Here is a 144,179-nt window from a genome sequence, read left to right on the forward strand (position 1 = left end):
TATTTCTTTGAATTTCAGTTTGGCTGTCTGGTGGACAAGCTTCTTCTCTGTGGATCATTGATCAGGTTTTCTGTTTCCAATCAAGCTGTCTATGTATCTCTCCCATCAAATCAATGGTAATGTCTTCTAGTGTTGTGTCCAAAGATTTCTTGTATGAATGATGATGGATTTCAATGATTGCCAGGCCTCTTGGTTATTGCTTAATGGTGCCATAATCTATTCTTGTAGTTTCCAATTGATTTGTTCTGTTGACTTTTGATAACCGTAGGGAAAATAATTTATTTTCAAATAGCAGAAAGACAATATTGTACTGACTGATTAACCTATTACTAAATGTTTCAACATTCAAGTATAAAAATAAACTAAACATATATTAGAGGATATAATGGTTTATCTGAAGGCTGAAAGGAACGGCACTCTTGTTAGACATCAATTGGACGGTATGTAACCACAACAGAAGGAATGGCACTGATAATTTAACTGCGATAGGGCTTAAGTGTCTGCAACTGAGACATACACTGGAAGGCAACACTTACACTTAGGAAGTTGAGAAAGTTGCTTGTAGATTATTTGACAGCCCCCTTTGATAGGAGTAGATGTAAATATAGTCCTTTTGTTCTTTTAAAATTGTGCAATGCTCTAATGTAAATCAAAGGTGTTTAAATATGTACAAGAAATTTGTGTCGTGTGTATTTGTCTTTATCTAAATTTGCTTGGTTTATAGTTCAGGTATCACCTCTGCTGGTTCCTAGAAAATTGATTGTCAGGTTTTGTAGTGGAAATCTCACAAAGCTGCTGATAAAATAGCTGGTTGGGTGGTCTGAATTCAATTTTGTACCACTTACAAACAAGTTAAGGATCTAAATTCAGTGCACTCAAACCAAGTCACTGTGTTGCCAAGTTCACAAAAAGCCTTTCACCAAAGTGCCTGCTAGTCTTATCAAATTGTTTCAGTTTAAGAAATATTTGTTGGCAAAAAAATTAATGCCTCAAAGATTTTCTGAGGTCAGGACCAAAGGCAGATCCCGAACCCTTGGTTCTGTGTAGCCACCCATTTACGTAATCTGATTGGTGGCCACAAATTTAAAGCCTGCCTCCAGGAATAGCATCCAATCAAGGAGGTGGGCAGGACATTCAACAAGCTGGGGCCAATGGGAGAACCAGCAGAATTCTTCAGTTGGTAGCCCCAGTAGGAGAAGTTGGCCATTCTGTGGCAGGCAGACCATGATGGAGGTACCATATGAAGATGCAAGAAATTTTAAAAATCATTTGTGGCTGAACAACTGCTAGGATATCATTATGGAAGGGGATGACCTTCATAGGATGGCTGTGTCCACAATTATAGCATGGTGACAGAGTGGCCTTGGGGAAAGGGGTAGTGATAGATAAAGGAAGATTTGCTGGCTTCCTCTCCAGAGACCTGTTGAACTTTTTCTGCAGCATGGGACTCGTCTACCACTGATAGGTTCCCGGTGGCAACCCTAACCTGGCCCCAAGAATGCATAATGAATGACTGATAGCGCAAACATCCATTATTCTGTTGCAACAGCTGTGAGAGAGAGAGAGAGTGAGAGTGTGTATGTGTGTGTGCACGCGAGAGAGAGAGAAATGTGTGTGCGTGCGTAAGAGAGAACGTGTGTGTAAGATTAAGAGAACATGTGTGTGCATGCGAGAGAGAGAGAACATGTGTGTGTGTGTTTGAGTGCAAGTGAGAGAAAACGTGTGTGCATGCATGCGAGAGAGGGAGAACATGTGTGTGTGCACATGCGAGAGAGAGAGAACTTATGTGTGCATGTGTGAGAGAGTACACGTGTGCGCATGCACATGTGTGCAAGAGAGAGAGAACATGCAGGTGCGTGCAAGAGTGAGAGAAAACGTGTGTGTGTGTCTGTGTGTATGTGTGTGTGTGTGCGCACGCACGTGTGCTCGTGCAGAGAGAGAGGGAGAACATGTGTATGTGTGTGTGCGCACATGTGAGAGAGAGAGAATGAGTGTGTGCACGTGTGAGAGTGTATGTGTATGCGCACGCACGTGTGTACACGAGAGAGAGAACATGTGTGTGTGCATGCGAGGCAGAGGGAATATGTATATGTGTATGACCGCATGCGCAAGAAAGAGAATGTGTGTGCACACGCACAAGTGAGAGAGAACGTGTGTGCGTGCGCAAGAGAGAAAGAAAGAGATAGAGCGTGTATGTATGTGTGTGGGTGTGCGTACTTGTGAGAGAGAATGTGTGTGTGCATGCGAGGCAGAGAGAACGTGTATATGTGTGTGTGTGCACGCGCGCAAGTGAGAGAGAACGTGTGTGTGTGCACGAGAGAGATAGTGCGTGTGTGTGTGTGTGTGCGTGTGCACGCGAGAGAGAGAGAGAGAACGTGTGTGTGCATGTGCGAAAGAGAGAGAAAACATGTCTATACATGTGTGCGTGAGAGAGAATGTGTGTGTGCGCGAGAGAGCGTGTGCACGCAAGTGAGAGAGAACATGCGTGTGTGTGCATGAGAGAGAGAATGTGTGTATATGCGCACACACACACAAGAGAAAGAAAAACGTGTGCGTGTATGTGTGTGTGCGCGAGAGAGAGAGAATGTGTGTGTCGTGTGTGTGTGCACAAGAGAGAGAATGTGTGTGTGTGCGCGAGAGAGAGAGAGAACGTGTGTGTTATGTGTGTGCACAAGAGAGAGAATGTGTGTGTGTACGCGTGTGCATGCTCAGGAGAGAATGTGTGTGTGTGAGAGAATGTGTGTGTGTGCACGCGAGAGAGAGAGAGAGAACGTGTGTGTGTGCATGCGCCTGCAAGAGGGAGAAAGCGTGTGTATTTGCATGCGAGAGAGAGAGAGAGAACATGTCTGTACGTGTGCGCAAGAGAGAATGTGTGTGTGCGTGCGTGCGTGTGCTCGAGAGAGAGCATGTGCACGCAAGTGAGAGAGAACATGTGTGTGTGCGCGCATAAGAGAGAGAGAGAATGTGTGCGTGTGCACGGACACGAGAGAGAGAAAAAACGTGCACGTGTAGGTGTGTGTGTGCGCGCGAGGGAGAGTGTGTGTGTGTGTGTGTGTGTGTGTGTGTGTGTGTGTGTGTGTGTGTGTGTGTGCATGCGCACGCACGAGAGAGAGAACGTGTGTGTGTGTATGTGCGTGCGAGAGTGAGAGAACGTGTGTGTGTGTGTGTGTGTGTGTGTGCGCGCGCGCGCGCGTGCATGGTCAAGAGAGAACGTGAGTGTGTGAGAGAATGTGTGTGTGCACACGAGAGAGAGAGAGAACATGTGTGCATGCGAGGGACAACCTGTGTGTGCACGTGCGAGAGAGAGACAACCTGTGTGTGCACGTGCGAGAGAGAGAGAGAGAGAGAGCGAGCTTGTGTGTGTGCGCGCGCGCGAGAGAGAAAATATATGTGTGTGCGCGCGAGAGAGAGAACATCTGTGTGTGCGCACATGCGGGAGAGAGACGTGTGTGTGCATGCACGTGTGTGCAATAGAGAGAGAACATGGGTGTGTGTGCACGTGAGAGAGAACGTGTGTGTGTGTGCACGCGAGAGAGAGAGAGAATGTGTGTGTGCGCGAGAGAGAGAATGTGTGTGTGCGTGAGAGAGAGAGAATGTATGTGTGTGCAAGCACGCACGCGAGACAGAACATGTGTGTGTGCATGTGAGGCAGAGAGAACGTGTGTTTTTATGTGTGTGTGCACGCATGAGAGAGAGAACGTGTGCATGTGCGTGTGTGCTCGAGAGAGAAAACGTGTGTGCACGCGCGCGTGAGAGAGAACGTGCGTGTGTGTGCGTGCATGAGAGACAGAACATGTGTGCGTGCATGCGAGGCAGAGAAAACGTGTGTTTGCATGTGTGTGTGCATGAGAGAGAACGTGTATGTGCGCGTGCGAGAGAGAACATGTGTGTGTGCGCAACATGAGAGAGAGAATGTGAGTGCACGAGCGAGAGAGAGAGAGAATACGTGTGTGTGCGTGCGCGAGAGAGAGAACGTGTGCATGTGCGAGAGAGAAATCGTGTGTGTCTCTGTATGTGTGTGTGCTCGTGAGAGAGAGAGAACGTGCGCGCGTGTGTGTGTGCGCAAGAGAGAGAAAACGTGTGTGTGTGTGTGTGTGTGTGTGTGTGTGTGTGTGCGCATGCGCACATGTGAGAGAGAACGAGCGTGTGTGTGTGTGCATGAGAGAGAGAACGTGTGCGTATGTGTGTGTGTGCACACGTGAGAGAGAATGTGTGTGTGTGCACAACACGAGAGAGAGAATGTGAGTGCACGAGCGAGCGAAAGAGAATATGTGTGCACACGTGCGCGAGAGAGAACGTGTGCACGCAAGTGAGAGAGAACGTGTGTGTGCGCGTAAGAGAGAGAGAGAATGTGCGTGTATGCGCACGTGCACACGTGAGAGAGAGAACGTGTGTGTGCATGTGTGACAGAGTACGTGTGTGCGAGAGAGAGAACATGTGTGTGCATGTGAGGCAGAGAGAATGTGTGTTTGTATGCGTGTGTGCATGCATGAGAGAGAGAATGTGTGTATGTGTGTTCGTGCGTGCGAGAGCGAACATGTGTGTGTATGTGTGTGCAAGAGAGAGAGAACGTGGGTGTGCACATGCATACGAGAACTTGTGTGCACAAGCGAGGCAGAGAGAAGTTGTGTTTGTATGTGTGTGTGCGTGCATGAGAGAGGGGAATTTGTAGGCGGTGGTGTTCCCATAAATCTGCAGCCCTTCTCGGCTGGAAGTGGTCACGGGTTTGAAAAGTGCTGCCGGAGGAACTTTAGCAAATTTCTGCCATGAATCTTGGAGAAGGTACACATCAGCTACTGACTGTCAGTGCTGGAGGGAATGGCTGCTTGTGTGAGTTGTAGGTGGCTGCCAACATTCATTGTCTAGGCTCACTGTCATTGGTAGTTAAGCTATTCAAGGGTGAAAAATATTACCCCAAGATGTATTCATGGCTTCAGAAGAAACAAAAAGGACAGGGATGGAAAATGCAAGAAATCACAGAACAAGATCTTGACCTTTACAGACCAGGCATATTCTATTAATCATCTACTTGATCCTCTACTATATTTATTCGATCATTAGACAAAAGTGATCAATCAAATTTCTTCCCAACTCTTCCAAAGATAAGCGAACAAATTCCACAATCTCTATTTCCACAATTCACTATCCTTAGGTAGTGCTACCATTGTCCCAGCAGTGCAAGTTGATCTTGTTTTGATCCATGTGGAATGGTGATAGGGTTAAACTGAAAGAACAGTGAGAAAGGGAACACAGGATGGTGCGTCCACTGTGGCCTCAGTCTTGTATGCACAATCAAATGTAATGGGGAGGTACAAAGGGCCTCTTTGGAGATGAGGCAGTGCACAAATACAGACAGCAGTGTGCAAACAAACCCATTGGAAAGATACAAGCAGTCCAACAAAAGGAAATCTGAAGTTTGGGTTACTTATTAACTGGAGTGATTGCACTTTATTGATAAGTGGTAACTTTCCAGCTGGCAGCATTGGGAGTGGCAGGCTGCTCTCTGCACAGAAACAGTATGCTGTTTGCCAGCAGCAAGTAGTTGGTTAATGTTTTCCAAGAAAATCAGTGCCCTATCTAAACTGCACAGTCAAGCTGCAGGTGTGCGCCAGGAGGTCAGTCTGATTCCACAGGTGTAAAAATGCAGGAAAGCACGTACAAACTCAGTTAAAAGCATCAGTAAACAGCTATAAACCTTAGGAGAGAGAGAAAGAAGCACAGTGTAAGAGAGGGGTGCAGAGAAACGGTGAAATAAAAAGACACAATATTGAAAGATTTGTTTCATAATTACAGCTATTAAGTAAGGATGAAGTGCATTTATTTCAGCGTGATTTCTTATAAAAGCACCCAACTCCTCATGTTGATTTTAACTAACTGCAATATAAATAGGTTCTGATCAGGCTGATAAAGTTAGATTTCCTGCTCCACTCCTTTGAGGTTTACAACACGACATGCATAAGATAACCTAAAGTATGTATGGACCAGTTCACAGCTAGGTTATAGTGCAACGTGCAGGTTATTTGAAGTTGATTCATATTAAAACAATTGAATATTAAATTCCTCACAGAAGATACAGAAGAGATTTAGGGAACAAAAATTCAAGACAAGTGAGATAGGGTAAAAAATGACTGATATTTTCCTGCATTCGTTTAAAGATGATGACGTGGAGCCACAGAGAAAATTATGCAGAATATAAGTCGAAAGACAAATATATACTATGAATAAACAAATCTAAAGAAAATAAAATATGGAAGTAAGTGCGCAAAAGAAAGGGATAGACAAGACCAGGTGGATAGATAGATAGATAGATAAAGAGAGATATAAAAGACACAAAAAGGAAAAAGACAAGGAGACAGAAGTGAGAGCAATGTCATCTGATGCAACTCTTGTTAAAGTGGCTACGGAGACACAAAATTCAAGGGGGTCAGAGAGACTTTAGTTCCATAAAAACAAACAAATTAAATTAACAAAACTTCATTACATACTTTGATCATTACTATTAGAAATACTGCGACATAATTCTATTAATATTGACTTTATCCCAAAAAATTATATTACAATTCAGAAGTATAAAAATAAACTTTATAATAATTCCGCAAACTGGCTTACTTTTGACCATGATTACATTAACCACGCAACATATTTAAAGTATACACATTCAGAAGAACAATTAAAAGTTATAGATGTGACGTAGAAAAATATATTTTGGATGTATAATTACTGACACATAAAATAAATTCTATCCCTGGGAGTAGAGTTCCCTTGTACAGAATTAGAAGTCCACAATGCTGCTTAAAGCTGAAGACCATGTAGGTACTTATGCAGATGGACCTGGTGCATCTCAGATACACAGAGGTTGCATCTCCAAGAGGGAATGTTGACCTGTTCCTACAACTGTTCATAAAGAGTGAAACATTTCCCTGTCCAGAACCTTCTCACCTAAGCTGTAGAGAAACTTGGAGTACCAATGGATGCCATTCTCCTGTGTGGCATTGCAATGCCCAGGATGGAGGACTGGTAACAAAGAAGTCAATGAGTGAAAGAGTCTGAGAGGTGCAAATGCCAAATGCGCCCAGTGGTGCTTCTCTATCATTGCATAACAAGATGCCAGTACATTATTCACTAACAGAGTGCCATGAGACGTCAGTGGTGCGTAGGCACCAACGTACTCCTCCACATAAATAGCTTTAATCCTAGATGCACGCAACTGGCCTGAGCCAATCTCTCTTACAAGGACGAACTGACCTGTTCGTACTCGACTAGCAAATATCGGCCTAAAGTTCTCCATTCTGTCAGTGTTATTATCAGAAACAAAGATGAGATGTGCTGCTGTGAGTTCTAGCCGCTGTCTAGGATCTTCAGTCTCCAGCACAGTGAATGAGATCCTCAGTTGTTCTTCTTTATCGAGGAAGAGAAGGACTTGACTGGGGACCACCTGACCAGCTGCATTCACTGTTAAGACCCTGTCCCCAGGATTCAGATCTGACACAGCTCGGGTTTGCCCATTTTCCAGTGTTACCATGGCTTTAGAAGGGAAACAGCCACCCGTTTTGGTGGCCAATGAGTTATCTGAAAGATATAAAGAATCAGGGATTAAACATCCAGAATTTACTCACCAAATCAAGCTCTCCAGCTGAAACAGGTCACATTGGCTCAGCAGCCCAGGGCGCTGCAGTAGGGAAAATAATTAGTTAGGGTTCCCCATTCCTAATTGCTTTTCGGTGACCCTTTTGAAAAAAGTGCACGTGTGGATATGGTGAGGTTTTAACTGCCCATCACAGTCAAATAACTGGAGAAATACTCACTGGACTGGACTTGTATGTCAAGACCACCTATTTAAGGGAGGTACTGAAGGGTTACCAGGATGAGTTTGTGCCTTCAGCAAGGAAAAGGGCTAGGAAATGACAGAAGAAATAAATAAATCTAATGAAATAAAGGTTACCTAAATAAATAAATCTCATGAAAAGAAGAGACAGCATCCTCACGTCATCGAAACCAATGAACTGAAAATGCAATTTCTTGCTCAACATGGTCATTACATTCTGCCAGCAGCACAATACATGTTAAAGCTGTAAATATCTTCATCACAAACTGAAGGAGCCCATTGAATACTCTTGAGAGATGAAATCAATTTTGTGGGAAACGGGTTATTCACTGAACAGGAACCAACTTTACTAGGTCACTACGAATTAGGTCATTAATGTCAAAATTGGACACAGGAGGGTCTTTTCCTGCTGTTTTGTTTGATGATTTATTGAGAACTGGAAGGTGGCAATCAACCTTCTGCCTTTAAGGCTGCAATACACTTAGGAAATACAGTTAAAATCCATCAGCTAGAATGTGCTGGAGGGGAAAGAAGCAAAATCCTATTTATCCAATCATATACATTTGAAGGAACATTTTCATCAGAGATCTTGACAGCAGCATGAAGGGCAACTACAATTCAAATATGATGTTTTGACATGGACTTGTCAAAAGGTGATAATATGGCCTTCGGGGGAAAAAAAACTCTTTCAAGAAGCAGGATTGCGACTGTTAGCCTGTAGTTTCTTTTTTAGAAAATATCTTGTGGTTTTCTCCAGCTTTGTTTCATGATATCAATGGTCAGACAAGAGAAAAATTAGGCAGCACATTGGCATCTTCCTGCTGGAATTACTCTATAGCCAAGCACTTAAAAAAATGTAAAAGCAGAAAATACTTTCTCACTAATTTTCTCCTGTTCTTGTGGTACCAGAGCTAGCAAATATGAACCACCCAGCAGGAGCTCCACCAAAGAGTCAATTTCCCTACCCGTAGCTCAAGGGGGAAATACTATGTTTTACAATTAGCTGAGAGCACAGTGGAGTAATTGACCTGGTCAATACCACACTTTGCAGTAGACTTACCTTTGGAACCATACACACAGGAAGCGGTTTTTACATTGGTGTTGGGGTGGGTGATTTTGCAGGGCCAGATGGGGTAATACTATAGGCCAGATCCCAAGATTTTGAAGGAGTTGAATTAGTATACAGATCAACTGAGAAAACTGCAGCTACACTTGCATGCATCATTATTTATTCACTGCTTTGAAATGGTTAGGGCCCATATCTCCTCCAAAGCAGCTTCAGCAACAATCTCAGTAGTTTCTGAAAGCTAAAATGTTTGCAAGTAAACACCACAGTACTGAAAGTAAAGCAGCTAAATGTATATTTTTTACAACTGGTTTTTGAGAGGGTCAGTGTAGCTGTCATACAGAAGTCACAACATCAAGATTGCACAATCTGACCTAGTTAATAATTATAAATTATGTGGATTGTAATTTTTTGGGACCCTGGGCCAAACTTAATTGCAAGTAAATTTTTGTTATTGCCCAGATGCTAAAAACATGAGCGGAAAAAAAATTGCTCCTTTAATCAAACTGAAAAACTGCAAAAACAGTCAAATTTACAAACAGTAATAATGATGTTGCAGTTAGATGAGCCACTCCACAGGCTACAGAAATGAGGTGATGTGTGACGTGTACTTAGAACGGTTAGCTGGCTTCAAAGTATGGATAGCCTTGGATTATATTTTACCTTCCTACCCCATCCAGTTCCACATGATTGATGTTAAAATGATCCTGGTCTATTCCAGTGTTGCCAGCTGACCCATGGAACCAGGAGAAGCCAGGTTTGATGCAATTAGCTGATCTCAGGCAAGGCAGCAGGAGAGATTAAATTCATCTCAATCAGGATTCCTGCTCCAATTACAAACCAGTGACATTGCTTTAAACGTGTGTGCATGGACAACAGATGGAGGACAGGATTGGGCTCAGCTTTGGTGTCTTCCATAGTTGAATGAGCTTCCACATGATTACTAAAGACTAAGGTGGGATATTATAGGACACATAAAGGTAAATAGTCCTACTGGACCAGAAGGCTGCTCTCTCATTAGGGAGAAATCACTGGTGATGAGTTTAAGCTGAGGGTCACCACACCTCAGGCAAAAGGAGAGGTTGAGAAGGTGAGTCCTTCATGGTAACCTCAGCTGGTGCAGGAATTGAAGCCAGTCTGTTAACATCATTTGGCATTGCAAACCTGTTACCCAGCTAACTGAGTTAAATAATCAACCCCCCCCCCCCATCCTTCTCTCCCATCCCCTCCCTCGGTGTAGTCATTCAACAGTACTTACCATCATAATTATGCAAAAACATGTGGAGAATTTGTATTTTTAATTACAAGCATATAAAAATGCAAATTCCCACTGAAAAACACACAGTCCAAGTAATAAATTGTCATCACAAGATAATAAAACACCAACAGTTACAGTGATTCTAAAGTACTGCAGATCTGAAATCAAAACAAAGTGCCAAAAGAAAGTCAGTAGGTCTGGCAGCATCTGTGGAGAAAATAACAGGGAGCTGAATTTTACTATAAATTGACTAAGTGGAGGGTTTCTTTCTGTTAGTCCTAGTGAGTTTGCTTACGCTGTCTTCCCAAACTCACTGTATTACCTGCGACTACACCCTTATGCCACCCTACCAATCATATTTGCCTGCTCAACACAGGCCATTGCAGGGATGTCCCTGGATTTCTGCTATCTCCACCACCTTTAAAACCTGGCCGTACACTGGGTCAGGCATTGGCTCTCTGCAGCTGCCCTTCCTGGTTCCTGTCAATTGCCCCAGAAGATAACTGTCACCCCACTTTGCTGACAGGGGCCTGGGATTCCTGGTGGATGGGGTGGGGTGGTCATTGCCCCTGGAGAATGTCCTGAGATGTTGGTGACTGACGGAGGTCTGGTTTGGAGTCACCAGGTTACTGCTCTGACTTTCCTGTCAGGAATTGTCTCTGTCTACTTTCTATCCTGATGGTCGGAGAATGGGAAGTTCCACATCAACGAGGCCAGGTGATGTCATAATAAGATGTTAATGTATGCTAATCTATGTAAATCAGCCTCTAGCCACTCACTTATGAGAATCACGTCTCACTGTTCAACACTCCATTGGAAAATGGGACTTCTGGCTCTCGTGTTGGGAATCTCCTCACTGCCCATCTCATGCAAATTTTCTCATCAATCCCCCACATTGTTCGGTGATTGGGAAAATTCAGCCCAGAATTAACATTTCAAGTTCAATATGGCTCTTCTTTGGAACTGAACTCAAAATATTTCCCACAGTTTTCTGAAGAAGGGTGCCGACCTGAAACGTCAACTTTCCTACTCCTCTGATGCTGCCTGCGCTGCTGTGTTCATCCAGCTCCACGATGTGTTAACCCAGACTTTAGCATCGGCAGTTCCTACTATCTCAAAATGTTGACTCTGTTTGTCTGTCCACAGATGTTGTCAGACCTGCTGAGTTTCTCCAGCGCTTTGTTTTTAATTCAAATATTTGTCTCTAAACAATGTCTAGGATCTTGCCTGGTGACTTAAGGTACCAATTAAAATAGCTTGCTCACCTTAAATAGGGCTGAACTGTTTATGACAGTTTCTGAGATCAAAATATATTTTATTTACTATACCAAGTTTTATGATTAGATAGTGTTAGAACTATTGAAAATATTCAAATAGTGAAACAATCAGGGGTGGATGAACCGCCCAATGTGTTGCTAAGCCATTCAGACCAAGTTCATTCCAGCTTTGACATCCTGAATTTGTAGATATCAGCTTAGACAGCAAGTGAAGCACAACAGTTGCACCCCACCCCCCCCACACCGCCCACCTCTCTCCAGCGTGGCTTATTGAAAAAGGAATGAAAGAACTACCAGAGTTCCCAAATCACCATCTTGTTAGTCCTGCTGAAAGACCTTGATTTACAAGAATTTGCCTCTTTCGGAAGGAACCAGAGCTTGCAGGAGTCTGTTGTTTCCTCAGCCAAATTCTCTGTCCCTATAAGCATTCTTCTCTGTCCTTTATAACATGGAGCCTAGTGCTAATCTCTTAAACAAGTTCATCTCCTTTCAAAAGAACTTCATAAACAAAAATTCCACAAAAATGTTCACCCTCTCACCCCTAAAATATTATTTATAAAAATATAAACAATGCCTGGAAGCATGTTATACTGTTATATTTTTGACAACTGTATGAATTGCTTGAGGTTCACTCTTGTGGGTCAGGATGTCAGCTTTGTAACCTTCTGAGCTGTTATTTATGTTCTATATAACTTCTCAATCTTTTGCTGATAAATAATATTGTTTAAAATCAGGACTGATGCATTCCTAGAACAGATCCTTTGTGCAAATCTGTCCTTATCTCCAATCTTTTTAAGTTGCCCAACCCAAGAGCATCATAAAAACTTCGGTCCCTATATATTATCTTCAAAGCCGGCTTTTGGATTGCCGCCAATTGACTGGATGACCCAGATGTTAGGCTAAAATGTGAAACCTGGCAAGCTCATGCCACACAAAGCCTGATCAGTCTTCTGTAAAAGAATAAATCATCGGAACTAAGAGCAATTCTTTTAAGGCACTCAAAAATAATACAATCTCTTCCAACCCTTTCCATATATGCATGATCAACGAGGATATTCCATTTCAGGTCATTGATACTGCCATATCAAATATTAATAGCAGGGCAGGTTGTACTCAGTCAGCACTGACTGCATTGAAACAAGAACTGACATTGCCAATAATCAATTGTTGATTCTCACTTGAAAAATGTAGTGACATCCTAAAGCCCAGTGCAATTTGACATGACAATGCCAATGACGAGGAACAAAGCAGAGTATGCCCACCCCATGAACTCATATCGGGAAGCACTTTCAACACTAATCCTATTTTTGTTTAACTCTCTAGGTTTCTGGCATTATTCAACCTTCACAGACACAAATGTCTTGCAATTGCTGCTGGATATTGATTGTTGCATATAGAAATTTCCTGTAATCAACAAAAAGGTAAGAACTTGGTAAACATGGACCAATGAAACGACAAATCCCTTTAAATCGCTCTGTGAACATTATGGTCAGCTGCTTTTGTATTATTTTTACCACAGGAACCTGTAAAGAATAAAAAAAAGTCCTGACTGACACACACTGGGAGTTCACTATTGGTAGAAATGCCACAGCTCCCATTTTCAATTGTAGTGATTTGAATAAAGTACTTATTTTTGCAGTTGGTATTCAACCATTTGCTTTTCTTCTAATTCCTTGCTGTTCTCCCTCCTTGCCTGAAGGCCCATGCCTTTGCTGGACAGCTACATCACTGCCTGCAATTCTTGAGTAACTCATCCATGCTTTTCTTTGTGTGAGCCTGGAGTTGTAGGTGTTGTGGTCGATAACGCAAATGCTAATCTTTCATTACCTTATACCTGCGCACACACTTGCTATCCTTGGGGGTTCTCTAGTGCTGTCCTTAGGCTTTGAGTCCAAATGTCATGCTCGCATCACTACTGTTACTAAGTGAGGATAAACTACACATTAAAGCTGGGACTAGCTTGATATGTACTATTCAGTATTAGTTGACTCGTTGACCACTGACCCCTCAGAGTAATTGCAATATTCAGGTATTTGGATGGAGGCTCACCATCATTTGATGACTACTGCAAAAATGAACTGTGGACCAGATATGCAAACCATTCAAGTGCTGAACAAATATACAACTAGAGCCCTGTCAACTTTGGTTATGCCTGCTTGCTGGTGCAGTACTGGTAGCCACTTTTTGTGGCTTTTATGCATATAACAGTTTTAAAATGTAAATTAACAGTAACCAACAATTGTATCACCTCAATAATCAAATATAACTATAGTAATCTATTAAAAACACTGGAAACATATTTTTTAATTCATTAATTGGATTCAGCTTTTGCTGAATTTATTGCCTATCTCTAACTGCCACAGAGAAGGTTATAGTGAGAAGGTTATTCTGAATGAGTGCATTCCATGTGACCTGCCTACAATGTTGCTTGGGAGGACCTCAGAGATGGTAGACAGGCTTTGGGAAGTCAGTAGGCAAGTTGTTCATTCAGAATTCCCAGCCCCTGACTTGCTGTTGAAGCCATAGTATTTACTGTGCTGGACCAGTTGAGTTTCTTGTCAGTGGTAACTCCAGGATTTTGAAAATGAGGAATTCAGCAGTGGTGATGCCACTGACCAATTCTCTCCTTGGAAATGATCATTACCTTACACTTGCGGCACATCAGCCCAAGTCTGAATTTTGTCCAGGTCTTGTTCCATTTCAACATGGACTGCTTCAGAATGTGACGAGTTGTGAATGATGCTGAATACTGTGCAGTGTGCATCCCCACTTCTGACCTTATGACGAAGAGAAGGCCGTTGATGAAGCATCTGATGAAGGTCGAGCTGAGGACACTACACTGCAGAACTCCTGCAGAGATGTTCTGTGGCTCAAATGATTGACCTCCAACAACCTCGACCATCTTCCTGTTTGCTAGGGCTGACTTCAACCAGCAGAGAGCCCTGACTAAGCATCCGTTAGCAGCCTCTTCTTTTGTAAATGCTGCTTGATAGCACTGTTAACAATCAATTTCCATAGCTTTACTGATGTTTAGTAGACAAATGAGTTGGTAATTGACTGGGTTGGATTTGTCCTGCTTTGTGCATGTGGGACTTACTGGGCATCAAATGGTGACAAGTGTTGTAACTGTATTGACACAGCTTGGTGAAGGGTGTGGCTAATGCTACAGCACAAATCTTTAGTACTATTACTGCAATATTGTCAGGGCCCACTGTTTTGCAGTGTCCAGTGCCTACAGCTATTTCTAGTTGTCACATGGAGTGAATCAACTTGGCTGAAGGCTGGCATCTGTGGTGCTGGGACCCTCAAGAGGACGTCAAGATAGATCATCCACTTGGCTCTTCTAACTGAAGATTATTGTGAGTACTTCAGCCACACCTTTTGCACTGATGTGCTGGGCTTCCCCATCATTGAGGATGGGGATATTTGTCTCTTCCTGTTGGTGGAGGACAATTGAACAACAGCCTTTCACAATAGCATCGTACTAAGCCAGTTTGTATCAATACTGAACTTTGGAAACCTACCTCCAGAATGTTAAGCAATTCAGTAACATTCAACCTCATGGTTTTAGATTAGATTAGATTACCTACAGTGTGGAAACAGGCCCTTCGGCCCAACAAGTCCACACCCCCCCTTGCAGCATCCCACACATCCCTGAACACTACGGGCAATTTAGCATGGCCAATCCACCTAACCTGCACATCTTTGGACTGTGGGAGGAAACCGGAGCACCCGGAGGAAACCCACACAGACACAGGGAGAATGTGCAAACTCCACACAGTCGCCCAAGGCTAGAATTGAACCCGGGTCCCTGGTGCTGTGAGGCTGCAGTGCTAACCACTGAGCCACCCTGTGATTGTGAAATTTTAGTATTTTGATTTTTATGTTCTATTAGGCCTTCAAAGATACAGTAACAGATTTTACTATTCTAAATGTGGGATGTTTGGAGACCCACGCGGCATAACATAGCATTAGGTACTGGTGTGAACAAGGTCAACACCAGTGGCATTAGTAACAGGACTAAATTGAGGTGGCAAGTTCAACAAGTGGATTGAATTGTGACTTTTCTGAAACTGCATCAATCACAGTAGACTAATAGGCCAAGCGGCAAGACTGCCAATATCAGTGAACAGCTTTTAAAAAAAAATCACCAGCGCAAGATCTGCAACACAATGACTAAGGATTTAATCAATATCAGGTTTAAGTAATGTTTGTGAATTGCTTTTAGTTTGCTGACAATGGCACCATTACTGGCAGTTCCTGTGCAGTAGGGTTTAAAGCCCATGTTCACAGAATCACTACAGTGCAGAAGGAAACCATTTGGCCATTGTGTCTGCACCTGCTCTCTCAGTGAGTATTATTGACCTTTTGCCTCAATCCTGCACATTATTTTATTTAAGTAAACATATAATATGCTCTTGAATACTGCAACTGAACCTGCCTACACCACACTTCCAGACAGTGCAGTCCAAACCCTAACCACCAGCTAAAAGTAAAAGGTTTTATTTCTTTGCCATGCATTTGCTTTTTTTGAAAATTACTTAGTCCCAGTTTCTCCAATCCATCTTCATAACTGAAGTGTCACATCCTGGAACAGTTCTCATAAATGTCCTCTGCTCATCCTTCCTGAAGTGTGGCACTCAGAACTGTACACAATACTGCAGCTGTAGTCTATTCAATATCCTAAACAAGCTCAGCAAAACCCATTTAGCTGTTGAATGCTATGCCCGTAATAATGAAAGCTTGATATTGTGTGCTTTATTAACTGCTCACTCTACCTATCCTGCCACCTTTAATGACACCGTGTTTGACTAGCCTCGCATTGCAAATAATGAAATAACTTAAACTTGGGGTTCTGCAGCTTACACCAATCACTTACCCAGGAGTGAGTTAGCTAGGTCAGTGGGTGGAGGTTGGGTGAAGGGGGGCAATCACATGGAAATGATAAGCTATCTTAAACTATTTAAAGCATCGTCTCAACTCAGGCCTAGTTATTGGCAGAGAATTAGGTGCGGTTAAACATAAAAGTGTGGGCATAGCAGAAAATAGAATAAAAACCATTTACTGAATAAATAATACAAACTGCTCAAGATTCACTTTCATGGTCATAATGTTGTTTAAGCTCTCCAATTAAATTACAACCTTGTAATCACTCCCTGTAGTCTGTTGTTATATTACAGCACATCTGAAAAGAAGATTAGAGTTCAGACAAAATGAAACTGCAACATCTGGCAAAGATTGAATATTAAACACTTCTGCTTTTTACAAAGAACAGCAAAACACTGGCGTCAAGCGGAAGTTTAAAGAAAGGAGTGACAGTAGCCAACTAAGGATGTGGTCAAACAAGCAGGGTTTTGAAGGTGCAGCGTGTCTCAGCAAGGTCTAAGAGTTTATGAAAAGAATGTCACAACTGTTCGCACTGATGTCAGTAAACTGAGCACAAATCAACATCGAGCCTATAACCTTCCTGGTTTGTAGCATTATTTTTTACTGTACCATTGGCAGATACATCAACAAAGGTTAGGATGCCAATGAAGAATGAAATATGGGATCTGACATGAGCTAGAAGTCAACAAGGGCCCTTCAGTTTAATCTGATATTAATCAACTACCATTTTTGTTATATTCTCCTTGCTGGCCTACATTTTGTTGCTTGATAGTGCTCCTTTCATTAAGTCACTTTTGGTTATTTCATTTTCTCAAATTTCTTCTGGTTTTGGCAAGAGAACAAGCTGATCTACAGCTAAGAAGAATGGTAGTTTACTACATAGGTTCCTCTAATGCCTCAGAAATAATAGGAACTGCAGATGCTGGAGAACCCGAGATAACAAGGTGTAGAGCTGGATGAACACAGCAGGCCAAGCAGCATCAGAGGAGCAGGAAAGCTGATGTTTCAGGCCTAGACCCTTCATTGGAAATTTCTGATGAAGATCTAGGCCTGAAACGTCAGCTTTCCTGCTCCTCTAATGCCTCAATAATAAAATGTGAGGCTGGATGAACACAGCAGGCCAAGCAGCATCTCAGGAGCACAAAAGCTGACGTTTCGGGCCTAGACCCTTCATCAGAGAGGGGGATGGGGTGAGGGTTCTGGAATAAATAGGGAGAGAGGGGGAGGCGGACCGAAGATGGAGAGTAAAGAAGATAGGTGGAGAGAGTATAGGTGGGGAGGTAGGGAGGGGATAGGTCAGTCCGGGGAAGACGGACAGGTCAAGGAGGTGGGATGAGGTTAGTAGGTAGATGGGGGTGCGGCTTGGGGTGGGAGGAAGGGATGGGTGAGAGGAAGAACAGGTTAGGGAGGCAGAGACAGGTTGGACTGGTTTTGGGATGCAGTGGGTGGAGGGGAAGAGCTGGGCTGGTTGTGTGGTGCAGTGGGGGGAGGGGACGAACTGGGCTGGTTTAGGGATGCAGTTGGGGAAGGGGAGATTTTGAAACTGGTGAAGCCCACATTGATACCATTAGGCTGCAGGGTTCCCAGGCGGAATATGAGTTGCTGTTCCTGCAACCTTCGGGTGGCATCATTGTGGCAGTGCAGGAGGCCCATGATGGACATGTCATCTAAAGAATGGGAGGGGGAGTGGAAATGGTTTGCGACTGGGAGGTGCAGTTGTTTGTTGCGAACCTCCCTAACTGGTTCTTCCTCTCACCCATCCCTTCCTCCCACCCCAAGCCGCACCCCCATCTACCTACTAACCTCATCCCACCTCCTTGACCTGCCCGTCTTCCCTGGACTGACCTATCCCCTCCCTACCTCCCCACCTATACTCTCTCCACCTATCTTCTTTACTCTCCATCTTCGGTCCGCCTCCCCCTCTCTCCCTATTTATTCCAGTTCCCTCTCCCCATCCCCCTCTCTGATGAAGGGTCTAGGCCCGAAACGTCAGCTTTTGTGCTCCTGAGATGCTGCTTGGCCTGCTGTGTTCATCCAGCCTCACATTTTATTATCCTGGAATTCTCCAGCATCTGCAGTTCCCATTACCTCTAATGCCTCAGTGTTTTTTGTAGTAATTGGATGTGCAAGGTTCTGATCTCTAGTCTGTACTGGTCTCTGTTTAGAGTTGAGGGTGGATGAGGAGAACCAGTGATGTTTCTGCTTTCAAATGCTGGAGGCAAGGTGAACGAGGGTTCCAACTGTGATTCTCAAATAGCTTGCCAACATGTACATATGAATAATGGGTACTTGGGTCAGGTAGTAAAAGATTTAATGCAAACGTTTTTTAGGACAGAAGAATACTGGCAGAGAAAATAAAAATGCTGTATTGCACATTTGCAATCCTGAAGCTGAGAGAGGTGTAAAATCAGTCAGTACTGCACAGGGCTTGTGCAATTTAGCACGGCTAAGTGAACCAGTCGTGTCTCTACAATTTGAGCAGTTTAATAACCCCAGTGGGGTCCAGCAGGAGGCTAATTAAATATTGACAGTATTTATCTGCTGACTGCTGGCCAAAGCCTTGGGAAGGTAATAATATTCAAAGCACTGAAACCTTCAGCAATCTTTGCAGTCAATCCTATTTTATTCCCATAGGATCTTGCACCTGTCCTAACAACCAACATGCTCAACAGTAAAATATTCTCTGGGACACAGGGATGAATAAAATATGTTCAGAGCAATAGAGCAGAATTGTAGATGCGTACCCACAGATGACAAATATTTGTTAAGATCGGTGGAGAACCTTTCAGGCTTTGAGGAGCAACAGTATTATAGATGTTACAATGTGGAATCAATTTTCTTCAGAGTTCATTAACACGCCAACAAAATCAGTACTGTAGCAAGGATCCAGCTGGCACTAGCAGAAGGGACTGGTCGATATCCATTTTATATGGACAGGTGCACATATTAAAACAAATCGCCAAGTGGCCCAGTGAACCAGGTTGGCATATCTGAGCCCTCAATGTGATCCCTACGCCCCAACAAACTTTTGGATTTCTTTGTAATTGCAGTTCAATAGCAGACCTCCCACTAACACTATTAAAGTGAAGTCAGAGATTTGTGTACCATCTTTCACATTCTCATGATGTCCTAAAGTGCTTCACAACCGAAGAACTATTTTTGAACCCACAACATTCCAATTCAGAAGGATGAGTGCTTCTACTGAATTGAGCTGACTCTTAGTGCAGGACAAGAAAACCCTGAGGCTAAACTAGAAAATTTAGAACTTGTGTGTAAGCTTTTAGGCTTATGCAGACTTTTCGACAATGGTGAACACCACAACCAAGCAATATGCTTTACTCAACCAATTTTCAGACTTCACCTATCCAGTGCCTCCTGTTTGAAAGTGAATCAATTGTAGAAATGCTGGCTATACTAATCTCTAACCCGCCAATAGTTGCAACAGACTGCCACTATTCCAGTGGATATCAGGGGCTGGACTTCCGTACCGGTGATAGGAAACAAGGGTCACGACTCTGCTGGGTACAAAATCTGCCCAATTGGGAATCACTATTTTCAAGAGGAGGTGCTCATTTAATTGGACATCTACTTAATTGGACATCAACGTCTACTTAAGGGCAGCTATCAGGGTCTCGAAGCTAGAGGCTCTATCAACGTTTTGCAGCTTGAGAGGATCAGCTGGCTATAATAGGCGGTTACTAACAGGAGGTGCTTTAACATGGATCCATCTTCTTGGCAACATTTTTTAAAAAGTTTAAATAACAGAAACAGGAGCCAGAGCACCAGTGTGGAAATGGGTGGAGAAGTGAAATCCCTGCACCTACATTCAAGTAGGGAGTACCTTTAGGCCTGCCTAGTGCACTGGCCCCTAGCCTCTAGGCAATTAAATTGCCTTTTCCAGCTTCTCAAATGTCAGTTCGGGAACCTGGAAGCCAAAAGGATTTCCCCAGTGAACCTCCCTTATGTGTATTTAATAAGGTTCTTTCACGTACTGAATTTGCTACCTGCTATTGTGGGAACAGTAACCCTGCTAGCTCAAAACTGCCTTTGCCAAATTACCTGCCTCCAGGAAATTGGCATTACCACCTAGCACTGGTAATTTGGGGCTCTATCCACCTCCATTCTTCCCCTCGCCCTCTGCAGGTCCTGAAAATTCACAGCAGGAATCAAAATGAGAACATTTCAAAATTCATTACACAGCATTGCAGCAATTTTAACCTTCCACAGGTGCAATAAGAACAAATTGAAGATACACACAAAACCGAAAAAGACTGTTTAAAAAGTCTTAACGTCTCTCTGTCTCAAGAGAAAAAATAATCATGAAAGTTCCCTTTCCAGGTGAAAAGGATTGTGGTTTTCTATCGAGTTCAGGGGTAACATAAAATTAGATTAAGTGAGGCTCCAGGGGTAAAAATTCCTTTGCTTTGATTAATAACGGTTAAAAGTAGCACAGAAATTCAAGTGAACACAGGAACCAGTTTGTTAAAATTGGAACACAGGCTTTCTGCCTATAAGCTTCCAAAAATATACTGTAGAGCCTTTGAATGAGGCAGAAACTTCAGGTGGAGCAAGTGTAAATTGCAAATCTTCAGCAACTGCAATTGTATAGCTCAATTGAAATTTGACCATGAGGCTGCTTTGAAAAAGTGTGGCAATGTAAGATTACCAGCATCACCATCTGTTTTAGGCTACGCTATTATAAAAGCAAAATAGTGCATGCCGAAAATTTGGAATAAAAACAGCAAAGGCTGGAAATCAATCACGTTCTGGCGGTATCTGTGGAGAGAGAGGCAGAGTCCATTGTAGATTTGAATTTTCCAAGTGGGATGTAGGACCCCGCCCAAGGCTGGAATATGGCCAAGAGATATGGAAGCAGCTTCCTGGTAATCCAGCATTCCATCCAGCTGTGAAGCCTGCCCCACCCACCTCCCTGGTACACACTAGAGCCATTGGGCTATCCAGTGGAAGGTTCTGCTCTATAACATGGCCTGGTGGCTGTGGTCTTTGATTTTAAAAAAGATAAAAGGTTTTCAGAGCCTCCAGCTTAAGATGCGCTTCCTATCTCCTATTTACATCAGCCACTCTCACTGTTTCGATGTCAGGGCTAATCCCTCAGTGCTGGAGGTCTCCTGCTCATCCTCCATCCTTGGGAGCCCACCCTCCTTCCTTGCTTAACTGGATGAGGTCCCTGGGAGCGGCCACTTAATCAGCCAACTCCTTGAAAATCCAGCACAATATTGATGAAAAGTCATCATCCTGACACATGGCTTAGATTTTACCAGCCTTCTGGAAATTTGCTGGAGGGAAGAAGAGTTGGTAAAATGGCTGCAGAGGGTTTCATCCTCCTCCTGCCACAGGGTGTTTTGAAAGCAACTGCTTGACCACTTGTTGACTTGTAGCCAATTAACCCAATTAACCAGCCTATTAATAGCCTTTTTACACCCCAGTTAGCATTTTACTGGTGTCAGAACAGCTTCCTGACCATGTTTGGAGACTGCCAAACACATCAAGGTCGCCTTCCAGTCACTTCTGGGATGGGACTAGAAAGAGGGAGACCTTTCTTTTCAAATGCGCCATGCCCATTGGAGGGTGTACCTGCTGTAGAGTTTTCCATTGTCACCTATAATCACCAAGATCCACCTGCCTGGCACAGTAGAGGGCACCTCCGTATCCCTGCAGTCACAGTAGAGATTGCATCAGTGACATCGCAGAACCCCAAGTGAGCCAACAGCTTGGAGAGACAGGCCACCACCTTTACTTTGGATGGCAGTCCCAGCATTAGCTTCTTGTTTGGCTGTCACCAGAAAAATCCACTTTGCTGTTCCACCACTGACCCATGCAAGCAAGCTTGGGACCTATGGTCCTAGCAGTGAAACCATGATGTGCTGATAAAATTCTGGTTATCATTCTGTTTTTTTTTTCACAGACGCTGCCGGACCTATTTGAGTATTTCCAGCATTTTCTGTTTTTATTTTAGGCCATGCTATGTTGAAATCTCACATTTTCCAACAAATACTCTGACCCAAAAATGACCTGCTTCAAAGAGAGACAATGACGACACTCAGGCTTGTTGCATGCCAACAAAAGCCAGGAAAGCAAATGGAAATCTTTTAGTTTTAATTTTGATGTGTTGGATTATGTGACTTGTTGTACTATTTTGGTTATAATCGGCAAGGTTGCTTCTGCTTCTAAAATTAGGAAGGGGAGGAGGATGGAATTGGCAACTTACACCTCCCTTGCTTGGAAGGTTAGTGAATGAAATGTCAGTTTTCCCCTCAGGAAGCACACTTGACTAAAATAGCCTCTTGGAGACAGGATGTAGTCGTGTGAAGAGTCTCACTGAATGACCAGATTATGGACTGACAGTCATCACACAATGAAAAACAAATTGGTTATTTGCCAGAGCCAGAGTTTGAACAGAAGTAACGAGGGATGTCAAATCAGCCTTTATTAGTTACAACAGTATTACACACTCTAGGATCGATTATTAGCATTTTCCCTTACTCTGTGCCTTCAACACTAATTGTTGAGTAGGACAATATACTAATTGTAAAACACAACAAAGAACTGCGGATGCTGGAGATCTGACACAAAAACAGAAATTGTTGGAGAAACTCAGCGGGTCTGGCATCATTCGTGAGAAGAAAGTAGAGTTTCAAATCCAGTGATTCTTCATCAGATGGTTCTGCCAGACCTGCCGGGTTTCGCCAATAATTTCTGTTTTTGTTGCTAATTGTAAAGTCAGGACTTATTTCCTGCAAGGAATGAAAGAAACACTGCCATGTTTGTGCCCAACTGGCCATGTTAAAAATTCAGAGGTACATGTATTTGTAATTCAGAATATACAATTTTGATCTTACTAAAATGATTCAGTGTAGCAGGATGAAATAAATGAAAATGTATAAATTTAATTTTCCTATATGAGCTTAAACCACATAACCTACATTCTTTAATTAATTTCCAACTCCTTAGGATAGATTTTTAACTTGCCTTCTGCACGTAGAACTGACATTGTGGACCAGCCGCTAATTATGGAAAATGTCAAACTGATTCAATGGAAATGATAAAAAGACAATTTCTATGATGGGTGGCTGAATGTCAGCTAGACATCTGGGTGGCAAGTTAAAAATCCACCCTTCTCTTAATTCCAAATTCCTTTCCCTTTTATACTTTTGTAAAGAAAACAAGTGCTGTATTCAGACATAGAGGTGAGGTTGATCTTTTATGATTTTATTAGCTTCTACTGTGCCTAAAAATGAATAAAGGACTGAAGGGTATCGATTGCTGCTCCCAAGCCACTGTCTATATACCACCTGCCAAGAGTTATTCAAGAGCAGCTAAGGTGAATTTGCCTCAGATTTCCCCTCCCCTGCAGTGAGACCCACAGCCTCCAACTGTTGATTCAACATGTGAGAAATTACATCCTTGAACGTACATGCTGCTTCATCAGGATTGTACACCTGTGTCCTTTCTAAACAACACAATACTCAGAGAAATGCTAAACTTCACTAACATTTTCATTTTCTTTGATTTTTCTTTTAAACATAATACGCAATTAATGCTGATAGGATTAGAGAAAATGAACTAAATTGATTGAAGCTAGCAGCACAGTGGAATGAATGAATAGACATTGCCGAATCTCCGAGTTAAGGATTTTTTTTGTGTATTCTCACTAAATTCAGAACTGTAACCACAGTTTGCTCAGAACTGGCTTGGAGAATTACTTAGTGTATAATATAGAAACAGAACACATTCCAAACAGAATTTTCTGTAAATATTTCAGTTTTAAAATGATTTTGTGGATGGCAGGACTTTTATTTTAAAGTGCTGTGAATGTTGCCATAACCAAGTTAGCATTTTTAGTTCACTGGAACTGTTATATTTTACAGCCAGAAACAAGATAGAATGAATCATGCTTGAATCTAGTCAATATTGCTGGAAGACCTAGGGACCAAATTCAGAGAACTATGGGAAGGCACATCAGTCAGAGATTTAAAATGTGAACACCATCATGCAAAAGACAACATGGAAGGTATATCAATTATGCAAATAGGATAACATTAAGCAATTATGTTAATTAGATAGATCTTGAGCCTGTAAATTAGGTCAATTGAAGAGGAGACACACTACAAGTAAAAAGATTAATTTTATCAAACTTAGAGGGTAATGGAAGTAAGTTGGTAGTGGATGTCACTTAAATTTTGTATAAAATTTAATTGATTCCAAGTATAAATGCCAATTGCATAGAAGCACTGTATAAAACAGTTCAGTGCAGGCATTTCATTCATGATGTAAGGAAGAACTGCCTCATGGCTCTGTAAATAAATGCACCATGGAATTAAGATTTTCTCGCCTGTGTTTCACCATACCTATGTTTAGACAACCAAAGCCTCATTGACCAAGATGCCATCTGATAAAAGGCCACATGGCCAAGGTACCACAGAACCACGGACACCTGTGGCTTTCATCTCTGGAATAGAAAAATAAGCAAAGGAGAAAGGAAACTCAATGAGTTGTATTTTACAAATAGAAAACATGCTGGGTGATTTAAGGTAAATTAGTTGTGCCTGTGTTGGAATCCAGTGCTCTTGTTGATTTATTTCCCGCACCAATCTATATACAACTTCTTTTTGTGATTTTCACAAAAGTAAAATTTCTCATTCCATTTATTATTAAGTATGGAAGTTGGCAGGTAGTGAGAATGGATTGCCCACTTCAATTTGATTTCTGTTTATTTTAAAAATGTGTTTATACAGATGCGAATGAAATGAGAAAGTAAAATGTATAAATTAGATATACTGTTCTTTGAGTAGATGTTCCTACTCTGTTGGTGTAACAACAGACCTTTAGCAAGGATCCATAAACAAATTCCAGTCAATATTTCTTTCTTATTTACAGTAAATAGCTATGAATGGGTTCACAGGTTAAGATTCCCTTCAGTGTGGAAACAGGCCCTTCGGCCCGACAAATCCACACCGTCCCGCCCAGACCCATCCCCCTATAGCCCACACACCCCTGAAACACTACAGGCAATTTAGCATGGCCGATCCACCTAGCCTGCACGTCATTGGACTGTGGGAGGAAACTGGAGCACCTGGAGGAAACACATGCAGACACAGGGAGAATGTGCAAACTCCATACAGGCAGTCACCCAAGGCTGGAATGTGAACCTGGGTCCCTGGTGCTGTGAGTCTGCAGTGCTAACCACTGAGCCACCATGCCGCCCTGTTGTTAAGCCATAATAACAACTTATGTCGATTTAAAAGTTCAGCTCCTAGGTCTGAGAATTGAGTAGAGTTCAGGGGGATTTTTTTTCAGTAATCTGAGTGAGGAACCAACTTCAAGGCACCAAGAATTTAAAAAAGAGGAGAAAAGCCAAACTAAATGAGTGAAATAGCAAGGTTTGGTTTGAAAATTGTGGATTCTGGGACCCAAGGAGAAGAATGATGAGTTCCACTGGAAATAAATGAATTTGAATCGGAAATGTTTGCTGAGTCTTGATTTCAACAGTGAAGTTACAGGAAGAAAGGATAACAGACACAAGGACTAGTTGGACTGAGGAGAAACAGATAGTAAAAATGACTAAAACTAAATTATCTCGCTGTTTGTCACAGAAAAATATGGGGCAGCACAGTGACTAGCATTGCTGTCTCACAGTACCATGGACCCAGGTTCAATTCCAGCCTTCGACAACTGTGTGGAGTTTGCACATTCTCCCCGTGTCTGTGTGAGTTTCCTCCGGGTGCTCCGGTTTTTTCCTAGAATCCAAAAGATGTACAGGTTAGGTGGATTGGCCATGCTATATTTCCCCTAGTGTCCAGGGATGTCTAAGTTAGGTGGATTAGCCAAGGGAAATGCAGGGTTACAGGGATAGGGTAGGTGAGTGAGTCTGGGTGGGATACTTTTTGGAGAGTTGGTGTGGACTTGTTGGGCTGAATGGCCTGTTTCCACACTGTGGGAGTCCTATGAAAGAAGACAGCAATAAGAGGGATAGAGGGAGAGACTTGATAGAGGGAGGATGCACAGCATGTAGGATATTTGAAGCCCAGGAATGATAAACAAGAACAGTTGAGAGGGACTATTGTAAATAAAAATGGGTTTAATGCCTCAAGTTTGATAACATTGATGTTTTGCCCACATGAAGTTACTAAAAGTTTTAAACCCTGAAGAATGCTTGATTAAAATGTACCATGTGTAATGCATCTGTACGTTGTGGGGTGGGTGAAGGGATGTGGTTGACGTGGAAAGTATTGCAATGGACAGCTACTGTTGATTGCCCCCTGTCTAACCAAGTATCTGAAATAGTTTGTATGACCCCCAATTTTAGGTAATTTGACCAAGACCAGTGAAAGGAATTTCCCTCTGGGGCTGGAAAACAGAGGTTGGGATTGTTTTGCTGGTTGGTGGGGGTGGGGGGGGTGGGGTGGAACAGCCCCTCCCTGTGAGTATAACAATGTGTTAACCCCACCCTTCCAATAAATTAGCCCAGAGACAGACTCATTATCCAACATGGGCAGTGGACATTCATGAAACTAGAGGGCCAATCAGAGGCCTTACAGTTTGAAAGGAGCAGCTGGCTGCAATGGGAAAGGTCAGGAGAGAGGGGACTTTGAAGTGGAGGAACCCTCTCTCCAACTTTAAAATCTTCAATTATAAAATAGATCACATAGCCAGACAACATTGTAGTGGGGGAATTCGTTCCTTAGGGCAGCCTATGGGGCTGCCAGACAGGGAGGGTCTCTAGGCCTGCCTAAAGTGCTGGCCACCCAGTCTGCCAATGGAAACTGCCTCCCACTGCCTACAGGCCTGGGCCCCATTAGAACTAGCCCTGTCAACCAGTGCGATGTGCAGTCAGGTAGTCCTGCTATTCTTCCCATCCCAAAAATGGTTACCTTCAACTCCCACCCACTTCAGTTCCAAATCTTGGTTGGGCTTCCAAAACCTGCTGGAGGAATCAAACCTCGATTTTCTGGCCTGCACATGTCAGCCGCGCTGACTTGTCTAACTGAACCATCAGAATTGTTTGAAGTTCATATTTTATACAATAAAATGTCTCATTTACATTGAGTTACAGCGTGAGTAGAGTCAGAGTTATGCAGCACAGAAACAGATCTTTCAGCCCAACTTGTCTGTGCTAACCAGACATCCCAATCTGACTGAGTCCCATTTGCCAGTATTTGGACAATATCCCTCTAAACCTTCCTATTCATACAGCCATTCAGTTGCTTTTTAAATATTGTAATTGTACCCACCTCCACCAACTCCTGCAGCAGCTCATTCCAAACACACACCACCCTCTGTGTGGAAAAGCTGCCCCTCAGGTCCTTTTTAAACCTTTCCCCCTCTCACCTTAAACCTATGCCCCTCTAGTGTGGGACTTCCCTACCCTGGGGAAAAGACCTTGGCTCTTCACCCTATCCATGATTCTACAAACCTCTATAAGGTCATCCCTCAGCCTCGGATGTTCCAGGAAAAATAGCCCCAGTCTATTCAGCCTCTCCCAGTAGCTCAAACCCTCCAACCCCGGCAATATCCTGGTAAATCGTTTCTGCACCCTTTTAAATGTGACAATATCTAGCAGGGAGAGCAGAACTATAAACAGTATTCTAAAAGTGGACTCACCAAAGTCCTGTACAGCACAACATGTCGTCCCAACTTTAGGTCACGTTAGAAGTATTACAAATGACTCTTTAGAAGCATTGCACTAAAAAGCTGCCCCCAAAGTAAACAATCTTGGCAAATTAGTTATCCATTTATCAAGATCTAAGTGCATCAGATATGCAAGTGAGTTGCAATTTTGACTGCCTACAATTCCTTCTGACTCAATCTGTACAGAAACACCTGGCTTGTTTTGGAAGCAGCATTCCACTTTAATCACATATTCGATCACTAACAATTTAAAAGTGAATTATCAGTAACATTCAGGAATGACAGTCTTACCATGGTAACTACGTTTCCTCTTAAAGGTGGTTCAGCAAATATTTGGCTTCAACCCTCTTCTTCAAAAGGGTTAAGTGACCTGAACAGATCAGGAGGTTTTACTAGTTATTGTCCCTGAAATATGCCAAAGAACTTGATGACAACTGGAAGATACAGGAAATCACTGACCGTGAGGATTGTCGAAGCAGAAAAGATCAATGATTTCAAAAGACGTTGGACAAACATGAAGGAAATAGACTTGCAAGGATAGAACAGAAAAATGAGACTGACTGACAGTCGCCTCAAAGGGCTAAATGACCTCATTTTGTGGTGTGAAGGTCTTGCTAACAGCTGGTTTCTGTATCTCTGTATTTGGCCTGATGACAACCGAGGGGGTTTAAACAACCAAACAACCAAACCTAGATTCCAGCAAGGGGTTGCTGGGTAACAAGTGTGTGCAGATTTTGGGTGAAGAAAGAATTGGCTTTGCGATGGCATCAATTGGAGCATCTGCCCATTTAGGTACACTTCTACTGCTGTACCTGGCTCAGAATCTTGTCAGTTGGTGATAAATAAGCCTGTGGTGTCACACCAGAACATCAAGTTAACTGGTGTAAAGTAGACAGTTCGAGTAGCCCTAAAATATTGACATCTTGAGAAGACAGCTACTCGGTGGTGCTACCTGGGACGTCAGGTAGGAAACCACATGCTCATACATCTAGTGCTTGGTGCTAACCATAATTTGGTTCCAGACTGTCTGTGTTGGTAGGGTCAGGTGGACTCTGTCTGTGTCTAAGTCTGGAGAGGATGCTGGTAACATACTCCCACAGTTTATGATTAACTGTACTGCTCACAAGCTGAACTGGGGATATTTCTAGTATCTGCTGTCTGCATTGCCTAGCTGGGTAAAAAGTAAGTACTAACTATCCTCCTTTGGGAGGCAAGGGAGTAGTGTGCAGGGTCCCAAGGGGTTTGGGTGGGTGGTGTGGAGAGTGGGATGTAACTTGGCTTCAAAATGATGATTCTGAACATCCAGAGATAAATGTAACGTTAACCCTCTGTGACAGACTTAGTCATCTGAAAATGGAATCAGGCAAATTTAGTTTGCTATTGATAATGGGCCTGCTAACCAAGCTCACTGATGGAATCTAGAGAGCTCAAGACTCAGGAATAAAGACTTGAGTATGTTTAGAGTTGACCTCGAATAATCCAATATGTGAATGCCCTAGTTGGTAGCATGGCCCCTCCTGGACAAGCAGGAGGAATCTATCAGAACTTGGTAATGGAGAGCTGCAAACCTACAGCTAGTCAACTCAAGGAATTGCTTAGTGTTCTCCCACCCAACCCTTGACTTTGCCAGCCAGTATGTAGGCTCTGGAGTTATACAAGTGGACAGCATCACCATGGAGAAGAGGTGTGCAAACTATGATGAAAATGAGCAGGTGCAAATCTTTATGTTGTTTACTTTGGAGGCTCAAACTTGAAATCTTGCAATATGTTCCAGATATCCAGTTAATCCAAAAGCAAAACCCAAGTGATGGTTTAATAGAAGAAGCACCACTCATTGGAAAACCAACTCACACAACCCAGAAGGTCACAGGCTTGACTTGCAATCTATTAAGTTAGCTGGCATTTATATTTGGACTATCCTCACTGAATAACCTCTGAATACTTACTAACCATGATCCGAATGAAGAAATGGCCACTTGGGTGTGATACTAGAGAATTCTGGCTTCATCTAGGCATAACTCACCTTGAGCCTCAACCCTCAGATGGGGTGGGGGAGAAAGTGTCCATGGTTTTATCTCTCAATGGTAGTGTTCCATACATTATGCTGTGGAATGGTAACTTGAAAGCTGATGCCTGCCAAAAAGTACTTGCCTTAGCTACACTGTTAGCAGGGACAGAACAAAATTAAAGTGGTTCCCAAAAGAGGGAGGGAGGGTCAACAGAATTCTCATGTGCTTCCTTCAGGCCAGGAAGTTAGAGTAGTATTAGCATATGGATGGAAAAGTGTTGTCCACTCCCCTCTCAGTCACAGTACTTCCTATTCCTCATAACGTAATAAGGGACACACAATAGCTCCAACCTTCAGTCCTGGGTGGGCCGTATGCAGTCTCCAACATCAGCTGCCTTATCAGCTGGATTCAAACCAACACATTATTCAAATGCTTTTTAAAGTCTCTGATCATTTGCAGTCTGTCCAGATGCAGCTCCACTGATTTTGAAACACCTTGTATTTGCCTAAAACAAGTTTTAAATTAGCTGCTTAACTGGGTTGGACCCCAGAATTCAGTGCTTTTAATGCTTGCATATGCTTAACGAAAACAGTAACAGATCTGCCAAAGAAAGCATCCAGGAATTGTCTTGCAATACAGAAGGGAAAGTTACAAATGTTCCTCCTTGTACATTTTCCTGAATTAGTGAGCAAATACTCTCCTTCTCCCATCAACAAATATCTGGGAGGTTCTTATTTCATTAAGGGAAGCATTAGCTGTGGGAACAAGAGGGCCATCTTAAACTTCCCACACATTGCACAAATTGCTAATTTAAGAATTTAGACCTTAAGAGTACACAGTTCTTGTTGAGACCTTCCATCATGTTAGATCTACAAAAATACATTTTTAAAATTTGTTTTCCCTCAGTGTTATTTTTAATTGAGGTATTTTCTTTTTTTTTCTCTTTCTCTCTCTCCCCAGTTCCCTCTATGCTAATTATTTAGCAGAAAGACAACCTGGTCTGATCCCTCAGATTTTCTGTCGTACATGTACACAACCACAAGTCACATTCACTTTCCACTATTCCCTGTCACTGCAGGAAGTATTTTATTCAGTTTAATCCACCCCCTGGTCTATCATATCAACACAATAATCAGAGTTGTGTGAAAAATTGAATTTTTATTCAAATGGAGCTGAGCAAAATGCAGTTGCCTCACTCATTTTAGGATGGGGCTGAAGGGGGATAAAAACAAAGAAAACAGAATTCTTACCTGTGCATGCTCTTTCTCCTCTGCCAACAGCATTGTCAATGGTTTGGCTGCAGACATTTTAATCTGCCATCCCAGCTAAGGACAGAATTCAGCTGGATTGTTGAACAGAGAAAATAGCTTTGAAAAATACTGCGACAGCTACAGGTAGAGATTTCCAGCAACTATTTTGTTGAGAGTAAGGTTTTCTTTGCCGGTGTTATTTTCTACTGCTCTTGAGTTTATCTGTGTTGACATTATCTTGGCAAGTAGCAGCTCAAACAGGTGTCAATATAACTACTGTGATGCCTGTTGTGAGGTGATGCATTGCAATGGACTGAGGGAAGTTCATGACTTTTAGATCTCTGTAGGCAAATGAGATCCTGGCTTCCACTCTTCCAGACTGCTGAGTTTTAATGTACTTTACTTTGAAGTTAATAGAAGCAAAGGGAGATATTAGCACAGGTCAGAACAGTTTTTTGTTCGGGGTACTATTGTTAGAATTGAACATTCAGGTCAGGTAAAGATCAGGAAACTTTCTCAATCCCTACACCTCACACACACAACCCCACTCCTTATCTTCAGTGGAATACTGGCAGAATTTCTGGGAAAATTGTTAAAAATGAAAATGACCATTTAATTTTTCCTGGTTTTGGTGAAGTTAAAGTAGAAGACTGTGAGAATCTCTGAAAATCGTACCCACTTGTTAGTGAAGCCCAACAACATTTAGTAGCCTTGGCATCAGGTATCAGGTTGTTTTGTTTCGGCTTATTGTTATCTAGATAATGTAATTCAATGCCAGTGTTGAATTATAGATAATTATGTGCTTAACCACTACACACTCGAAATGTCTAACCCCTTACAGCCTGCACAAAGAGACGACAGTCATCTGATTGCATCTTGCATTTTGTTGGTTCTTCCACTCTAAGGAATCTGCACTGTCCCCTCTCAGTAGCTTTCCACTAGCATGAAGCTCAAAAGTAATGCTGTCCTGGCTCCTTTACAAAGGTTTTATAAAGACTCACTATTATGTCTTGGATTTTTTAACTCAGCACTTCTTTACATAAAACCCAGTATTCTGTTTGCTTTCATGAACGGCCTTTTGCAGTTGGTGCATGTTTAATGCCACATAGATCTGAACCTGAACTCAAAAATCCCTCTGCTCTTGACACCAACAACTTTCGGTCAGATAGCACCTTTAATTGTAGATGCTGACTCCACACTGATGTGGAAGTGAGAGATCCTGGTATTTGATATGAATGAAATGGAATTCTTTTCTTTAACTCTATCCAATTCCCCATCCATATCTCAAAATCTTTCAGTCTATAAAAACACATTCAAATCTACCAAACTCATGAAGCTGTTTGTGTCTATGTCTTTTCTTCATGAGCTCATTCACAACTTACTCTCAGTGGAAATTCACTGCTGACTTTCCTTCATATTCTACTGTTTCTTATATACTGATTTCCAAAAGCAGCCAATAGTTTTAAACTCAAAGGCCCAATATTCATCAGAGCTATACTGAAATTTCTTGCTAGCTCCCCACTTTCTTACGAAGATGCAGATTGTTGCAATATGTCAATGGATCTGGCTGCCATTGAGCACTTCACCCATTTGATTACTCTTAATGTGATCTTAACCTAGCAAGTGTCAGCTGGAAACTCAAAGTGGCATCTTTTCTGGGCTTTCAACATTCACAGACTTATACATAAGTTTTTTTTCAGCAGAGAGTACAAGACAATGCGTAAGAATAGAAGCCCTGGTTCCTCTTATTTTTCTTCCACTCCCCTTACTAATCCAGTGTAGCGGTGGGCATCACTGCCTTCTAAGCAGCTGACCTGGGTTTGATTCCCAGCCATTGCAATGGTAGTGTTCCTACCTTTGATCCAGAAGGCCCACCTGCTCCAGAGGTGTGTGTCATCATATAGGTTAATTAAAAATATCCACATATTAAGCCATGATTTTTTTTAAGTGGCGCTGCGGTGTAGTGGATAGTGTGTGGAACTTCTAGTCAGAGGATGTTGAAGGCATTCAAAGGTTATGAGCTCAAGTCCCACCAGAGTCCGGCTTTAAAGGCATTCCTGGGGATGCTGGGTTATTTTTGGGATCGGTTCAGCTCAGTTGGTTGGACAGCTGTTTTGCAATGCAGAGTGGCGCCAATGGCATGGATTCAGTTGATGTTCTGAAGATTATGAAGGTCCTGTCTTCTCAACCTCACCCTTGCCTGAGGCATGACGCTCCCACCCCCGCACACACCACCAGTTGTCTCTGTCTGTAATGAGAGAGTCAACTGGGACTACATTTAGGGCTGTTGTGGTAGTGTTCCTACCTCAGAGTCAGGAGGGCCAGGTTCAAGTCCCACCTGCTTTGTAAGTGTGTAGTAGGAACTCTGAGCACGTTTATTAGAATATAACTAATCCAGGGCCCTGAAACTAATTGTAATGTTCCAGCACTGCTCCAAATGACTTTTAAAAGAGTTTGAACTGGGACACTTCTGGCCTGAATGGCTAGGCTACTAATCAGATAAACTCAGTATCTCAGTGGGGTGGCTCTGACTACAAAAGTTTTTATTCTGAAGAAATACCAGTGGTGTCTTCAAAGGGTTAAAAATAAGCAACACTCATTTCCATGTCAAAGCAATGTATCCTTTACATCAAGGATAGATTGGTATCATCACCTCAGATGCCAGTCAGTTAAACTTGCCAGCAACACATATCATTCAATAACAAGATATCAACGTTCTCAGAACAAACATGCCTCATAAAAGTGCATTTGTAAACATGACGGAGTTAGTCTCTGAGTATTTTGATACTGTGATTGTACCTTGCTGCAACAAGGGATAAAGTACAAACAAAATATTTTAGGGGAGTATGCTTTGATTCATTGCTTTCTAAAGTATACAGAAAGATTGAGGCAACAAAAAAAGAAAAACAAAACGGTCTCCAAGCAAGCTGATTTTTGGCTCGTAAGAAAGGGAAAAATAAAATTAGGTTTTAATTTTTAATCATCTCAGCAACTAAGACACTTAGTTGTTGGTTGAAAATTTTGGGGACATCAAAAAAGTTTGATGAAATGCCAGTTACTCTACATACTAGGCACAAGAGCAACTACAGTGATCATTTCCCCTGTTATAGAACATAGAACACAGAGCATAGAACAATACAGCCGAGGCCCTTCGGCCCTCAATGTTGCACTGAACTGTGAACTAATCTAAGCCCTTCCCCCTACACTACTTTTCCCCTCATTCCAACCATCCTGAACAAAGTTGTCCATTTAAAAGAAATGAAAAAAACAGCATACATTTAATAGGATCATTCATGTCTTTAGAACATTCTAAAGTGCTTCACAGCCAATGTAGTAGTTTCAAAGCGTCATATGCATTGTAGTGTAGAAAGTGCAGCAGCCAATTTGCGCACAGCACATCCCACAAACAACAACAAAATACATGATAAGAAAATCAACTTTACTGATGTTGGTTTAGGGATAAACATTGACATTGGGAAAGAACTCACCTGCCATTCTTCCTGATATTGCAAGGGGATCTCTTAGGTCCAACCAATGACAGATTGGACTTAGTTTAACATCTTTTCCATAAGATGGCATCTCTGACAGTACAGCTGTCCCTCAGTACTAAGTTACCAGCCTCAATTATATGCTCACATTTCTGGGAGTGGAACTTGAAGCCATAACTACACTTCCCAAAGTGAGACTGTTCACAGTCGTGCCATGTCTAACATGATGCTCCACAAAAGAAGATTGCTGATTGCATCTAACTGAAGCATTTATATATTCTTGATTAATTCAGAACACAACTGAAATTTCATTAACTACAGCTAGATTGCCAAAAGAAGGAAAAGATTTTCCTTGATCCACCTTAGTTCATTTCTTTTTCTGGTCTTGAATCACACAATTCCCCCACTGGAATAGGACAAAGTTAATATGTGCCCAGGATCTCTTCATAGTAGTTCAGGGTGAATAATTTACCTTTAATGGCTCCTTCACAATGGGAGGACACAACAGTTTCCTCCACCATCTGTTCAGAATGGAGAAACGCCATGTGAGGAATTTTGGGAGCAAATCCATGTTACTTCATTCTAGAGGTTGACACCCAGATGTAGCAATGTACTGCAGTAGGACGCTTATAGAGCAGTCTCAAGTTTGCCTATTTTCTTCACCTGTGCCAGACCAGCAGCCTCTGATACTTTACCTGTTCTCCACGTGCGAACTGGACACCTTGTCCGGCTATTTTACCATGAATATAACCACTAAGCAGTGAGGTGCTCAATGGCTCAATTGTTCTTCAACAAGTTTTTTTTGGCTCTTAATGTGGATTTGATTCTGCAAACCTGTATTTTAAAAAAAACTCTTTGAAGTATTCCACATCTTAATCCTTTTGAAGCCCAGATGAAGCTCTGACTCTTACCTGATTTCACTGAACAATGAATGTGAGCTTTTGACTCATAATAAACCCAGTCAAATCCAGCTTCAACAGCCAAACGGGCCAGCATGCCATACTTGGTGCGATCCCTATCAGAGGTGGTGATGTCTACTGCTCGGCCCTCATAATGCAAGGACTCCTTTGAATGATGTCCATCTTCATCCCAGCCTTCTGTTACTCGGAGTTTCACTCCTGGCCACTGGTTCATCACAGAGATTGCAAGTGAATTCACTTTATCCTTACAGCGCTGAAATTTAACAGAAATAAATACACTTGTTACTATTGGCATTCTATTCCAAAACAAAACAACGGGGGCTAGTCTATCTCAGACAGAAGAGTTATTTCAAAACTTTCAGTACCCAAACACAGAAAAAGCAATTGGTCTGTAATTGTGAGATAATAAAATGTGAGGCTGGATGAACACAGCAGGCCAAGCAGCATCTCAGGAGCACAAAAGCTGACGTTTCGGGCCTAGACCCTTCATCAGAGCTCCTGAGATGCTGCTTGGCCTGCTGTGTTCATCCAGCCTCACATTTTATTATCTTGGAATTCTCCAGCATCTGCAGTTCCCATTATCTCTGGTCTGTAATTGTGATATCACTTTGAAACTCATGATCTGCAATTGTTTTCCGAGTTTAACAAGCACATATCCAGACAGTCACTCAACTCCTACCTCAGAACCCTTACCTGCACTTTTGTTACCTCTTGATGGGACCACCCTGATGTACTCCTGGATGGTTTCTGATTTTTCACCCTCCTTGAATTTGAGGCCATTTAAAACCCTCTATTCTGTGTGCCAACTCACACCAAGTTCCAGTCACCCATTAATTCCTGCTTGCTGGTCTACTGTAGCTCCCAGTTACGCAAGCCTTGATTTTAAAATTAAGCCTTTTGTCAAATTGTGCCACAACTTGGCCCTTCCCTATCTCTCATCTCCTCCAGCCTCCAGAGGTACCATTATATCTCAGATAAGTAATAGAGAAATATTTTACCATCAGGTGGAATGAGTTAGTTGCATGATGATTCTTAGTAAGAAGATTAAGGAATTGTCCCACTCTATTCTCTCTGCAAAATAGGCCATTGAAACAGTTAACATCACCACAACTGTCACAGTCTTAATGGGAGGGGAGGGCAACAGGAAGAAATATGAGTGCTCAGTGTGAACTTATAGTATAGTGGTCAGTCAGGGTTTTGATTACAAAATTCAATTTCTGCTATTTTTTGGAATATGTACAGCTATAATCACAGAATTCCACCTTCCATCACTGACTATCACAGCAGGAAGCCCAAAAGTATGTACATGAGCTAATGAACATTCAAGGTATGTATTTTCCTCATTGAAAACAGCATGCAAGTGCCTGGTAGAACAGGAACACATTGATGATCAAAATACTGTACCATGCTTGCAATTGATCCCTCGAATCTCTTATTTTCATCGGTTAGCATTTATTGTGTGGGGAAGTATGCCAAACAGGTATTAGGTGCATACCCACATACGCCAATTGGAGAGTGAGTCATACTAGGTCATATCCAACAGACAATGAAGATGACAACAACTTAAATTTTAGTATAACAGTATTGTTTCCCTTAATGTGGATTAGATTTATTCCTCTCCTAGTTTTCTCCCCTAAGGACGCCAACTCACATCACTAATGCCTTACCTACATAAGAGTCTAAAGGATGATTGAATCTGAGAAAACTGATCAAATGAAAAGCAGTGAGGGGTTTATCAAAGCCAAACACAGTCGTGTATCTGTCTAATATTCACTTATTCACACATTTCAGCAAAAGCCACTGCCCAATGATCAGGAAGAATTTGTTTCTCCGACACTTCTCAGCCAGGAGGTAGGGCAGGTCAAATTTTGCACATTAACTGTTAGACAACTTCTGGGGGAGCAAAGGACTGAAGGTAGAGGGTGCAATCTTTCCATCGACATATACCAATAGCTCACTAAGCTAGCTGAGCCACAAAGGGAAATTAAGACACTTTTTTTCTGGTATATATGACTGTAGAAACCCAACAAGTTTTCATTCTAATATTACACCGCATACAGAATCATAAATTTCAAGATAGAACAAAGTTCGACTTGCATCTACCAGTGCTTGCATCCCCACTGAAACTATTCTAATTCTATTTCATAGAATCCCTACAGTGTGGAAAGAGGCCAAGTCTGCACTGATCCTCCAAAGAGAGTCCCACCTAGACCCAGATCCTGTCCCAGTAACCCTGCATTCACCACAGCTAATCCACTTAGCCTTACATCTTTGGACTGTGGGAGGAAACCCAGGCAGACACAGGGAGAATGTGCAACTCCACACAGAGTCTGCCAAGGCTGCAATCGAACCTGGGAACCTAGTGCTGGGGCGCAGCGGTGCTCACTGCCAAGCCACCATGCCACCCAAAAGCATGTACATTTCTTACTGCTCATTAATACTTGTCAAGTTCACTTCTGCTCTCCCTACTGAAGGAAACATGTTGTGAAACTTGAAATGGTTCAGCAAAGATTTACAAGGATGTTGTCGAGGTTGGAGGGTTTGAGCTACAGGGAAAGGCTGAATAGGCTGAGGCTATTTTCCCTGAAGCGTCGGAGGCTGAGGGCTGACCTCATAGAGGTTTATAAAACCATGAGGGGCACAGATAAGGTGAATAGCCAAGGTCTTGTTCCCAGGGTAGGGGAGTCCAAAACTCAATGGCATAGGTTTAAGGTGAGAGTAGGAAGATTTAAAAGAAATCTAAAGGGCAACATTTTCACGCAGAGGGTGGTGCGTGTATGGAATGAGCTTCTAGAGGAAGTGGTGGAGGCTGGTATAATTACAACATTTAAAAGGTATCTGGATGGTATATGAATAGGAAAGGCTTAGAGGGATATATGGGCAAAGCACTGGCAATTGGGACTGAGTCAGTTTAGGCTGTCTGGTCGGCATGGACAGGTTGAACAGAAGTATCTGTTCTGTGCGATATAACTCTATGACTTTATAAGTGGAAAAAAAGGGGACAGAAACTTTAATACATAAGGAAGTTAGGGCTTGCATTTATACAGCATCTTATCACACCTCAAACCACCCACTGCACTTCCAAAATGCCATTTTAATAGCGAATGAAGCAGCCAATTTGCACATAACAAGACCTCATAAACATCAATGAAATAAATGACCAGTTAGGCTGCTTTTAACTGTAGAAGAACTCCTGGCCAGGACATAAGAAAAATTATTTATTTTTAAGTGTTTGGCATTTACATAAACAGGTAGACAATGTCTTTTTTTAAAGATTTAATCCAAGGGATGGTTCCTCAGACAATACAGCATCTCATTGCTGTGCCAGCTTAATGTGAAACACTGAGATGCTGAACAATCCTCTGATGTAAGGCCATTGCTGCCAAATAAGCCAAGCTGGGAAAAGGCAACTGCCCAAGACTGAGTCCAGGTCTGAACTGGCAGGTCAAACCTTTACAAGTCTAATGCATGCATCAGTCTAGAAATATAAAATATTCAAACTTCTACTCCTGAAGGATTTTATTTTAAAACCAAGTTCCATTAACAGATAGTCCTGTCCAAATGAGGATTGTATTCTACTTGATCTCAATGTTAATTGGATAATACACTGGGTGAATTACTGTACTATGTTATAATTATAATCCATCATCAGATTTCATACACCAATCAAATTTCTAGTGATTATCTTTTGTTAAGCTGGTTATATTTTATAACAAGCCCACCCAATGTCACAATCGCTCAGTTGGAAGCACTTCAGCTAGTCATGATGAAATGGAACTTAATATGGAAACCAGTCACACTCACACCCAGGTGTGCAAGTCTCAAAAGGTACAACTCAGAACTGCAAATTTGTGGGATTAAGATGACAGTGCACCAGCCAGCCTGACATTACTAGTTCAAAAAAATCCAAACTTTGGAAAAAAATCCAAGAAAGAAGCCTCAAGAGCCATGCATACTCAGATTTCCAGGGTAAAGTAAATGAATCCCCTTGTTTTTTCATCCTGCAAATATTCAGTACACAGTTTAAAAAAACACAGAAAAGATGTACAGCTGAGCTACCACACAAAGATTATTCAAACATATTTAACTACAAATTCACAATTCTGTTTAGTTATTCTCTTAAACTGAAACTTGTGGTATGGGGGCCCAGATCTCAACAAAGCCTTTATCCATTATTCCAGATAAAGTATCATCAGGTTATTTGACTTGGCATTAGTGCCAAGACCAATCTCTCCTTGCCCAGTACCCACTTGGATACATATCCCAGCAGGAACCAGGATTGATTTCTGGCACCACACCCGACTCCCTGGCCCACAGTTGTCGAAGTCAATTGTAATGCCCTGAAAGCTGTTTGAATGACTCAATACAGTTCAGATATGAGACATGGGACTTTCCTGGTCTGCAGATTCAATAGCACAATCAGCAGTGGATTTCCCAACAGGGAAATATTTTAAAGTTCATTATCTCCCCATAGTTCCACAGGCACCTCCCAGCTCCTCAGGCTCAGGTGGATGTCGCTCATATGAGCTTGGACAGGGAGTGTCACCAGGCTTCGACCTTAGGGGGCATGAGAGCAGAATCTGACTCACTCAAGGAAAAACATTGCTGTGCCTGCTAATTTTAGCACTAACTTTTTAATGTTTTTAATCAGCCCTGTTCCTCCCTGCTTGAAACTGGTTTTAGAAATTTATTGAAAGGCAGGGAGGAAAAAGAGCCATTTTTAATTGGCAAAGACTGGTAAAAAGTTAAAAACTTGGACATCATTCTGTAGCTGCAGGGTGAAAATGAGAAGTGATATTTACTTCACGTCAGACATGGTTTCAGAGAACTTAAAAGGATGACAATTGTAAATGTCAACACAACAGTGGCAGAATTGAGCAGTGTTTTCTGCCTGAGACCATAGATGTACCAGACAGAACACAATAGAGGAAGAAATCGTGGGTCAAGAGTGCAGAAAAGATGCACAACTCAGCTGCGAATCTTGGTCAAGTGGGGCACAAAATGGTCATCTACCCATTCTTGGTCAAGCTCATTGACCAAAGGTGGCCATCTAGTCTGTGAAAGCATGAAGGAAGGTAACTAACTACAGTGCACCACCACTAGTCATTTCATAAGACAGCTCTTACATCACAAGCCCTGACACCTACTTTGGCTCTTCACAGCTTTTGTTTTATTTTGCACGTAGTGAAATAATGAGACTGCAACACACTGAAAGTGAAGGACTTTTATTCAGTTAGTTTAGTACCAACAAATTTGTCATATGTGTCACATCTGTGGGTTGTCAATGTGCCTTATGCTAAGTGTTTCCATTTGGAGAATATTATTGGCGAGTAGCTGTGTACCCATCCAGTGAACTGAGAGGGTTCCAGAACGTTCATGACCTGGAACTGTTACTACCTCCCTGCATCAGTGCCAAGTCACCGTAGTCACTGTCAGAGGTAGCACCAATGGTTACACAATAGCACACAACTGCCACTGATATGAGCTCTAACCAGTTGTTCTTGTGCTACTCCACAAATATCACTGGCATCGCTTCTCATGATGCCCACTGACCTATGAGTATAGAATGCTATGCGTCTATGAACTTTGTAGAACCTTTGGAGAATATAGCATCCATAGCAAGAGTGGGAGGATTCAGAACTCAATGTCAATCCTGCAGGCACCATTGGTATTGCCTTTAACCCGTGTCAAACTGCAGTTAATGAATGTGCTCCATGGAGTACACAAGTGTTGGCTGGTCCAAACAATCTAAACCACCTTTCACTGGTGTGTGTACGGAGGCAGATTAGTCCACATTGCAGTGTTGTACTTTTTGAAGTGAGGCCCATTAATGGTCTGCATTCCATGCAGCCCCATAGGGCCACAAAACATGCTGAAGCTGCACCCTAACAGGTGGCCCCCCGCAACTGTTACTGTCCACTCTTCACCAGTGCCTTTTGCTTGCTGACCAGTAGAATTTGTGTACCTGTCCCCTTAGTAGGTACATTTGCGCTGATATCCGGTTTAAGTGGGGGTGATGACAGTGCTTATGCTTGTAATGCTCGTCTAGTGCAGTTGGTCATCCATGTGCTCTGTGGACAGAGCTATTTGCATATTAGGAGCGCTCCAGCACATATCCAGTTGTGTTCTATTTTGCCATTGCATGCACTATTATGCGCTTGTGCAGAATTAGTGCTTAAGGACATGTTGACGTAACACACCGTACAATCATAGAATATATGAGTAATACAGTACATACCAGCAGCTCTGCGCTCCCCTCCAATCTCCACAGTCCCAACTCTCCCTCCCGAATAAATCAACCATAGCTTCCTCATATGGAGTGAGTTCCTGAATGTCTGGGAGGGGGGGTCCATCACTTGTTCCATTTCATGCCCTTCGGGGAAATGCCAGTTTTGCCTTTAAAACAAAAGAGGGGATTGAGTCAGGATAATTTGGCCCATGGAGGTTCTTCCTGCAATACATTCTTTCCCTTTTCCCCAACATGGCACGTTTAATGCAATTTACATAACACTACAATTTTGGTTCAGAAGCATTATTTGCTGTATCTTGCTAACATTCATCTGAGCCTGTACAGTTTGCTTTTATCTTTAACTATTCTCCTTCAGTTGCATATATGTTCATTCCACATATCCATATTTGCACTGCTTTTACAGTAGTATTGAATCCTTACCTTTGTGCTTTTCTTTTCAACCGGCATCTTCTTCTAGACCTTCAGCTAGGTCCTCACTTGTTGACAGAGCATTCACTTTGCCAGTGATAATATTGCGAACACTTGGCGCCTTCTTTGCATGTTTAGGAGCTGGCCTCTCCCATCAGTACAGAGGTTGCAACTTTCCTTGAATGAGCTTACCAGTGCTTGTAGAGACTCGTTGTTAAATTGATTTTGTCCCTGTTGGCGTCAGACATTTAATGAAAAATTGCGCACTGCAAAGCTTTGTATTCATTGCTGCTAATGGAACTGCACTTTCAGAAATTGCACATTTCCACAATTACTTGAAAAGACAAGTCTTGTTCGCGATAAAGAGAAATATCAAGCACAGTATCTACATGTGTACTTTCCGCAAGAAATAGAACAAAGAGAAGTAGGAATGTCTGCTCATGACCACCTTGAGCCAGAGGCATTATAGTCAATTCATTATACTTCAGCTAACTCAACCCAGGAGCCTTCTTATACCTCAGTCAGACACAAGAGAGTCCACTAATCTAGGCCTTTGGTGTGGTCTTTTTAGGATTATTCCTCCCCCTCCTTTCTCAGCTATTCCCACACCACATATCAACTTTCCAATCAACAGGATAGACAAAAGGGTTCTATCTTACTACCGTGCTACTCTCCTGAGTCAGTCCCAAGTCTTGAACATACAAGTGCAGTCCTAGGTGGCTTCACCCTTTGATTTTTCCTCAGAACCTTCATAGGGATATCAGATCATAGTTTGAGAGATTATAGACACAATTGTCTACCCTTCCACATTGTTTTAGAGTATTTGTACCATTTTTACATTGCCCGAGTTCCTCTCCTATTGTTCCTTATCACTGTATACATGGATTTAAGATAAAAACAGCAGTCTATTGCCTTTAGCTTTGCAGTTAATTCACATCAATTATCTGTCCAGTGTGCTCCATTATTCCTAACTAGTTACAAATAAGGTATTAATTGTTGATATTTTAAAACATTACGTTTTTTAACCTTTCAATCTCATCCATAGAATTGCGATGAGTTTAGGTTTAGGGCTAGGGTTAGGGTTAACTGCATCCTTGACCAGGATTAATTAAAATTCCAAAGAAAATTGTTATAATTTTTTATTTCTTTTTGGTCATAGAGCTGGCTGTGCCTGAAACATTTATATCAAATTGTTTGTCTCGAAAAATTCAATACAAACTTGTCCCTGAGTTGGTGATCATTATTTAGAGTTAGGGATGACAATCATATTTTGAGGGTTGTTGGAGTGTGGAATGGTTGCAGCAGAGACCCTTGCACCATAAGAAGGGAAAAAAAATTCACGTTTGAAGACAGAAGATACAGGGCTGTGGGGAAATGGTGGGGCAGTGAAATTATTTGGTAAAGAGATGGGACAGGCATGGTGGATTGAATGCCTTACTTCTGTGCTATAAATATCCACGTTTGGCATAGTCCAGATAAGCTTCCAACATTATCTGTTTCTTTTCATGACTTTCTCCACTTCATCTGCACTTATTAGGGAAATCACTCATGCTGGGACATGGTTCCATGATGCCAAGCCATTTTCCAGTACCTTACCCAAGTGGCCATTTTGTATGTTCAATCTTAAGCTCTAGTTGAATATCAGTTGACTATGGAACCATGATTGACATTACAGATGGGTTTAATCTGATACTTACAGGCAGGCATTTTAGAATATTGGCAATCAGGAGAAGGGGGGTTGACTTATTTCCTTCTCCAACCCTTCCAAGTACAGGAACTGTTCCCCAGAACTGTTATTTTCCCTGATCCTCTCTTCTGTCTTCCAGTGAAAACATTGGAATACTGTTCTAGGGCCACTGGCCACTCTCCAGTACTTTGTGTCCAAGTGGCCATTTGATCAGGATCAGGAGCCATTGTACCTTTCAGGGACAGAGGTCCACCCAGCTGACTTCATTACAATCACTACATCCCTCCCCCTCTGAGTCCAGGAATGTAGGCCTGTTCTTTTTCTTGTAGCGTCTCCTGGGGCGTGTTTGTACCAGGTCCAGTCCCTCTGACTCAGCCTTGGATAGGGGCAGTGTGTACTGGACAATAGCACACCTCTTGTGCCTGGTGCATCTGGGAAGAAATTAATTGTCCTCTTCAGGTGGTAAAGGAGTCACGTCTGCAATATCCGCTGTGTCCATCTCCGACTCCGAGGTTGCTTTGACAAGAGACGGAAGGAGAGAGCCTACGGGTGCTGACAGGCCTCCCAGCTGCTTTGAGGGGCTCAGTATGCTTTGCTCCTGCCCTGTTTTCAAGTTTGCAGCTTTCATATGGTCTATGTGGTGGTTCGGGGATGCCTCACCTCACCAAACTTTGTCACGGGGCCTGACCTCACGTCGACCTCACCTCCGACCCAAGCAGGGCCATTTCCATGGACTCGGCACAGACTTTGTTTCCTGAAGTAAATTGTCTCGCTCATTTAGAGGAGTCTTGTGTCCAGCACTGGCAATCCTAATGCCATTTCACCACCATCACCCCCACCCCCTGCTGCCTCCAGGCCCAGGAAGATCAGATTTAACCTGGTGCAGAGTCTCCTCCCCATTAGCAACTCTGCTGGAGCTGCCCATGTAGTTGCATGAGGGGGTGGGGTCCTATCATCAAATAGGAATTGGGACAATTTGGTATCTTGGACATATAGGCTGTTTCTTTAAGCCTGCCTTCAAATTTTGAACTGTTCTTTTTGCCAGGCCATTGGATGATGGATGGTATGGAGCTGTCTTTATATCAAATGCCATTTGATTTTAGGAAATACTCAAATCCCTTTCTGGTTAACAATAGCCCGTTATCTGTCACCAACCCTTCCGGGAGTCTGTGTATTGCAAAAGGCCACATGACCAGCCACTTTGAGTGGGAGTCTAAGGTTTTGGAGTTGATCTATAGCTCAGATTGTGGGTGTTGAGGTTGGCTCGCCAAGCTGGTTTGTTGTTCCGCAGACGTTTCGTTACTGTGCTGGGTAACATCCTCAGTGCAGCCTCTGATGAAGCATTGGTGTGTTTTCCCGCCTGGTTTTTAAACTCTGGGGTCCGTTGCAATGGATTGCCTCACTTCTAGGTTTCCTCCATTGTGGAATATATATGGGGTCCAGTTCAATGTGTTTATTAGTAGCCTGCTTCATGGAGTGCCATGCTTCCAGGAATTCTTGTGTCTGCCTCTGCCTAGCCTGTCCCAGGATCTTGGTGTTGTCCCAGTTGAAGTGGTGGTTCTCCTTGTCCATGTGGATTGAGATGAGTGAGTATTGGTCGTGTCTTTTTGTAGCCAGTGGGTGTTCATGTACTCTTGTTGTTAGTTTCCTTCCTGTTTGTCCGATGTAGTGTTCCTCGCAGTCTCTGCAGGGGATCTTGTAGATGACATCGGTCCTGTCCAAGGCGGGGAGTGGGTCTTTAGTTTGGGTGAGCACTTGTCATAGGGTTGATGTGGGCTTGTGTGCCACTCTGATGCCCAGCGGTTGTAGGAGTCTTGTGGTGAATTCTCACGTGTTCCTGATGTAGGGTAGTGTGATGAGGCGTGTCAGGGCGTGTAGAATCTTTCTGATGCTGTCCCTGTAGGCATCTCCTGACCCAATTCTTTGGATATCCGTTATCCTTGAACACTTGGAAGAGGTGTTCCTCCTCCTCTTGGCGCAGTGGGAGTCCACAATGACGAAGAACATTGAGTCCATGAAAGGACTAGTGTCATTGATGTGTAACCGAGTCCAGGGTTTACCTGGCCATTCCCAAGAATGTGAGAGAGCAACTGGTGGTAATTTTCGTTGGCACTCTGGGCACGATGATGGGGCAATATCATTGTTGGAGATATTGCCCCAACGATGTGACAATATCTGCATCCAATCCCAGCCACCAGACATAATGTCTCATCAACATCTTCACTTTGGAAAACCCTTGGATAATCCTGGTTGAGTTCAGACAGTATCTGGTAGCGACCTTTGCTCCCAAGAAGACCTTCCCCATCAAGCACATGTTCACCTGCACATCTGCTGATGTGGTATAATACTGTATCCACTGTTCCTGTTGTGGCTTCCTCTACATCGGGGAAACCAAGCGGAGGCTTGGGGACCGCTTTGCAGAACACCTACGCTCGGTTCGCAATAAACAATTGCACCTCCCAGTTGCGAACCATTTCAACTCCCCCTCCCATTCCTCAGACGACATGTCCATCCTGGGCCTCCTGCAGTGCCATAACGATGCCACCCGAAGGTTGCAGGAACAGCAACTCATATTTCTCTTGGGATTCCTGCAGCCCAATGGTATCAATGTGGACTTCACAAGCTTCAAAGTCTCCCCTCTCCCACCGCATCCCAAAACCAGCCCAGCTCATACCCGCCTCCCTAACCTGTCCTCCCACCTATCCACTCCTCCCACCTCAAGCCCCACCCCCATCTCCTACCTACTAGCCTCATCCCGCCTCCTTGACCTGTCAGTCCTCCCTAGACTCACCTAACCCCTCCCTAACTCCCCTCCTACACTCACCTTTACTGGCTCCATCCCCACCTCTTTGACCTGTCGGTCTCCTCTTCAGCTATCTTCTCCTTTATCCATCTTCTATCTGCCTCCCCCTCGCTCCCTATTTATTTAGAATACCCTTCCCCTGCCCCATTTCTGAAGAAGAGTCTTGGCCTGCAACAGCAGCTTTCCTGCTCCTCTGATGCTGCTGGGCCTGCTGTGTTCATCCAGCTCTACACCTTGTTATCTCAGGACAATCACTGTTGCTCTGTTTAATAAATTGCTGTCCTCCACTGTAATCAGGTCCCTCCGGGTCCAGAAACGTTTCAGCTCTGGTTGTGATGGCCCTTTTGTTTCTCTCATCATCATTAGCTGTTTTAGTTTTGCCAGGACCAGATCTTTGTGTCCACAGTCTGATATTGTCAGCAGTGTTATAATGTGGAGGTTGACTCCCCTCTGAGAACTAAAACACCCAAAGAGGAGCACCTCCCCCTATAATCTGTGTAAATTGAGTGTGTAAAGTGGTGTAACCTGCCTTTCAGCAACTTCTAGTGGTTCAATGAAATAAATCCCGAACACTCACTTTAAAATCAACAAGTAACAATTTATTTATCTAACTCTAGCAGTGAACAAATTAACTAAACTATAACAAACTGAATAAATCCCTTCTAAATGCTATTTCCAAATAAAGCAAAATTCTGATGGCATGCTGTCCAATAAATACAAATCCCACTCACATAAAAATATTATTTACTCTCTTGAAATTACAGCCAGGTTACGTGTTTTCTGGAATGTTCTGTGCCTTCTCCACAATTCTTCTGTCAGGAATGCCTTCTCCATCGATTCTCATGTCAGGAATATTAACTAGTTGTTGTTATGAGGATGGTGCTTTCTCAAAGACATAGAAGAGGCTATGAGTGCCAGCGATTCTCTCAAGAGCTGAGGGCCATTAGTTCTGGCAGATGGCAGCTAGCTCTGGTGTCTTTGTCCAACTAACCCATTCTTTTATACCCTTGATGACATATCAATATTTCTTACAATAGGATTGGTCCTGTGTTGTCAAAACCATCAGATTTAAATTTAATTGGTTTTTGGTATCTAAGTACCTGGTTCAAATTGGCGAAATTCAAAAGTCTGTTGTCTTGGTAAAAAAAACCTGTTGCTTGGCCTGCTAACTGTACGGCCTTGATACACATGTTTCAATTCAGGTGCTCACTGTGCACTTGCAAACTTTCAAGCTGCTGCTCACAGACATCCATTTTAAATGTCTAATCACAGAAAAAAAGCACATGATCTTTTAAAGGGACCATGCAATACTTTCCCCCGGCATTTTACAAACACAAAATTCTAACTTCCTGCTTCCCAGTCCACAAGTACTCTACCAAACTTCACAACAGCAGTGACTGGAGGGGTGTCCAAAAAGTTGAAAACCAGACTGGACTCTTCCAGTGGGGTACAATTGGTGGTGCATCTGCCAGCAGGAGGCAGCTCAATGCATCAGCATTTACAACTTGTCTTCCTGGATGGTGTTCCAATTTGTAATTGCACACACTTAGAATAAGACCCTACCACTGAATTCGATCTGAAGTTCTAGGTGGCACAGCCTTGTCCTCTTTGAGTAGGCTGAACAGGGGTTTGTGGTTTGTTACTATAACATACGTACATCTGTGAAGGTACTGGTGGAACTTTCTTACACCAAAGATGACCACCAATCCTTCCTTTTCTATCTGGGCATGTTTGCATTCTGCATCAGCCAAAGTCCGGGAGCCATGAGCTATCGGGCACTCCTCTCCATTGGGCCACCTGAGATCCAACACTACCAGGATACCATACAGGAGGCATTGCATGCTTGGGATCATACTGTGCCAACACCTTAGACAATGATAGCTGCTTCTTCCCTTCCCTAAATGCCACGTCTTGGCTACGTAACCATTTCTAAGGCTGCACCTTTTCCAACAGCAGGTGTAAGGATGCCGAGATGGACCATAATAATTCACCAGCCCAAGGAAAGACCAAAGCTCCTGTACAGACTTTTGATCGCCCTCAATTATCTTCCAAATGGTGTAACCTAGTCTTGTTGACTCCATAGACCAAGCAGGTTATTTGGGGTGCCTGGAACATACATTTTTCCCTTCTAAGGTATATGTCCGCCTTGGAGAAACATCTATGTCCAAGTTCTCTAAGTGGTCTTTATTGGTCTTCCCTGTTATTAGCAGGGAATACCAATAAAGATTCCAGATAAATGGCAACTTGAGGTAGCCCTTGTAAAATGTTCATCATCTGCTCAAAAATGGCACAGGCTGATGCCACCCCAAATGGCAGTGTCGTAAATTAGTACAAACCGTTATGGGTATTTATAGCAGCATGAACATGGGAATCCTCCTCTAATGGCAGATGCAGGTATGCATGGCTCATTTCCAGCTTTGTGAAGGACATCCCCCCACCCCCCACCCAGCTTTGCATATAAATTCTCTGTGGGGGACTGGGTATTTATCCAGCCAAGAGAAGTGGTTTACCATTTGTTTAAAATCCCCACAAAGGCAAGGCGAACCGACACATCAGGCTTCACAATTGGTATGACTGGTGCTGCCCATTCCACAAACTGGACCGGTTTGATGATTCCTTCACTTTCCAGCCTCCTGATTTCTGCCTCTACTTTTGCGCAAAGGCAAATGGCACTGGGTGGACCTTGCAGAAGCGTAGATTTGCTTCCTGGTCAACATGCAAGGTGGCATTGACTCCTGTGATAGTCCCTAGACCTTGCTGAAAAACTTCCAGGTATTTAGTTAGGACCTCACTCAGGCAGCCATTTTATTTAAAAATCAAAAAATATTGAGCCAAAGTGAATCTTTCTCAACCAATTCTGCCCCATCAGGCTCAGGCCCGAGCCTGTTATAACGATCAGTGGAAACTGAACCAGCTGCTTCTCATACAAGACCGAAACCAAAGTTGTCCCCTTAATCTGTAAAGGCCCCCCAGTATAGGTAATCAGTCTGGCCAAGGTCTTATGCAAACTTCAGAGTTGGAGTCCAAAGCGCATTTTGTTAAAGACTGCTTCTGCAATCACTCTTACAGCCATGCCAGTGTCAACCTCTGTTAAAGCCAGGTGACCATTTGGCCTGATGTTTATTTTGATTGGTTCTGATTTGGATGTTGCTAAGCAATTTAACTGTTCCAAGCCAGCTGTAGGTGGGCTATCCAGGGTGCGCACTCTCCTGGATACCGCCATATGAGCTCTTATACTCCATTTAGGTCTTAAGGGACTCTTTTGCTGATTAGAGTCTGCATACTGGCATACTACCTGCCAGCCTGGATCCTGAGGAAAATGTTAACCGTTTGGCTGTCCCTTGGCTTTGTTTTGGGGTTTTGCTGTGGTCTGACCTGGAGTCTGTTCCGATCAGGATATGTCTTCAGTGAGGCTATGCAAATGCCTTCACCCAATCAGTGTCTCCAAGCTTAGTCGGCCTGGTAAGGATACCCACTTTCATCGGAATACCCTGTAACTCTAATGCTCCACTTGCCACATTTTCTAATGTCAAAGCCAATTGTATTGCATATTTGAGGTCTAGTTGAGCTTTAGCTTTTGCATAGTTACATCATTAATCCCACATACCAGACAAACACAGGCTCTTAGCATCTCTTTAAGGTTAAACCAAAATCGCATGCCACTGCCAGCCACCTTAACCTCCTGACATGGATTCTCCTGCTGAGTAAATCAGGTAGCATCTCAGAATTAGAGGAGGCTTTCTGTTGTAATATTCCTTAACTAAATCCGTCAACTCTTGAAAGGTTTCAGTATCTGATGCCTCAGGAAACGTTAGACTCCTAATAACCGAAAAAGCTGCAGGTCCACAAGCTGTAAAGAAAATTACTCATTGCTTTTCGTCTGCCCTAATGTAATTTACCTGGGAGAAAATAACATTCTTTCTGCATTCTGGGCCTAGACTTGGACAGCAAGATTGAATAAGTCAAGCATCCCAAATAATGGCATGGTGCCAGAAATGCTTACCCCCCCAACTCAAAAACCACTGTTGCAAGCAAATTTCTTCAAGAGCTTATTTTTGTCTCTCATCGCCACTTAAAAAGGCCAGTATCTCATTACCAAGTCACCCTTTATTTACACACACATAGTACTTGTCACTGATATAGCTGCCTCAGAGTTATCAGAGTGAACAGAACTTTTGACACTCTTATTTATATCTGTCAGCCAGGGCTCCCCGATTGGGACTGTTAATCTGGTTCAATCAGGCAACTCATTCTATGAGCTCTACCTGGTTGACATCATTACAATCACTACAGAAGTGAAAACAGAAAATGTTGGAAATGCATAGCAGGTTTGTCAGCATCTAAGAAACAAAGAAGAAAAACTTGCATTTCCAAATGTTTCATTTTGTTATATCTCTTAAAAGTGTCGAAACATATTCCAAGCACAATGAAGTGATCGAAGAGCAGCAGTTGACATTATGCAAAGCTATGTTGCGCATTGAAAGATTCCACAAAAATAAGATTAAAAAATGTTTTGTGGTGTCGGTTCAAGTAAGATGATGGAGTCAGGACAATCCCCCTCTTCTTTTGCAAATAGTGCCATATAGCAGGTTACACATCTATACCAGGAAGCAGATTAAAGGTTTAACATCTCATTCAAAAGTTGGTGTCTTCAACAATGCAGCACTCTCTCAGTACCGCACTGAAGAGTCAGACTAGATTATCAGCTCAAATACTGGAATGGGAATTTAAGTCCACAACTTTCTGACTCAAAGGCAAATGCTAACAATATAGCCAAGGCACTCTGAAAGCATCTGAAAGGAAGCAGTAAGTTGATGTTTCAGCTGGGATCTGACAACTGTCGTTTTCTTGAAGTGAGTGTGGCAAGGTATAAAGTTCAAAGTCAGGTATAAAGGACATAATGTTCAAGGTCAGCATGCAAACAAGATCACCAAAACATCTAAATAGATGTTGAGAGTCAATGAAGCAGCCCTTTAAACATAGAATTCTTAGGCCATAAAAATGTTAATTAAAATTAACTACTGATTTTGTACTAATAGTGCATCTCGTAAATAGTTTTACTTAAATAATTCAAGAGACTGAAAATTGTCAAACAGTTTATACAGTTTTGTGTGTTGTTGACATATTTTAACATGACTCTCAGAGTCTTCTTTTCCTTTTTGAAAATACGTATCTATTTAAACTTCTATGGGCTATACTAACTACTAGAGAGTAGAGGGAGAATATAACAATTAATGTTAAACCGCTTTCTTGTTAACCCCTGCAAATCAATTAGGATATTAAATCCAGGGTACAGGCAAGGTTACGGCACTCTGCTTGATCAGCTTTGTTAACAGAAACTAATGTCACTGCTTCCTGACACAATAAGCAGTCTGTGGTTACTAACTTAAATCAGAAAACGGAAGCTGTTTGCCTCCAGATACCCTTAGTAGCCCATAGTCAGTGAACTTTAATGTCTACCTTAGACTTTAGCTCCACTGGATTACAAGGTCTGCACCAAGCTTTTTCTGCTCCATCTAATCCACAATGCCTCCAGGGACTGAGACTAGCCAATATGATGGGTTTATCAGTTTTATCTGGGGCATAAACATTTGAGTATATTTGCAACATAATCAAAGACCCATCCCAACCTGATTATACTCTTTTCTATCCTCTTCCATTGGGAAGAAGATACAAAAGTTTGAAAACACATACCAACAGATTTAAGAACAGCGCCTTCCCCGCTGTTATAAGACTCATGAACAGAGTTCTCATATATTAGAATTGATCCTTCTTTGCACCTCTCTGTAGCTGTAACACTATATTCTGCCTTCTGTTCGATCACCCGAATGTACTTAGGTAAGGTATGATTTGTCTGGATAGCATGCAAAACAACACTTTTCCCCGTACCTCAGTACATCTGAAGGTTTGATATAAATATTTTATGAGATGTGAAGTAAAATTCTAAATGATTTAGGGAAGATTAGTGGAATAAAAAAGATTAATTTCAAGTTAAATCACGACTGCAGGGTGCAGGGAGCGAGGTACCAACTGATTAAAGGGCAGTTTAGGGAAAAAATCAGGATGTATGCCACAAAAATGAGTGAGAAGTACTAGAAATGGTTTCTGAGTAGTTACATAGAGGCAAAAACCCACCTTGTTCAAGTTAGACACTGAAATAGGAGAATTGTCAGATTAAATGAAAATGCTGAGGTGGATGGGCTGAATGGTGCCATATTTCTTAACAAGAGTTTCAATAGCCTTCAGTAAAATTAAATGATCAATACTTTGCAAATAAACCAGAGGTGATTGCAACATTCAGTAAACCAAACTAATTTAATCCCCCTGAAAAATTAATTTTTAAAGTTCAGAACAGACACCTAGTTATTTAACATTTCAGAGAAGAGACAAATAAAGCCCATTCTTGCAGATCCCTTTTTAATATATCAATCTTCTTTGAATTATTCATTTTTTGAAGCTAAATTAGATTTCTTTTTCAAACTGAGCAAAATAACTGCCTATTTACAATCAAGTTCAACCACAAACCCTTTCAAAACATTCAATTAGGAAGGTGATGGCCTAGTGGTATTATTGCTGCACTGTTAATCCAGAGACCCAGATAATGTTCTGGGGACCTGGATTCGAATCCCACCACAGCAGATGGTGGAATTTGAATTTAAAAATATCTGGAATTAAGAATCTAACGATGACCATGAATCCATTGTTAATGGTTGGAAAAACCCATCTGGTTCACTAATGTCCTTCAGGGAAGGAAACGGCCATCTTTACCTGGTCTGGCCTCCATGTGACTCCAGACCCACAGCAATGTGGTTGACTCTGAACTGCCCTCTGGGCAATTAGGGATGGACAATAAATGCTGCCTAGCAGCGACGTCCTTATCCCATGAATGAATAAAGGAAAAAAAATTAGCAAACTTAAGTTAAAACAATATTCTGCACTGGAAATAAAACCCAAAAGAACTGCGCATGGTGTAAATCAGAAACAAAAGTAGAGATTGCTGGAAAAGCTCAGCAGATCTGGCAGCATCTGTGAAGAGAAATCAGAGTTAACATTTCTGGTCCGGTGACCCTTCCTCGGAACCTCTGGTCACTGACCACGAAACGTTAACTCTGATTTCTCTTCACAGATGCTGCCAGACCTGCAGAGCTTTCCCAGCAATCTCTACTTTTGTTTCTATATCGGGAAGCTGGTTGTTTTTGACCAGCGCAGACTGATGCATCAAAAGATCTTTTTTCATGCTGTAGAATTCTATGCCTGCATTCTCATTCATGATTCTATCATAATGTTGGAAAACCCTGATCATGGGAAAGTCTGGACAACCAGAGGGTGGCATTGATTGCAGGGTGCAATGTGAAAGGCATCAACATTGGTTAGCTTGGCTGGTGGTATTGGTCATGGAGAAGGAAGACTCTGAAATAGCCACTGAACGATAGAATAGTAGACCAGGCGTTTTGTGAAAATATGATATTCTGACTCTGGCCACCTGAGAAAACTTGTGCTCAGCTTACTATCCCCTTGAGTTTGGAGCCTGGAGTGGAGGAAATGGGGAGGCAAAGTATCAGAAGTATAGAAACAGGAATCAAAACCAAAGCATAAAACAGAATGTGTGCTGCAGAAACTGGCACACCGAAAAAAACTGTATATGTTTGGCTCATCTTAAAATTCCAAAACCTCTCAAGATTTTCACATTTCCTTACACAGCAAGACTTCAGTTTCAAATGTTGAGGAATCCTTGACATGTGCTAGATTGCTTGAAACCTGTGATTTAACTCAGCCCATACTAGAAAAAGCACCCTCGGGATAGCATTCAGGGTGAATTTTCTGGATGTCTTTCAGTGAATGTGTAAAAGAACCTGTTCCTTCCCTCCTTTGGCCTCACCATACTGTGCATGTCTAATAACGTGTTAGTGGAGGCAGGAAGGAGGAAAGATAAGTGGGGAATCTCATTGAAACTTACAGAATGCTGACAGACCTGGATAGAGTGGACATGGAGAAGATGTTTCCACTGCTAGGAGAGACTAGGGCCCGAGGACACAGTCTCTGAGTGAAGGGATGACTCTTTACAGCTAAAGGTGATGAGGAATTTCTTCAGCCAGAAGGTAGTGAACCTATGGAATTTATTGCCACAGAGGGCTGTGAAGGCCAGTCATTGAGTGTCTTTAAGACAGGTTGTTGATTAGTAAGGGGATCAAGGGTTATGGGGAGAAGGCAGGAGAGTAGGATTGAGAAACTTATCAGCCATGACCAAATGGAAGAGCAGACTCCATGGGCCTAATTCTGCTCCTACATATTATGGGCTTATGGTCTTAGATGTTTATACCACTGCAATTGAAAATATGAAGAGAAGCACCAAATTGCGGTTTTATTCGGGCCATTTTGTGTTTGCTGGTTACTTGCATACCATATGTTCAACGCTTGTTTTGTGTGTTCCAGTTGACTTTGTGCTTAATGATCTGGGAGTTAATGTGACCTGTTTTACATCCAATAATCAGCATTTTTGATTTAAAGCAAAATTTGATGTTCAAGGCAGGGACTAAACTGTCGTCACTACCTCCTGTGATGGTTGCATTAGTCATCTAAAATTGACTTATTTCTCAAGCTGTTTTTCTTCCTCTTTTTGTCTTTATGAATGTTTTCTCTCCTACCCTTGCCTCTTTGGCATTGTCGATTTCTGTGGGTACCAGTTATTTCCTAGCATCTTGCCCAAAAATAGAAAGATTTGTGTTGACATAAAGTCTGAGTGTATCTCTCAGCAACACACAAGACTCTTATGCAAGGCACAATGACAGAAATAGCAAATGAGACAATTAGCCAGCTAATCTGTGATGTTGGATGAAAAAGGAACATTGGCTGGGACATCAAGCGAACTCCCTACTTAAGCTTAAATAGTACCACAAGGTCTTTAACTTTCACCTGAGCTCCTGCAGGATATATTTAAAGCAAATCTTCGGTTAGGGCTTGAATCCATTAGCTTATGACTTGGACCAACGAAGCCAATTCAGTTTTGCCATTTGTGATATCTCAAATTGGATTGTGTGTGATAGTAGTTGATTTAACCACATGGGTGCAGTTAGGACACAACATGCTACAAGTTGACCTCCTGCACTGCAGTTTAAAAGAGGGTGTGGATAAGATGGAGAACAGAACGGAAATATAAACATAAGATAGTGCATGAAATCTAAATTTGCATATACCTGTACTTCTGTATTGTAGATTTGGTCCATATTGTGCTATAGTGCTAATCTGTTTACATTGGGGAAAAATATTAAAATTAAGATTGTAAACATAATGCATCCTATTTATTCTGCAGTTTACAAAAGCCGAGAAACGGGCTTTTCCACTTATTCCAATGCAGCTGCCAGAGTCTGTGACAAATTTTCCTTATTATGCATGACATGCATTGACATTTTCTAACATCCTACGCAAGTGTGATAATTATATTACTGATTATTATTCTAACAACACTTTTTTTGTGTGTTTTTGTGAGAAGTTCTGGATTCCTGTCTGGGTGTATTTAACCCACTGCTATTCCATTGACTTCTAGAATTAATAATGGAACCTACTGTACCAGGAAATTGCAGACAGGCAAGAAGATCAGAAGAATGAGGCTGCATCTCAATTAGGCTGCTGTCCTCATTTCCCCAGTAAAGTTCATGATTATTCATTCTCAAAGTATCAGCTGCTGTCTCAGCAACAGCTTTGTCTGCAGCTTTTTAAAATGGTTGCCCACATTCTAACACGAATAGGAACTCCACATTGCTATGTGCTGTGTGATAAGATGATACCTTTACAAAATTACAGGTTACAATATCCTCGTTTAAATTTAAATGTCCTAAATTAATGGTTAATATATGCACATTAATTCAATTAGAATGCCATAAATTGAAATCCTGTAATGGGATAACATGAAGGTGTTAGACAAATAGGAATGCATCAGCTCAGAGGTGCTACCAATATATGAGAAAAGTGTGAATGGCTAAAGAACATTATCTTAACCTGAAGATCAGTTACAGCCTCAAGAAATATTTCCCCTTTCTGGTACTTTCCCCCTCACAATGTTTACACCAAGGCAAAAAAAAGGTGAAGTAAAATGCACTTTGATTAACAGAAGATAGAGTGGGAATAAAGAAGAGGGTGGGTTGACAATGGAAGATGGGACGTGTTGTTGGACAGAGAGAGGTGAAGGTAAATTGGGCGGGGGAGATAGGACTGGGTTATAGAAGGTGGGGCAGAGATGATGAAAGATGAAGGAATTTTTTTGTGCATCAGTGTATCATTGGCACTACTAAAATAGTTAGATCATCAGATATCCCTCGGTGAAATCCAGGGAGATCCTGGCAGTGGTCAGCACTTCTGCCTGTGACAAGTGGGAGAATACGATGCGAGGGGCACCATAGGGGTGTGGTACACAGGTAGTGAGGTACGTGCGAGAGAAGATGGCATGCAAAAACATGGAGCAACCCTCCAGTAAAAAGCCCCCTAAATTGGCACTGGCAAAATTTCTGGTTTTGGTTCTGGTTGATTTCTTGTAAAATTCAGTCCTTGGTAACTGAAAAAGAAAATGGAAGTACAAAATGAGCCAAATTTAGCAAATCACCAAGCCCAAATATATATCGCTATATCCTTGATCATTGAGGGAAGGTTGGGATAGAAGAAGCTCTGACCATAATCTTGCAATCCTCCTTGGATTTGAATGTGATCCAGGGGACTTGAGAATCGCAAATGCTACACTCCTGACCTGAAAATGGGGAAAGTGATAAACCTACAGGCCAATCAGCTGAATATTAATTAAAAACCAAAAGAACTGCAGAAGCAGTAAATCAGGAACAAAAATAGAAGTTGCTGGAAAAACTCAGGAGTTCTGACAGTATCTGTGAAGAAAAAAGTCGGAGTTAATGTTTTGGGTCCAGAAGGGTCACTGCCAGACCTGCTGAGCTTTTCCAGCAACTTCTGTTTTTGTAGCTGAATATTAATGTTGGGAAAACAGCTAGAGCTTAATTCCAAGACAAAAATTAATCCTCAGTTGGAAAAGCATAAGTTAATAAGGGACAAGCAGCACAGAGTTTTTAAAAGCAAATCAGGGAATGGATACAGTGGAGGTTTCCCAGAATGATACCAGGGATGAGGGAGCTATTGGAGAAGCTGGGATTGTTTTCCTTAGCACAGAGACGTTTAAAGAGAGATTTGAAAGACATGTTCAAAATAATTAGGGGTTTGGATAGTTTATTCCCAAGGCCATCAATTTAAAAGAATTGACAGAAGACCAAGAAAAAAAGTGGAAAATAACAGAAAATTCTTCCGGAACACATTCACGAAAAGTGTGGTGATATCAAGTTCCAAACTAATTCTCAAAAGAGAACTGAACATGTACTTAAGGAGACTAATTTGCAGAGTATTGGGGAATAACTGAGGTATGAACTAAATCGGGCTGCTCTTTCAAAAAGCAGGCACATGCTTGAATAGGCCAGAAGAGATTTTATATTTCTATTATTTTGTCATAATCAATATTGCTACAAATGATAAAATGGTATTTATTTATTAGCTCCAAAGGTCACACAGTACTCTGAAGGTTAATATAACTGTAGTCAATCATTTTATGTGATAGAAATCAGACATTGTTCTTTGATGTGAAAAAACAATCCCAGTCATAGTATTTCACACTTTGTTTTATGTTTGACATTTTTTTTCTCACTTTGATGTTCAAAGGTAGTTCTGCTGGTAATTGTTACTGGCAGTGACTATTACCTGTACCAGGAGGCAGGAGATTCCAGGTCCTGCTGGTAATTTTCACTGGCAGTGGGATCTTTGAATAAAAATCAGATGGGGCAGGAAAAATTAATGCAGTTGATTTTACCCATTATATATGCAGCATTCATTCAGTCAAATATGACTCAGAGGTAGGACTTTTCTTTTGTTTCAGTCAGTTAGCCATAAAAATATATTAAATATTGTGAATGTGCCAGGATTTGGGGGAGTGGGGGAGGGGTTAAGGTGATACTTGCTGACTGGCAGTGGTTAATATGTTGTACTGCATCATGTCTACAGCCATTTAGTACTTAACAGTCAGATTGTCAATTCTGAGGAAAGGCCGATGTCTGAATTGTCATCTGACTTCTCAGCAGGAGTTGAGTGTCTCCAGCACCCTCCACATTCGTTTTGCTGTCAAAACAGAACTGTCCTTCCCACCCCGCCCCCCGCCACCTTCACTTTTAACTTTATTCATTCACAGGATGTGGGTATTGCTGGCGAGGCTGCATTTATTGTCCATCCCTAATTGCCCAGAGGGCAGCTAAGAGTCAGTTACATTGCTGTGGGTCTGAAGTCACATGTAGGTCAGACCAGGACAACAAAATGTGAGGCTGGATGAACACAGCAGGCCAAGCAGCATCTCAGGAGCACAAAAGCTGACGTTTCGGGCCTAGACCCTTCATCAGAGAGGGGGATGGGGTGAGGGTTCTGGAATAAATAGGGAGAGAGGGGGAGGCGGACCGAAGATGGAGAGTAAAGAAGATAGGTGGAGAGAGTATAGGTGGGGAGGTAGGGAGGGGATAGGTCAGTCCAGGGAAGACGGACAGGTCAAGGAGGTGGGATGAGGTTAGTAGGTAGATGGGGGTGCGGCTTGGGGTGGGAGGAAGGGATGGGTGAGAGGAAGAACAGGTTAGGGAGGCAGAGACAGGTTGGACTGGTTTTGGGATGCAGTGGGTGGAGGGGAAGAGCTGGGCTGGTTGTGTGGTGCAGTGGGGGACGGGGACGAACTGGGCTGGTTTAGGGATGCAGTTGGGGAAGGGGAGATTTTGAAACTGGTGAAGTCCACATTGATACCATTAGGCTGCAGGGTTCCCAGGCGGAATATGAGTTGCTGTTCCTGCAACCTTCGGGTGGCATCATTGTGGCACTGCAGGAGGCCCATGATGGACATGTCATCTAAAGAATGGGAGGGGGAGTGGAAATGGTTTGCGACTGGGAGCTGCAGTAGTTTGTTGCGAACTGAGCGGAGGTGTTCTGCAAAGCAGTCTCCAAGCCTCCGCTTGGTTTCCCCAATGTAGAGGAAGCCACACCGGGTACAATGGATGCAGTATACCACATTGGCAGATGTGCAGGTGAACCTCTGCTTAATGTGGAATGTCATCTTGGGGCCTGGGATGGGGGTGAGGGGGGAGGTGTGGGGGCAAGTGTAGCATTTCCTGCGGTTGCAGGGGAAGGTGCCGGGTGTGGTGGGGTTGGAGGGCAGTGTGGAGCGAACAAGGGAGTCACGGAGAGAGTGGTCTCTCCGGAAAGCAGACAGGGGTGGGGATGGAAAAATGTCTTGGGTGGTGGGATCAGATTGTAGATTGCGGAAGTGTCGGAGGATGATGCGTTGTATCCGGAGGTTGGCGGGGTGGTGTGTGAGAACGAGGGGGATCCTCTTTGGGCGGTTGTGGCAGGGGCGGGGTGTGAGGGACATGTTGCGGGAAATATGGGAGACGCGGTCGAGGGCGTTCTCGATCACTGTGGGGGGAAAGTTGCGGTCCTGGAAGAACTTGGACATCTGGGATGTGCGGGAGTGGAATGTCTTATCGTGGGAGCAGATGCGGCGGAGGCAGAGGAATTGGGAATAGGGGAATAGGGGTCTAGGCCCGAAACGTCAGCTTTTGTGCTCTTGAGATGCTGCTTGGCCTGCTGTGTTCATCCAGCCTCACATTTTGTTGTCTTGGATTCTCCAGCATCTGCAGTTCCCATTATCTCTAGGTCAGACCAGGTAAGGATGGCAGTTTCCTTCCCTAAAGGACATTAGTGAACCAGATGGGTCTTTCCAACAATCGGCAATGGTCATCATTTGATTGTTAATCCCAGATATTTTATTAAGTCCAAATTCCACCTTCTGCCATGGTGGGATTTGTACCTGGGTCCTCAGAATGTTATCTGAGTGTCTGGATTAACAGTCCAGCAATACTAGGCCATCACCTCCTCTAATTATGTGCCAGTAGTGTCTCAGTTGGTGCATTGTTGCCTCCAAAATAAAGGTTCCACATTCAAGTCCAAATGCAGAGCTTGAGTGCAATTGACATTTTGATGCTGCACTGAGGCAGTGTGGCACTGTCGGAGGTGCCTTCCATTTGATGAGAAGTTGAACCAATTCCTTGTCCATCCTCTCAGATGAATAATAGCACCAAAAGATCCAATGGCTGTATTTCAAAGAACTGAAAGAAAGTTCTCCCCAGTGTCCTGGTCAGTATTTACCCCTCAATGAATATTACAAGTAACAGATTATCTAGTCATGATCACTGTTGTTTGCAGGAGTTTGCTGTGAGCAAATTGGTTGCCCATCTCCTGCTGTATCCATGTCACTTGCTGTGATATCCATCACCTAGCTATGCCTAGGTTGACTCCTGTTTCTGCTGCCCTCCACTTTGCCCTCTAGAAGAGATCTCTGCAGCCTTTCAGCTCTGAGCAAATAGCCACAATACTGACATTCAATTTTCTGAATGTCACTGTTTAGAGTTCCTTTGGCTCTTGTGATTTCAAGCACCTCTTCATTTGTCTTACAGTTTGTTTATGGAATTTTTAACATATGCCTTCGCAACCATATTTCAGAGGCCTCTACCTTCTTCTATAGATTTTTACTTAATTGTCCGAGTTTCTGAGTCAGGCAGGAAAGTGGATAAAATGTAGCATCTTAAATTTTTTCCTTTCATAACACTCAACCTTCATAAATTTACTTCTGGCTATCTCTGTCTTCCTGCTAGTGCCTGCATCACATCAGCCACTTGCTGTTATCATCTGTCCTAAATATATAAATATATTTCCTTGTTACAGTGTGATGTTGCCCACTTAAATTTTGAAGCTACTTTATTCTAATGTTTTCTTCTATCATTGTTTTTGTTTTACATTTTGTGACAAAAAGTGTGCAACTCACTTAAAATAAAATACTGTCCATCCAAAGGTTAGACAGATAAGAATCTTAGCTAGGACAGGGGCATGGCAAGACATGACTTGAAAAGGAAACATTCATAGGACAGTGGAGAAAAACCACAGATGCAATGGGCTGACTGGCTTCTTATTCTACATTGTTGTGTTATAAGTTATCTACATGTAAAACGTTTAAAATTACATATTTTGAGCGATGGGTCTTCAATCATGCACAATTATTCCCAAATTTCAAATCAATATAAGATTATCATTTTGCACTTCATATTCAACATATACCAAAAGTGGTTTAGAAATGTTATCGCACTTTTAGAGTTTATCCTCTATTTGCAAAGAGGAGGAAGGTTAGAGGTGCTTTGATAGTACAACTTGATCATTGGAAGAACGCAGTTTGGCTTCACACTGACATTGTAACAGAGTTCGGGTGGAACGAGCTCTGGAGTGAAAGATAGTAAAAATCTCCCGATTAAGCTGTCTCACTCTGCTTCACTTTAAAATCAATTTGGCCTTTGCACTGCACAAATTCAGAAATGATGCAAAGCCTAAACCACTTTGCAGCAGTGCTGAACTTGCAATGTAAATCGAGTTAAATCTCTTCGTGGATTCACAACTTTGTCTCAAGCCAAAGCAGAGACATCTGTAACAGGCAGAGCCATCATAGGTACTCTGCTGTCACACAGTCCTATAACAATAACAAAGCTGATTCAGACAATGCTAATGAGGCCCGAAAGACCAATCTATCAAACTGGTACTTAACAGGTACAGTCCTGCAACCGCGAAATATACTTTTTTGTTTGCTTGCAAGTCATTCGTTGTTCTCATGTTCTATAGCTCACAGAAGGATGCATAATATTATGGGATACAATGTCAAATTTATACTGCCATCATTCTTTTTTAAAAGATAATGTTGTGTGTCAGCTGAAGCCAGCTATGGATATGGTGGCAAAACATGATGAATATTGTTATCAGAAGATTATCCATTTCAAGCCCACCGACTCCCACAGCTACCCAGAATACACCTCCTCCCATCCGCCTTCCTGCAAAAATTCCATCCCCTATTCCCAATTCATTCGCCTCCGCTGCATCTGCTCCCAGGATGAGGCATTCCACTCCTGTACATCCCAGCTGTCTTTGTTCTGTGAGGGCCGCAACTTCTCCCCTGCGGTGGTCGAGAACGCTCTTGACCGTGTCTCCCGCATTTCCCGCACCTCATCCCTCACACCCCGCCCTCGCAATAACCACCAAAAGAGAATCCCCCTCCTCCTCACATACCACCCCACCAACCTCCGGATACAAAGCATCATCCTCCGACAGTTCCGTCATCTACAATCCGACCCCACCATCAAAGACATTTTTCCATCCCCACCCCTGTCTGCTTTCCGGAGAGACCAATCTCTCCGCGACTCCCTTGTCCGCTCCACACTCCCCTCCAGCCCCACCACACCCGGCACTTTGCCCTGCAACCACAGGAAGTGCTACACCTGCCCCCACACCACATCCCTCACCCCCATCCCAGGCCCCAAGATAACGTTCCACATCAAGCAGATGTTCACCTGCACATCTGCCAATGTGGTATACTGCATCCATTGCACCCGGTGTGGCTACCTCGACATTGGGGAAACCAAGCAGAGGCTTGGTGACCGCTTTGCAGAACACCTCCGCTCGGTTCGCAATAAACAACTGCACCTCCCAGTCGTGAACCATTTTAACTCCCGTCCCATTGGAAGACATGTCCGTCCTGGGCCTCCTGCAGTGCCGTAATGATGCCTCCCGTAGGTTGCAAGAACAGCAACTCATATTCCGCTTGGGAACCCTGCAGCCCAATGGTATCAATGTGGATTTCACAAGCTTCAAAATCTCCCCTCCCCCCACTGCATCCCAAAACGAGCCCAGCACGTCCCCGCCTCCCTAACCTGTTCTTCCTCTCATCTATCCCCTCCTCCCACCCCAAGCCGCACCTCCATTTCCTACCTACTAACCTCATCCCACCCCCTTGACCTGTCCGTCCTCCCCAGACTGACATATCCCCTCCCTACCTCCCCACCTATACTCTCGTCTCCACTTATCTTCTCCTCTATCCATCTTCGATCCGCCTCCCCCTCTCTCCCTATTTATTTCAGAATCCTCTCCCCATTCCCCCTCTCTGATGAAGGGTCTAACGTTAGTTTTTGTGCTCCTAAGATGCTGCTTGGCCTGTTGTGTTCATCCAGCTTCACACTTTGTTTGTCTTGGATTCTCCAGCATCTGCAGTTCCCTTTATCTTTTGTTATTAGAAGGCCCAGGTCTGTTGAAATCAATACTGGCAACAAAGAACAAAATATCTGCCAATGTGGTATACTGCATCCGCTGTTCCCGTTGTGGCCTCCCCTACATCAGGGAAACCAAGCGGAGGCTTGGGGACCGCTTTGCAGAACACCTCCGCTCGGTTCGCACTAAACAACTGCGCCTCCCAGTCGTGAACCATTTCAACTCCCCCTCCCATTCCTTAGATGACATGTCCATCCTGGGCCTCCTGCAGTGCCACAATGATGTCACCCGAAGGTTGCAGGAACAGCAACTCATATTCCGCTTGGGAACCCTGCAGCCCAATGATATCAATGTGGACTTCACAAGCTTCAAAATCCCCCCTTCCCCTACTGCATCCCAAAACCAGCCCAGCTCGTCCCCGCCTTCCTAACCTGTTTTCCTCTCACCTATCCCCTCCTTCCACCTCAAGCCCACCCCCATCTCCTACCTACTAACTCATCCCACCCCCTTGACCCATCGTCCCCAGACTGATCTATCCCCTCTCTAACCCCCACCTAGGCTCACCTTTAGTGGCTCCATCCCCACCTCTTTGACCTGTCTATCTCCTCTCCACCTATCTTCTCCTTTATCCATCTTCTATCCTCCTCCCCCTCTCTCCCTATTTATTTCAGAATCCCCTTCCCCTCCCCCATTTCTGAAGAAGAGTCCAGGCCCAAAACGTCAACGTTCCTGCTCCTCTGATGCTGCTTGGCCTGCTGTGTTCATTCAGCTCTACACCTTGTTATCTCCCATTCATCAACCCTTGAATTTCCATCAGATTTGAATGTTAGCAAATAGTGGACTATCCCATTAGCCTTCCGCTAACAATGGAAGATTTAGGATATCTTAAAAACTCCAGTAGACTGCCTTGGAACCTCTTAGCCTTTGTTATGTGCAAGTTGGAGTTCTACCCCTCAAATCTATTTAAAATCTAAATTGGACAACATGGTTCCAATTGTGAAGCTGAAGCCTCTCCACATTAATTCAAATTGGACAAAATGACTGTATAATATGTAAAACACAAGTTGGTTACATCGCAGACAGTTTAAAGTTGTTGCTGTTATGAAATCTTTACATGGAATTTGGAACACGATGTAGAGATATGAAACAGGACATCTCTAAAATAGCTCTACGTGCTCCAAATCCTTTCACAAATGAACAAGATTACCTGGAGGTTAGTTCACAGGGGTTTAATTCAATCAACAGCAGCATTTTATGTGAAAGTAAATGGTTACAGTTGAGGGCCTGTGTCTAATTATTTGCTTTTTCATAAGGTAATACAAGAAAGCATTGTGAAGGATTCAGAGCAGTCTGTATGAACCCTTTTTATATAAGTAACCAGCTTTAATTTCTTTAGCAAGGAAAATGGTAGCAAAAATTGTGATATTTCTATTATTTAATAATGCTGCTAGAGTTTTATCATTCACGCGACATGGCAAACAGAACTTTGGTTTAATATCTCATCTGTAAGATGGCACTCCAACCATACAGCACCAAAATGTCTGCCGAGGGAATTTACTTCTGTCTCAAAAGTGAGAGTACCAACAACTAAGCCAAACTGTAAACTTAACTGAGGTCCTTTGAGTCAAGTCTATGTGGCAGGTAGTTACTTAATTGTCATTATTCACTGTCATTCTTGGTGCTTTTGAAATGTTACAAGTCCAGCTCTACAGAAAATACAGACACAATAATAAATCGACTTACACTTTAGTTCTAAGGCTCACCTGACCTGAAACGTTCCCTCTGATTTCTCTTCACAGATGCTGCCAGATCTGCTGAGCTTATCAAGCAACTTCTGTATTTGTTACACTTTGGTTATGTTTTACCCAACCAGCAAGGAACTCAATGACCACAGACTAAGCTGATGGCTAAAGTCTGACCTGTGCAGACCAAGTTCGATCTACGCTGCATTAACCATTCTTAGCCCAGACTAGGCTGTAGCAGTTGCTTACTGCACCCTGAGTCAAGGTATGAAAAAAAAATTAGCTAACCCCTATCTTAATTGTCACATAATTGCCCAACTGGCAGTGAATGAATGAATGAATTATTGTCATGTGTATTTTACAGTGAATGATACAGTAAAATGCAGCGATAAGCGTCAACTGTCGCAACGATCCAGAGCCATTTGGAATAGTTTAAGAATTAAGAAGATATAGCTGAAAGAGAGAGTCCATCTTCTTTCCAGTGCCTCACCATGAATCCTAAGCTGGCTCATCAACGGTGCCTGTTCTGTCACCCCTCCTCCACTGCCTCACTGTGGCCTGTGCCAGAGACCCACCAATAATGTGTCGCCACTCCCCAGGTGCCACCTTTCCACTGCTGGGCCCACTTCACCAACATTACCTCTGCCAATACTGATGCTGGATCCTGTGCTGATCCCACACTTACCCTTCCATTGGTTAAAGGTAAAGAGAAAAAAAATGAAGAAAAAGCAAACAGAAAAAGGAGCAGACAAGCCCCAGACTCAGGAGCACAAACTCTGCCTGTTGCCCTGCTGCCATCTTACCAGAAGTTAACAAGTTGTTTGTATAGATGTGGAATGCTGTATTTAGCAGGTCCCCTTGTGGTGTAATTTTAGTATCTACCTTTAGACTAGAAGGCCGGTTCAAATCCCACCTGCTCCACAGATAAGTCATAACATGCCTGAAAAGATTAATTGAAAAATATCTACATGGACATAGGGACCATTAGACAATAACAAGATACTTCCCCCAGCTAGAATTGTGTCAAAACAGTAATTCTGTCTTTAGGTTTCTAAATTTTCATATAGCCAGGGCTTAAAATAAAGGTTAACAAAGTGTGAAGCTGGATGAACACAGCAAGCCAAGCAGCATCTCAGGAGCACAAAAGCTGATGTTTCAGGCCTAGACCCTTCATCAGAGAGGGGGATGGGGTGAGGGTTCTGAAATAAATAGGGAGAGAGGGGGAGGCGGACCGAAGATGGAGAGAAAAGAAGATAGGTGGAGAGGAGAGTATAGGTGGGGAGGTGGGGAGGGGATAGATCAGTCCAGGGAAGACGGACAGGTCAAGGAGGTGGGATGAGGTTAGTAGGTAGGAAATGGAGGTGTGGCTTGGGGTGGGAGGAGGGGATAGGTGAGAGGAAGAACAGGTTAGGGAGGCAGAGACAGGCTGGGCTGGTTTTGGGATGCAGTGGGGGGAGGGGACGAGCAGGGCTGGTTTTGGGATGCAGTGCGGGAAGGGGAGATTTGAAGCTTGTGAAGTCCACATTGATACCATTAGGCTTCAGGGTTCCCAAGCGGAATATGAGTTGCTGTTCCTGCAACCTTCGGGTGACATCATTGTGGCACTGCAGAAGGCCCATGATGGACATGTCATCTGAGGAATGAGAGGGGGCGTTAAAATGGTTCGCGACTGGGAGGTGCAGTTGTTTATTGCGAACCGAGCGGAGGTGTTCTGCAAAGCGGTCCCCAAGCCTCCGCTTGGTTTTCCCAATGTAGAGGAAGCCACACCGGGTACAGTGGATACAGTATACCATTGGCAGATATGCAGGTGAACATCTGCTTAATATGGAAAGTCTTCTTGGGGCCTGGGATGGGGTTGAGGGAGGAGGTGTGGGGGCAAGTGTAGCACTTCCTGCGGTTGCAGGGGAAGGTGCCGGGTGTGGTGGGGTTGGAGGGGAGTGTGGAGCGGACAAGGGAGTCACGGAGAGAGTGGTCTTTCCGGAAGGCAGACGAGGGTGGGGATGGAAAAATGTCTTGGGTGGTGGGGTCGGATTGTAGATGGCAGAAGTGTTGGAGGATGATGTGTTGTATCCGGAGGTTGGTGGGGTGGTGTGTGAGTTGTTTATTTCACAAAGGGAAATTAGTGAATTAGGGATAATCTATCCGTATGAACTTTATAGCTGATAAGGAATTATAGACAATAGACAATAGGTGCTGGAGTAGGCCATTCAGCCCTTCGAGCCAGCACCACCATTCATTATGATCATGGCTGATCATCCACAATCAGTATCCTGTTCCTGCCTTATCCCCATAACCCTTGATTCCACTATCTTTAAGAGCTCTGCCTATCTCTTTCTTGAAAGTATCCAGAGAGTTGGCCTCCACTGCCTTCTGGGGCAGAGCATTCCATATATCCACCACTCTCTGGGTGAAGAAGTTTTTCCTCAATTCACTTGGATGGCTAAGACCAGAATATTGATAATGTTAATGAGAATAGTGAGCAAATGTCAAGCAAATGTAATTGCTCATTATAGTCAGGCTTTGACTCAAGCAAGTTGTGATGAGGAGGAATATGGTCGTTAAAAATCATGATGTTATTGTCAGATAAGATGTGAAACTATTAACATTATGTTTGCTTGGTCATTGTAAAAGAAATAACTTCACATCAAAGGTTTCAAGGAGTAAATGTTCAGTTCTTGACTGCTAGTCTTGTGTTCTGAAGAAAATGTCTCAGATTTCATAGATGATGTGACCTTCCAGTGTCAATGTATAACAGCTCATGCTGAAAAGTATATTTCAAAATTCTGAATTCAATGCCAAGGAGCCTGAAGAGTTCCATTCCTTTTCAAGAAATATAAGATGATAACTTTTTAAAAAGCATTAACTCATAATGCATTGATTTTACTTCTCTTTTATATTTGTGTTGTTTAGCATTTTACATGTGATTTTGCTTCCCTGTAATTTTGTATTTGCACATAAATTTAGGCCAGTAGTTTAGCCTGTATAAAGTTGTTGCAATGATATGATATTTTCCATAATTGGAATTGAAATGAGACATAATGAGCCTCCTCTGTCTTGTTTAATTAGCAATTGGAGGTTAATTGTCTGAGCTACACTGATCCAAGTATGAGGTATGAGAGTACAAGTACGTAGCTTCAATTTATAGTAGATTCCATATGTTCACAGAAATGGTTGTCAGGCTATTTACATGAGCAAATGTGTTAGGAAAATGACTGAACTGAAATTGTGTCATTCACATAGTCAGATAGCCTGATACCATTCACTGTCAGAAGTCACACATGGGTTGAGGTAGCAGAAGGTGCCTGCTGCTGATTGCAGAACTGTATCACAGTGAGAGAGTTGTTTTCAGGAATGCAGGAGTAAGAATTGAAGAGGAGGAGAAAAGAGAACTCATGGAACTTTATCTTATATAGTTTCAGTTAAAGTCTAGGTTAGTGGCTGGGAGATAGATTGCCTGTCCACTACGGTCAGGACATGATCCAAGGAGGCTGGGACCAGTGAGCGAAAGAAAAAAAGAAAATTTACATCTCTACAGTGCCTTTCAAAATCCAGAATGTTCCAAAGCCCTTTACAGTCAATGAAGTACTTTTTTGAAATGTAGTAACTATTGTAATGTAAATGTGGTAGCCAATGTACACACAGCAAGATCCGACAAGCATTGATGAATTAAATTGCTAGATAGGCTGTTTATATTAGATAGTTTGTAGGACCATGGTGAGAACTCCCCTACACTTCTTTGAACGTTCATGCAGGATCTGTAAAGTCCACCTAATAGAAGAGATACTGGCTGAGATATTCCATTTTGCAGCCTAATTGTGGGCACAGGGGCATCCAGTGGCACAGGGTGGGTGTCATAGGATAAGGGGGTGGGAGGAAGGGTCAGAGTCAAGGGCAGACTGGTGGCTTTCAATGGCCATCCCCTTCCCTGCCCTTCATTAGCCTCAGATTGGGACAAACAGAGACCCATCCTATTCCGGCAGGCAGGTTACCCTGGTTTTCCAGTCAGGAAACCTCACCTGCTGGGAAGTCAGGTAACCAGGCAAGTGGCAAATTGAAGACCCTTAAGTGGCTGCTATTAACTGTTAGGGGCCTTAATTGTTGGCCCAATGGACCTTCTTGCCCAGCATTTTAATTGTTGAGGTGGCAAGAGTGTCTCCCCAGGGGCAACCCACCCAATTATTCTCACTACCTCTGTGGGGGAGGGGGGGGGGAATTGTATCCAGTGCCTCATTAAGATGGCACCCACCAACAGTACTTTCAGTACTGTATGAAGTAACAGTCTAAATTATGCACTCAAGTCTCTGGCATAAGACTTCAACACACAACCTACTGACTCAGACCAAGAACACTATCGTTTAGTCAACTCTCTATATGGCCTATATTAGCACATCATATATCATAACTGTTTTATTTATGCAAATAACCTTCCAATTTAGTGTTTTTGCTAAATCAAGCCTATGATCAACACAGAGGCTAATTAAATCTCACATTCTTCCAAACCAATTTTGAAACTTGCCTCTTCATTCATACTGCTTCAGCTCGAAAAGTAGTCAGTTTGCCTTAAACAATATCAACTTACTGTGAAATTAATCCGGTTTTTAGAAATTTAGTTCTAGGCCCAAAAATAAAATGCTTTGATCATCAGATTTATGTTCTCAACTGGGATTTAAAGCCATTAGTGGACATGACAAATTCACCTAAATTGCTGATTCTACAGTCCCTTTCACCAACTCCTGACAATTCTCCAAAGTGACCATAATGATGTTTGGTGATTCTGCAGAAAAGAGTACACAATTCTTCAAAAACTTCATGATATGTAGTGCATACTCATATTTATAAGGCTTAATTATATTGAAAGATGTTGAAAGACTTCAAACAATGAATTATTAACAAAGAAAAAGCAAAGAATCACAGAAACACCAGAGGATAAAACAAAAATCAAAAGGAACTACAGGGAGAAAGCAACAACCGTAGATGTGGTGGAAAGAAGAAAATCAGAGAAAAGACATGAAAGAAACCACAAGGGAAAATACAAAAGCTGTAGAAACAAAAGACTCACAGAAAGATGTCACAGAAATAGAAGAGTGAGATAGAATCATTTGAAGGACAATCACAAAGAAAGTAGAGGGAGAAAGATTCACAAATATAGAGTAAATACAAAGAAACACAGGCACAGTAAAGAGAAAGAATCACAGAGGAGAGCAGGCAGAAAAAAATCTCAAGCAAACTTTACAAATCTCACCAAAGAAAACAGAGATAGAAAAAGAATCCGAAATGTGATAGATTTCTTTTTAAACAAGCGAAGAATTAGAGAAATGGCAATGAGACCAACAATAGCCAACAATGGAGAAAATGGCAGAAAGAAGACATGGCAGAGCGAATCACAGAGCTGAGACAACAGTGGGAAGAATCTCAAATGGCAGCACATGCAAGTGATGGAAACAGACAGATGCAGAGAATGAATGAGCAAAGAAAGCATACAGAAATATCAGAGAGAGCACATAATAAAATGTACACAGAAGCTGCAAGAAAGCAAAGAGTTACAGAAACAAAGAGCAAAGGAAGATGACCGTACACAGTAAATCAAATAGACAGAGATGAAATGACAGCAAACTAGCATACACACTTTATAACTCTTGATTAAAACCTTGCTTGTTTTCCAATTGATGATTATAATAATAAGGAAACTTTAATTGTTTTCCAGTTTTCTTGAGGAGAGAAATTCCACCCCATGTTACTTTTGACAAATTGGTGGGGCTTGAGTGAATTCCTGTGTTGGCTATTTGTGCCACTGAACCATGTAGAGCAGGAAACTTGCACACTTGGTCACTGATGAGTCAGCTGACCTCAACTGAACAGTGCTTGGAGCTCTACAATGCGCAATCTTGATCCACTGTCCAGTGATCCCTTCTGGTACACAGAAATGTGTGGACATTTGATAAGGGCAAAATTGGGCTCATCTATGATGCACATTTCAGTTAATAGCCTGTCAGCACTCAACTGTCCTAACAAAAAACACAAAAGGATAGCCATTTGGATGAAGTTACAAAGGGTAACTTAATATATCATAGTATGGAGCTAGAGGAACACAACAGGCCAGGCAGCATCAGAGGAGCAGGAAAGCTGATGTTTCCAGTTGGGACACTTCTTCAGAAAAGGAAGGGTCCCGACCCGAAACATAGCTTTCCTGCTCCTCTGATGCTGCCTGGCCTGCTGTGTTCCTCCAGCTCCACACTGTGTTATCTCAGACTCCAGCATTGGCAGTTCTCACTATCTCTCAAAAAGGGTAATTTGTTCCCTGTAAAACAGTATGCCATCATAAATCAGAAAGAAGATAAAATTGCAACAATAAATAATCTAAACTTGCTAGCACCCTCTAGACATAAATAGAATGCCATACATTTGTCTGTCCTGCATATCCCAGTCGTTAATAATAAAGTCAGACCCCAGCTATAATAGTTTTCTATCTTCTGGACAAACAGCGGCATCCACTTTAGGTCAGTGGCTGAATAAGCACTGACCCTTTGCTTTGCTGGAGAACATTGTGTGCGTGTATCTCTATATAAATGCTGCTTCGAACTGGTGTAACATCCACAGTGTGTGAACTAAGTCTTAATAGTTGGCTTGCAATGCCTACTGTTGTTGTACTGAGAGTATCAGGATGTAGTGAATGGGTCAGGAATCCACACAGCACAGAGCAATGTCATGAATTTCAGGCATTCATTTCAGTTGTACAAAGCACAAAAAAACAATGCAGCTCATTTTCTTGCTTTCGTAAGTTCTAACTCTTTCACATTCATTAAGGAATCTCTGTACTTATTAATAAGAGTAATCCAAGGCTATAGACTGATTCTTTCTAAAAGGTTCCCAGTTTGCTCCATGTCGCTTCTGAGTGCTAAGGAATGGTTCTATGGGTGCCAGAATAATAGTACATCACATGTGGTTAATCTTCATCACAACTCAGTTCTGAAGAAGAATTGTACTGGAGTCAAAATATTAAACCTGCTTCTCTCTCCACAGATGCTGCCAGACCCATTGAGTTTCTCTATCGTTCAGAGTTTGTTTCAGATTTCCAGGATCTGCAATATTTTTCCTTTATTCGAGTGGTTGTTTTTCCATGTCGGGTCCCAGAAACAAGTGGCGTCAGGGCGTTTGAGTGAGAAATGCACCAGTCTAGCTAAGCCATGGTCCTTCTTGGTCTGTCAGACTGTTTAGCACCCAATGCAGCATGTAGACCCACAAAGCCATCAAAGGAGTCTCAACAAATATGGATGGAAGAGTGGGCGGGAGTAGGTAATGTAGGGAAAAAAAAGAGCAGATACTTTTGATGATATCATGGGCTGTAGAGTCGCTGTTCATCCCAAACTCTGTAAGAGAGCACGACCACTAAAAATGACTGTTTTATAAATAAAAATGTGGTCAGCAGAATTATTGGGCGTTGTTTTATTGCCATTAATTTCAACTAATTAGTATCCCCATCACAATGCATGATTTTAGCACCAACAATGTTTCTCCCATTTGTGTTCAATGTGGAGGAGTGTGAAGTCATCCTGTTTGAATTTGAGACAGACTAATGAGAATAACAGTGAAAAATCAGGAGCCATGGAGAACTGTGTGCAATTTTGCATGCTGAACCTCAGAGAAGATATGTTGGCCTTGAAGGTACAGTGTAGATTCACAGAATCATACTTAGGCTTATGAAGTATTTGCATAAATTTAGCTTGTATTTCACTAAATTTAATGGTTGATATGACCTAATCAAAGTGTTTAAAATGATAAGAGGATTCAGTGAAATTATTTTCTTTGGGGCAACTTCAGAATAAAGGGATACAAAATTCAAGCTGTGCCATTTTGGAGAAACTCAGGAAACATGACTTCACACAACAGGTATCGCAAATCTGGAATTCTCGGTCCCAACAGGTCATGGGTGCTGGGAAAATCAACAAACTACAGATTGAGATCACTAGAATTTTGTTCTATAATGTATACAGAGCAAAGTGGATTCGAGCTGATCAGCCATGATCTAACTGAATGACAGAATAAGCTCGAGGGGCTGAATGGTATGCTTCTGCACTTATGCGACTCTACAAAGATTTCCATGTATTTGTCAGCATAGTAACTAAATGTTTCTCAGTATGTGTTAGCAGCCACAATGCCAGCTCTTATTCTCACTGAAGCTGCAGCTTCACACAGGCATTTCCACTATGGTTCCCTTGAGGTTAGCACAGTGGTGGCATTAGGCTGTTATTTTCAGATTCAGAAATCAACAGGTTGCTTAGCATCAACTACGATAGGGATTCTGAACAGGCTTTGGGCTGTTTCCAATTCCAATCAGATGTCATCTTGAGGGAGTTAGGACAATAATAAGCAAGAGGCTTCTTTTTAATCACGTCACTTCAAATTAAGTGATATGTGTAATCTATGATTGGGACTGTGATGATTCAATCAGTGTAAGGAGCACTGCAAAGTAGAGGAGTAATATACCCTTCAAATGTAGAGGTTTTGTGGCAGTGTCCCTGCCTCTGAACCACAAGCTCTGCGTTCAGTCCCAATTCCAGGGTTTAATGGTCAAGGTTCATAATGCAGCCAGACAGGTTTCGGATAAAATCACAAATCCATTCCAACACAGTTCAATGGTGGGTGACAAGAATGGGAGAGATTCTTGGTCAGCCATGTAATGGAAAGGAAGTCAGAACTTCCAACTTCACCAACCATAGCTCCAGACTTGTCTGTAAAAGTGCATGTTGTCATAGCAACTCAGACGCCCTGAGTGACCCTTAACACACTATCTTCAGCTTTTCTCTTATCGCATCTCAAGGTATATAAGGCAGGCAAAGCACGTGTTTGCATCTGATTCCATAACTCAATCTCTCCAGAACAGATCTTTCCACATCAAACATGGCAGACCAGGAGACTGTCTGACTCCTGCAGCCAGCAATAGGTGAACTGGAAGGATTTTCAAGTTGATAATCAACGTTTTTGGCTGCATTAAGAAGGCATCTTACGTTATTGGGTCTCAAGCACAGAGCAAAAACAGAAGTTGCTGGAAAAGTTCAGCAGGTCTGGCAGCATCTGTGAAGAAAACATCAGAGTTAACTTTTCGGGTCCGGTGACCGTTCCTCAGAATGCAGGGTCACCGGACCCAAAACGTTAACTTTGATTTTTTTTCTTCACAGATGCTGCCAGACCTGCTAAGCTTTTCCAGCAACTTCTGTTTTTGTTCCTGATTTACAGCATCAAGTTTTTCTCAAATGCAGAGATCCTGACTCAGATAGGATGCTGACCATTGTGCTATGACACACCGTACCCTGCAAGTATTATAACCGTGATAAAATTGTAATCTGAAATGTCCAGGCAACCACTTCAACTGAGAGAATTACATTTTTGTATACTCATCTCTACAAAAGATTTCATGTACACTGTTAGCTTTTCTGTATCTCACTGTGTTGCTGTTTTTCATGCATGAAATATGACAGTGCATACCTCAGAGATTAAGGAGCATCTTAAACTTGTAACATGTATCATTCTGTTTGTGCAGTTTTAAAAAAATTCTATATTCAATGCCTAATAGCGATACTCAATTTATATCCTTGATAGAGCAATGATATGGAAATTGACAACTAGTGACTTGTGACATGGATAAAAACCTATCACTGATTGTAATTTGCTATGTTTATGACGCTTCAGCTGAACACTCAGTATTAAATACAGGATACATAGATAGGCAGAAGTGAGTGAATTGCAAGGTTGTAATCTAATTGAGCAGTTCAGATAGCATCAGAAATCATGGGGAAAAAACCTCAAGCAGTTTATGATCAACAGCTGACCCTTCCAAAATGAGATTAAAGCCTTCAAATTGGTCCTGTCCATTGCTTGTTATGGATAATATAGCAAATGCCACACATATTATGTAATTAGGTTTTTATTATTTGGTCCTGGATTGGACAGCTGTGTGAGGTGAAACCTGGCAGCTGTTTCTTTTTCCATTTGTGTTCTTGGATTTAAAAAAATCTTTTGACTTGTGACAGTATTGAAGGGAACCTTGATTATGTTGCAGTAATTTCTTTTTGGATTACCTAAGTTTTAGCTACCATTTTCTTTCAGTCTCCTGCAGTAAAATGACAGCTGAGAAAACTTCACTTCAATGACACTTGCAGTGAGCACTCTCAACAGCTCACTTTGTAAATACACCACCCTGTGAGGTTTCCCTACATGAGATAAGAGAAGTTCCAGATTCAAATTTTATTCTGTGCTGTGTTAGCCTATTTCAATGCATTCGGGGACACCATTGTTGGCCTAAGTATGCCAGGCTAATAAGCAAGAAAAGAGAACATGAATTTCCTCTGGTAAAACCTCATGAAAGGTGGGCATTAATTGGAAGAAAGCATGTGTTTTTGATTGTGCTGTCAAACACCTCTCCAGTGCTAGTTGTCAAAGTTGACACTGGAGAATGGGCAAGGTTGTGGAGGGACAGCCAATGTCTTCAGGAGAAGAGGACAAAAGTATGTAAGTGGAAGGAAGTTTGCAAATGCAATAGTTACTACTAGCACCTTCATTTTACACCTTTCCCTTCTATGATTGTGGTTTTACATGGAGATCAGAGGAGGGTGACGGTTGGAACCTCCAGCTCTGTCCATGATTATTACAGGAAAGAATGGGAAATGCAAACATTATCATTGCGTTGTGGACCATCGATTGCTTCGAAGAAACAGGAGGTTCAGCAACCCCATCTGTGGTTCACAGGTGCAAACACAGCCCAGAACAATGGACGTAAAAACCTATGTTTGGAGTTAACTCACCCAGTCTTTTCATGAGTCTAAGTCCACGGCACAAAACTGCTTACAATTCATACTCATGCCTTCACTAGCCAATTGCAAGCGAGAGGTATCAAATAATTCCTCTTCTTTTGCACTGCCTAGATTATGCTCGCTGCAGATAATAAGTTGTTCTGGTTTCCTCCAAAACTCAGACAGCTGCACACACGCAACCATACATGTATGTTCCAGCAGATGCAGCAATCAGCTGAACTTCGAAAGAAATTGGAGTGTCTAAGGCGAGAGGTGGGTGTAACTGAGCAACATGTCAAATCTGTTTACCACACAATGGATTCTGGGGTGCAGACTGAATTGGCACGATGATAACCTGCTGCTGGGCAACCCACATTGGGTGGGTCTTGATTAAATCAGTGGGAGGTTTGGCCGCTATATTGTAAAGAACAAAATTCTTGAGTTTGTATAACACCTTGTCATACAAAAATACCTCAAAGTCTTTCATATACAATGAATTGCTTTGAAATGCAGTGACTGCTGTTACAGAAAGAAACACAAAAGCCATAATTCATATAGCAAGGTCCCACAAACAGCAGTGAAATGAATGAACAATCAAGTTGTTTCAAGTGGCGCTTGAGTGGGGAAGGCCAGAATACAGTTCCCTATCCACTTTTGACAGACCATGGAATCTTTAGTGTGCACTGAACCAGCAAATAAAGATCTTGTTTAACATTTTGTCCAAAGGGCATAGCTCCAGTAGTATAATATGTAATACAGCCTATGTTATGTGCTGAAGTGGGGTGTTACCCCACAGCCTTTGGACTCAGACAAGGGCTCTGCCAACTGACATATACCAGATTAATTCAATAAAAGGCAAAGGCTGTGGCAAAATAAAGGCCAGAGGAATGTCAGGGGAGGAAGCTAAAATACTGACCTTGCATTGGTAAACATTGCTGTCTTGATACAGGAAATGTTCAACAAAAAAAAACACATTCAATTGAAAAAAAAGTTCAACAAGAAAGCACCACATGTGGCTTACTAAGGAAGTTCAGGTGATGTTAGCTTAAAAGTAGAGGCTTATTATGTTGCAAAGAGCACTAGTAAGTCTGAGGGCTGTGAATGTTTCAGAAACTAATAGTGGAGCACCAAAACATTGATACAAAGGAAAAATAAAGAATACAAGAGTTAATTAATTGAGAATATAAAAACAGATTGTAAGAACATTTTCTTTATTCACTCATGGGATATGGATGTCACTGGCTAGGCCAACTTTTACAAGTATATAAATGGAGAGACAGTAGCTAAAGTAAATGTTGGTCCCTTAAAAACTGAGAAAGGAGAAATTATCACAGGGAATGAGGAAAAGGGAGAGACATCGAACAATTACTTTGTGTCTGTCTTCACAGCAGAAGAAACACATTGAATATCAGAATTGGAGGGCAATTGGGTAGACGATGGCCTAGTGGTGTGATCACTAGACTATTAATTAAGAGAAGCTTTTGTGCTCCTGAGATGCTGCTTGGCCTGCTGTGTTCATCCAGCTTCACACTTTATTATCTCCTATTAATTAAGAGACCCAGGTAATGTGCTGGGTTCGAATCCTGCCATGGCAGATGGTGGAATTTGAATTCAATACTAATCTGGAAATAAGATGACCATGAATTCATTACTGATTGTCCGGGGAAATCCATCTGGTTCACTATTGTCCCTTCAGGAAGGAAATCTTCTGTCCTTATCTGGTCTGGCCTACATGTGACTCCAGACCCACAACAATGTGGTTGACTCTTAATTGCCCTCTCCACAAATAGAGGTGGCAATAAATGCTGCCCTTACCACTGATGCCCCTATAGAGTCATAGAGTTATACAGCATGGAAACAGAACCTTCAGTCCAACTTGTCTGCCAACCAGATATCCTAAACTGATCTGGTCTCATTTGCCATCATTTGTCCTATATCTCTCTAAACCCTTCTTATTCATACACCCATCCAGATATGTTTTAAATGTAATTGTACCCTTCTTCACCACTTCCTCTGGCAGCTCATTCCATACACACATCATCCTCTGTGTGAAAAAGTTGCCCCCTCGGGCCCATTTTCAATCTTTCCCTTCTCACCTTAAACCTATGCCCTCTAGGTTTACACTCCCCCACCCTGGTACCATGTGTATTCACCTTATCTATGCCCCTCATGATTTTATAAACCTCTACAAGGTCACTCCTCAGCATGAGTTGCTCCAGGGAGAAAAACTCCAGTCTGTTCAGCCTCTCCCTATAGCTCAAACCCCCTAATCTAGGCAACATCCTTGTAAATCTTTTCTGAACCCTTTCAAGTTTAACAATATCCTATAACAGGGAGACCAGAATTGCACACATTACTTTAAAAGTGGCCTCACCAATGTCATGTACAGACACAACATGCCCTCCCAACTCCAATACTCAATGCAGTGACCAATGAAGGCAAGCGTACCAAATGCCTTCTTTGCTATCCCGTCTACCTGCAACCCCACTTTCAGGGAACTTCTGCACTTGCACCCCTAAGTCTTTGTTCAGCAACGCTCCCAGGACCCGACCATTAACTGTATACATCCTGCCCTGGTTTGCCTAACCAAATTGCAACACCTCATTTCTATTTAAATTAAACTCCATCTGCCTCGACCCATTGGCCCTTCTGATCAGGGTCCCGTTGTACTCTGAGGTAACCTTCTTCACTGTCCACTACACCTCTAATCTTAGTTATGGGATACACCTGTTCATGTCCTAGAACTTTATCTACCTTTATGCAAGACGTCCAGCACCTCCTCTTCTGTAATATTCCAAGATATCACTATTCATTTCCCCAAGTTCCTTAGCTTCCATGTCCTTCTCCGTAGTAAATATTCAGGCAAAATATTTGTTTAGTATCTTACCTACCTCCTGTGGTTCCACACGTAGACAATCTCATTGATCTTTAAGGGGGTCCTATTCTCTCCCTAGTTACTCTTTTGTCCTTAACGTATTTGCAGAATCTCTTTGGATTCTCCTTAACCCTATTTGCCAAAGCTATTTCAAGTCCCCTTTTCTGCCTGCCTGATTTCCCTCTTAAGTACATTCCTATTGCACTTATACTCCTCCAGGGATGCTTTCAATCCCAGCTGTCTATACCTGACACCTGCCTCCTTCTTTTTCTTGCCCATAGCCTCAATTTCTCCTGTCATCCAGTATTCCCTGCACCTACCAGCCTTGCCCTTCGTGCTAACAGGAACATACTGTCTCTGAACTCTCATTGTCTCAGTTTTGAAAGCCACTTTCCAGCCGTCCCTTTACCTGCAAACAGCCTCCCCTCAATCAACTTTTGCAAGTTCCTGTCTAATACTGTTAAAAATGACTTTACTCCAATTTAGAACTTAGATCAGACCTATCCTTTTCCATAACTATTTTAAAACTAATAGAATTATGATCACTGGCCCCAAAGTGCTCCTTCACTGACACCTCAGTCATTTGCCCTGCCTTATTTCCCAAGAGAAGGTCAAGTCTTGCTCCTTCTCTAGTAGGTTCAGCCACATATTCAATAAGAAAATGTTCTTGAACACACTTAAATTCTTCTTCATCCGAGTCCTTAAAATTGAGCAGTCCCCGTCTATGTTTGGAAAGTTAAAATCCCTTATCAATACAATCCTATGAGGGCATTGCTGGTGGCCAGCATTTATTTCCCATCCCTAATTGCCCACAAGGTAGTTGAGAGTCAACCACATTGCTGTGGGTCTGGAGTCACGTGTAGGCCAGACCAGGTGAGGATGGCAGTTTCCCTCCTGAAAGGGCATTAGTGAACCAGATGGGATTTTCCAACAATCAGCAATGGATTCACAGTCATCAATAGATTCTGAATTCCAGATATTTTTATTGAATTCAAATTCCACCATCTGCGGGCTTTGAACTCAGGTCCCCAGAACATTATCTGGGTCTCTGGATTAACAGTGTGGCGATAATACCACTAGGCCTCCTCTTGCAGATATCTAAGGTCTCCTTACATATTTGCTTCTCAATTTCCCACTGACTCTTCAGAGGCCTATAGTACAATCTCAACAAGGTGATCATCCCTTTTTAATTTCTCAGTTCCACCCATATAACTTCATTGGACATTCGCCAAGGAATTTCTTCCCAAAGTATAACTGTAATGTTATCCTTAACAAAAAATCTCCTGAATGCATAACAAATAACCTTGGTGCTAAAACAAGTGAGGAATCTCAACAGGAAAAAAAAAGCGATACAGAAACTTAAGGTACTAAAATCTGACAAATCCCCAGGACCCGATGACCTGCATTCTCAGATTCTAAAGGCGATAGTTGCAGAGATATTAGAAGCACTGACCCTGGTTCTCCAAAATACCCCAGATTCTGGAACAGTCCCAGCAGATTGAAAGTTAACCAATGTAATGTCATTATTTAAGAAAGGAGGGATAAAGAAGATGGAAACTACAGACGTGTTGATAAAAACAAATGTTGGAAATGCAGATACTGGAAATCTGGAATAACACAGATCTGTTAGCCTGACATCAATTGGCTGAAAAATGCCGGAATCTGCTATTTAGGAAGTCTTAACAATGCACTTAGAAAATCATAGAAATATTAGAATATGTCAATATGGTGTTCCAAAAGGTACATCATGTTTGAAAAGTTCCTCAGAGTTTTGAAGATTTAACTAGTGGTAGAGTCAGTTAGTTCGGTTGGCCACACAGTTTGCGTGTGGATCAGATTACCGCCAACAGCACAGGGTTCGCTTCCTATTCCAGCAAAGGGATTGCCCCCTTCCCCTGGCTGTGGTAAAAACCGCGCCACTTATATATAACTTTGGTGAATAATCACCATTAACCTGTCTCCCAGCAAAAAACACATGACAATAATGATGAAGGAATAAGATAGATAAAGAGGAGCCTGTAGGTGTAGTACAACTGGATTTCCAAAACAGCATTTGATAAGATATTACACAAAAGGTTAATAGACAAAACAACCTCATAACGTTGATGATATTATGTGAGCATGGATAAAAGATTGCTTAATGTACAGAAAGCAAAGCACTGGGATAAGCAGGAACTTTCAAGTTGACAGACTGTGATTAGTGGAGTGCTGTAAAGATTAGAGCTGGGGCCTCAACAGTTTATAATCTATATTAATTACTTATATATATTACTCTGTGTTCCTTCATCTTTGTTTCCTCAAGCTGTGAAGATGACACAGAAGAGGCTGCAAAGAGATATAGACAAATTACATGAGTGGGCAACAAGGTGATAGATGGACTACAATGTGGAGGAGGTATGAAGTCATTAACTGTGATCATAAGTATAGAAAAGCAGAATGCTTTTTATAAGATGTGAAATTGGAAATGTTAATGTTCAGAGAGATTTGGATGCACTTGTACAAGAAACACAATTAATATTGCAGGTACAGCAAGCAATTAGGAAGGCATCTGGTACATTGGCCTTTATTGCAGGGATTTGAAGTCTTGCCGATTGCACAGAATTTTGAGATCACATCTGGAATACAGTAAGCAGTTTTGGTCTCCATATTGAAGGAAAGATATACAACAAACCTTTTATTAGCCAGGACCTATAGGACCAGGAGTGTGCCAGTTGATCAAGAGGTCTGCATAATCAATGTAAAAACACACACTAAGGTAATGAAGGGGTATGCACATCACTGTTATATATTGGAGATGGTACAGCAAAGTTTCACTAGATTTGGCCTTGGGATGACAGGGTTGTGGATACTCCATCATTGAATATATTAAAGGCTGACATAGGAAAAACCTTTGGTCTCGCAGGGAGCCAGGGGAGAGCAGGGGTGAACATGGAGTTGAAGCCCAGGATTAACTATAATTGTAATAGTGTCAGAGCAGACTCAGTAGGCTGTAAGGTTGGAAGTTGATAACTTTGTAATTATCAATGGCGTAATGGGTTATAGGGATAGTATATAAAAGGCGTGGAGTGTTCAATCAGCCAAGATTGTATGAAATGGCAGAGTGGCCTTGATGGGCTGAATGGCCTACTCCTGTTCCTAACTTCCAACAGTTTACTCAAGCTCCTACCTCATGTCTCATGAAAGAGTCAAATTGGATTGGTGGGGCAGCAAAAAAAGGGAGCTTTACCCCTGATAACAAAGTGTGGAGCTGGATGAATACAGCAGGCCCAGCAGCATCTTAGGAGCACAAAAGCTGACGCTTCGGGCCTAGACCCTTCATCAGAAAAAGGGGATGGGGAGAGGGTTCTGAAATAAATAGGGAGAGGGCGGAGGCGGATCAAAGATGGATAGAGGAGAAGATAGGTGGAGGCAGGTGCTGAGGAAGGTGATGTGGCTGTGGTACCTGGTTTGTTTCAGGATGTGGTCGAGCAGTTTCAAGGCTGAAGAGATTACAAGAGAGTTGCAGTGGGAGAGAGATTCCCTGAGGTTGGTCTGGAGGGAGGAGGGTAACTTCTTCAGGTTAGGCATCCCTGGAAGAGGCTTCGTAGTGAGGTTAAAATTGTATCAGAGATAATGGGAACTACCCTCAAGTAATTTGTATAAATTTGAGCATGCTTGATGCTGACACCATGCACAAGGCAACAAGATACCCCATTCCTAGCTCTGATATCAGTGGACAGATAACCAGCCCCCAGGAATCTTCATCTACAGGGATCTTCATCTACTGCTCTTACACATATTTCATGCATAACTCATTCGCTAGCGCTCCTCCTGAACCCTTGACAATTATATCCTTCACAGAAAGAATACTATCAGGCTTTGGACTGAATGCAAATTTAGATGTCCATAGGTAAATGTTATTTGTTCTGAACAACCACAAAACACACTGTTCCTAGCCGCAAAATGCTGCCTTTTATTATCTGAGTTAGTGTTTGCCATAAAGATTTTACAAATAAGATAGTAAGCTGTATTAAAAGGGTAAATCCAGAACTTCAGATTAAATATGGCAAAATCATAAGCCATTAAAATGATAGGAAACAAGTTCAACATTTATGTAGTGCCTTTTGTTATGTCTTATAGCTGGTGAATGTTTTGTTGGGACATAGTGTCCTCTTAAGAGGTAAATCACATTACACTTGTGAGCCATTAGCCAGGTTCATGAGCTTTGTCCTTGATTGCCCTTCTGAATTTATGATACAAGGTGCTTGGGCCATCCAGGGTAGTGAGAATGAAAGAGCTTGCTAGGAAATATTTTTGGTGATCGAATTTGGATGTGCAGATCAAAGGAAAGGCCAGCTTGTGCCATAATCAGAAACTACCACTATTGCTGTTCCACCCCTGGGAATGGCCCAAGATGCCATGGCAAACAGTCCACATTGATTTTGCTGACCCCTTTGAGGGCCAAATGTTACCGGAGTCAGCAGTAACAAAGTCCACTCTGCAGACATGACCATCGAGAAACTGGACAAAATGTTTGTGAGGTTCACTAATCCTGAGCAGGTTGTCAATGACAACGCTCTGCAGTTCCATGTGTAGAATACTGGCTGCATGGAATGTAACAGCACCCAGCACATTAAGTCAGCACCCCATCATCCCTCAGCCAGTGGTCTTGCAGAAGGTTTGAGCAACTGCTAAAGCACTCATTGAAATTGTGAAAGGGGGAAGGGATCACCAGTTCATTGAGCCAACCACTTCCTGGCCACGTACCAAGGCATATTTCATGCCCCTACCCAGAACTCACTGGCCCACATGCTATTTGAAAAGGAAGGTACAAACATTGAATCTGTTATTACCTGAACAGACTGTCACGAAGAATCAGTGAGCCCAGATATCCAGAAGGAAAATGGACTCCAAGAGATGCTGTTTTTGTCAGGGTGACCAAGTACAAGCCTGTTGCTACAACATGGCAGACAAGGAGGTACCCGCCATAGTTCTGGCCCAGACAGGTCCCATATCCTACACTGTCCAGACCTGGGGGGTGAGGCCATGTGGTGAAGTCACGCTGACCAGCTGTTGGCAGCATGCCAATTGCTGGAACCACCTATCATCATAGGGCCTCAAGAAGAGTCTTCTGCCTTACTTCCTGAAGGCAGCACACTGCCCCAAGAGTGACTTACTGTAGCTAATGAGGATACTGCCCCCAGGGAAGAGACTGTCTGTACATCCCCTAGTAAAGAGAGGGCTGGTATATATTGTAGCTAGTATATGTATGTTGGGATAGTACGTCTTTAAGAGATGTTATGTGACACTGCAGAGTCATCAGCCTGGTTCTGAGCTTGTTCAGACTGTTTTGAGCACGTGCAGACTACACAGCTCCAAGATAAAACCTCCTTGTTTGGGTTGCAAGCAATGGTGAGTTTGTGTGTTCTTTAGTTCTCACTGAAGCCTAGTAACTGCCCTGTACTAAAAACTTTAAAGTAGAAAAATAATCCAAGGTGTTTTGGAGAGGCATAAGAGAAAACATTAGATATAACACAGTGTGGAGCTGGAGGAGCACAACAGGCCAGGCAGCATCAGAGAACAAGAAAGTTGACGTTTCAGGTCGGGATCCTTCTTCAGAAATCATTTTCCTGCTCCTCTGAAGCTGCCTGGCCTGCTGTGTTCCTCCAGCTCCACACTGTCTTGTCTCTGACTGTAGCATCTGCAGTTCTTGCTATTTCAGAGAAAACATTAGTCCTTTTTCAACCCTATCTTTACACAAGCAGAGATCATAAATCAGAATTTGAATTTTTGTTTTGAAATTGTTTGATGGCCTGCTCCATGTATATCTCTCAGTCATCTGATAATCCAGTTTTGATTAAAAACAGAACATTTTCTAAGATGTATTTCCTGACTTGCAGCCCTCCAATTGGCTAATGTTTGTAATGGCTCATAATAATCAACCATCACAACCATTGTTGCTCCTGACCAGTCAGTATGAACTTATTTGTACAAGGCATATGAACTATCACATATATCATCTATATCTTGAAAATAAGGTGAAAAATGTACACCAGTCCGGCACCATTTTGAGTTACAATAAGGATAAAAAGAAATTTCTTAATTAAGAGTTCATCTTCTGTCCAAATCGGGGTCTCAAGCATGACTTCAGGGCTTCTGCAAGGTCTCTGGAAGGTGTCTTGGTCCTCAAGGAGTCCCACTCTGGGAACAGCAACAACAATACCACTGCACCGGGAGATCCTGACTACGTTGCCACCTGACCAACACCACCAAGAGTCCAGGCTCCAGTCCTACTGCTGTCACTGCTCATAACCTCAATGGCCCTGAGATATGCTTTCAACCACATATCCGCTCCATCAATAAGACCACACAGCTCCCATTTTCTCTGTGCTGGCTCTTTGCCACAGCACCCCCAAACTAATCCCACTGCTTCACTCCTTCTCCAAGGCCTGTTTCTTTCTGTTTCAAATGTTTACCGATTTTCTCTGAAAAGACACAGTGGTGTCTGTCTCAACCACTCCCTGTGGTGTTTCATGCTGCAGTAACCTTCTGTGCAAATACAGTTCTACATTCTTTCCAATTTTGAAATGATAATCCTTTTCACATTTCAAAATCTACAGAAAAGAACTCTCGCCACAGTTAAAGACTAATTTTCAGAAGCCGAGTTTTGCACTGGAAACAAAGGTCTCATCTTGCATGAACCAACTTCTCTCATTCCTGCATTCTTGATATCTCTTTCATCATTTTTACATGTTGTCTGTTCCTTCCTCCTTTCCCTCACACACATACCTTCTTTCTCACTCTTGTTTCTCATTATGTCAGCCTCTTGGTAATCCTCTCAGTTTCTCCCCCTTTACTGTGTCTAATTCCCTCCTCGTGTGCCAGGGCTGATGGGTTTTTGTATTTAAGTCAATGATTAACTCTGAATCTGGCAGATCGTGTTGCTCATTAGCTGCCTCCTTTCACACTAATTTAATGCTTATTAAACCCAGGCCACCAGCACAGAAGCATTCCAACAAGAACAGTATCCCACTTCCCTGCCTCTGTGTTATTCAGCCTCACAGCTGTTTATACATTTTCTACAGATTATTGTGTTCGGTTTTATACCTTTGTCATAAAAGCTGAACTTTGGTAATAAAGAAACACAATGAGACTTTCCCAAAAGTACCAGCAAATGACTTGGCTCGCAACAGAGATGAGAATGCTGAATTTCTGAATCTTTTCCCAATATGTACAAAAACAGCACCAGTCATCATTTCCCACAAAGACCCTTTTCAAACTTCTACAAAAGCAAACTTGTGTGAATCAGAAATGCAGTAACGCCAGGGACGTGAGTGGAGTTTGATAGGGGTGGTTTTTGACCAGCTCTAGCTGATTTTACAGGGAGCAAACATTAGGCAATAATTGCTGATGTGATATCTTTACTTTCCAAAAGAAAGAAAGAAATCCTCCCTTTATAAAAAAATTTAATGTGTATTACCAAAAGCCAACTAAAACATAAAACTAATTGATACGCAGATCATGCATCAGCAATCTGTGTTACAAATGTTTGATATATAGTGGCAATATGACTTGGTTATTAACCTTAGCTCTCTTAAATAGCAAGAGATGCCTTAGTCACATGAAGTCTCATTCATCGATCACCCCTATGCTTGCTGACCTACCAGATCAGTTCCCAGTTTGGGTATGTCTCAATTTTAAAATTATTATCCAGATTTTCAAAACTCTCCATGACTTCACCTTTTCCTATCTCTGTAACTTCCTCCAACTCTAAAATCTTCCAATACATCCAACTGTGGACCACTGCACATCCCCAATTTTAATAATTTATTAAATAGATGCAGGGACGGTGTTCCTGATGGTGGGTGTGTCAGGGTCACCGTATGAGGATTCGGGGTAAACGATTTAGGACGGAGATGAGGAGACATTTCTTCACCCAAAGAGTAGTGAGCCTGTGGAATTCATTACCACAGGAAATAGCTGATGCCAAAATATTGAATGTATTCAAGTGGTGGCTAGATATAGCACTTTGGTGAATGGGATCAAAGGTTATGGGGAGAAAGCAGGATTAGGCTGTTGAGTTGGATAATCAGCCATGATTGTGAAGAATGGCGGAGGATGCTCAAAGGGCTGAATGGCCTCCTCCTGCTCCCATCTTCTGTGTTTCTAAGTTTAATTCTACCACTAGCTGCCTGGACCCAAATTTCTGGAATTCCCTCTCTGCTTCAACAACCCTCTCCCCTATAAGGCACTGGTTACAACCTACCTCTTTGACTAGGTTTTTGGTTATCTGCCCTAAAATCTCCTTAAGTGGTTCAGGGCTAAATTTAGTCTGATTATACCCCTGTGAAGTACCTTAAGACACTTTACCCTGTTAAAACAGCTATATAAATGCATGTTATTGATGGTCATTTTGCACTCAGATTGACTGTCATGTCACAGGATACTTGTGTGCAATTTTCAAATTGCAATTGTTCTCTTACATTACATTGTTATGTATCTTTGAAAGAAAGATATAGCCTGGTGCTGCCAAATATTACACCTTGGCATTCCAATAACACCTTTAACATAACAAAGTGCACATCAAGACAAATTGACTGAAGCATACAGCCTTTAAACACACAATATGTGAATTCATAGTTTTTCACTTACCGTGTTACTCCCCTGACATTCTCTGCAGTTCAAGTACTTGCACTTGAGCTCTGCAATATCCCAGACTGAAATTAGAAACTCACCTTGTAGGTACTCCAGGAGTTTTCTTGCAATGGATGTTGAATCAATCCCCCTGAAGGAGGATGCAAGAGTCAGAGGATTCAAGTGGAGGTCAAACACATCTTCCATAGGGAAAATGATATGTGGGCCAACTTGGATTAGCTGGAAGTGGTTCTGGCAGAGGCTGAGGAACAAGTCACATGGTTACCCTCGCAACTAAACAGGGAACAGGTGAAAATTTCTTTCAAAATGGGAGGAGGAAGAAACCAGGAAATAAACAAAACTGAAAACATTTGGCTTCAAACCTTATCATGTGCCTGCTAGTTTTCCACGCTGTTAATCTAATAATACGCCTTTGTGAAGATGATGGCAAATGCTTGTTAATGCCCTGTGTTTTTTGTCTCATATCTTAAACAGGAAGCCTTTAGAAAACTGCTGGATTACAACAGATTCCTTCAAAGTTACATTTGGAATGATTTCAAAGTATTTGAAGGAGAAGTTAAACTGGGGGTTTTAAAGCAGTTTATTTGGGATTTGAATCAACTGATTAGATAAATCTTGGTTAGTTGACACTCTGAAGCATTACTTAAACCTCACTTTGAGAAGTGCTGAAATTGGGTTTCCCATAAATTAAGGACATTTGTACAGACCAATATGTAAATGAAAGCTGTGACCTCATTCAAACTTTGGTCGGTAATTCAAAATTTTTGATTGTTTCGTTGTATTTTTTAACCCTTTAAAACCTTTTATTGACAACTTGCAAAACATACACAACATGGGCCTATGTGTACAATAAGAAATACAAATATCAAACTGAGCAATGACTCTTCTCATGACACAAGCGCAGGAAATTAGAGGTATCACAGAACTGGCTTGACCATATATTCCTGCAAGCCTCTGAAATTTACGGTCACTGATACCATCTGATAATCAGGCTCTGCTATAACTATAATAAACAATTATTTTTCTTATTAAAAAATTATATAAGTTTAATTGCAGTTATCAAGCCATTGATGGCACAATTTGTGACATGACTTAATTCTCAGGTTGAGTAAGTTTTGCTACTTTGAGAATAATTATTAGGCAAGAGGCGCTGAAGCTGTAAAAGCCATGTGAAGTTATTTTTTGGTATGCAAATAAGAAATCCATGTGTATGAGTAGAATTACAGTACCGAAACAGGCTTTCTCCCTAACTTACCAAACCAGTGATTTTGCTCCACACAGTCTCCATCCATCTCATCCATCTAATCCAATCAGCACACTTCCTTCTCCTCCATCAAATTATCTGACTGTCCCTTTAATGGCTTATATACATTTGTTAAAAAGTTGTATTTTATTTCCAAACAATGGGGTTGGTAAAATGAAAGGCTCCCTTTTTTGATAGTGCTGCTCACATCAATATGTTTCTGACAACTGTTTACGGCCATCAGCATAAAATGGCCAAACTGGATGTACAGGTCATTGTGTGATTTTTCACTTGACCTGCTTGACTGGTACAGCAGTGACAGGAAGTTCACTCTAGCCATTCAGTCAACTGAATCTCCTGCTATTGACTGGGTTACCATTAACCAGAAACCAAACTGTACTAGTCATATAAATACTGTGTTCGCAACAAACAACTGCACCTCCCAGTCGCAAACCATTTCCACTCCCCCTCCCATTCTCTTGATGACATGTCCATCATGGGCCTCCTGCACTGCCACAATGATGCCACCCGAAGGTTGCAGGAACAGCAACTCATATTCCGCCTGGGAACCCTGCAGCCATATGGTATCAATGTGGACTTCACCAGTTTCAAAATCTCCCCTTCCCCCACCGCATCCCTAAACCAGCCCAGTTCATCCCCTCCCCCCACTGCACCACACAACCAGCCCAGCTCTTCCCCCCCACCCACTGCATCCCAAAACCAGTCCAACCTGTCTCTGCCTCCCTAACCGGTTCTTCCTCTCACCCATCCCTTCCTCCCACCCCAAGCCGCACCCCCAGCTACCTACTAACCTCATCCCACCTCCTTGACCTGTCCGTCTTCCCTGGACTGACCTATCCCCTCCCTACCTCCCCACCTACACCCTCTCCACCTATCTTCTTTACTCTCCATCTTCGGTCCGCCTCCCCCTCTCTCCCTATTTATTCCAGTTCCCTCCCCCCATCCCCCTCTCTGATGAAGGGTCTAGGCCCGAAACGTCAGCTTTTGTGCTGCTGAGATGCTGCTTGGCCTGCTGTGTTCATCCAGCCTCACATTTTATTAAAGTTGTAGTTAAGACATTTTGCTCATCAGGGTTGACTGTCTTGGCACTCTCTTTTGTGAATTATCTGCGTGCTCATCTTATTCCAGTTCTCTGCTCACTTCTGTTACAGTTCCTCAAGTCAACTCTACTTTCACCTTTGCGCTCAGACTCCATAATAATTCCCAAGAAAACCCCTATGGGCTGCCATCACAGAAATGTCCAATGAAAGCCCACATGTAGAGTGAAGGAAGTTATAGTTGACAGACCAGCATGTCAGTGATTGCATCAGATTGGTAGCTCAATGAAGGATGGCTAGCTTACCAATGAACCTACAGCTGCGAAGTCACTAATTCTTAAACAGAGAGGATAGCTGTAAATTTGGGCAGGGGTTGGAGTTATGAAAAGGCAAATAGTTAAGTTTAAAAATGCATGACTAAAAGGAACCAATGAATGAGTGATACACAGGGATAAAGCAGCCAACAAGCTCATGGGTGATAGAGGGTGTTTCCCTTGATGATTGTCCTAAGAGTTCTGTTGAAAGCTGTCATAGAGTTTGAGTACATAACACTGAATTTGAAGCCTTTAGCATACTTGATATCAGAGCTTTTCTTGCGATGGCACACCTCCAGGTTAGATGAGACTTGAACCCAGATCTTCCAGCATAGGGGTAGGGACACTACCATGCACCACAAAACCCAGTACAGCTGTAGAATCAGCTGTTTATGAGCACAAAACTCGTCAATGTATTATACTGCAGATATGTGGGGTGGGGCACAGTTTGGAATGGCAGTTGTTCCTTTCAACAGTAAAATCATCTTGTCTCACCTGATAGTCTAAAAGAAAAGCCCAGTAATATTGCAGCTTGAGGAAATCATACAAATTACAGCTATTTCCTCATCAACCTGTTTAAAGATGCTATTACACATTTCTGGAGAAGGGTGGGACTTGAACCCTGGCCGGCTGGCTCAGAAGTAGAACACTAGCACTGCACCACCAAACCCCTTCATACAACTGACATTGAATTTCCCCTCAACAAGACTGTGAAAGATTTTAATGCGCCTCTAACAAGATTTTTTTTTTCCTATTTTGCTGCAGGCTAATGAGGAATTCTTCATTTAGTTATTTTCCTCAGTTCTTAAAGCATATTGTTGTGAGGAAAACACAGAATACAGATGTCATCATTTGCCTCACCATAAAACTGGCGAGCATTGGTTCAAAATGTTATCAGGGAAGTGGGATTGGCAGTTGTCTTGCAGTAACCATAAAAAAGGAATTGCTATGGCAACAGTCAATACTGTTCCAGATGGTTGTGCATATTGCTAGAATACCCCAAAGAACCAGGAAGATATCAACCCCCATTTAAATGTGTGTTTGTTTTCAACCCATTCATCTATATTCTTTATAAGGACAGAACACATGAGATGGGGTGGTTAATAATTCAAGGGTTTTTAATAAATACATTTTTATTCCTTGTTTTGTACTATCATTGACGTAATTCTGTGCTTGCATTGTGTTCCATCCACCAATGTAAATCTCTTTTATCTGAATATACTTCAAGAAAGTAAGTATCCCACGTTGTCCTGAAAAACTCACTGTACCCCTGATTTCCCCTTAGAGATCTGTCTCTTCTAATTCTGAGAGATTGAAAAACCTCTCTTTTCCAACCAGCCAGTTGTTTTCATGCATTAGCAAAAGACTTTGAATATATTTCTTCCAACAGAATTATTTTTTAATATATTAATTTGTTGCAGCTTGTTTGATTGCAAAATATTGGACGTTGATCAGTCATGAGGTAAGCAGGTCAGGGATCAGGGACCATACACTTATGATTAAAAATGATTTTCTTTCTGAAATGCCTAGCTCCACTCCTCACTGCCATAACCAGCTGAGGCACTGAAAAGTACCTTTATAATTGAATAAAGAAATAACAAGTGTAGTTAGTCATTTACAGCCGAGTGGTGTATAGTCACCCTGTTCCAAGTGTGATAAAAGTACACTTTGATTGTGTTTCAACAAATTCTGGAAGGGAACATTTTTGTATGTGTGTTTCCTAGTTGTGAAACCAGTAAGTATCTTTCTGCTATATAATAAAATGTGAGGCTGGATGAACACAGCAGGCCAAGCAGCATCTCAGGAGCACAAAAGATGACGTTTCGGGCCTAGACCCTTCCCGAAACGTCAGCTTTTGTGCTCCTGAGATGCTGCTTGGCCTGCTGTGTTCATCCAGCCTCACATTTTATTATCTTGGAATCTCCAGCATCTGCAGTTCCCATTATCTCTGTATCTTTCTGCTAGTTGGCCATCCAGCAGAAAGCATTACCAACAAAAACCCATGCATCTTCAGCTGGAAGAGGGAGCAAATAAATCTTCATTTGTGCATGTTTAAAGTTTCCTTAAACAGTAGCTTTTACAACCTGCTGCCATCAAACAGATGTTTTATAGAATTATCCCCTTCCCCAGCAGAGAATTGGACAACAGCAGAATTCAAAAAAATAGTCAGCCCATCCCACCCTAATAATTGCTATGAAAAATTCTCACCTATTTCTTTCTGGGCCAAACCAGAGAGAAAAAATAATTAAGGACTCAGTGGTTGGTTGCTGCCTTCTGGATTGTGTTCAATTGGAAAGATTGGCGCAGATATTCTTATCAAGTCAGATCTGCCCAGCCTAAATGGAACAGACTGTCAGGAGGTTAGCTGTTGTCAGCAGGATGTAACTAAAAGTGCCACTGTCATTTTCAATCTGAGGCCCATTTTCACACATAGCCCTTTATGTCAATTATTACCCCCACTGTCAAATCTGAGCTAACCAACAAATGCAGCCATTGCTTCTCATGTCAGATTGAACTGAACTGAAGATGAATATGCAATTTAGGTGACAGTGTACAGTATTTTCTTCATAGGCCAGGCCTAAACTCTCCATATCATAAGCAAAGATAAGGTTAACTTCTGGAGACAGCATAAATCAGAAGTAAATTGTCTTATCTACCTACAAAATAAATTGCACAAAGCAATTGTTTTTTTAATAAATTGTCAGGTAACAGTACTGTGCGTGCCTGAACTGTGCGTTTGGCATTCATTCTTTTTAGGCAAGCCTTTAGTTTGCATAAGAACATCATAAACTGAGTTATGTGCTGAATATGGCTTTGCCAAATGGAGAGGTTGACTTGCACTTGTAAGGACCAATTTTGCAAATAAAGATCAAGTATCAGAATACTGGATTCAGACTGTAGACCCTCAAAAGTTCAAAACACCCTATTTTCCTTTAGGCATTGTTCACATAATGCACAGTTGGGTGCAGTTTTTCTGATGGTACGTAAGAATGTTTACTACAATAAGCTCAAGATTTTCAGGCATACTTGGCTTCCTGTGATAGTGAATGGCTGGGTGATGTGTGGGCATTGTGAATGATGGAAAAGGTTTCAGAAAGACAATGTCTCAACAACTACCTCAGGGTAATATGAATCGGTGTGAGACATTGCTTTCTTGCCAGCTTTATCACAGGCTTGCTCCCCTGCTTCTGTATGCAACTGAAGCAGAATGTGTCTCATGGCTCACAATAATCTTGCAGAGTTATCTTGCACAGAATATCGGTAATAGTTCTTGCTGATACTACATCACTGACACCAACACGCAGGCGTATACTAGTTGGAAGGGGTAGAAGCAGTTATGCTATGGACACAGACTCCACCAAACATTGTTATTAAATATATGCATTGTGTAGAGGTTTACGGATTCTGCACTTATTGTGAGGAGCTTTGGTCAAAGGCAGTATTGATGCTAGAGTTGTTACTGCTCATAAAATTGTGGATAGGGTAATTTATTGGGATCTTTAAAATACTGTTGTTTGTGATAGGATTTCCTTTGACCTTGCATTGAAAGCTGTATGTGAAATAAATATGCAGGGCTGGATAAGGACAGAGGTAAACTATCTGGCAATCAATACAGGCTTTAAAGGTGAGATGAAGTTCCAAAAACCTCTGTGTCATTTTGAACAGGTAAACATCGAGCCGTGAGCACTTGTTATCCATGTGGATAACAGAAATATTTTTAATGTTGATTACTAGGTTGTTGAAAACATATTTGGAATTCCCTCGAAGACAGCTGCCTAGTGTGAAAGTTCTTGATTGATCTAAAACATTGGAAGATGGCTGGAACAGGCGTATTTTTGGTATGTCTTAATTCATTTAAGTTGACTGGAGTTACATAGCACTGGTCCAGCTCAACACAAAAGAAATGCAGCTTCAGGATATGTTCATCCAAGATCTAGTTAAAGTAGGCTGAATAAAATATTCTGACACAGTAATCTTTAGTTTTTTTTTGGTTTCAATTTATCAGTTTACATATCAGTACTTTATTTTTGTTATATCTGATTTTTTATTATATTATATTGCTTTTTATTATAAATTTACAGTTTGTAATAAACCTAGTTTATTTTTATTTAGCCCCAATATACTGTTCCTCAGCATGCCTTTTTCCTGGCTCTTGCAACAATTGGGTAGCACATCTTTCCAGACTGCACGTGCAAAAAAGGTACAGAATTCATGAAACTGCTTTGTTTCTGAGAGCATGAATACAAGTCTTGGAGGAGCCCAACTTGTAACAATCAGTGGTCAAGTGCAGATGAAACAAGGTGTTCAAAGATGAAAATGAAAGCTAATTATGAAAAGGAAATAAGATATATTGTTAGAGCTGAGAAAGATGTGATCTTAGGGTTAGAATTGGCTCATCTGACTACAGAGGATAAAGAATAGCGACCATATCTAATAATTAAAAGTGCTTTAATTGGAGTCTGCAGAAGAACAGCATAAGCACGAGACTGAGCATCAACAAGGCAAGAAAAAGAGCATCAATGCCGATACAGGGAGGCTTTGTGCAACCAAGAGGCGGAGAAAAGAAAATAGAAGCAGTACTTATATTAAGCTAGCAGAGAAAGGCTTATCGCCTTTAAGAGTCCAGTTGATCCAGCATAACTGTGGAGAAAAAATTTACTAAGTCTAATCTTACTCTATACTGTCCATTGTTGCATAAGCCTCTGTTGGAATGCAGGAACACTAAGCTTGCTCGCCTGAGGACTTCACACAGTAGCAGCTACCAAGGTGAGCCTTCACCCTGTACTTGCTGGTTTGTCATCAACCTACACATCTTCTGTCCTTTTCTCACACTGTTCTAAACCAGTTCTTCAGCATGTCCCTCACTCACTGTAAATCCCAAAACTTTCAGCTAATAACTGAGTTGTGAGATTGAGAGTGGTAACAGCGCCTGCTATTGCTCTATGTTGCTGCTCTGGTCTCCATTAAAGACCACTGCTTCCTGCACTATTGCGTGTGGAGAGAGGAGAAAAAGTATGTCTGTGGTTAGACAAGATAATAAAATGTGAGGCTGGATGAACACAGCAGGCCAAGCAGCATCTCAGGAGCACAAAAGCTGACGTTTCGGGCCTAGACCCTTCATCAGAGATGATGAAGTCTCTGATGAAGGGTCTAGGCCCGAAACGTCAGCTTTTGTGCTCCTGAGATGCTGCTTGGCCTGCTGTGTTCATCCAGCCTCACATTTTATTATCTTGGAATCTCCAGCATCTGCAGTTCCCATTATCTCTGTGGTTAGACAAGTCCATTTTGAATGCTCTAAGCTGCAAGGTGCGCACACACACACACACACACACACACACACACACACACACACACACACACACACACACACACACACACACACACACACACACTTTGAAGGAACAGTAAGTAAGGCGCAACCGGACACAGATAGATGAAGTGAATACAAAAAAGTATGGAAAATTTATCCCAATGTAAGTATGAGTTCATGTACTTTGGCTTCAGAAAGGTAAATTGGAATGATTTTCTGAAAGGTGAGAAACCGAGAACTATAGATGGACAAATCAGTTAAAGCAAACAGACTGATATGAACATATGAATTAATAACAGGAATAAGCCACTCAGCCCCTCAAGCCTGCTCTGCCATTCAGTTAGATCAGGACTGATCTGATTAATCCACATTCCTGTCTCCCCTGATAACCTTTCCCGCCACTTGCTAATTGAGAATCTATATGCATCTGTCCTAAAAATATTCAAAGACTCTGCTTCCACCACTTTTTGAGGAAAGGAATTGCAAAGACTCATGCCCCTTTTTGAGAAAAAAATCTCCTCACCCCTGCCTTAAGTGGGTGACCTTTTATTTTTTCAACTGTGACCCCTTACATGTTGCTTACATGTCATAATAAAGCCAGCAGAAATTGGTTTCATTTGTTCATACCTTGATGCCATCTCTCAGGTGATGGTGGGTCTCTCTAATCTCTCTGCAGTGGCTTCTGAGGCAGTGTTTAGCAGTCCACAACTTGCTTCTCATTCAGCTGACGAAGGGAGATCAAATCACAGGCAAGACAAACCTTGGTTTGCAGATAACTATTCATGTACAGTTCTGGTTTCTTCATGGCACAAGTTTATTTCCAGACAATTCACAAAAAAATTAAACAGTTTATGAGCTGCTCAAGAAGAACTCGTGCAAGTTTGCACCATTTTGCTGGTCTCTGTCAGGCAAAGTTACTGAAGGTATAGGGAAGTACCATTGTGAGAAACAGATGCAATTCACAAACAAAAAAAAGGTGACTGTAACTGCTGTTTGGAATGGATGAAAATATAGGAAAACTGCATTGAGTGGGAGTGTGAATTGGAATATTGAGACTGCTTTGTAGCCCTACTGCTGACCAACATTCCCTACAACCTGGCTCCTCAGGATCACAAAATGTGCCTTGTACTCCATTGTATTCTAAATAAATGAACAAAGGCCCCTTAAACTGAAGTGAAAGAAAATAGCTGGGGCACATGCATAATAATTAAAACAAAAGTGGAAGAAGAAATAATGTTTTAATCCTGGCTTTCATTGCACTTTAAATGCACTTTTATCTTAAGGTAGTGCTGTTGCTAGCAGACGTTTGCTTCTCCCACATAACAAAGTGTAGAGCTTGCTGAACACAGCAGACCAAGCAGCATCTCAGGAGCACTGTTCAGTGTACTCCTGAATACAAAGTAGTCAAACTCTGATGTACCAACTGCATTGCAGAGTTAGATTTGCAGGGCCTGCACTACAGTCACTAGCACTTCAAAATGAATTGTTTGAGGCACTTCGATATGACAAAGCACTTAATAAAGTTCAAGAAGTAGTCATTATTATTGGCTGACCTCTCTTGGTACTGCTAATGTCTGCAAACTAGTGCCTGGCTGTGAAGATTAAACTACCAAGATTGAATTGCATTTCACTTGTCTTAGCCCTTTAAAGCCATTACATACGTATTCCCTTATGGTTGGTACTTAGTTCCTTCACTTTTTCCTCTTGTTTCCTCCACTAACATGACTGTCATGCACTCTCAAAGTGAAAACACAAGACAGTGATGGGCTTAGCTGTTATTAAGTAGCCTGCTGATGCTCATTGTTAAGGCTGATACATGAAAAATGGTGACCTCTGCAGGGCAATGGAGGATGATGGACCCTGGCTTTCAGGTATGGCCAGGTGAAAATCCAGTGGAGACAAAGTGATGTTAAAAAATATCTAGTCCATGTCTACATTACCAAAGGCTTGGTCATTGACTGATTCATCACCCAAGTTTAAAGTGTTCTGGAATACCAAACTATGTGCTTCTCAACATAAAGAGGACCGTCAGTTCTTTCGCTATCATGAATGCAAAAGTCACAACTAAAACTGTGATACTGATAAATGCTTTGTAAGCCACATTCACACCACATACTGCATGCCTATCTTCATACTGTTGTAAGTCTTTACTCTCAAACTAAGATGACCATTTCCGTTGGAAGATTTGTACTGATCAGAATGTCCATTTTGCTGCATTTCACACATCATCCACTTGATCTCACACATTGGATGTTGCCTTCAACCAATAACCCTCCTGAAAAATCAGTAAAAGTGATGCTTGTTGATGACCTCAATAATTATCTCTGGTTCTAACCTGTTATAAAACTAGACTTCATTTTACTTTCTGTGAAAGCAGATTTCATTTGCAATTTAAAAATTATGGGCTGAGCCTCCCTAAATCTTTTTACATTTTGTGCAGTGAAATAACTGCAATGTTTAATGGGAAAAAAGATTTGTATCAGTTGCTATCCATTACAGACACTAAACTGAATTATCTTATCACTCCATTTGCAAATAGAAAATAATTTAGCCTTAAAGAACAAATGTTTGCACATGGTATTTAAATTAAGGTTTCGTAATTTTAAACATTTTCTATATGCAGTACAGTGCGATGAAATCCCATATGTACAGCCAGGAATTGTTTCCTCTTTAAGACTTGTTCTCTAAATGCCTACAGGGAGAGCAGTGCTAAATCAGGCTATCAAGCAGAGAAAGCAGTGCACAAGGGACATGTGAATATTGCTCTCCCAAAATCAGATTCACAATATAAAAATGCTTAAAATCTATTTGATTATCATTCTTATAGACTATGACCTTGAAATTACTTTTGTGCAAATACTAGCACACAAAGGCTTAACACATTCAAATACAATTCCTTTGTTCAGTATTATAGCAGAGAGGCTGACCTATTTAAAATCACTGTCACTAAAATAGTAGACAAAGGAATTTTGTGTGTACATGTTACATACTGATACACTCAAACCAGGGAGATCATAAAATTAAGAGAGGGTTAGGTTGAATCACAGACAGATGTGAGTTATTTTCAAAATTTGTTTTCCTTCCCAATAAGTTTTCTTTCATTTAATGACACCCCTAAGCAACCCAGCTTTGAGGGGAAATTCACTGTGTGGGGAACAGTCGTTGTGAATCTGCATCCTGTCACTAGACAGTGCAGCACATTGATCCATCAACCTCTTGTATCATTACAATCACAAGTCATCCAACAGGGCAATATCACAGTATTATTGTGCTGTAGCGTTGTATTGGCTGCATTAAGTATTTGAGATCCTTCGTAGCGCTGTTAAATTCAACTTCCTTAAACTATTCAAGTTAATGAACATCCTTTTACACCCCTCAACAACAACTTAGATATACAAAGTTTGAAATGTAGAAAAGAATAGCCCAACACCCTTCGGTAAATGTAATCTGAGCAAAGAAGGAGATAATAGGAGGGGCAAGCCCAAGCAAGCTCAGTATTTTTATAGAGGGTCTTATAATGAGTAGAGGAGGCAGAAGGGCTGAAGGAATTCCTGAGCATGGGATCTGATAGCTGTAGGTAATGTCACCAAGGGTGGAGCAAAAAGAAGAGATTAATGCACATCAAGGCAGAGTTGAAGGAAGAAAAAATTCAAGGTGATGGATTTTGGAAGCAACTGGGAGAGGAGGGTCATTGATTGGTTGATTTATTGTCACGTGTACTGGAGTACAGTGAAAAGCTTTGTTTGCGAGCAGTACAGGCAGATCATTGTAAGCAAGGATGTACAGATCAGAGGTTGTAGATTTAGACAGAGGCATACAGGTTACATTGCACAGGGGCATGTGCTAGGTGAGATTAACATTAGCAAGAACAGCATTATTTGAGGCGAGAGAGTTCATTCATAAGCCTAATAACAGCCGGGAAGAAGCTGTTCCTGAACCTGCTGCTGTGAGAAGAAATAAATCTAAGGGACATCAAACGCTTGACTGGCAAAACCAAATTAAAATTTGGAAGGAGCCCACTGTAAACATACATTGATGGCAAATGCTATTTTAGAATTTGTTACTGATCAGTGCTACTTTTTTCAATACAAATATCAAATGAATCTGCTTGAAAGCTCTGATGAAGAATCCTCTAGACTCGAAATATTAGCTTGTTCTCTTTCCATGGATGCTGTGATCTCCAGCATTTGTTGTTTTCAGTACAGATTCCAGCATCTGCAGTAATTTGCTCCTACTTGAAAGTTTGATTCAGTTCAGCAATAAGGAGTCTTGTCATTTAACGGAATATGTGAATATGTACTAAGCAAATACTCTATTCCTGACATCAACATAAAGTTTTCTGGTAAAGTGATCAAATATAGTGATAAACAGCCAACTGGAAAAGTATATTTTACAGTAGGTAATGAAGAAGTATACAACAGCAGCATAGTCCTTTGTAACATTCTGATATGTCCTGTGTGTGAAGCTGGATGTTGATGCTGTGAATGGCTTCCTGCTATGAAATGAAAGTTTGAGCTCTCTACCTGCTGTTTCAGCAGAATTATGGATATTGCCCAGGGCATTATAAAAAATTTGTTAGGAACTACAGTGTTACAAAAATTACTTTTTAACTTCTTGAATAGTCCTGCCTGTACTACACGTGTGCAACACAAAACCTTTATAATTTTAACAAATCCTGTTTTCTATTTTTACAGTAGATTACATTAAGCTCAAATCTCCTTGACCAAATTGAAATCATTCCCACTAGCACAGGACTGTTTCTGTTCCAAACTTTAAATCACTTTGTAATATATTTAACTCATGAAAGTGTGGCTTGATTTATCAAATAAGCCAATAGTCTCAGAAATAATGATTACACATCCCAATTTGACAATAGCAGCAATAGTAGCATAATACAGTATGTGGCAGATGATTGTTAAAGTTGCTTTACAGAGACTGGTTGGCATGGCAGCTGAAGAAAATGAAAGAAATGTTACAATTTACCATTTGCAGACATAAAGCTGGCTTCTCTGGCCAAGTTCTCGACATGCACATCTGCTGCGCAAAGCTCTGAATTGGGAGTGTTAGATAATAACATTTATGCACAAATTCACACCCAGCCTAACCTGGAAGAGAGGCATATTCCTTCTGTCTATCCCTGAGAACCCAATCGGAAGAGGTTTAGACAATCTGAACACAGTATTTGGGAATGAGTGACAACATAAAATTGCCCAAAATTGGCAGTCTTCCTCACAGAAGTACATATATGGCAATGGTTAGAAAGGGAAATCTTATAGTGGTAATTTAAGGAAGTTATTGTCAAGTGTGGGCATTGCTTTTTCCAAGCTCACCTTTCTCATCTTTCCTCATTCCCCCCCCCACCAAGAAAAGCAAGTTGTTTTATTGTTGTATTATTTATCACTTGCCTACTTGTGATTGTGACTGCTTAAGAAAGTCTTTTATCCAATTTCTAACAATGCAAATCACATCTGAACAATCTGTTCAAATCTTTACTGAAACACTGTTTTGTACATCTACGGCCATAGTCAGATGGTCTTCTAATCATTGCATGATTTGTATTTGATTAATGATATCATGTTTTGCCTTCACAATTGAACCTGTTTGAAAAGCAGAAGAAGAAAGAAGCAAATAAAAGGTAGGAAGAAAATGTCCATTCTGTCATCCCATAGAAGTGAATAAAACTATTCACAATTAATCTTTTCAACAATGATCTTATACACTCAAATATTCCAGTGAATGTTATTCTAACGTCAGTTACAATTGAATACTCAAGTTAAAAAAGTAACTCCTTGCTCCTCTTGGATGAATCATTGATTGAATCAATATATTTCTGACAAACAGCACAACAAGTCAATTGAAATACCTTTGACTTATTTTAACTTGTTTCAAATAAGACTCTAACCCAGTGAGAAACTTCACACAATTTCCAGTTTTAAAAAATAGCTTTTAAGAAAGAAATGGTCTTCTGAGGAATTGCATAGAATATGCAGCCCCTGTTCAACATAACTAGGCAGTGTGTTGTTTACACTCTATGCAAATGTCATTCCATCCAACTCATCTTAGTATAAATGATTTGACAGCAGATGTAGGCCATTCAGCCCCACAAGCCTCTTTTGTCATTCGATCAGAACTTGCCTGATCCAATTGTAATCTCAAATGCACATTCTCGCCAGCTCACCTTTCAACTTCTTCCATAACAAGAATCTAGTCTCTCAACATATTTTTATATTCCCGTTTCTCTCAAGTACTCGTCTAGTTTTCTTTTCAAAGAACCTAAGCTATTTCCCTCAGCTACATCCAATGGTATTGAGTCCTACATTCTAACCATGACAAACAATTCAAAAGATGGCATGTACTTTGAGAGCTCTCAGTAACTGGATCATTGATCATTCTAACAACTTGCGCTTATCTAGTGCCTAGAAGTGAAGAGATGGAGGGGTTTATACATGGACTTTTAGATTGCATGGGCTAGGCAGTATATGGGTCTGTTGGTACGACATCACTTTGGAATAATGGGGATGAAATTTGTTTTGGGTGACAACCATTTTCTCCATTAACTTAAAATGAGCAAAATATAAAATGAATTGTAGGTACGCTATTGCCAGAGTAAACTTCAACTCCAGATGACAGAGGGTCATTCTTTAAGCTGCTACACTGCACTCTGGGAATTGGGCTTCCCACTTCAGTTGTAGCTTTACTTTCCTAACAAAGGTAGGAATTTGAGTCTATAGTACAGAAAATTAGACTGTTATCCAACTTCATGCTTAGAGGGAAATTTTCCTGATTTTTGTGGCTTCTAACTTTGCCTGATTATCATGAAAACCAAATTATTGTGAATATTTGTCATGTTTTTATACATGTTGCCAAAAGCAAAACAAAATGAAGAAGAAACTCATTAAACTTTTTCTCTTCTTACAAAACTTTAGCCCTTTGAAAATAACCTGATTTACAGAATGTTATGTCTGTTCCCTGAACCTAAGAGTGTATGGTGTCATATGAAACATGCACATCAGACAATATGGATCCTATGATAATAGTATCAAAGCAGATTTAAAAATTAAAGAATTGTCCAATTTATAGTTAAAAACAAAAGCACATTGGATTGCACCTTATTCCAGTATTTTGAGCTGGAAGTTTGCAAGTGTTTGTGGCCCGAAAAAGAAGGGTAAGGTCAGTGTGAAGGGAGAAAATCAGTGTTATATTTACACTTCCGCATAACCTCAACACTCTGCTTTGTTGATACTTTCACAACAGTTTCTTGCAGTTACAGTAAATGTGCAAAGGCCTTTTTTAGAAACATACTCTTTTTTTCTATTGCCTCCTTTATTGCTCTCTAGGGGCCTGCTCATGTCAGATCTTTTCCTAGCCGACAGGCTACAGTATCCCCAACTTGTTGACCACTTTTGCTTTCCCTGGTTAGCAAATGGAACAATGACAATTGTGAAAAACTGACATTTAAACTATTCCCCCGACATTTAGATAGTGCATAATTCTGAAATTATGCAAACCGCTTTCAAGAAAGAAGTCAGTACTAGGAAACTGAAAACAGCAAAGAGGCAGGTTTCTGACAATAAATGACACAGGTTAAATGAGTGATAAGGTTATGCTATACACTTCCTGAAAATCAGGTCCTGATTGTGTAACTTATGTTGGGGTTTCAGTGGGAAGTCTCACCCATCATTAACCCTTCAATACAGTAAAGTTAAAACAACATCCTTTCAGGGAGGATCCTGTCTCTTTCTGTTGCCCTTTTTACATCGAACACAGCTTTTCCATACATCAGGTGAATTTTAACATGGTTGTAATTCCATAAATTCCTAATAGTTACATTTAATTTGCAGCAATGACAGATGTATCATGTCTTTTTTGCACAAGTAAGTTACATGTATTTTGGCAAAAAGGAAAGAAATGTAGCAACCGTGTGAATTATGCAATGCATTCAGAAAGCCATACTGCATAGAAAGAGACCACTCGGCCCATTGTGCCTGTCCTGACTCGTACAAAGAGCTGTCCAATTCCATTGCTTTTATTCCCAAAGCCCTGCCAATGTTGCCTTCTCAACAATATCATTCCCTTTGGAAAGTTAGAAGCAAATCTGCTTCCACTGCCCTTTTAGGCAATCACAAGCTAAATCATCACCAATTGCCAAGTAAAAGAGAATCTTTACCCTCTGGTTCTTTTACCGATTACCTTCAAACTGTGTCCCTCTGGTTAACGCCCCTCCTACCAATGGAAACAGTTCTTCTTCATTTGCCAACGTGATCATTTTGAACAAAAAGTGGAAATTCTGCTACCTAACTATATAAATAAAAGTCAGTTCCAGATTAGATTTTGCACAATAAAGTCTTGGATATCAGTCAAGGGAGACTCTACAGTTAGCCTTTACATCCATGAGTGTTGCCCAGTAACACCTGCCAAGGGATGCCTGTGTAGATTCTGGATAGGACCAGAAACAAGCCCACATCAAAAGCCCTGCTAATGCTTGCTATGAAATCTCAGGCAGGAAATACTAGAGGGTTACTAAGGCTTGCTGAACTACAGCTCTGCATGTTACTACCTTTGGAATCAATGGAGAGAAATAGAAAACCAAGGGGAATGAGAGAATAACAAAGTAGTTTTAGGAAAAGAAAAGAGTGAATGTGGATTTTACCATTTAATAATGGTCTTTTTTTATAGTCAAAGGAAATGATTATGTTGCACTGTTGTTGATTTAGACAGCTACAAGCACTTATATCATGGGGAGAAGGAAATGTCTATCAAGACTAACAGTTGATTAATATTATTGTTTATGCCATAAAAATACATTTGCAGTGGAAAGTCATTATATCGGGGATGATCCTAGAAGGAATAATTTCATAATTTTATTGACATTTTAATTAAAAACTATCTGTTAGCTTCAAGTTCAAAGATGAGAATAAGAAAAATACTTTTTTGTTGAATGTATTCATGGGATCAAGGCTGGCTTGGCCATCCCTGATTGTCCTTGAGGAGGTGATGGTGGTGATGAGCTGCCTTTGTGAACTGCTGCAGCCCGTAAACACATTTTTGAATGGGTTCTGCAAATTCAGCCCTGTTGTAGCGGTGGTGTGATGACTTTGTAAACAGCGTGGAGCTACCTAATCAAACTGGAGTTTACTGTGAAATGCCTACCACTTGGTTCAAGAGAGATGTTTTACACTGGGCTGTAGAAATGGCAGGTGAGCGCCTCATGTTGATGTTGTTTGGAAAGCAAAAAGATCAGTACCTTCGCGATGGGTCATTTAATGGCCCAACTAGAAAGGCTGAGTTGGGAGAGAGCCATCCTGATTAACAGCAGAGCTTTGTCAGGTTGGGTCAGCAGCATCTGAAATGAAGCTGCTGTCAATGGAATAACACTGATAAGCTTCCTCTGACAGTGTACAAATAAAGCATATCTATTTATTTCCCTTCCTACTTTCTTCCCTTATCCTTTACAAAGCCAATAGCACCTTGAGAAACAGTTCTAAACTGCTCTTTGAAGGTTCACTCTTCCCTTCATATCTAAGATTGAGTGTCAGAGCTGTTCCTTCATGATACCATCACAACTTGACCAGCAGTGTCCTCTCTCAGCCTCCCCTGTCTAATTCCAATGGACGGGCTTCAGGTCCATGCTGATGAACAAGAACCTGCTCTGATAGCCCTCCTCCCAACCCCACCCTTCATTAGCCTGAAGATGCAGGGGCCAAATGCGCACTCTGAGAAAATCCACAGGAACTCGAGAGTTTTTGCAATGTCCAAAGATTTGTTGTTAGCAAATGGAGCCTTTGCTCAACTGAACACTGGCAAGAACAATTGCAATGATTGAAACCCCCTTTTGAATCCTGTTTGACCAATTGTTCGAAGGAAAACAGATCGGGGTGGCACTCTGAATGGGCACAGGACATTCACCAGTAATGTTTCAGAATATTTCATACTTACAAATCCTTACAATCGAAAAAGCCAGCTTGTGCTGTGTGTAAAGCAACCTCGATATTACTAAATTCAAAATCACTTCAAATTATACTTGCCTAAACTAGAAGTTACCTTGTTCTTTTTTGAAGAGTCTGATAATGCAACTATTGTAGATATCAGGCAAGGACTGGTGTTTTGATGAAGGGCCATGCCTCCTGTTCTAAGATTTCATTCGGGGACTCTCCCTCTTAGCTCCCTCTATGTCATGTCCCTTCTCCAAGTCCCTGCGGCTATTCTCTATTTCTTCCGCCACTCTGCCCATCTTAAGATGACAGGATGTGGAAAATTGAGCAGGTAAAAGCCACACACACACACACACACACTCACACTCACACTCACACACACACACACACTCACACACACACACACACACACACACACCCCGCACACACACACACACACACTCACACACACACTCACACACACACACACACACACACACACACACACACACCACCTCCCCCACGCACATACACACACCACCCCGCTACGTGCGCACGCACATGCACACACACACACATACACACACACAACATCACCCCGCGTGTGCGCGCACACACACATATACACACACCACCCCCCCCCCCTGGACACAAACACACACACACACCACCCCGCCACACGTGCACACACACATATACACACACGCAGTCAGAATTAAACAGTTGAGCACACAGCCACATTAACAATCAAACACACTCAGTTACTGCTCAATCTGTACACACACTGCCGCGCACACATGCATGCACATGCACACACACACACACACACCACCACCCCCCCAGGCACAAACACACACACACATCAACCCCCGCGCACACACACACACACGCACCCCACCCCCCTGTGCGCACGCACACACACACACCCCACCGCCACACGCACGCACTAACACACACACACCCCAACCACCCTCACACACACCACCCCCCACACACACACATACACCACCCCCCTGCACACACACACACTACACACCCGCGTGCACACACACACCAACCCCCACGCACACACGCGTGCAGACACACACACCACCACCCTGGCACATGCACATGCGTGCGCACACACACACCACCCACCCGCGTGCGCACACACGTGCACACACACACACACACCACCCCCCCGTACACACACACACCAACTCCTGCACACACACATACGTACACACACACACCACCAGCCCGCGCACACACCCCTGCCCCGTGTGCGCGCACATGTGCACACACACACACACACACACACGCACACACACGCCACACGCACCACCCCCCGTGTGAGAGCACACACACCCCGCCCCCTCTGCACATACACACACACACACACACACACACACACACACACTCCGTCCCTCGGCGCGCACGCACGCACGCACACACACACACACCATGCCCCGTACACACGCAGACACACCACACACCCCCCACACACACATATCACTCACACACACACACACACACACACCACCCCCAAACACACACACAACCACCCCACCACACACACATACACCACCCCCCCGCACACACACACATACCACCCCCTGCACACACACACATACCACCCCCTCGCACACACACATACCACCCCTGCCCACACACACACATACCACCCCCTGCACACACACATACCACCCCTCGCACACACACACATACCACCCCCTCGCACACACACACATACCACCCCTGCCCACACACACACACACATACCACCCCCTGCACACACATGCATACCACCCCCTCGCACACACACACACATACCACCCCTGCCCACACACACACATACCACCCCCCGCACACACACACCACACCCTCGCACACACATACCACCCCCTCGCGCACACACACATACCACCCCTGCCCACACACACACATACCACCCCCCGCACACACACACATACCACCCCCTCGCACACACACACATACCACCACCTCGCACACACACACATACCACCCCTGCCCACACACACACACATACCACCCCCCACACACACACACATACCATACCCTCACACACACACACACCACCCCCTCGCACACACACACATACCACCCCTGCCCACACACACACATACCACCCCCCCCACACACACATACCACGCCTTTGCACACACACACATACCGCCCCTGCCCACACTCACACACACATACCACCCCCCCTCACACACACATACCACACCCTCGCACACACACAGATACCACCCCCTCGCACACACACACATACCACCTCCTTGCGCACACACACACATACCAGCCCCCTCGCACACACACACATACCACCTCCTTGCGCACACACACACACATACCACCCACCTCGCACACACACACATACCACCCCTGCCCACACACACACACACACATACCACCCCCCTCGCACACACACACATACCACGCCCTCGCACACACACACACCACCCCCTCGCACACACACACATACCACCCCTGCCCACACACACACACATACCACGCCCTTGCACACACACACATACCACCCCCTGCACACACACACACCACACCCACGCACATACACACACCACCCCCCCGCGCGCACACACACCACCCCCTGCACACAAACACACACACACACCACCCCCGCGCACACACACCACCCCCCCGCGCACAGACTCACAAACACCACCCCCCGCACACACACACACCACCCACCGTGCACACACACCCCCCCCACACACACGACCCCCCGCACACACACACCACAACCCCGCGCACACGCACACCACCCACCGTGCACACACAACCCCCCGCGCTCGCACACACACACACACCCCCCTGCGCACACACACACCACCCACCGTGCACACACACTCCCCGCGCTCGCACACACAGACACACACCCACACACACACACACCCCCACACACACACACCACACCCCCCGCGCGCACACACCCCCCACACACACACGACCCCCCGCGCGCACACACACACACACACACACACACACACACACACACACACACACACCCGCACACACACACACACACACACACACACACCCGCACACAATAGATGAAATCTGAGGCATTTGTAGATCTTTCCTCATTCATCCGGTACGAGGCCAGTTCGAGACGGAGAGAGAGATGGAGAGAACATGACCAGCGGTCCAGGGGCCCTGAAGCGGCCTCCTCCCGGCCCCCATCTCCATAGCAACGGGATGCAGGCCTGTCTGATGCCGACCCAGTGTCCGAAGGTCGGGATGCTGAGCACCTCGCATCCAGCTCACCTCAGGGACAGTGGGGGCGGGGAAGGCAGGGAGCAGCGTCTCCATCCCATATTCAACTCAGCCGCACTGACCCTTCAAGCGTGTCGGTGTTGTGCTGAAGCTCCATCCCAGCCTGGAAACCCGGCTCGGTGGTCATTGTGTAGAGCTGGGAGCGGGCAAGCGGCGATGGAGCACACAGCATCCATGGTTTAAATCATGCATTTGGTAACGCTCGCCTCCGGCTCCGATCCTAACATCGGAGCACTCGCTGCTTTCTTTCCTTCTTGATATCTAAAGTGATGTTGAAGGGGTTCGGAGAGATGGGGGGCGGGCACAGAAATGTGAAGGGGGGAGTTGCGGGACGGGCAGTGTGAGAGCTTCAAAATGTGTGTGTGGATGGGTGGGTGTGTGGGTGTGGGGTGTGTGGGTGTGGGGTGTGTTGTGTGTGGGTGGTGTGTGTGGGTGTGTGTGTGTGTGTATGTGTGTGTGGGTGGGAAAGAGAGAGAGTGTGTGTGTGTGGGGGTTGTGTGTGGGTGTGTGTGTGTGCGTGTGTGGGTGTGGGGTGGGTGTGGGGTGAATGTGTGTGTGTGTGTGTGTGTGTGTATGTGTGTGCGTGTGTGGGTGGTGTGTGTGTGTGGTTGGGTGGTGTGTGCGTGTGTGTGTGTGTGTGTGGTGGGAGGGGAGAGCTCCCGAAAGGACTGAATAATTCATTCAATGAAATGCCAAGTGAACGCGTTCGTGAAGAACAAATATTCTCGGAGGCTTGCGTGAGCAAGGTTCCTCAAAACAAACCCCCCCAAAGACAACCCCCACCCCCCCGTCAATCAGATCCTTTCCAAGCGAGACCTGACAAATGTAATGCTTGACAATGAGAGGGAGCCAGGGGATGGGGGAGAGTTAATAATGAATTAAACACATGATGGGTTCCTATGGTCAATGGCTGAATCGAGAAGATGTGGCGAGTGAACCCCAATTTCCTCATAAGCTCAACCCGCAAGGAATTGCCCTGTTTTGTTGTAAATAATAATAATAAAGGCCGGGGGCTGGAAGGTGGCGGGGTAGCGGGGAGATCTCCAGTTAAATTCCAGCCCTGGGTGAATGGCAGAATCGCCCTTACCTGGGTCATGAGGCGATCAGCTCCTGTGTCCTCCTCGTCTTTGAAGATGATGTCAGGGTTGTAGTTGGGAGTCAGCTCTTTGAATTTCTCGGAGGTGCGGCTGATCTTGCCCTCCGTCCTGCCGCTCGCCCCCAGGGTCTTCTCAGCCACATTGGGGATGAACTGCTTGTACAGCAAAGGGGCGAGCTTACGGGACGGTCTCCTCCGGCCGTAACCCCGGCCTGGACCACAACTCTGCACCGGTACCAAGAGACAGCAGCACAGCAGCCCGAAGCGAGCTAATTCGGAGCCGGGCTGCATCTCCCCGCCTCTCGCCGGCTGCGGATCGCTTGGAAATCGGCTGCTCCCGGAGGACTAGCGCGCACTGCCGGAGATAGAGACGCTCTCCTCACTGGCACAGCCATGGAACACAAATTAAAAAAAGAGCGACGCGCCACCACCGGAGGCAGTCCCTCGTCAGGCAGCGCGTTGTCGCCTGGTCACCACCTTGTGTGCACACACACACACACACACAGGGAGAGGACAAGCCAAGACTCAATCCCCCCCCCCCCCCCCCCACACACACACACACACACACACACACACAGGGAGAGGACAAGCCAAGACTCAATCCCCCCCCCCCCCACACACACACACACACACACACACACACACAGGGAGAGGACAAGCCAAGACTCAATCCCCCCCCCCCCCACACACACACACACACACACACAGGGAGAGGACAAGCCAAGACTCAATCCCCCCCCCCCCCACACACACACACACACACACACACAGGGAGAGGACAAGCCAAGACTCAATCCCCCCCCCCCCACACACACACACACACAGGGAGAGGACAAGCCAAGACTCAATCCCCCCCCCACCCCACACACACACACACACACACACACACACACACAGGGAGAGGACAAGCCAAGACTCAATCTCCCCCCCCCACACACACACACACACACACACCTCAAACCCCGCCTGCTTCACTGACAGCCCAAACCCAACACCCCACTTCACCACCAGAGTTCCCCCAAAGTACCATCTCCCCTTTATTTCAACCACTTTGACCCCTCTCCCTGGTAACTGAACCCAGGATGGACAAGGAATGCCCCCCCCAGCCCCCCGCCCGCCCCGGACCTGAAACGTTTAACTCGGATTTCTCTCCACAGACGCTGCCAGACCTGCAGAGCTTTCCCCAGCCATTTCTGTTTTGTTTAGTGTGTTCCTGATTTCCAGCAGCCTACCGGTTAGAAGTTTGTGAATGTCAGTGCATGAGGCCTCGGCGCGTACTAATATCATTCAGAATTTTAAAAAAAAAATGTAGGTTTCTCAGGCTCCGATTGAAGTCCCACAAGGAGCAGAATATCTTTGTCATTGCCACCGTTTTTAATGCCCCAGAAGGTCCAAGTGGAGTGCCTGCATGGGACTTGCCTGCAACCTCTCAACCCTCTCTGCCAGTAATGTGCTGAGGTGTAATGGAGAGAAAAGTGAAAACTCTTGCAGGGGTTGGGGGGGGGGGGGACGTAACCTTCTTCCTAAGTATATTCGACAGGCCAGGGGACAGGCGAGTGCGGATGTCACCGCGAAACAAGCTCCTTCCCGGGTCGGCGTGGAGCTGTTCCAGGCCACTTAAAGCCAGACCCATGGCCTACCCAAATCAATCGGAGATCTGCACTTCATTGCAGCACTGAGGAGGCTGCTTCAATCTCTGATCAGCCCAAAAGGGGATGAAAAGCCTTAGTGGGGGTGGCGCAAAGAGCGGGCTGGGTTGCGATGCCACTGCAGCCGAACAGCCCTCAAGCTTTCTGTCTGAAATAACTGCCACCTGGACGAGATGATGAGGAGCGTGAGCCAGTAACCACAGACCCCCGGAGAAAGACAGGACAAAAAAAAATGCTAAAAAGGCTCTGATGAAGGGTCTAGGCCCGAAATGTCAGCTTTTGTGCTCCTAAGATGCTGCTTGGCCTGCTGTGTTCATCCAGCTTCACACTTTATTATCTCGGATTCTCCAGCATCTGCAGTTCCCATTATCTCTGATACAAAAAAAATGCAGTTGGCTGTCTCGAACAACGGGGTTTGGAATAGTTACTTGTGAGGGGCGATGTTACTTGCTTCTCCCAGCTCCAGAGACACTGACCCCTTTCCACTTCTGCTCTCCAGAATATCTGGGAGAGAGTAACAGTGGCGAAGATGCCATTGTTTTTCAATGGAAGTGACAGTCGACCTTTCACCTTCTATTGTAATCTTTATGGAAAATGTTGGGAACTTGACTAAATTGGAACAAACATCTCGCCACCTCTTCCATTCAACGGTTCTTTAATAGCTCCCGAAGCAAAGCCTGACCCTGATTTCACGTACACCGTCAAAGGTTGACCTTAATACAACCAAATAGAATTGGGGTGGTAGGCACAATACAGAAACATTTCTGTTGTGTTAACAGTGAACACAATCCCAGTGGTTGATATCGGATAATCAGACAGGCGAACCGCCCAAGAAACAGCACCGAATACAATGGATGTAAAAAAACACTGGAGAAAAGTTACTGCCTTTGTAATGGTCATGAATGCGCGGCTCACATTTTGCAGGCAGAACAAGTCAGTCACGGACAGGTGAGAATATATCTAAGTGTGAAAAGAAAACAGAAGCACACAACATGAGACTCAAAACAAAAACCGGAGAAAGAAGTAAACATTATTTAAAAAACACACCCACATACATATAGGGCAGCTTTACATCATTTAGTTTATAAATTTGTTTTGAGGGACCGTTCAGAAATGAAAGGCCCTAGTCCATATTTATGGGGGTTGGGGAGTATTTTCCATCCCAGATTCAACGCTGAGAAAATGTAACTAGGTCACTGCTTCAAGCCATATCGATTCCGTTCACTCGTTTATTGATTCAGTTAGTCAAAACAGATTCCTTACTGGGGGCGGGGAGAACCACAGGGCTACAATGGTGGAAACGCCAGGAGCTAAAGAATGGCCAGCATTGGCGCCGAGGATGGCAAGAAAGTAAAGGTAACATTGACCCAATTCAAGGACTGTTGTGGCGCAGTGATAGTGTCCCTAACTGTGAACGAGAAGGTCAGGATTCAGGTCCCACCTGCTTCCAGAGGTGTGTCACAACTTGTGCGAACTGGTTGATTCAAAATAGGATTTCTTTGACCCAGTTTAAACATCCATTCATTCAGGCTTCCTGCTGGGAAGAGGGGTGCAGTTCATCAGAAACTCGCTCAGTTTGAGGGAAGCCAATGTGTCAATCTGTTCAAACTCACTTGCCTGGTCAGGTTTATGGTCTGGTGTCCTGTACCAAGTAAGGACCATAAGATGTAGGAGCAGAGATAGGCCATTCAGCACACCCATTCTGCTCCACCGTTCAATGAGATCATGGCTGATCTGATCATTCCTCAACTCCACTTTCCTGCCTTTGATTCTGTTACTGATTCAAAAGCTATATCTCAGCCTTGAATATACTTTTTAAAAAACTCAACTTGGACAGACTTCTGCAGTAAAGAATTCCAAGATTCGCTACCCTCGAAGGGAAGAAATTCCTCCTCGTCTCTGTCTTAAATGTGTAACCCCTTATCCTGAGATTATACCCTCTAGTCCTAAACTCAACTACAAGGGGAAACAACCTTTCCACATCAACCCTGTCAAGTCTTCTAAAAATCTTATATGATTCAATATGATTGCCTCTCATTCTTCTAAACTCCAATAAGCATAGGCCCAAACTGCTCAACCTGTCTTCATGAGAAAATCCATCCATACCTGGAATCAAAATAGATGTATCCAGCCGTGCCTTCAGGGATAGGCTTCATAGAGAGAAATCAACACAAGTAAGTGGTGCATCCTTTTATACATTTACACCCACTGGGAGAATCAGCAGCACTCCACCTCACTTCCCAGCCACATTTCAACCTGAAATTTATTCCAATCAGGCCACCACATTTGGAGATATTTAGACATTCCTGAAAAATTCACATCAACCCCAAAGATATGTCGAGGCGCTGATTTCACAGGACATCGTGACAAACACAATTCCTTTCATCGCAAAGCACTCACTTTTCTCAGCCAGGGAGCAAGCTCCATTGGTAGCCCTTTCTTTCAGAGTCAAAAGGTCACGGAGTCAAATCCCATTGCAGATATTCCGGCACAAAAATCCAGGCTGTCATCCACTGCAGCGCCGAGGGAGCGCTGCGCTGTTGAAGATGTCCTCTTTTGGTCGAGACATTAAATCAAGACCCAGACTGTCCTCACGGATAAAAGATCCCAGAGCATCATTTTGAACATCTCTGGAAAGAGAGACACAGCTTTTCAACTTGCACCCGTCTGGACAAGTGCAAGAATTCCAAATTTTAAACAAGTTTGAAGGGCAGGGGAATTTTCCCCATTGTCCTAGCCAATTTTTATCCTTCACTCAATGTCACCAATAAATTGATAGTTTGCTCATTTATCACTTTGCTGTTTGTAGGAGCTTGCTGTGTACAAATTGGCTGTGCGTCCCTCCATCACAACACTGACGAGGGACTTGACTGCAGAGCACTTTGGAATGTCCCACAGTCAAGAAAATTAATGTGGTCTGAATTTTATATTTTTGTGGCTAACTTTCAGTTTACTTGGTTTCATTCCCTTCACGAGGCCCAGAGAGTTTTCTCACTGTATGTTACCAAACTCGCCTCATTAACTACCAACCGTGCCCCTACAGCACCCCTTCATCCAATTCTAGCCCCATTCTACCACTCACTATACCCAGAACAAATCATCATTGCCAGAATATTCTGAATAGATTAGCATCCCTAGCTCCAGCGCCATCTTTAAAAGGCCATTGTAACTCCTGGACAGGTCCTGTCAATCCGCAGTGGCCCTGCGCAATTCTGGACACTTATCCTAGACATGGCTGACAAGGAAAGATTGGCTTCCTGCTTTGTGGACATGGTCCTGGAGGTCCTGCTGGATGGGGTGGTGCAGACTTGGGACATTCTATTCCCCAGGACCAGTAGAGGAGGCCATGCCAACCTGGTCTGAGGTTACCACCCAGGTCAGTGCAGTCTCAGCATCTGGAGGAATGCCCAGCACTGTAGGAAGAAGCTCAATGACCTTCCCCACTCTGCCAGCGTAAGTACCACCATCTTCTCTCCAATACCTCACACTTGGTCTCTCTCTGCTCCTGAACCACCTCCCACCCAGCCTCATACTCTTCCACTCTCACTATTGCTGCAACATCTTCCCTCTCTCACTGTCACCCACCGTAACCCCCAATATCACTAACCCTGCCCTCTGAGCTGCCCACTCACTCACTGAGGGCACCTGTACCAACAGTAACTGCTGTACCACCTACTTTCACCTCCCATAATCCCGGCCCCTCTCTCACTCCAGGAGGAAAACAGCCCCCCACAGGGGAGAAAGGCTGAAGATGGGGTTGGGCTGCCTGACATTCAGCTCCTCAGCCCTTACAAAAGGAAGGCCCTGACTCTGACTGTCCCAAGTGGCTGACTGACCGTGTCCAAACTCCTGGACTGGGATCGGAGGCTGCCCCTGAGTTACTGCTGGGAATCGCACCCTCCCCCCCACAAACCGAGCGCAGGCTGCCTCCCTTGATGTGACTGAGACCTGCTGACAACCAGGACAAGCTTCCCGCCTTTATGTCTGCACTAACTGGCAAGGAAAGGCAGCAGTCCAGTGAAGCTGCTATCTCTGGCTGAGGGACAAGGCAAGGCAGGGATGCTGTGAGTATCCAGGTGGGCTCAGAGTGAGGGAGCGCTGAGAGAGTGAGTGAACAGGACGGAGATCCAGCCTGGTGCAGGCCATGAGCTGGGGCTGTGTCCCTGAGCACACAGTTCCCCTTGCTGCAGCATTACAGTGAGAGTTCCCAGGGCAGCCTGAGGGGCAGCACTGAAGGACAGAAGGGTCCTGTAAGTGGATCGGAAATGTGCCATGAGGGTTCTTGGAGGGTGGTACATGTCGGATGTCAGTGTGTGTGGGGTGTGTGTGGCTGGTGCCCATGGACCGTGCCCTGAGATATTGGTGCCCAGTGTCCAACATGGGGATCGCTCGGAACATGGCAAGCTGAAGTTGCCGAATTTCCATTCCAAGAATTATTGGTTTCTACTCTGCACACAGTGGGTCGTGGGATGGGAGGCTGCATATTAATGAGGTGCGATGGTGCAATTAGTAAGGTCTTTGACAAACATCAATCTCCTTAATGGACAACTCGCCACTCCCTAGCGAGAATCTCACCTCGCTACAAAGCCTCACCTCGCCTGGCAACATAATTAGAAGATGCAGAGAGTTGTTTCTGACATCAAGCTAGACTTTGCTGGACATCCCGTATGTTTCTTGCCATAAGCCACATCATTCAGACCCCTGTAGATTTCACCATATGTAGTCACTGTCTTTCTCTTTGGATGTCCCACAGACTCTTAATTGAATAGTGTCAAGGGAGGGAGAGATAAGAAATGCAGAGAAAGGGTTGGAAACACTTAGAGGAAGAACAGAACTGATAAAGAGTGAGAAGGGGAGCACAGGAAGGAAAGAAAAATTGAGAGTGTATGGAAAAGAGTGGAATCAGGGTGTAGGAAAGTGATATTGACATTTATAGCTGAGGGGGGGGCAATGCAGAGCCATGCACCAAAATATATAGAGACCCTCTCAGGTGGAGAGTGTAAAAAGGGCTAGGATCGATATGTATGTTGTTCAAATAGATAATAAAATTATTAGCGAATAAGCGGTTGAAAAATGTCAGAGTTCCTACATAATGCTCCCACTAGCAGTGTCCCAGTCAAACCAATTCTACTTCAATTGTATTATTTTAAAAAGTTCTTTGTGGTCTTTTAAAGGCCAGTTGATCAGAGTTCAACATCAGCATGTTCCTGTGAGGATGAAAGATAAGGATGGCAAGATTCGGGAATCCGACAAGCAATGTTGAAAGGTTTAGTGATAAAGAAAATGGAAGCTTTTCAAAGGTTTAGGAAACTGAAGTCAGACAAGGCTCTTGAGGAGTACAAAGAAAGCAGGAAAGAACGTAAGCAAGGATTTAGGAGGGCTATAAGGCACCATGAAATGTCCTTGGCAAGTCGGATTAATGAGAATCCCAAGGCATTTCGCATGTATATTAGGAGCAAGAGGCTGGATAGGGAAAGGGTAGATCCACTCAAGGACAAAGGAGGGAATTTATACATGGAGCTAGAGGAATTGGGTGAGGTCCTTAATAAGTACTTTGCATTGGTATTCACCAAGGAGAAGGAATGGATGATGGTGAAATTCGGAGAAGTATATTGATACTCTAGGGCATTTCAATATTAAGGAGAAGAAGGTTTTAGGTGTCTTGAAAAACATAAAGGTAGATCAGGCCCCAGTGCCTGATGGGATCTATCCCAAGGTACTGTGGGAGACAAGGGGAGAAATTGCTAGGGTCTTGACAGAGATATTTGTTTCTTCTTTAGCTGCAGGTGAGGTGCCAGAAGACTGGAGAATAGACAATGTTGTTCCTTTGTTTAAGAGGGCCAACAGTGATAATCCAGGAAGTTGTGGTCCGGTGAGCCTTACATCAGTGGTAGGCAAATTATTGAAGAAGGTTCTTAAGAGCAGCATTTACTTGCATTTGGAAAAGAATGGACTTATGAGGATAGTCAGCATGGATTTGTATGAGTGAGGTCATGTCTCACAAATTTGCCAACTTTGGAGGAAATGAGGAAGTTGATTGAGGGTAGGGCAGTGGATGTTGTCGACATAGACTTTACTAAAGCATTTCACAAGCTCTGTCATGATAGCCTGGTCCAGAAGATTAAGTCACATGGGATCCATGGTGAGTTGGTAAAGTGAATACAAAATTAGCTTGGTCATAGAAGACAGAGAGTAGTTGTGGGGGGGTGTTTTTCTGACTGGTGTTCTGTGACTAGTTGTGTTCCATAAAGATCAGGGATGGGACCTCTGTTGTTTTTAAGATAAACAAATGATTTGGATGAAAGTGCAGGTGGTCTGATTAATAAGTTTGAAAACGACACAAAAATGGTGGAGTTGTGGATAGAGAGGAATGTTGTCAAAGGATAGTGCAGTTGAAAAATTGGGCAGAGAAATGGCAGATGGAGTTTAATCTGGATAAGTATGGTGCATTTTAGGAGATCAAATGCAATAGGAAAATATACAGTAAATGGCAGGACCCTTAGGCGCATTGACATGGAGAGAGATCGTGGGGTGCAAGTCCATATTATGAAAGTGGCAACAAAGTGGATAAGGTAGGAAAGAAGGCTCATAGCATGCTTGCCTTTAACAGTCAGGGCATTGGGTATAAAATGTGGCAAGTCATGTTGCAGCTGTATAAAACTTTACTTAAGCTATGTTTGGAGTATTGTGTGCAGTTCTGGGCCACACTATAGGACGGATGTGGAGGCTTTGGAGAGGGTGCACAAGACATTTCCCAGGATGTTGTCTAGGTTGGAGTGTATTAGCTATAAGGAGAGACTAGATAAACTTGGATTGTTTTCGCTAGAACATTGGAGGCTAAGGGACGACTTGCTAGAAATGTATAAAATTATGAAAGGCATGGATAGGTTGGATAGTCCTTTTCCCAGGGTGGACATGTCAAATATTCGGGGTCATATGTTTAAGGTGAGAGGGGGAAAGTTTAAAGATGATGTGTGAGACAAATGTTTGACTCAGAGTGTAATAGCTGCCTGGAAAGCACTGCCAGGGGAGGTGGTAGAAGCAGATAAGAGACATTTAGACAGATGCATGAACAGACAGGGAACAGAAGGATACGGATCATGTGCAGGCAGATGGGATTAGTTCGGAATGGCATCGTGGTTGGTGCAGGCCTGGTGGGCCGAAGGGCCTGTTCCTGTGCTATCCTGTTCTCTGAATGTTCCCCCAAATACAGCACAGGAGATTTGGTGGGGAACTGGCCGCACAAGTTCTTTGTCATGTCCTTATTATGCTCAAATTCTTCTGCAGAACACAAAGTGGAGTAGCCCGCAGAATCATTCTTTTTCGCAATAAATTTGATTTCCTTCATACTCTTGCCTTTTCTCATCTCAATTTTTTCTCTCTCTTCCCTGACTTCTCTCTCCCCCATCTTGCCCCACCTCCCCATTCTCTTGTTCTCATTCAGCCCTTCCCATCATAGTTCCCAATGTGCATTCTCTCCACAACCTTTCCTACTATTGTCTCTGGCTCTATTTACATTATCAGATTACAGGCAGTTATGATCAGGATGAACTGAATTCAATGTACTGTTGCATCCTTTATACAGTCCTCTGCCCCGAATCTGTTTACGCATTGGGCAGTATTGAATTACCAGCTCGACACATGCACTTGGCTTTCCTTCAGCATAACTGATCCCAGGAGGGTCACATCAGCCTCTTACACCTGCAGTCGATTTTAAATGTGGTATTGGCACCTGGGAGCGTGTCAACTAAAATTGGAGTGAACTCTCTGCACAGTTTACACTGAAAGCACTGCCAGATATCCATGTTATAAGGAAAACATATGACTAGTTTATAGGTGGTTTCTCTTTTTTTCAGTGCTTTATTTCAGTTCTGATTTTGTTCTCATTAATAGCGCTTTTACACTGTTCTCCAGTGCAATAAGCCAGCAGACAGGAGTAGCTGATATTGTGCAGCTCATACTGCCCTGCTGATACTGGTAGCGAACACCACTAATTATTTGCAAACTGACACCAGAAAAAAAGATGAAGACTTGACTCCTGTGTAACTGAATTAAAAATTTAATTGTATATACCAATTAGCTGGGAGTTAATGTTGACCAGAAATTGAACTGGACCAGCCATATAAATTGTCATTCATATAACTGATTTGGATGAGAATCTAGGAGGCATGGTTAGTAAGTTTGCATATGACACCAAAATAAGAGGTATAGTGCACATCTAAGAGTACAATGGGATCTCGATCAACTGGGCCAGTGGACCAAGGAATGGCGGATGGAGTTTAATTCAGATAAATGTGAGGTGTTGCATTTTGGTAAGGTGAATCAGGACAGGACTTACACAGTCAATGGTAGGGCCCTGGGGAGTATTGTTGAACAGAGAGACCTAAGGGTGCAGGTACATAGTTCCTTTAAAGTGCCATCACAGGTAGACAAGACGGTGAAAAGGGCAATTGGCACACTTGCCTTGATCGGTCAGAGCACTGAGTTATGGCATCATGCTCCGGCTGTACAAGACATTGGTAAGGTTACTTTTGGAGTACTGTGTACAATTCTGGTTTTCCTGCTGTTAGGAAGAATGTTATTAAATTGGAAAGAGTGCAAGAAGCACTTGCAAGCACGCTACCGAGACTGAGGGTGGTTGAGTTATAAGGAGAGGCTCAATAGGCTGGAACTTTTTTCCCTAGAATGTAGGAGGCTGAGGGGTGATCTTACAGAGGTTTATAAAACCATGAGGGGCATGGATAGGGTGAAGAGCCAAGGTCTTTCCCCCAGGGTAGGGGAGTCCAAAACTAGAGGGGGATAGATTTAAGGTGAGAGGGGAAAAGATTTAAAAGAGACCTGAGAGACAACTCCTTTTACACAGAAGTTGATGTATATATGGAATGAGCTGCCAGAGGAATGGTAGAGGTGGGTACAGTTACAACATTTAAAAGACATTTGGACACGTACATGGATAGGAAGGGTTGAGAGGGATATGGGCCAAATGCTGGCAAAAGGGACCAGTTCAGTTTAGGGAACCTGGTCAGTATGGACTAGTTGGGCTGAAGGGTCTGTTTCCATGCTGTGTGACTCTGTGAGTCTATATAATGTGGGTGCAAGAGCAAACCAGAGGCTGACAACTCTGGGGTGAATACTCACTTCCTACTTCCCCAAAGCCTGCCCACCATCTACAAGGCACAACTCAGCTGTGCAATGGAATACTCCCCACTTGCCTGGATGAGTGCAGCCCCAACAACACTCAAGAAGTGCAACGCCATTCAGACCCAAACAGCCCATTTAATTGAGACACCATCCACCACCTTTAGCATTCACTTCCTCCGCCACATAAGCACAATAGTAGTACAGGGTGCCATCTACAACATACACTGCACAAATTCATCAAGGTTTCTTTGACAACACCAAGGACAAAGACAGCAGATACGTGGGGACTCCGCCACCTGCAAATTCCCCTCCAAGCCACACACCGTCCTAACTTGGAAATCACTGTTCCTTCATGTCGCTGGCTCAACATCCTGGAACCCTCTCCCTAGCAGCATTGTGGATATACCTATAGCACCTAGCCTGTCGTGATTCAAGGAGGCAGCTCACCCCCAATTTCTCAAGGGCAGTTAGGGATGGGCAATAAATGCTGGCTCAGTCAGCAATGCCCACATCCCAAAGAAGGATAGAAGGATATTCAGACCTTATTCCTTCTTTTTATGGAGTTGCCACAAAGTGTGGGTTGGAGAGAGAAGAGAAAGTGTAAAACAGTCCAAGAACAGACATGGGAAAGTAGAACAGTGGAGGTTGTTGGGGCTGCAACTTCCGTTGACAACTTAAAATATACATAAATCCATTTCTTCTCGTGATCATTTTGCAGTCAAAGTGGTCACGACTAAATACGCGTTGAGATATGAACTGTTCTTTAACCATGTTAATGGTGATGGTCGATATACACTGAGTTACAGCACATTTAAAGCCACTTTGCATACAATAAGAGTGCAGCATTAGTGCTGTCCCTATCCATTTAAAGGTGCTAGTCATGCTGCATTCATTAGCTACTTGTAATGTCAGCTCCTGGGAGAACAAAAAAAGCTTGCGTCCTTTTTGAAGACAATCTAAAAAGTTATTCCCAAATTTCCTAAGGTAATCAAGCAAACCCAAGGAAAGCTCAGTTAGCTGTGATTCAGCCCTAGATGTGCCCAATCCTATAATCCTGATCTCTTGAGAAAAATAAGTCTGCACAGGATCAAAAAAAAGTTGATTCATATCCATTGGGCCAATTTTGTTTAGTATCTGGTTAAAACCATATATTCTCATATCTCACATAATTTATTCATAACAACTTGGTGCAGTAATGAACCAGATAGAGCAGATAATTGAGGTGCATTCCCTCTGTTGTGCTGAGTCATTAATTTCAGCCAGGGAACCAGCATAACTACACTTCTGACTTCTCCCTCCTGAGCTTAACAGGGGGAAAAGAGCACCTTCCTGGAAGGTGCACACGTGGGAATGTTGGGCAAGTAACTTCCTTCGCCTCCCCATTAGCAATTGTGTCAGGTGTCTAGGTCCTAAGCTCTGCAATTTCCTTGCTGAACCTTCTCTCTCCTCCTGTAAGACAGTGTGTAAAATGTGCCTCTATAACAAAGTGCCTGGTCACCTGTGCTACATCTTTTTCAAATCAAGCACTATTTCTGTCCAGCTATGTTCTTGTTAAGCACCTTGGAGCGTCTTTATTAAAAAGTGCCATTTAAAGGCAATTTGTTAATGAAGACATGCTTGAACTTGGCTCTTGCTGAGTCATTAGGCTGCTGACTTTCACCATCTAGCCTCACAAATGAAGAACAGCAGTTAGGTGAAATACTGGATGGTAATCTGCACCTATGGAGTAGTAGCCAATGCATTGAGTAGGGCCAAAGGGTTGAAAGCTGATTGAAAGGTGTCACTCAATTTTACTTCACACACAGAGTTTTGGAGCATTTACAGGTTTATGCAGCAATTAGTTCTGGTTTTTTGAAGGATGGTTGTTGAAATAGTTCGGTTTTAATTTAAACAGAATACGTTCGGAATGAATTAGTATGCATTTTATTACAGTTCACAAGACTGAACAAAATGCCATCCAACTCTTTCAGTACATAATCTCATTGTATTACTCACTCCACATTGTCACACCATCGCAATTGGCTGTCTCACTATAATGTTACCACTTGCTCACTCACCCCCCCAGTGTCAGCAGCAGTAGTGGGACACAAGTGACTGTGTGACAGCACCATGGTAATATAAAATTCAAATTGCAAAGCCATTATGTCATTCTTCTGGAATGAGAAGCAAAGTTTTAGTACAATCTATGCCATTGTTTTGCAAAACTAGAACTGAACCTTAAGGGTAAAGTGCCAAGGTTACTCACCTTCCAAGTAACGTGTTCCTTCTACATATTTCCACCCAATTTTTTTCCGACAGTACTGTCAATTTTCATGATTTTTAAAAAATCAATAAGTCTGAAATATTTAACTCTATGCATCCTGAAACAATCATAATATTGTTGGTGCTTCCTTTCACAGTTGAGCACTCCCAAACACTCTTGAGTATTAACCGCTATGGATGCATTCACTCAAATAGGCAGTTTTAGCTGAGACATGCCGTAATAATTCCCCTTAAAGGTGAAGGGTTTCATTCAGGGAACATCTGAAGCATCCAAGTCAGGAATAGATCAGACTTGGATCTCCAGGACTTACTGCAGCAGAATAACCATGAGAAGTGGCCTCGGCATTCCTCATTTTAGGGGGACGGAGCACCCAGTTAGGACGTTCCTGTCTGACCCTTGTCTATATGAACATATGTAAACACAGGAATGGGTATAATTGCAACCCGCTGCAGAATCAGTTAGCTTTCTGACTCATTGCCACGCCTCAAACAAAGGTAATGGCTACTTAGACAAGAGACGCCCCTGAAGTAAGTTAGCAGCAACAGGAGGGATGAAATGCTGTCTGAAGAAAAAAGGTTAATAAAATAGGAGAGAACAAGAACATACAGTTGAACATTGAAAACACGAGGAGGGAATTGTACCAGCTGTTTTGTTTTTCAGGTTTCATTCTGCAGGACGTGTGGATTATTTTTAACTGGCAGTCCTGGACTTAGATCCAGGTCATTTTCTCAAATGGAATGGCGACACCAGCAAATGTGGATGGAGAGAGAGAGAGAGTGAACCTAAATTCTTATAAAGTGAACAAAACAAACGCAAAGAACTGTGGATGCTGGAAGTCAGAAAGAAAATCAGAAATTGCTGGAAAAACTCAGCAGGTCTGGCAGCATCTGTGGAGAGAAAACAGAGTTAACGTTTCAGGTCCAGTGACCCTTCTTTACAATGCCCACTCCTGAGAGCTATTTTGGAAAGTGAATGTTTGAGCCTCAGCTGAGGGCACGGTCAGGGTTTTTCTCCTCAACATTCAATGACTTCACACATGAAGAATGGCTTGTAGTTGAAAAAAAATCGATGCCTCAGAACTAAACCAGAAACAGAATTAGCAAATCCAGTCTTCAAGCTTGGTTTAGCCGATAGGACTCTGACATGTTTAAACAGAAAACTGAGGGTTTAAGCTCGATTCCAGCACAACATCATGGCTGATGTTCCAATGCAGCATCGAGCCACATGTAAAGCAAATCTTTCCTCAATGGACAAGGAAATTACTCATGTTATGTGTAACAAACAACAAATAACTAAAGTACAGCAAAGAGACAATTTTTACTATCTGTCCAATTTCTGTTTTTATTCCTATTTAGACAGGATATCAAATGGTCGAGGCTGTTGAGAAGGTGTATTTCATTTTTTTCATACTTATCCTGGAAACAAATCCACCGTTCATTTCAACAACAAAAATTGATGTGATTTTTACTTTCACAAATACTATGTTTTAAATCCAGATGCTTCAACTTGTATTTCATGATTTTGAAGAAGTTAATATTAATTAACTTAAAATGTTAATAAATTAAAGAAGTTAATTAATTAAAGAAGTTAATTAATGTGAGAAATAGCATTAAGCTTTAGGCTCTGTGCTGTTTCTCCTGAGTGACAAAAGGATAGTATGCGGGTACAGTGTGCGATCAGGAAGGCTAACAGGATGTTATCCATTATTGCAAGAAATGAACATAAAAATCAGGACATTATGCTTCAGTTATGTAGGGCATTGGCAAGACCACAGCTCTGATATTGTGTGCAGTTTTGGTCTCCTTTTTCAAGGAAGGATGTAAATGTGTTGGATGCAGTTCAAAGGAAGTTTACTAGATTAATACCTGGAATGAGTAGGTTGTCCTATAAGGAAAGGTAGGACAGGCTGGGCTCGTTTCCACTGGCGCTTAGAAGGGTATGGGGTGATGACTGAAGTATACAAGATCCCAAATGATCTTGACAAGCTGAATGTGAAAGAATATTTCCTCATTTGGTACAGTCCAGAACTAGGAGCCACTCTTTGAAACATAGGTGTTGCCTTTTTATTCCAGTGATTTGGGGATTTTTTTCTTTCTCAGACAGATGTGCAACTTTGGAACCCTTTGCTTCAGAAGGTAGTGGAGGTAGAGTCATTAAACATTTTTAAGGTGGAGATAGACAGATTCTTTCCAGGGACGGGAATCAAAGGTTATTGGAGATAGATGGGATTGTGGGATTCGAAATACAAACACATCACTTATGATCTTTTTGAATGGAGAACAGGCTTGAGGGACAAATGGTCTACTTCTGCTGCTAATTTACATGCTAGCATATGCCTCTCCCTTCTATTATTTTTCACAAAGCTAGTCATTTGCCCCTGTCCTTTTCTTTCCCAAATACACACCATACGTAGCAGGCCATTCATGACCAAAGCAAATATTTCCTGCTGTCCAAATTATTTTGCTGTTCCCACTGCCCACTTCTCTGTTCATAATGATGATTATGACAGTTACTTGGACTCTTGTTTGTGAATGGCAAATGGGTTTGAGTGGGCTATGTGGAGGGTGTCTGCAGTCGATGAAGTTTCAGAAAGTTGATGGGACCCTGTGCATATCCCCAACATCTCCCAACGGTAATGCAACACTGCAACAGCCCACAAAGTTATTATACTTCAAAACAATGAACACTCACCAAATTTGTACAAAATTCTTTGGTCTCCTGTTAAAAATAGGTGTTTGTAGTATCACAATGACTTCATTAACACAATCTGAAGAATGTCATTAAAATACATTAAGGGCCATATGCCAATAGTACAAACAGTAGTTTCTTGCCTTACCAATTCCACTGATGAATTTCAAGGGGTACCTCTCAGGGACTCCATACAATCTGCGTAAAAGGTACAAGCCTATCATTTCAGATAAGATGGGCTGATAACATTACTTAAATTTCCCTTTAAGATGTGGAATCACTTGAGCTCATCTGCTTTGCAATGTGGAATAGTTAACAGTGCATACTCCAAAACAATGGAACAAAAATGCCCTTCTCTCGAATGGGTCAGTATAAAGTATGGCCTGATTGTGGCTTCAGTCAATGCATTGTGAGCAGATCGCAAGTGTGCAAACTGTACATTTTGTTTGCAAGTCGAGGCTCCTATCACTGTGACCCCCATTGGTGTATCGTGGGCAGAGTCTGAGCAGATTGTACATGCTTTGTCTGAATTCGCAGACTGCTGAAATTCCACTCACAGCACATTGACAGTCAATGGTGTGCGTTTAGTATTTGATTTTGCAGCCATCCTCTTTCTTCGCCCTCTCCTTCCTCTTCTGAAAATACTGACTTTGGAACTACTGATCCACAGGGTGGCCCCCTCTGGTATCTTGCTCAAGTGATCTTCTTGTATCAGCTTGGAAAGATGTCCACGGACTATTTTACTTTATAAGGCATCACAGCCAAGCACCTCCCCCCCCCCCACCCCGACCCCCCAACACACACACACACACACACACACACACACTTGGGAAAACATCATGAAAGGTCACTGATCACTGAAGATTTGCCACGAGGCTTGAATTGTATATTCATTAATAATTGAAAATATTTTAATGATTTTTAATGGGTACCATCACCTGACTGAAGGGGTTGGAAGCTGATTTGATCTCCAATCTTTGATAATGCTGCTTCCAGTAGTGCACTGGATGGCTTATCCTGGGACTGTCTTCCTTCCTTTTGGGAAGTCCTTTGGCCCATGTGTTCCCTATGAGCAGAGTGTGTGAATACAACTGGTAAGGTAATTGTAGATGACCTTCCATCCATCTGGAATGATCCTAAATTTCCCCTGTGGTATCACCCAAGTGGTTCTTCAAAGAATCTCAAGTCTTCCACCTTCACTACTCGATCTAAGAATCTACAATGGCGCTTGTACACACAGAGTCCTCCAAATTGGAACAACATTTAACATTTATTGTGGTAAAATATTTCGGGGTGCTCTCTAGGAAGGTTAACAAACTTTAACGCTGGCCCACATGAGATATTAGGGGATAGCTGCCAAAGCTTGTTCAAAGAAGTCAATATTAAGGAGTACCTTAAAGGAGAAGAGAGAGGCGGAAAGGTTTATGGAGAGAATTCCAAAGCTTCAGGTCCAGGCAGCTGAAGGCAGAGCCACTGATAACAGTGATGAAAACCATGGAGATGGAGGAGGCTGGAATTGGAGCAGCCCAGACATCTTCAAGGATCAAGAAGGATGATGTATTGAATCCATACACGTTCCGTTAAATAAAACAATTGCACAATTTTCCATCAATGATCATTGAGGAAGTTTCAAAAATCTCAAATGTTGTCCTTGATCATATGAGAAGAATGTTCAGCAGCTGGGTGCAGACTGGATGAGATCTGATAGAATAGCTTAGGTAGGCAAGATAGGTCAACATCATCTGCAGAGGAGTAACTATTGTTGAGAAGGCTTTGTTTTTTGAATAAGATGAAAGAATCCACCTTTAAAAATGGGGCCTTCAGTACTGTCCATGGCATTTGTTTTACAAGATTGATTTAGAGAGAAGACAGGAGAAAATATATTTCAGTAGGACTATTGGGTTGGATCTTTCCTACTTACATTTGGTGTAATAACCCTGCCCCTCCTCAGCACAAGCTCATCGGTTCTGATTTCACGCTCCAATTAGAGTGAAAAAGGCCTTTGCTGGGCTCAATGTATAGGATTTTGTTTCCTCGCTTGCAGACAAGTGAGAATGTACTCAGCACTGTCTCAGCACATATTTCAGTCCCCGCTCCATGATTCCCCGAGAAAACCCGAACACACTCTTTCTGGCACTGAGTTCTTTCCCCACCCTTCCTGTCTCATTATAAAGACGTTCGGCTCTTCACAGCTCCAAGACTTCACCCAACCCAGCCACTCCTAGAGGGGTCTGAACTGTAATTGGTGTCAGTTTATTCATCATAGCCAGGACCCAATGTCGTCCTCACTCAACATCCACGCAGACACACACTTCGAGCAGGGGACAGGCACTGATAACAGCGACAGCAATGACATGCATTTGTCTCGTGGGAAATTACCAATGGGAACTCAATGAGGCCAAGCCAACTTTCAGTACACCTAAGCTGAGGTCACTGCTCCATCAGAGTAGTGGTCATCTATATCCAATCAACACTTGCCTACTTTGATGTGACATTTGCATATACAGAAATATTACACAAATACCAGGTAAGGGGGCAGGGCAATAGATTCCAGGCTGCCAACCCCTCCTCTTCTCAAATTGCCACATTTCCCCAAAATGCAGAGTTTCCAGGCAAGGATGGGCAAATGATATGGGATCCTGCCTTGTTAATGATGAAGACGCATCAAAGAGCAAAGGATCACCAATTTGTATTTTTATACAAATGCGTCTTCCACTGAAAGTAGAAAGATGGCTCAGGGCATTTTGTAAGAAATAACTAGTGACCCCAGTAACTACTGTTAATTAATAATAATCCTGATTACAATCCTTTCTAACTAATGACTAATGCTGAGAAAAAGAGACCTTCTGTTGCAGGTTTGTGTCTTGCATTCATCTGGACAGATGTGAGAACGTCACATCTCATAAAAGAGGAACAATTCAATGTGTATGAGAAGTCAATGCTAATCGTTTGGTGAGTTGATTCTGATTGATTGAGGCATTGGCATGAAGAATGTAGCATATCCCTTCTTTCAGCAAACTCAGCTTCTTCACTATCAAGTGAATATTACTCATCGATGCTTCACGTCATTAACATAGAACAGTCAGTGGAGACATGGATTTTCATTTTTAAATAAAGCATAAACTTTTGGGGCTCATAAAATCATGCAGTATGAGAGGAAGCTGTTTGACCCATTGTGTATGTTCTGTTTTTAAGGAGAGCAGGCCCATTTCCTTACAGCCTCTCTGCATAAGTAAATCTTTCATCCTTATACTTTTCCAGTAAATTTCCTCTGTGGCATCATCAAGACCTCGACATCTTAGAGTGATGTCCGGAACTGAACACAGTACTACAGCTGAGAACTATACAGTGATTTATAAAGGTATGGTGAAACTTTTTTTTCTACCTTTTCTGCTTTAATTTATAAGTTATTAGCATTCAAGCCTTCTCAACTTGTCCTGCTACTGGCAAGAATTTACGAACATGAACTGTCACGCCTCCCTGTTCCTAGATCCCCAAGATTTTACAAAATAGAGTTTTGGATACCATTCCCACAAAAAAGGGCCACTCTGTCGCACACAGAGAAGTGAAAACAGACATCTTTTTGCTCAGTTCTTATCTGCATTCAGCTAGTTGGTTGACCTCACTTCAGGAAACCTCATAATAAATTCGATTCCCAATGGAGAAGTCAATAAATCTGGTCATCTGTGGGTTGGCAGCAGAAAAACCATATAAAATCCACTGCTTCACTGATGTTCAGGGATGGGAACTGGTTATCTCTGTTTTGGCTTCACTGACATTGAACCTCAATTTTACATCACGTTATTGGCTCTTTGTGTTCTTTGTTATGTCATAATAGTACTGGATAAGTCATACCCCTGCGTGAAACCCGGCTTGATAGAGCTTACATTTAATCTTTGCATTTTATTACCATGATGGTCAGTTGCTGAACATATTCACATGAGGCTGCCAATGTTCTCAAATGAAAGAATACAAGATTATTACATACACAAAAAGTTATAAGACCATTTAGAAAGATCTAAGCAGACAGCAATCAAAAGTTCAACCTGTTTCCCCACAATGCCTTTTACAGATATTCAATCCCAGAGAACTATCATTCTTATCTCAACTCTACTTGGACTCCTTGTACTGCTGAGACCAGTTTACAATTTACTTCCAGATCTGCTGACCTGAAGCTCCTTTTGATTCTGCTGGCATAAACCTCTTCAGATCTGACAAGATGAAAACTTTTATATGAACTCTCACATAGAGTCATACAGCTTGGAAACAGACCCTTTGGTCCAACTCATCCACACCAACCAAATATCCTAAATAAGTCTAGTCTCATTTGCCACCATATGATCCACATCCTTCTAAACCCTTCCTATTCATGTACCCATCCAGATGCCTTTTAAATGTTGTAATTGTATTCACCTCCACCACTTCCTCAGGCAGCTCATTCCATACATGTACCATCCTCTGTGTCAAAACGTTACCCCTTAGGTCTGTTTTAAATCTTTCCCTACTCACCTTAAACCTTTCGTTTTGAACTCCCCTACCCTGGGGAAAAGACCTTAGCTGTTCACCCTATCCATGTCCCTCATGATTTTATAAACCTCCATAAGATCACTTCCAGGCATCCAACCCTCCAGGGAAAATAGCTCCAGCCTATTCTCCCTGTAGCTCAAACCCTCCAACCCTGGCAACATCCTTGTAAATCTTTTCTGAACCCTTTCAAGTTTCACAACATCCTTCCTCCATTAGGGAGACCAGAATTGCACACAGTATTCCAAAAGTGGCCGAACCAATGTCCTGTACAGCTGCATGACCTCCCAACTCCTGTACTCAATGCCAATAAAGACAAGCATACCAAACGCCTTCTTCACTATCCTATCTACCTGTGACTCCACGTTCAAAGAACTGTGCACTTGCATTCCAAAGTCTGTTTATTCAACAACACTCCCCAGGGCCTTACCATTAACTGTACGAGTCCTGCTCTGATTTGCCTTTCCAAAACGCGACAACTCACATTTATCTAAATCAAACTCCATCAGCCACTCCTTGGCCCATTGGCACATCAGAGTCCCATTGTACTTTGAGGTAACCTTCTTCGCTGTCCACTACATCTCCAATTTTGGTGTCATCTGAAAACTTACTATCCATACGTCCTATGTTCACGTCCAAATCATTTATATAAGTGACAAAAAGCAGTGGACCCAGCATCAATCTTTGTGGCCCACTGATGGTCACAGGTCTCCAGTCCGAAAAGCAGCCCTCCACCTTACCCTCTGTCTTCTATCTTTGAGCCAGTTCTGCATCCAAATTGCTAGTTCTCCTTGTGTTCCGTATGATCTAACCTGAGGAACCTTGTCAAACGCCTTACTGAAGTCCAGATAGATCATGTCCACTGCTCTGCCCTCATCAACCCTCTTTGTTACTTTTTCAAAAACTTCAATTTAAGTTAGTGAGAGATGATTTCCCACTCTCAAAGCCATGTTGACTATCCCTAATCAGTCCTTGCCTTTCCAAATACACGTAAATCCTGTCCCTCCGGATTCTCTCCAACAACTTGCCCACCACTGACTTCAGGCTCACCAGTTTATAGTTCCCTGGCTTTTCCTTACCACCTTGCTTAAATAATGGAACCATATTAGCTAACCTCCAGTCTTCAGGGACCTCACCTGTAGCTACTAGTGATACAAATATCTCAGCAAAGGGCCCAGCAATCACTTCCCCAGCTTCCTACAGAGTTCTAGGGTACACCTGATCAGGTCCTGGGGATTTATCCACCTTTATGCATTTTAAGATGTCTAGCACCACCTCCTCTGTAAAATGGAGATTTACCCCCTGAGCTTGCTGTTTATTTCTCCACCTTGGAGACTTCACAAACTAAATCCCCTCTGCTATGGAGCGAGAAATAAACAGAGTTAACATTTTGAGTCTGATACAACTTCTTCTGAACTAAAGAACGGTCATATTGGACTCTAAATGTTTACCTTCTTTTTGTCTCTTCACAGGTGCTGCCAGACCTGCTGAGTTTCTCCAGCATTTTCTGTTTCTAATTCTTCTGAACTAGAGTCAAACTAAACTATTGACTCATGATCATTTGTTTTTCTGTAAGTCTTAAACTCAATAGTTCAAACATTTCATCAATTAAAATCAAGCATTGTGCTAGGCACTTAACTGAATCATATGCTTTTTTGGAAAATACATGTTTAGGTCACTGTTCCAAACAACCTTCTGACTTCTTTTAAAAAAAAGTTACCTTCACAGAACTGATAGCAAAATCAATTTGATTCTGTTTTAACATTCCAAATTCCCAGTTGATAACAATATATATTATCGGCCGTTATCATATCTTCAATAAAGAATTCAGTTATAAAAATCATCATTGCACAAGACCTACAACTAGCTTCTCACTGTAATTAAGAGGGGCAATAAATGCAGCCTTATTAAGATCACCCAAATCTTGACAGGAAGTTAAAGAAAGATACTGTTTACTTCGGTTTTTTTTGCTTTTACTAAGAATGAATTCGCTGATAGGTCCCCCTGTTGGCAGTCCCTCTTCCAGTAGACATTGATCTCCAATTGTTGCCCACGATTCCAAAGGTCAATGGCTAGAAATTGGTTGACCTCCAAGATCAGCCATAGTTAAATCAATATCCTGCAACTGAATCTACCCTGGGCTAACAGGATCCTAGGGTAGATTCTTATGCACTGCACTGTAGGTCTGGGTAGTAGAGCTGGAAAGAAAGAGAGGTAGCTTGTATTCTCACCAACATCAGAGGAAGAGCAGGGAGGCTACTGGAGGCCGTCCTGAGAAGAAGGAAGTGAGAACAAAGAGTTGTGGAAGTTAATCCCAGGATTATAACCTCAATGACCTGGATACAGTGCTACAAGTTAAATATTCTCATTCGATTGGTCAAAGCAAATGCATCTTCAAATACCAGGTCCTACCAACCTCATCAGTGTTCTCAGCCACGATTCAATTCATCACATCGCCATTGCTCACCTTCCAAGCAGGACTCATACCTACCACCCACAAGCTACACCTCATACTCACACACACAGCTCTGCTGCAAGCCTCAAATTCACATTGCAGCACGTACAGACCACTACCCACATCACTCAAGCAGATTTACCTCCACTGATGCACTCTCTCTTGCAGAGCAGGGTGGGGCAAATCTGGAGGCAGCAGCACCCAATGGAAGGAGGAGAGGCACATTCAAAGCCCTCCAGGCTTTGTGCTTGATAATCCATTTTCTTTCAGATACACTGGAACTGCAGCCTGCTCCAAAAGAGGTTGAAGATCAAGAAAACACTGAAAATTTAGGCACATCATCTATTGATTTCACAGTCGCACCCATCAACTCAGATACTGATACTGCATTTAATTCAGGGTCTGGGATAGAGGCTCTGCATGTGGTGAGACACTGGGCACCATTGTGCTGCAGCGAGGGTAGGGAATAAAGGATAGTGCGGGCACCAGCTTGCTAGAGGCAAGGTTGCACTTGAAATGCTGTTACAGAGGATTCACATGAGGACTCTGAAAGGCTAGGCTGAAGAAGACTTAAGGGATGTACAGATTCAAATTCCTAGTGCACTGGGAAGCCTTTCACACAGATGGGGATGTTGAGGAACAAGGAGGAGTCTGGCATCAACCTAGCATTGGGCTTTGTGCAGAGCTTACAGCCCATTGTTTCCAATGCTGAATGGGTAACCAGACCAATGGCACCAACCATGACCAATGTTTCTATTTCCAACAGAGCATTCACTTAACATCGTTGGAACTTCAGAACATCTTCATCGTGCTTTGACTACCAACATGCAAAAGAGACGTTAGACTTAAAGATTCTCTGCAGATACAGCTCCCTGCTCACAGCTCTTCTTCTCTGCCCTCTTCCAGCAGCTTGTGTTGCTCTCTGTGGCCTCTCCTGCCAGCAACATTCAAAGCCAAGAGGGAATATAACTGAGCAACCAGCCTCTGGAAGTGGCTGATTTGTGCACTAGCCTTTTGAGATAGCAGAAAGGCAATTCAGTAGTAACTCCCTGTGATCTATTGAAGGTTCTTTTAACTCACACTGTTGCAGTTTTGGAGGGAAGCTGACACTAGTTGTGGCCCTCTATGCTGCTGAATGTTTGTTCAATTGTGGGAAGTTATGAGAGGGTATCCGTTAAAGCTCCAAAAATGGGAAACATGGAAGCCAAAGCAGCATTATACATTGATTACAGTCTTGGCCTACCTTCTCTTCATACTTCCATTGAGAGTTAGATGTGTTGTGTCAAGCTTTTTATGCCTATGGTGTCTGGTGCCTTCTGCACCAGATGTATGACCCCCATTACACTATTTTTGAGCCTTAAGAGTGAGTTGCCCAGAAAATGAAAAGTACAAACTGCAATTCACCCTCTTCCCACTTTTTCACAAACAGTTTTTCCATAACAGGAGGCTGTTACCTGATGACTGAAGAAAAGAGATTCGCATTTATAAAGCTCCTTTTACAACCATGGACATCTCAAAATATTTTCCAGCTAATTCAGTATTTTGAAGTTACTGTTGCAATGTGAAAACCAAAATAGCCAATTTGTGTACAGTGAGATCCCACAAACTGTGTTACAATCACGATCCACCAGTTTGTTTTTGTGCTGTTGATTTCACACCCACTTGAAGGATTAGACAAGGCCGTTGGTTTAATATCTCATCTGAATAATAGTAGTTACTCAGTACTAAGCCTCCTCTAACGATCCCTCAATACTACAGTAGGATGTCAGCCTGTCCTTTTCTACACAAGTCTGACAGCAGGACTTGAACCCATAACCTTCTGATTCCAGGCCAAGTATGCTACCTGTTGAGTCATGTTTAGCATCAGGTAAAGAAAAAGACAACCGGTCCTGAAAGTCAGATTCCTCCCCTCCCCAATGCCTCAGTGAGCTTCTCCTGTGGGTCATTGAGCTATTCTGAAGGTCTCAGGTTCAATCCCTGGTTTGTCGTGCATTGGCTGATCTCATTTGGAATGCAGTAGAGGGTGTCACATGGGCCTAAAGGAGGATAAAACAATTATTGGCCACAGCTTTGCCTCCTGAATGCTATTTACTTGACTTGACGACAGACATTTGGTGAGGGCAGTGCTGGGCTCAGCAGTAATGCACTCTACAGAAAAAAGAACCGACCTACATTGATATGAATGAATAAATGATGATTTATCATCACTTGTATTTTACAGTGAATAATACAGTAGAATACAGTGAAAAGCTTCAACAGTCACCATAACGCGGCACCATTTTGAATAGTTTAAAAATAAAAAGAATAAAAAGATACGACTGAAATCATTCCACAGCCTCTGCCATGGGCCCTGAGCCCTGAGCCAGGTCATCAACGACACGAGTGCCCCTACCCCTCCCCCACCACCTTGCTATACTGCCTGCGCAAGACCCACCAATGTTGGAGTCGTCACTGTTCAGGGTCCATCTCTTCCCTGCTGGGCCCACCTCGCTAATGCCGGGTGCCAGGCTGGGTCCACACTCAACCTGCAATCAGGAGTCCCCAGCTCTGCTGCTGTCTGTGTCTCACCGATAACCAGGAGTCCCCGGCTCCGGGCCTACTGCAGCCTGGAGCTGCTGCCTCTGCCTCACCGATAACCAGGAGTACCCAGCTTTGGGCCTACTGCAGCCTGGAGCTGATGCCTCACTGATAACCAGGAGTCCCCGGCTCCAGGCCTACTGCAGCCTGGAGCTGCTGCCTCTGCCTCACCAGTAACCAGGAGACCCCGGCTCCAGGCCTGCTGCTACCTGGAGCTGATGCCTCACTGATAACCAGGAGTCCCTGGCTCCAGGCCTACTGCTGCCTGGAGCTGATGCCTCACTGATAACCAGGAGTCCCCAGCTTCGGGCCTACTGCTGCCTGGAGCTGATGCCTCACTGATAACCAGGAGTCCCCGGCTCAGGGCCGACTGCTGCCTGGAGCTGATGCCTCTGCCTCACCAGTAACCAGGAGACCCCGGCTCCAGGCCTACTGCTGCCTGGAGCTGATGCCTCACTGATAACCAGGAGTCCCCGGCTCAGGGCCTACTGCTGCCTGGAGCTGATGCCTCTGCCTCACCAGTAACCAGGAGACCCCGGCTCCAGGCCTACTGCTGCCTGGAGCTGATGCCTCACTGATAACCAGGAGTCCCCAGCTTTGGGCCTACTGCTGCCTGGAGCTGATGCCTCTGCCTCACTGATAACAGTCAGCTGTTTTCCTGCACTCACATCACTTGATGGCTTGTGATGTAACTCTGTCTCGCTACAGCTGGGTGTCTCATTTGTCAAGTACATTGTCGAATAATTGGCTGGGTCTCAATATCTTGGCTGTCAAATGAATAATGACCACTTGGGGAAGGTGCTGGAGAGCAACCAGTGCTTGTGGAACTCAAACTCCAGCAAGTAATCAACTTCATTTGAGGAGAAGAATCTATTGGAAGAAAAATGATTGGACTCATAAACTCAGGCAGCATATAAGATTTCCATATCTATGGATCAATTTTACACTGCGTACAAAACAACAGGTTTTCAATAATTTAAAATAACATTTCCTAGGAATAAAGATCTCAGTTGAACTGAAACAATTGTCTCCAAAAAAGCACTCCTTTCTCTCCAAGAGTCCAAAGATCTTCCCTCCAGTTTTCAGGAATGTTTTTCGAGCTGCTGTTACCCCCACCCCGTGACTCCAGTAAAGAGATTTCCTGGGATATCATTCTTTGGCCCATGAATTCCCAACTAAATTACAGAGCTTCGCATGTAACTTCCTGCAATGCAACATGGTTTCCTCTACTTCCGAGCTGCAGGAGTAAAAATAGCCGAAAGTGTGACACATTCTGGGTTGGGATATTGAATGCTCAAAAATCAAAATAAAATTGTTTTGCTTGGTAGTAAATGTACAATTAATAGAGCGCACCTCTCCCACATTCCGGAATACTGTGATGCTGCCAAAATCCATTCCAAAGACACAGGCCTCTCTCAGGATGGGAGTGAGTTTCAGAAATGCTTCCGCTGCCATTAGGACCTGTTGGATGAATTTAATTAAACTCTTTTGCCGATGAAATCAATCAGCAGTTTCAGACAGTAATCAAATCAGATCAGAGACATGCAACGAACAGGAACTCACTGCAGCACCTACAACAAACTTTCACCATTCAGTGCTTGAATGTGGATGGTTATGTTACTCGGAGCTGCTTAGGTGTTACTGGGGGAGAGAGGGAGTGCATTCTGCAGGCAAAATTTCACATGGTGAAGTAAACTTTGTTTATTTTCTCTTTGCCTCCCCCCAACCTGAGTTCCATCAGGAACCAGTTAGTGGTCAGCCAGTGAGTGTTAGCAAGTGACTGGGCCTCAGCCAGTACCAAAGTCAAGCCCAAACCTGCTATGCCCACGTTTGAACTTGGGGCACTGTGACAAAGGAGCAGAAGTTGTTGGGGTGGTGGGGGGACGTTGTTACAATTGGCATCTTTGTCTCTGGATTGTGATGGGAGAGAAAATAAGCCAGGAGTCACCATTTGTTGGCTCCTTTTTAGGACTATTTTGTTGTGTGAAGCACATTAACAATACTGTCTTTATACAGAACCCTGCGTGCTTAGCATCAGGCGGGTTATTCAAACAAAAAAAATCCTATATGGATCCTACATGACAAATAATTGCTTTTTTTAATGATGGGGTTTATTTTGGTGCAATCGGGGAGCAAACAAGACACAATTAACGCTGAATAGCACAGTGGAATGGTTCACCAACGCATACTGCTAATGAGTAATGGGACCAAGCTCCACCAACACAATTGCTCACAAGGCACATTCTCAATCTCAGCCTGGCAAATAAAACAGCAGGAATGCCCAAGTGGTTCTCAAGGGGTTAAACAAATGTCAGTACAGTAAATGTAATGGGAACAGAATAACATCCAGAGAATATGCCCTAGGGTTAAGAGCCAGAGGTCAGCAACTCTGCAGATTGTTCCTGGCAGGAAAAGTCCTCAATCCCAGCGGTGACTACAAACGGAGCAGTCATTCGAGCATTCAGATGATGTTGAAACACAACATTAATTGTTGAAGTCAGATAGCTGAGGTTACAGCAATTCACAACGGAAATCCTACTGGGATCGTTAAGCAAGCCAACATTATTTTGACTAGTGTTGGGACTCTCTCTAGTCAAAACCATCTGGTGGTTGCACATCCCAAGTAATGTCAGTGAAAATGCCCACACTTGTAACATGCAGAGACATTCATACTTGTACCCACCAGAGACACCAAAACTAGTACCAGCCAGAGACGCTAACACTTTTACCAGCTGTGGACGCCCACACTCGTATCAGAGATATTCACAGTTGCACCCACCAGAGACACCACACTTGAACCAGTCACAGACATTGACACTTGTACCAGTCACAGACATTGACACTTGAACCAGCCACAGACATTGACACTTGTACCTGCCAGAGACAATGACACTTGAACCGGTCACAGACATTGACACTTGTACCAGACACAGACATTGACACTTGTACCAGTCACAGACATTGACACTTGTACCAGTCACAGACATTAACACTTGTCCCTGCCAGAGACAATGACACTTGTACCAGCCACAGACATTGACACTTGTACCAGTCACAGACATTGACACTTGTACCAGTCACAGACATTGACACTTGTACCAGCCACAGACATTGACACTTGTACCAGTCACAGACATTGACACTTGTACCAGTCAGAGACAATGACACTTGAACCAGTCACAGACATTGACACTTGTCCCAGTCACAGACATTGACACTTGTACCAGTCAGAGACATCGACACTTGTACCAGTCACAGACATTGACACTTGTACCAGTCAGAGACATTGACACTTGTCCCAGTCACAGACATTGACACTTGTACCAGTCACCGACATTGACACTTGTACCAGTCAGAGACATCGACACTTGTACCAGTCACAGACATTGACACTTGTACCAGTCACCGACATTGACACTTGTACCAGACACAGACATTGACACTTGTCCCACTCACAGACATTGACACATGTACCAGACACAGACATTGACACTTGTCCCAGTCACAGACATTGACACTTGCACCAGTCACAGACATTGACACTTGTACCAGTCAGAGACATTGACACTTGTACCAGTCACAGACATTGACACTTGTCCCTGCCAGAGACATTGACACTTGTACCAGCCACAGACATTGACACTTGTACCAGTCAGAGACATCGACACTTGTACCAGTCACAGACATTGCCACTTGTACCAGCCACAGACATTGACACTTGTCCCTGCCAGAGACAATGACACTTGTACCAGTCACAGACATTGACACTTGTACCAGCCACAGACATTGACACTTGTCCCTGCCAGAGACAATGACACTTGAACCAGTCACAGACATTGACACTTTTACCAGACACAGACATTGACACTTGTACCTGCCAGAGACATCGACACTTGTCCCAGTCACAGACATTGACACTTGTACCAGTCACCGACATTGACACTTGTCCCAGTCACAGACATTGACACTTGTACCAGTCAGAGACATTGACACTTGTACCAGTCACAGACATTGAAACTTGTCCCTGCCAGAGACATTGACACTTGTACCAGCCACAGACATTGACACTTGTACCAGTCAGAGACATCGACACTTGTACCAGTCACAGACATTGCCACTTGTACCAGCCACAGACATTGACACTTGTCCCTGCCAGAGACAATGACACTTGTACCAGTCACAGACATTGACACTTGTACCAGCCACAGACATTGACACTTGTCCCTGCCAGAGACAATGACACTTGAACCAGTCACAGACATTGACACTTTTACCAGACACAGACATTGACACTTGTACCTGCCAGAGACATCGACACTTGTCCCAGTCACAGACATTGACACTTGTACCAGTCACCGACATTGACACTTGTCCCAGTCACAGACATTGACACTTGTACCAGACACAGACATTGACACTTGTACCTGCCAGAGACATTGACACTTGTCCCAGTCACAGACATTGACAATTGTACCAGTCAGAGACATCGACACTTGTCCCAGTCACAGACATTGAGACTTGTACCTGCCAGAGACATTGACACTTGTCCCAGTCACAGACATTGACACATGTACCAGACACAGACATTGACACTTGTCCCAGTCACAGACATTGACACTTGTACCAGTCACAGACATTGACACTTGTACCAGTCACAGACATTAACACTTGTCCCTGCCAGAGACAATGACACTTGTACCAGCCACAGACATTGACACTTGTACCAGTCACAGACATTGACACTTGTACCAGTCACAGACATTAACACTTGTCCCTGCCAGAGACAATGACACTTGTACCAGCCACAGACATTGACACTTGTACCAGTCAGAGACATCGACACTTGTACCAGTCACAGACATTGACACTTGTACCAGTCAGAGACATCGACACTTGAACCAGTCACAGACATTGACACTTGTCCCTGCCAGAGACAATGACACTTGTAACAGTCACAGACATTGACACTTGTACCAGTCAGAGACATCGACACTTGTACCTGCCAGAGACATTGACACTTGTCCCAGTCACAGACATTGACACTTGTACCAGTCACCGACATTGATGCTTGTACCAGTCACAGACATTGCCACTTGTACCATCCAGAGACATTGACACATGTACCAGTCAGAGACATTGACAATTGTACCAGTCACAGACATCGACACTATTACCTGCCAGAGACATTGACAGTTCTACAGGTCACAGACATTGCCACTTGTACCATCCAGAGACATTGACACTTGTACCAGTCACAGACATTGACACTTGTACCTGCCAGAGACATTGACACATGTACCAGTCACAGACATTGACACTTGTACCTGCCAGAGACATTGACACTTGTACCTGTCACAGACATTGACACTTGTACCAGTCACAGACATTGACACTTGTACCTGCCAGAGACATTGACACTTGTACCTGTCACAGACATTGACACTTGTACCAGTCACAGACATTGACAATTGTACCTGTCACAGACATTGACACTTGTACGAGTCCGAGACATTGACAATTGTACCAGTGACAGACATTGACACTTGTACCTGTCAGAGACACTGACACTTGTACCAGTCACAGGCATTGACACTTGTACCAGTCAGAGACATTGACACTTGTACCAGTCACAGACATTTACACTTGTACCAGACACGGACATTGACACTTGTACCAGACACTGACATTGACACTTGTACCAGTCACAGACATTGACACTTGTACCTGCCAGAGACATTGACACTTGTCCCAGTCACAGACATTGACACTTGTACCAGTCAGAGACATCGACACTTGTACCAGTCACAGACATTGACACTTGTATCAGTCAGAGACATCAACACTTGTACCAGTCACAGACATTGACACTTGTACCAGTCAGAGACATTGACACTTGTCCTAGTCACAGACATTGACACTTGTACCAGACACAGACATTGACACTTGTACCAGTCACAGACATTGACACTTGTCCCTGCCACAGACATTGACACTTGTACCTGCAAGAGACATTGACACTTGTACAAGTCACAGACATTGACACTTGAACCTGTCACAGGCATTGGCACTTGTACCTGTCACAGACATTGACACTTGCACCAGTCACAGACATTGACACTTGTGCCAGTCACAGGCAGTGACACTTGTACCTGCCAGAGACATTTACACTTGTACCAGTCACAGACATTGACGCTTGTACCCGGGTGAGACATTGACACTTGTCCCAGTCACTGGCATTGACACTTGTCCAAGTCAGAGACATTGACACTTGTACCAGTCACAGACATTGACACTTGTACCTGCCAGAGACATTGACACTTGTCCCAGTCACAGACATTGACACATGTACCAGACACAGACATTGACACTTGTCCCAGTCACAGACATTGACACTTGTACCAGTCAGAGACATTGACACTTGTACCAGTCACAGACATTGACACTTGTCCCTGCCACAGACATTGACACTTGTACCAGTCACAGACATTGACACTTGTACCTGCCAGAGACATCGACACTTGTACCAGTCACAGACATTGACACTTGTCCCTGCCAGAGACAATGACACTTGTACCAGTCACAGACATTGACACTTGTACCAGACACAGACATTGACACTTGTCCCACTCACAGACATTGACACTTGTTCCTGCCAGAGACAATGACACTTGAACCAGTCACAGACATTGACACTTGTACCAGACACAGACATTGACACTTGTACCTGCCAGAGACATCGACACTTGTACCAGTCACAGACATTGACACTTGTACCTGCCAGAGACATTGACACTTGTCCCAGTCACAGACATTGACACTTGTACCTGCCAGAGACATTGACACTTGTCCCAGTCACAGACATTGACACTTGTACCAGTCAGAGACATCGACACTTGTACCAGTCACAGACATTGACACTTGTATCAGTCAGAGACATCAACACTTGTACCAGTCACAGACATTGACACTTGTACCAGTCAGAGACATTGACACTTGTCCCAGTCACAGACATTGACACTTGTACCAGACACAGACATTGACACTTGTCCCAGTCACAGACATTGACACATGTACCAGACACAGACATTGACACTTGTCCCAGTCACAGACATTGACACTTGTACCAGTCACAGACATTGACACTTGTACCAGTCAGAGACATTGACACTTGTACCAGTCACAGACATTAACACTTGTCCCTGCCAGAGACAATGACACTTGTACCAGCCACAGACATTGACACTTGTACCAGTCAGAGACATCGACACTTGTACCAGTCACAGACATTGACACTTGTACCAGTCAGAGACATTGACACTTGAACCAGTCACAGACATTGACACTTGTACCAGTCAGAGACATCGACACTTGAACCAGTCACAGACATTGACACTTGTCCCTGCCAGAGTCAATGACACTTGAACCAGTCACAGACATTGACACTTGTACCAGACACAGACATTGACACTTGTACCAGTCACAGACATAGATGCTTGTACCTCTCCGAGACATTGACACTTGTCCCTACCAGAGACGTGGACACTTGTACCAGTCACAGACATTGACACTTGTACCAGTCAGAGACATCGACTCTTGTACCAGTCAGAGACATTGACACTTGTACCAGTCACAGACATTGATGCTTGTACCTCTCCGAGATGTTGAAACTTGTACCAGTCACAGACATTGATGCTTGTACCTCTCCGAGACATTGACACTTGTCCCTACCAGAGACGTGGACACTTGTACCAGTCACAGACATTGACACTTGTACCAGTCAGAGACATTGACACTTGTACCAGTCACAGACATTGCCACTTGTACCAGTCACAGACATCGACACCTCTACCAGCAAGAGACATTGATACTTGTACCAGTCACAGACATTGACACTTGTACCAGACACAGACATTGACACTTGTCCCTGCCAGAGACAATGACACTTGAACCAGTCACAGACATTGACACTTGTACCAGTCAGAGACATCGACACTTGTACCAGTCACAGACATTGACACTTGTCCCAGTCACAGACATTGACACTTGTACCAGTCACCGACATTGACACTTGTACCAGTCACAGACATTGCCACTTGTACCATCCAGAGACATTGACACATGTACCAGTCAGAGACATTGACAATTGTACCAGTCACAGACATCGACACTATTACCTGCCAGAGACATTGACAGTTCTACAGGTCACAGACATTGCCACTTGTACCATCCAGAGACATTGACAGTTGTACCAGTCACAGACGTTGACACTTGTACCTGCCAGAGACATTGACACATGTACCAGTCACAGACATTGACACTTGTACCTGCCAGAGACATTGACACTTGTACCAGTCACAGACATTGACAATTGTACCTGTCACAGACATTGACACTTGTATGAGTCACAGGCATTGACACTTGTACCAGTCAGAGACATTGACACTTGTACCAGTCACAGACATTTACACTTGTACCAGACACGGACATTGACACTTGTACCAGACACTGACATTGACACTTGTACCAGACACAGACATTGACACTTTTACCTGCAAGAGACATTGACACTTGTACAAGTCACAGACATTGACACTTGAACCTGTCACAGACATTGACACTTGTACCAGTCACAGACATTGACACTTGTACCAGTCACAGGCAGTGACACTTGTACCTGCCA

The 144,179-nt window shown here is 43.0% G+C and overlaps 1 protein-coding gene across 2 annotated transcripts; it reads right to left on the reverse strand.

The window, feature by feature from the left end:
* Positions 1-5,833: 5,833 nt before the first annotated feature.
* Positions 5,834-110,614, reverse strand: LOC125448307 (sonic hedgehog protein-like). Of its 2 annotated transcripts, none has more exons than XM_048523540.2 (3): positions 110,194-110,614; positions 35,621-35,882; positions 5,834-7,569 (listed from the first exon to the last, which is right to left on the reverse strand). In XM_048523540.2, exons 1-3 carry the CDS (start codon positions 110,491-110,493, stop codon positions 6,899-6,901), a joined length of 1,233 nt encoding a protein of 410 aa, XP_048379497.1. In that variant the 5' UTR covers positions 110,494-110,614; the 3' UTR covers positions 5,834-6,898. The 2 variants fall into 2 exon arrangements, with proteins under 2 accessions (XP_048379497.1, XP_048379498.1); XM_048523541.2 differs by lacking the exon at positions 110,194-110,614 and adding an exon at positions 105,937-106,185.
* Between the last annotated feature and the right edge of the window lie 33,565 nt (positions 110,615-144,179).

The sequence above is a fragment of the Stegostoma tigrinum genome, chromosome X (genome assembly GCF_030684315.1).
Source record: "Stegostoma tigrinum isolate sSteTig4 chromosome X, sSteTig4.hap1, whole genome shotgun sequence".
Classification (NCBI taxonomy): Eukaryota; Metazoa; Chordata; class Chondrichthyes; order Orectolobiformes; family Stegostomatidae; genus Stegostoma; species Stegostoma tigrinum.

What these genes read in the sequence shown, in the direction of transcription:
- LOC125448307 (XM_048523540.2), bottom strand. Translation starts at nt 110,493, where the DNA reads ATGCAGCCCGGCTCCGAATTAGCTCGCTTCGGGCTGCTGTGCTGCTGT. An exon ending in CTGATCGCCTCATGACCCAG is followed by an intron (nt 35,883 to 110,193) that starts GTAAGGGCGATT and finishes GTTAAATTTCAG; the next exon opens with CGCTGTAAGGATAAAGTGAA. An exon ending in TCATTGTTCAGTGAAATCAG is followed by an intron (nt 7,570 to 35,620) that starts GTAAGAGTCAGA and finishes TATATCTTTCAG; the next exon opens with ATAACTCATTGGCCACCAAA.